Here is a 132,140-nt window from a genome sequence, read left to right on the forward strand (position 1 = left end):
TACACGCACACATGCACACACAAAGAGCAGTGAGCCAACAGACCATGTCTCTTAGTCTCTTGTACAGCTCCCCATAGTCCTCTCTCGTTTGTCACTTGCCAACCTTTGCCAGCCCTTCACAAATTCTCCTCTTCCATGGTCGCTTGGTTTAGAAATCTAAATCTGTCCAGTAAGAATATACTTGGAAATCCTGCTGAAATGGCCAGAGAGATTTCAGGAAGGAGTCAAGCCAAGCTCTTGGATATTTATAATAGGCAGGCCCTTAGAACAGCTAATGCTATATTGGACTGCCAGGACCATCCACTCCTGGATGAGTTTAAGCTGTTGCCTTCAGGACGTCCGTTCAGGGCACCCGTTTTCATGTCTCCTTCATCCCAAGTGCCACTGATATGCTTAATAGCAAATAGCACTCTGGCTGCACTCCTTGCACTTCTCTTCCACACTTGCACATTTGCATTTTGGTCCATGTATAGCCTATTTGATATGGATATGCTTTGCTCTGCTGTAGCTCTGTGCTTTGTTGTGTTAGCACTGTTGCAATAACTGCAATATTGCAATACTGCACTATTCGCAAGCCAAGCGCTGGGGATGACAAGCAACCACCACTACTGCTATGTTCATGTTTTTTCTTCTTTTTTTCTATAGGAACGATGTGTGTTTGTACTACGCTACAAATGCTAGTGGCATGACAAGGCTCTGAGCATCTATTCTGCGCTGAGTGCTGTTTTTTTTTCTTTGGGTAAAACGCTGCAGCCACTCGTCACTGTCGCTTTTTAACCAGCTATCCAATCACAGTGGAAGAGGAGGGGTACAAATACCACAAAGACCAACCATCACGTCAGTGAACAACAACAACAGTGGAGGATAAATAAATACTGAACCCTCACAGAATGCTGGGTCCTTCTTCCATCCCTACGTGCCAGAGCAAGTCCTCTACTTTGTGCTCAAATTTTCATATCCACGGACATTCTGTATCATAGCAACGAGGAAAAACGCTGCATGCCTCATCACACATCATTGCCCCTCTGTGTTCTGCATTTACCAATGAACAAGTATTTAATTTGTTTTAAAACTGTGCCATCACTGTCATTTAAAAAGCAACAATATGCCTAACACCAGCCTCATAATAAAGCTGATTTATAATACCAAAATCCGGACAAATGAAGACATTCGCAAAAAACACACAAAAAAATGGCAGTAATATGCATACCATGCTGTTAGGACACCATTAATCACCACAGGGGGAATTCCTTAACCACGACAGCCCTAGATGTGTTGTTGATGTTGTCTTTTGTACTCTGTTTTTATGCTTTTTCTGTGACTCCTGGCTGCAAAACCAATTTCCCCAAAGGGGCCAATAAAGATAACCCTGCACCTTGAATTCACCAACTGTTTGAAGTGCAGGAGGGTGGCTGCCATGGCAGGGAATTAACCCTTCTATATGGGGCCATCTGACCCCTCTGTTGGACATTATTGCCCATGTGTTATATGTTTCAGCCTAGCGACCACAGTTACTGTTGTGTATATCAGCATCGATACAGATCAAGCCTGACGAGAGGAAATGTCAGACTCCCTCGGCCGGGCCGAAGCCAAGACTGGTGGACTTATTAGTCCATTGCGGCTGCTGGTAGTTGTTGCTGGGGGGATAAACGTTGCTTCATATGAGCGTGGCTCTGAAAGGCAGAAGCAGCTGCTGCTGTGTCACTGCCCCTGGGCTGTGGGTGCGGTGGGGGGACTCCAGAGATACATGGCTCCTCTTTCCTCCTTCTCCTCCAGCCTCCTTTCTCCCCCCTCTTCCATTACTCCTTCCTCTATCTCTCCTTACCTCACCTCCCTGTCTACCCTCCCTCTCTGCCTCCTTTCTTTTTTTCTCAGCAGCACTTAAACACCAGCACCAACAGGCAGAAGATAATGCAAGGACACACACACACCCAGCAGTGATGTACTCTCACGTGTACTGCTTCATTTTCTGTGTGTGGGCTCGAATACAAAAGGCTAGTCCTTCTTATCTTTGCCTGTTGTCTCTATGCCTCTGTGTGTGTGTGTGTGTGTGTGTGGATACACACCATCATGTGTATGCCTGTGCACGCTGCGAAGAAAGTACAAGAGAATTCTACGTACAAATGTGTGTAAGTGCTTGTGGGTTTTTCTTGTTTTCAGTGATGAGCAGGGTGTTTTTTTTTTCTCGCTGGCCTGTCTCTCAACTCAGCACGGCACTAATAGGCATTCTGCAAGCCACTCTGCTCTGCAATTAGCCGAAAACCATGGGAAAAACATTGATAAACAAAGATGAAACAATTCACGCCTTGCCCATCGCAAAGCCCTCAATCGAAGTCAAATGCTATTATCATCCCGGCGATGCATTTCGGCAGGTGGAAGCCCGCTCTGCCAAACAGACACTACTATGCCCTTGAAACGCATCAAACAAAAGCAGATGCAAGTGCCTGTTTGTTCAAACACTTATTAAATGCCCATATAGGCCATTTATGTGGGTGTTGTTACTGGAACTGGAGCTAAAGCGGTGGCGGGTGCTTTATCCTCGTCCACACAGGGCTCTGGCAGTGTGGGCCCGGGGCTGCTGCCCATAGTTTCATGTCAGAGCCAGAGACAGAGACTACAGCCACCACCAGGGCTGAAAAGCTCCATCATCCAGCAAACACGCTCATTTATCCTGAGCTGGCTGCTAAGTAAAAGAGATGGCTCGAGGAATTCAAAAAAAAAAAAAAAAAGCAGCACATGAATTGTTCTCTCTATCTTTTCTCATTGGCTTTCTATCTCTCCCTCATCTCCCATTCCCCAGATTTCTCTCATTTCAGGCTATTTCTTTCTTGAAAATGTTTACACTTAATGAAACCCGACCAGCCTACTCCCTGAAGCCTGACGCCTTTGAACATTACTCTTAGCCTCAGCAGATCAATATCAACCACGTTCCCTGTCCGTATGCTCGCAACTGCGAAAACTTTGTAGTAATGAATGATATTTTTTTTAACCTCAAAAACTCTCTGGAGTTGTCTGATGAAACCAGCAGCATCTGGGTCCTCCAGTTGATTTTTCTTCTCAATGCTGTCAGGCCAAATAATATCTCGTGTATCTCAGATAGCTCTTAATCTCCCACCGATAAATCAAGTGTAACAAAAACGAAATGCTCTCATTCCCATCACGGCAGTCACTTACAGTGATGCAAGTTGACGGAAATCCAAAGCGCAGTCTGGAAATTGGATGAGGGGGCCGAGTTGCATCACAGCACCAGACAGGCAGCATATTGTATTGGTCAAACAAGTGCTCAGCTCTGGCACTCCGTTTACATCAGAGCCAGTCAACAGGAGTCAAGGAGGTGAATCGGGGGTTGGTGCCTTGCTTCACTGGACTCAGTGAGTTTTACAAGGTCTCTGTCAATAGCCGTGACAAGCTACAAGCGACATTTCTGCACTCTTGACTGCACTGGGGAACCTGTGGGTCTGTATACTGAAGCTCAATGGGTAGAACATAACACTAATAATTCCTAGAGGGCCTACAGGGCAGTTTACAGTATTTGCACCGTGAGAAAATACAAAGGAGAAAACTGGTAGAGGGGAAAATGCAACAATTAGGATGGACAATAGTAACAAATACCCTCACATGAGAAAATTAGAAACTTTAAGGCATGCCAAAATGAAAAAAAAACATGCATCAAATAGGACCTCACTGAAGCCCAGACAACATGATTTATTGCTGCAACATACTGGAAGAAAAAAAGCAGCAGTGTTTTCTGAAACTACTCCTGAAATTATTTGTGCTTTGTGCATCAAGATTGATTGAAGAAAATTTAATTAAGAAAAAAAAAAAAAAATCAATATGCACTTTAGAGACAAAATGGTTAGTCGATAAGTCAATTAGTCAGCCAACAAAAATTGGCAAATATTTTGATTACCAATAAATCGTTAAGCCATTTTAGAGACAAAAATGTCAAATATTCCCTGATTGCAGCTTCTCTGTTGTGAGGAGTTGCTGCTTTTCAGTGTCTTGTTTGACAGTAAACATAATATTTGTAGCTTTTGGACTGTTCGTTGGACAAATCCAGCGATGTGAAGATGTGAGCTGTGAAGGATTGGGTAGCATTCACATTCAACTTTAGCCCCTTCAGTGCTTTACTTCATCTGTAATAACAGAAATTTAACTTTTGAGCAGCTGCAGGGTGACGTAGTAGATTAAAAAGCAATTTTGCTCCTCTGCTCTTTTCTAATCACACATGGGGCTAATCTTCTGTCTCTGTCTGTTTGCTTGTGTATGTGTGTGTTTCTGTCTGCTTGTCTAACAGTGATACTAAGCCAGTGGTTTAGCTGATGAGGTGGGCGCACCACAAGGTAGACGGGTAGGTTACAGAGGAAGAAAAGGGTATACTCTCCTATATATTTCAATGGCTTTTTGGCTGATTGGTGAGTATACTGTAAACGGTCAGAAAACAAGGTGGGTTTACCCTGTATACCTGTGTATACCCTCCACTACACCACTCTACTAAGCTATTGCTATTTCTGCTCTGACTTCCATAAAGTGAATAACATTACTGTATAGATCAGGTTGGCTCGGCGAAGTTTGTCAGTAAATTTGATCTTTTAAAAGGATATCGGCAGGTTCCCTTGTCCCACCGAGCATGTGAGATAGCTGCTTTTGTCACACCAACTGGTCTTTATTCGTACGCTGTGATGCCTTTTGGGCTTCGGAATGAGCCGGCAAGGGTGTGCGTTTCATTTGGATGACGTAGTTGTTTACTCGGACACCTGGAAAACTCACCTGGAACGTATCGTGGAGCTGTTAATCCGTTTGGCGGAGGCGAGGCTCATGGTTAATCTCGCAAAGTTTGAGTTTGCGAGGGCGACGGTGACCGGTGGCACCGGTGCCACTGGCGAGATTGGAGCTGGACGAAAATGAACGTGATTTCCCCGAGGCTTTTCTAGCCTGCGCAGTAACTCGCTCGATGGCGGCTGCAAAGTCTGAGTCTAAGACAGATAAGGGAAGTATGTGAAAAATTTTGAGTAACACATTAAACATGTATCTCAATGTAGAGCAGTCCAGTTCAACAGCAACGCCAACTACAACCTCAATGAAAAACATATCGTTAAATTAATACCTCTCTGACATTGTTGATCAGAACTGAAAATTATCTTTGTAAAGGCAAAATTAATGGCTGAGCTGCTGTACTGGATTTCATTAGATTTTACACGTGTACCTGCGTGTATATTTTGTGTGCAAGTTTGTGTTTGGAGGTTTATACAGTACTTCAACAAGAATTAATTGAACCACTTCAAATTCTGTTATGTAGAAGCTGCGTTTCTCATCTTGTGGCCTTGGAGTCTTCTGCGTCTGTATTAAAAACTAGTTTGCACAGATAGCCACCCCATTCTTCATTCCACAGCAGAGTAACGTGATTCATGGTTATTGTCGGACAACAGCCCTGCATTATGCTCCCCTCCCTCCCTCTAACCCTGTCTCCACTGCTGTGGTTTCTGCCTGATCAATGTGTGTTCTTAGCAACTCCATCTCTTTCTAATTAAGATATTTCACTGTGTTCTCTTCGAGGATTTCACAGAAAAGGTCAAGCTGACAATTCTCCAATTTAGGTCTCAGAGCGTTCACAAAGGTCTTGTTTGTCACGACAACAACGATCCAGCCCGAGTATTTACGCATGGCAAAAAAATGTCAGCGACTGATGACATTAGGGGTTTTGGGGAGTGTGAGATGTTGGCGCACGCCTCGCTCAACCCGCTCCAACTCCATCTGACTCACTTAATGGCGTAATCACCTCATGTTTCATCAGAGCTTTCCGATGGGACAAATGATCGCTATAAAACACAAGGAAACAAATTAGCCACCGGTGTCAAGATTTTAATGGTTCCAATTAGTCAACACTTTGGGGAATGTGCATTATTAAGAACGATAGTGTGCCACTTCCAATCTGTAAATTCCACCTAGTTTGCAGCAGTCAAAACAAACGTGTCCGACACTTTTTACACTTGTCCTACAGACCTAACATTACTGTAGCTCGTGTTGATTAAGCACATTGTACATGATACGAGAGCAGGGCATTCAGTCAGACTGACATCGCCACCCTAAACCCACACACACACATCTCCGCATGCCAACAACTCTGAGGCTTATCCTGTTTTCATGCCAAAAAGGATGGCAGCTAAATATCCAGACAAATATATATTTTAGGCAAACATATTTTCTCTGCTCTGTCTGCAACTTCTCTCCTCTCAAGTGCTGCCCAACAGTAAACCAACGCACAGAAATCATGCCAACTGGATAGCAAATACTCTGCACTTTAACTTTTTATTACTTTTGGTTTCCCCCAACTTGCTATCTGAACTGAGAGTTGTGATTTGAATGCACATCTGCCAGCAGCCCCTGACTGATTTGTTCCCAGATTACATCCTTTGGAGCGTTTTTCTTTTGGCACTCGCTCCCTTCTCTGCAAAGTTCTGACTACAGACAGAGACAGTAACTAATCAGTTGCCCTTAGTAGGCTTTCCAGAGGTTGTGGAGCCGGCCAGAACTGCCTCTGTTTGTTTATCATTGTATAGATAAAAATTATGTCTTGTTTCCTTTAAAAAACCTTGAGTACTAATAACTGCAGGTGTAACAGCACTTTGCATTTTAAAGTCCACCCTCTCTAGATATGTTTTAAGTTTTACTCTGCTATGATTAATATTTTGTTGAACATGGTTTTCCATACAAAATGAAATCATGTCATCATTAAAAAATCATGTTAATAGATCTACTCTTTCTAGATCTGGCCTCATGCCCCGCCCACCACCGCTGCTTCTGTTAGGTTTTGCTTTCTGCTTTCTCCAGCACTGGCACAGAGCTAAATCAATGTGAGGAAATAGGTCTGGATATGGGGGACTAGCACTAGGGTGACCGCAGTGAGCATCAAAAGCATTAGAGGAAACATCAAAGAGATTCAGGCATACATGTTTGAGCCTCAGTCAGACTCAGACTCAGATGACGAGTCTGCTGTGCACCATAATCAGTGACAAACAGATGTTTCAGTATGGTAACTGTAGCTGGCACCTTTTATTTGTTGACGTTGTCTGTTAGCTGTTCGCTTGTAACTGGCAGTGGCTGGCATGGCTTTGTAGTTGTGATACATACAATAACATCTGCTATGATGTGTTCACGTTGGTCTAGTTTACATCCACGTGTGATGTCAAAACTTTCACTCTGCTAATGCTAACTGCATAGACTGTATATGAAGATGGACAAGACGTCTTCACTAACTCCCACTGCACAAAAATGAAGTCAAAATATCCCAGATAGAGCAGCTGCCATCTTGCACTGGTGACCTCATTGGTGCCAGAGTCTGCGCAGTGGCAATCTGCGCTATCGAGTTCCTACCCATACACCTGTCCAACCAATCGTAAGCACTGCCACTGGTAGTGAGCACACCGACTGGCACACACACAGCTGTCAATCATGACGTCAACCCTCCTTTTTGTAGCATCAAATTAAAACCAAACCTATCAGAATGAGGAACACTTGAACATACACCAGAGTGAAAAGAACTACCTAAAATGACAGAAACCATCTTTGGGAAAACGTTTTTTGACATGTATTTTGAGTTTTTAGTTTGGCCGATGTCCCATCCACTAATATGGAGGGGGCAGGGTTTCTGACCTATTCTGCAGCCAGCAACCAGGGGATGATCAAAATGTTATGGCTTCACTTTTGGGGAGATGTCATGTCGTCCATCTTATTGTCAGTCTATGTGTCTATGAATCTGTTCCCCCATCGATATGTGTTGCCCAAATTAGACACCGATTGGCTTTTGTATTAATGACCTACCTATTCTCGCTTGCTCTGTGTATGTTTGGATCTTTTAGGGGAAATGCAAAAACATCACCCCCTTCAGTAGAGGAATGTAAAAACACCTGTCCAGTGACAAACTTTGCAAAGAGGCAAGCCAGTATAGTCAAGTTCAGACATTTTAGTGGACATAAACAAAACAAAAACACATATTCGCATCAAGGGGGACCCTAACAACGGTACACAAGAATCTACAGCTCCGTAAGGCTGTGATGCCCATTGTAATGACTGTTAGGTACAAAAACATGAAGTATTGGACAAATTGACTTTTGTGGATGAAGATAAAAAATTTGGAGGCTCTCTAAACTTCACAGAAAACCTTAAATGTTTGAACCTAATTGCATGCTAATCAATCCAACAGTTGTCAACACATTTCTCTCTGGACCACAGCTGTTGACCTCATAATGGCATTGGAAAAGAAGTAAGGGGATCACCAAAGTCATTAGGATCTGTCCTCGGGGGACTATGAATGTGTACCAGAGTTAATTGAAGATTCAGGGGCTCACCAAAGTGTGATTTATAGGCATGTATCCTCCTCAACACTTAAACTCCTGCACCCAGTCTGTCACTCTGCCATGAGATTTATTACTAGTGATGTCTACGGTACTCATCCTCATATTCTATATGACAGGGGTGGGTGGTATTCTCCCCGAGAAAGATGTTATACTTGTTTTTATCTATAAAGCCCTTACTGGTAAATTACCATATTACCTTTCAGAATTGCTTTGTCACTCAGATGGGCTTCATCAGACACACTCTACTCTTAGTTAGGTCTGGAGTTGGAAATCGGCTTTTAATTTTAATCTCCCACCCTCTACTTACATCTTTTTACTTAGCAGAATCTTATTTACATCTTAATTATCCCAATTTCACCATCAAATTACTTTAACTAATCAGAAAGTTTTAAATGGCTTTTATTACTTTTATAATAGAAATGCTTTTTCTCTGTATATCTCTTGTTGTTTTCCTTTTCTTTGTTCCTGTAGCTGACTCAGTGTCATTGTAAAGAAAGATCACCCCTCAATGATCTCTTGAGTATAAATAAAGGTTGAATGAAAGTCAGTAGGATTCGTCTTCTGGAGACTATGAATGCTGATGCAAAATTTAAAATGCAATTCATCCGATACTTCCTGGAGATGTTTCGATGAAATCCACAAATTTCAACCTCCTAGTGGAGCTAAAGGAAACGTCCAGGGACCACCAAAGTCAGTGGCATTTGGGGAACATAAAGGTCTGTGAAAAAAAAATTCATGGCAATCCATCAAATAATTGTTCAGTCTGGACCACAGTCGTGACCAAACAACCATTATTGCCATCCCTAGAGCCACTAGCTGCCAGTGTGGCCAAGAATGTGAAAGTAGTCCACTATAAAAAGGAAGGGGACGAAAGTTTGTTACAGTAAGTTTTAAAAAACCTCAAATACCATGTCTTTACAAGAGCCAATTATAAGACAAGAAGGAAGAAAGACAGAAACAAATTAAAATGATAACCTAAAGACATTAAGAAAATGAGCAGCTGGAGTTAAATAACAACAAGCTTGCAACAAGCAGAAAAACAATAATATGCAGACAGTAAATGGGAGTAAGGCAAATCAAATAAATGTATTCACTTTGCAGAACTAAATCTATTAAAAACATCTCTCAGGCCCCAACTACGTGCTATTGCATGCGTCTGCCAATTTAGATGTACTGTATTCTTTGGCAAAACATTAGCACACATTGCTGAGACCTGCTGGAGCTGTGTTAGCAGAATAAAAGGAATAATAGCGGCTGTTTGCTGCAGAATATTACACACCACACTGCCATTAACCAAATGGCATTGGAACAAATGTGTTTGCTGCACAAAGAATCAGTTGGTCTCGCAGGTCCGGAAATGGCCAGACTGCAGAGGATCCGATTGAGCCCTCCTACTGATTGTGGAGAAATTTGTTCACCTACATCTGGTCTTAAGGCTAAGCCCCAGCTAAGACCCACACCCTGTGTACCTCTATCTAGTACCCACCTCCAGCAGCTCCCCCATCCCATCCCAGCATATTGAGCTCTCCACTGCAGGCAAGGGAGGTCAGATGAGGCCTCTGCCTCCCCCCGCCTCCCAGCATGTCTACCTCAACTTGTATTGATGGAATGGCTTGCCAAATTGCTGTGTCACACAGGGATTTTAGAGGTCGGGGTGCTGCTCTTACACCCTCACCCTACCCTCATCCCCATCCCAAAAACCTCTTGCCCCATCTACCGCTGCTTCCTCAGCTAAAATGCCTTTAGGGAATCGAGGAAGGGCAAAGGAGACAGGCGGTAAGCAAGTATGTGTGCAGATGATAAGGTGGCTGTGAGTGCATGTGTGAGACATATTCGCTGTGTGAGCCCGTGTGTGAAAACTTGTGTTTGTGTCTCGGAGCGCTGCCATGTTAGCGTGCTAGCAAGAGACATGGTATGTCAGATTTAAGTAAAAACCGTGGAGAGATAGTGGCACAGGAAGAGACTTAAAAGCACGCTGCTGCCGGCACCGCCGCCGCTGAAGGTGTGCGGCTGTGTGTGAATGATAGAACGCTTGTGTCGCTCATCGTCTTTCTGCTCACGGCCACGGTTAATTATTCACCGGGGTTGTGCTGCAGAGATGAACTGAGGGGCTCTGGGATAAAGGCACTGGAGGAGGAAGATGAAATTATAAAATCCTAATGACGGAACTCTGGCTGAATGGTAATTTCTTAAATTGATTTTGAAGAGGTGCCCAGACAGAACCGGCATGGAGAGACATTGAGATGGGGAGAGGGAGAGGATTCCTCTTTCTCTCTCCTCTCTCTTTCACTCTCTCTCTGGACATGTTCCAGCCCTTTTCACCTCTGGCCTAATCTTCCTTTTTATCCCACACTTAAGCTTCATCGCCACGCGTCTGTCCTTTTGTTTCAATCTCTTCTACTTAACCTCAACTTCTCACCTCCTTCTGCCCGCGTTTTCTGTTCACAAACCTCTGCGATGTGATTGTCTTATTAACTATTATCTCATTTCACTCTTCAGTCATAAGTATACTAGACCTGAAACTTTGAGCCTTGATCCTCGTTGAGGTGAACTGCAATGTATTTTGTTTGGACTGAGAGTGTAATCTGATCCAACTGCAGAAAATGAGCATGAATGCAGTTCAGTTATAAGGAAATGAAAGTTGACATCTGATGGCCACTAGTTTAAAACCAAGGACAAATCTGCACTGATACTTATATTCAGATATTTCTTTAAAAGTTGGCAGAGTGCAGAGAAGTCCATTCTGTATTGTATTTTAAGCATCATACAAGGGTTGTATTTTTTTTTATTAATGAATACATATTTGAACACCTTTCCTGTTAGGTGGGGAAGAATATGACATTAAACACTATTGATATATATAGCTGCTTTAATGTCATTTAAAAGGTTATTACACCAACAACCAATACACACAAATGACCACAACTGTCAATTAAATTAATTAAAGTAACAGTTCATCTTTTCAACAGTGAGGTGAGAAGATAAATATCACGTCTGGATAGACAGACTGTATGTCAGAAATAGCTCCAACTCACAACTCCCCCTGAAGTCTCACATCGTCATTATTATGTACATTTCTGTTTGTTCACAGACTAAACAAATGTAATACATGTTTATTAATGAGCTTTAAATGTATCAGTAGGCTTATTTTTCAAATCTGCACAGAGCTAGGCTAGCTGTGTCCCCCTGCCTCCAGTCGCTAAGCTAAATTAACCACATCTAAGCTCGAGCTCTATGTTTAATGTCCAGACATGAGTTTGGTATCAGTCTTCTCATCTCACTCTTGAACAGCAAGCTATTCCTATTTTTGTCATTCCTGTTATTTTTCTTATGTCTTTAAACAAAAAAACATGACAATGTAAAACCCTCTATAACATTTGTTTTCAAAGATAATTAGTTTTTATATGGAGGAATTCTTTATAATGTCCGTTATAAACCAAAGTCTGCAATAGGAATGTTAATTATTAATAAGTGTGGATGAGCAATAAAACAATAATGTTAATTATCTCAGTATAATTTTCCTTGATAGAGACAATAAATGTTCAATAAATCCTCTATATAATTAAACCAACCATTTGCCTGTGTGAGAGGGGTACTGCACCTTAAACGCTAGTTTCCACTTGCCATCAATCGGAAGCAGAAGTAGTTGTGTTAGTAGAAGAAGAAGAAGAAGAAGAAGACGAGACCAGCCACTGATGAGTACATTAATGTTAAACCTTATCTAATGCTAATAGTAAATTTGCAAGTTAATGTGACTGACTAACTGGCTGTTTCATTAGAATGATATAACACAGCGTGACAAAATGCAATGTGAATAAAACTTCTATACGTTTCCTCATCCTTAAACATGATTTCTTGCCTCAGTTACGTCAGATTGATTTTCATCAGCAATACATTACAACACATTACTTCATGACATCATCAAGGTCCATCTTTTGTTATTGTTTTGATTGAGAAAAAGCAGAAATTACACATTGTGGGTGTAAAACTTGTAAAACAAAGTACTGACCACAGTTGAGAGCTTTGTTTTGTCTCTTTATTACACTGAACAAAAATATAAACGCAACACTTTTGTTTTTGCTCCCATTTTTCATGAGCTGAACTCAAAGATCTAAAACATTTTCTACACACACAAAAGACCATTTCTCACAAATACTGTTCACAAATCCTTCTATTCTAAATCTGTGTTAGTGAGCACTTTTCCTTTGCCGAGATAATCCATCCCACCTCACAGGTGTGGCATATCAAGATGCTGATTAGACAGCATGATTATTGCACAGGTGTGCCTTAGGCTGACCGCAATAAAAGGCCACTCTGAAATGTACAGTTTTGCTTTATTGGGGGGTGGGGGGGGCAGAAAACCAGTCAGTATCTGGTGTGACCACCAATTGCCTCACGCAGTGCAACACATCTCCTTTGCATAGAGTTGATCAGGCTGTTGATTGTGGCCTGTGGAATGTTGGTCCACTCCTCTTCAATGGCTGTGCGAAGTTGCTGGATATTGGCAGGAACTGGAACACGCTGTCATATACGCTGATCCAGAGCATCCCAAACATGCTCAATGGGTAACATGTCCGGTGAGTATGCTGGCCATGCAAGAACTGGGATGTTTTCAGCTTCCAGGAATTGTGTACAGATCCTTGCAACATGGGGCCGTGCATTATCATGCTGCAACACAACAATGGGCCTCAGGATCTCATCACAGTATCTGTGCATTCAAAATGCCATCAATAAAATGCACCTGTGTTCGTTGTCAATAAAATACGCCTGCCCATACCATAACCCCACCGCTACCATGGGCCACTCGATCCACAACGTTGACATCAGCAAACCGCTCACCCACACAACGCCACACAACGCTGTCTGCCATCTACCCTGAACAGTGAAAACCGGGATTCATCCGTGAAGAGAACACCTCTCCAACATGCCAGACACCATCGAATGTGAGCATTTGCCCACTCAAGTCGGTTATGACGACGAACTGCAGTCAGGTCGAGACCTCAGTGAGGACGACGAGCATGGAGAAGAGCTTCCCTGAGACGGTTTCTGACAGTTTGTGCAGAAATTCTTTGGTTATGCAAACCGATTGTTGCAGCACCTGTCCGGGTGGCTGGTCTCAGACGATCTTGGAGGTGAATATGCTGGATGTGGAGGTCCTGGGCTGGTGTGGTTACACGTGGTCTGCGGTTGTGAGGCCAGTTGGATGTACTGCCAATTTGTGTGAAACGCCTTTGGAGACGGCTTATGGTAGAGAAATGAACATTCAGCTCACGGGCAACAGCTCTGGTGGACATTCCTGCAGTCAGCATGCCAATTGCACGCTCCCTCAAAACTTGCGACATCTGTGGCACTGTGCTGTGTGATAAAACTGACCATTTTAGAGTGGCCTTTTATTGTGGCCAGTCTAAGGCACACCTGTGCAATAATCATGCTGTCTAATCAGCATCTTGATATGCCACACCTGTGAGGTGGGATGGATTATCCCGGCAAAGGAGAAGTGCTCACTAACACAGATTTAGACAGATTTGTGAACAATATTTGAGGGAAATGGTCTTTTGTGTGTGTAGAAAATGTTTTAGATCTTTGAGTTCAGCTAATGAAAAATGGGAGCAAAAACAAAAGTGTTGCGTTTATATTTTTGTTCAGTGTAGGTTTACATTGTGAGCTTAAACACTTACAAAATGTTTTAATCTGTTTGCACAAAGAGTTTGACATGCTCCTGACCAGAATTAAGATTTCTTTGTCAATTTGTTTTAGTTATTGACACTGAACTCAGATTTGTGAAATGTTTGCCATGTTCTAACAAAAAAAAAATAAAAGTTTAAACTACAATTAATATACATTCTCCTTGACCTTTCACTCAGGAGCAAAAATCAGCCCTTAAACCTAAACAGACATAATGATTTGACCTTTTTAACATGATAATTATCGATACCGACTGATATGAACATTTTTATTGTGATAACATTTTTAGCCATATTGCTCAGCCCTACATTGACAGACAATAAGAATTTTGACTGATTAACACTATCAGTTAAACCTTTGAAAATATATATTCAATATAATATACTGGCACTACCAGGGAAGACAGCTGGAGTCCTACAGCTTGACCAGGGACATGACTACAGCACCCCTCACCAACCAAATAACCTTGAGACAGAGGGGGTACACCTATATCAGAGTGGTCAGTTCAACGTCTGCCCGGTTAAAGGCAGACAGGCTAACACAGCAGCAGCAGCTAACATCCAACATAGCCATTAAAGGTCCCGACAAATTCACACAGACCCCGACACCACTGTTAGGTAACGTTCACGGTGTCATGGTAACAGTCAGCCCAGTCACTGTATGTGTGCAGCGCGGGCAAACACTAAACACCCCCAGCATGGGGCTCACACTCCCACAGCAGTAGTGTCATGATAAACAGAGAGAGCAAGAGTGCGATAGTCTGCAATGTTTTTATTGTCTTATAAATAATATTTTTTCATCAGGTCTGTATGGTGGTCTATAATTGCACACCAAAACTGACAAATATACTGTGGTTGGTTGCACTCTCCATACTCCAATACACTGTGGACCTGTATGTTGGATTCAACGTGGCTTGGTTCAAAATTAAAATAAATCCATGCTCGAGTTATATGGACAGTTAATGATGACTGACTCTGCTCAACAGCTGGATGCAATAATGAAATAAACTGACTGAACGGGTGATGCACTTGATGCTCCACCACTTTTGCTACAGTTGCAGGGTCAACATGTGGACATTTTGATATAATGAAACAATCTTTTCCACAATTGTCACCAAGAGACACATATGAAGAATTGAAGTTTGCTCTTGAGACCCGAGTAGTCTTATACTGAGTTCATATTTTAACAATGTGGAGCAGCTTTCCTTTCACATTCAATATAGTTGGAATCTAACAGCTATTTACTGAACTTGGAATCACTTCAGATTGGGCTTCAACCGTCAGCTACATAAAAATAATAGACAGCGCCACCGCGTCCTCTCTAATTGGTTGGTGGCCTACTATTCTGACGCCCAAGTTCGACATTTTGTCCTTTGCCGTCTTGGATTTTTGGAGCAAGATGTGACCATATTTGGACAAAAGGGTAAAGCTGTGGAGGAGCAGGGGAGGGGATAACTCACAGACTGTGGTGATGCCTCACAGACAGCCAGTCACTCAAGTGGCCATGCCCTTCATTATGCATAACTTAATAAAATTTAAACAGGTGAATTATATAAATGGTAAACACCTGTAAAGTTGCGGAGAAATTAGCTTTAAGACCAAATTGTTTCTTTGTAGCAGGCTGTGAACATGTTTATTTCAGCTGTAAAGTTGGGCATTTTAACATGGTTGTGGGGATTGGACCCAGCCCCAAGTGGTCATTTGAGGAACTACAGTTTTGGCACTTCCTCGTTGGCTTCATTTTACAGCCCCGGAGGTTGCCGCTTCAACATTTACATGTGAGTTGAGAGAGATGTGATAACCGTGGAGAGTAACATTATAAGCATGTTAGCTGAACCAAGTGCATGTCTAAAATGCTTCTTATTTTCCCAATTTATAGCCATGTATGTGTATTTTATCATTTTATTTTTGAGCGTGGCAGTCGCCTCAAGGGTAAATAAATGTTCTTATGACTGAAACCATTGATAGAAGCAGCTAGAAAAACATGGGAGGACAGTAAATGCGTACTTTTTCTCTCTCATTCAATACCTACTGTTGAGTTGCCATTGAGCAGGAGCAGAAGCACTTAACCTCCAACTGTTCAAGTCGAGTAACTCAGTGAATCTATATGGATGGATCACAGGAAGACATTTTCACACCCTTCCTCTTCAACTCCACTTTTACACCACCTGTACGAGCATGGTGCATTCACACCTCAGCACACAAGCAGAGGCATATAAACACACGTCTTTGATCCTCCCTCTCTAAATCTGCCTCTGTCAGCTCCCTTTAGCGTTTCTCTCTCTCCTCCTTGTCTATCTTCGTTCTCGTCCTCTGTGACCACCACGCCATCCTGGCCAGGCCTGTTACCCTGTTATCCGTGCGGCGGGCCGCAGAGGAGAGCGAAAAGCACAGTGATTGACAGAGATAAGGCCTCTAATTAGAAGCAGTGATTGGGGGCTCTGGAGGGGGCTTAGCTTCCTGGCAGGCAGAGACAGAGGAGACAGAGACGTATCCAGGGCGCCCAACCCCTCCGCAATTAGACACACATCTGCTATCAGCGATCAGCTCAGTGTCCCTGGAACGGGGAGACGTTCGGCAGCACGTTTCCTGTCAATGTCATTCATTGTCCCTTTTCCTTCCCTTGTACAACCCACTGCCACCCCACCCAGTGGATTGGGGAGATACTGCCAGTGCCACGCAGACACAAACACACAGTACCAGAGAACATGATGAATATTCATACAAAGTTTTTAGCACGCATGTAGGACAGAGAGACAAATACGCAGTAATGCATGTACTGTCTATAGTGCACACATGTTCAGTTATGGCAGTCCTGCAGGGTTAAGAATGCATCTCGTGTTAGCTCTTGTAAATGATGCATGTATAAATTAATACACATAGATGCAGACATCACCAGGGGATGTGTTTAAGTAAATGGGATGAATGCTCATAAAAACGAGAACAGGCACATGCTCTCCTACAGTATATGCATACATTGAACACACCATTAGCATGCACATGCCTGACTCGGTACTCTTACTGCAGGCTCTGAATTTACAGTGTGAAAGTATAATCAGCCTGCTGAGACTTTACAGCGCGGGCAAAATGTCACATCATCTCAGCACCAAGTTTTATGACTCTAATCTGGGTGGCTGACACAGGCGCAGCACCCACTACCATGTTCAAAATGGAATAATAGTACATTATGACACACAAGAGCATACATCACAGGAGCTCTTTGCAGCTGGAGTGTGTTGTCGGATCGAGCCAATTTATGAGCCGATATGTCTACAGACTAATTCCAAATATGGGGGAGCCGTCATTTGAATAATCTACACCGAGGGAGCGGAGGGCTGAGGGATATTTAACATGATGAATAAGCCGGAGCGGTACAACTTGTGCTATCTGCAGAGGTCTTAAATCTAGAGTCCTAGCCAGGGGTAGAGGGTTGAGGCTGGATGGAACAAGCCCATGTTGGTCCAAGGCTTTTAAAAGGAGAGAAGAGCCAGACAGTTGAACTAAAGAAAGTTCAGGAGAGAGACACAGGAGGCTGGTTACGCATAGTGTCCAACTAAAGAGATTTCTCAACAGAGACATCCGCTGAAAAGGCAAATTAGTCTAGGACCAGGCGTAATCCATGTCTGTGAAACTGGCCACGAGTGTTTGCTCTCCAGGGAGCCAGGTCTTCATTATAGCCTTGTTCTTCAATATCACACTCCAGTCTCCGCCTGGAGACCGCCTCAGCAGCAAAGGAATCTGGCTTTAACATGCTCTGTCAAACAAACCATACTGGTTGGCTCCTCAGTGTTCTCTTTCCATTACGGTTGTATGTCATTATATTAAAAAAAAGAACATTGCATGTTGTGGAGGTTCAATTTTGATCCCAGGCACTTGTTCTTCCTCTCTTGCTTTGTAAACATGAACAGTGTGAGCTTAGCCTTGAATAAGTGACCTAGAGCGAGGTGTGCACCGTGAGTGCTCACCATAATGGGGAGCAGGAGAAGATTGTTAGCTCAGTGCAGGGTGAGGAGGGCAGAGTCGTATCCCCTTAGCACAGGTCAAACAGACCTCTTTGAATGGAGGAAGAAATCAGGACAGCAAAGACGCCAAGGCAGAGAGGGAGACAGGAGGAGAGTGGTAAGGGGGGAGAAATCTGTGAGCTCACTCAAGGAGAGAAATGGGAGAATTGGAGCATTTCCCCCTCGTGGATACTCAACATTTATGACCAGACAGAGAGACAGAAAGGAGTGAGGAGAAAAAAAAGAAGACAGGAGTACGTGAATTCTTTATGCCTGTGTTTGCACATTACAATAAAGATAGGCACCTCTGTTTAGCATCTTCAGCAAAATTCTTCCTCAACTGCAAGCTTTCCAACTCTGTCCTGACACGAGTCATCTTTGTCCAGGCGAGGGATAACTAAAAAATAACACCAACACAGATCCACACCAACCATCTGGGACCATACAACTAGTTTGCAGTTAATGCCACCAAACTTTTTTATGCCTGACTGAATTATCATAGAGAGCCAAAATCACATGCAATGCAAAGTTATTTATGTCTCTTTTTTGAAAAAGCAAACATGGTTCCGGGGTTTTTTTGTCCACAAGCTAAATGTTGTCCTTGCCAGACAAGGACGTCAATATTGAACGATTTTGCAAAACCTTGGATTTAATTCAATGCCAACATTTTTCCATGCCCAATGCCAACATTTTGAATTTCTTGCTCTACAACATCTGTGCATGACAACTACAGCAAGTTTAATACGAGGCTGTGGTTATGACAAATAAATGTGGTTCAGGTATTGTTTGGGTTTAGCAGTGATAACATTGGTTGAAGGTTGAAGGAAGGTTGTGGTGAATAAAAACAGCAAATGTTCAGTTTCCTGTGACAGGTCAACAACTCTGGTCACCTGAATAGTTTGACACAACAATTCAACACCTACATTCAGGACACTGCGTTCCTGCACTGACACTGAACACTGGCATTGGACATGGAGGTGCAGAAATGTCAAATATGGATGTCTTGGGACACAGGGCTTGTGTATCTGCTATTGTACTCAGCCCTAAACTCTGGACAGCTTGTCATTATTTTTACAAATATATGGCAATTTTTACTTTGTTAGCAACCAGCAAAGTTGTTGCTTCATGCCTCAGAAGTTATGTCAAATCCTAATATAACTAAGGTGGTCAAAACAGTTTTTTTTCCTATTCAACAAATCTTAAATTACAGCACATGCAGTTGAATCAGGAGTGTGTAAAGAATGTTTCAAGTTTTCATTTTCTAACAGCAGAGATAACATAACAGAGCATGATTAAGTGTACACATGGAGGTGAAAAGCCATTTATCTACAGGGGACCCATGGGTGATATCGGTGTTTGTGTTTAACAAGTAATAAATAAAGTAATAAGTAGTAATTTAACCAGAAAAGTGCATTCAGTAGACTGCAGATATCCACCAGGCAGCTGGCTGAGCTGATTGTGGCAACTCCAGACATTTTCAACAGACGCACCGTAGTGTATTTCAAGAGAGTTCCACAAAAAATACCTGCCGTGTGTATTTATGACGGAGCTTCAACATGTAACACAAAGCAGATCAAGTCCTACTGCTAATATGCACTGTGTGGAAAATAGATATGATGTAATTATGAGGATGAATGTATTTTAATAACTAAAACACAGCCACAAAACTTTGATCCATGTTTTCATAAAAAAACTTTCAGTATTAATTGCCTCATTGTCTGTAAGCTACAGAACAACAAAGTAGGAAATAACAACAATAAACACAATTAATATAGACCAAAAGGACATTTAATGCTTACCTATTCACTTAGGGTAGAAGCACAAATGGAAGAATGACCACATCCCTAAAATCAGGCTGCTTCCGGAACGTTCCCGGTGTGGTTTGACACCGTTTAGTGCATAGACCATAATCAAGTCACAGTCATGGCGGCCGGCAGGTGACACAGTTGTGCCTGTTGGAATTGTCCATCCCAGCTTCCTTACAGTCAAAATATACACTCATCAGCCACTTTATCAGGTATACCTTGTCAGAGATTCAACAAGGTGCTGGAAACATTCCCAGGGCTCAACAGTTCGAGCGTTTCACTCACATTTGCGACTAAAAATAGGTGTGTGCAAACTGTAAAAAATATTTAGGCGCACATGTGCGCATAAAAAAAAATCAGCCGAAGCAGCCTATATTTTTGTCAATAAAAAAATATGATAATCTAACCGCAAATGTTGGAGGAACTCCAGCCGCCTTCCCTTTTCCCCGTGTAACACGGTTATGGGCGGTTTTCCAAGCCACTGTCGGCACAATGAATATAAGTCCCACTGTCGGCAGCGTGGAAATAAGTCAAAGTGTGGAGGTGATGGACCGGGTTAAGCGGCGGATCTCCGGGGAAGCCTGCTCCGTTCTCCCCGTAGTTCAAATAATTTCAACTCTGAGCGCAGCGCTCGGGCGGAAAATCAGAGCGGTGTGCGACGCCAAGGGTAGCGGTGCCGCTTTGTCAGGCGTTGCTGCCCTCTCCATAGACAAGCAATGGGACAGCCAGCACAAAGCGGTTTTACAGTTGATCATGTGTAGAGGCCTTTAGGGACTGTTCGCCACGGTACCGCTGGTGGGCAGGGTGGAAATAAAGCCCTTTTCACACAAAGCGTGCAAAGCGCAGACCTCCACCGACGAACCCATTCATTGTGTATGTGCTACCGCGGCGCAAGAGCGCACCGCCGAGCCATCTGCGCGCCGCCTGCCTGCGCCCGAATTGAAATTTTTTAATTTCACCGCAACGTGCTGTGACAACACCTCGGCGCCGCGCATCCAATAGCAGAGAAGAGCCTGAAGTAGACCCGGAAGCGGTCACCATGGAGCTGTAGATCCTGAACGAGCCTGTACTGCCCCAAATCCTGTCCTCTGTGCCCTACCCCGCGGTGGGCGCCGCAAAAGCTCTGTGTGAAAGGGGCTTAAGTCCTGCAGAATTTCAGAGGACCTGGAGAATGTTTTAGCATAGTAATAACATTATATAAGATAATCATATTGCAAAGATAATATACATAAGATAATAACATTAAAGACAAAATTAAATTGCAAAAGGCCTACTTTTTCAAAACTTGATGATTTTACCTTTCTGTACATTTTGTATACAAATTCATTACATAATTTTGCTTGTAAATGTCTATTTGCATCACGTTTATTACGGAAAACACATTATTTGATCAATTTACATTGTGCCCCTAAAGTTCTTTGTGTGCTCCTTACTTCTTCAACTTAGGAGCACATGTGCTCCTTGGGAAAAAAGTTAGCGTCAAGCCCTGATTCCTCAGAGACTTTGGTCCATATTGACATGATAGCATCACACAGTTGCTGCAGATTTATCAGCTGCACATCCATGATGTGAATCTCCCATTCCACCACATCCCAAAGGTGCTCTATTGGATTGAAATCTGGTGACTGTGGACGCCATTGGAGTACAGTGAACTCATTGTCATGTTCAAGAAACCAGTTTGAGATGATCTGAGCTTTGTGACATGGTGCGTTATCCTGCTGGAAGTAGCCATCAGAAGATGGGTACACTGTGGTCATAAAGGGATGGACACGGTCAGCAACAATACTCAGGTAGGCTGTGGTGTTGAAACCATGCTCAGTTGGTACTAAGGGGCCCAAAGTGTGCCAAGAAAATACCCCCACACCATTACACCACCACCACCACCAGCCTGAACCGTTGATACAAGGCAGGATGGATCCATGCTTTCATGTTGTTTACACCAAACTCTGACCCTACCATCTGAATGTCGCAGCAGAAATCGAAACTCATCAGACCAGGCAACGTTTTTCCAATCTTCTATTGTCCAGTTTTGGTGAGTCTATGTGAATTGTAGCCTCAGTTTCCTGTTCTTAGCTGACAGGAGTGGCACCCAGTGTGGTCTTCTACTTCTGTAGCCCATCTTGTTCAAGGTTCAAAGTGTTGTTGGTTCAGAGATGGTCTTCTGCATACCTTGGTTGTAACGAGTGGTTATTTGAGTTCCTGTTTCCTTTCTATCATCTTGAAACGGTCTGGCCATTCTCCTCTGACCTCTGGCATCAACAAGGCATTTTCACCCAGAGAACTGCTGCTCATTGGATATTTTCTCTTTTTCGGACCATCCTCTGTAAACCCTAGAGATGGTTGTGCGTGGAAATCCCAGTAGATCAATAGTTTCTGAAATACTCAAACCAGTCCGTCTGGCACCAACAACCATGCCATGTTCAAAGTCACTTAAATCACGTTTCTTCCTCATTCTGATGCTCGGTTTGGTTGTCTTGACCATGCCTAAATGCATTGAGTTGTTGCCACATGATTGGCTGATTAGCTATTTGCAACTCATTCATCTCGTATTGTGCCTGACTTTAGTGGATCATAACATATTGGTACGGTATGGCATAAATTTGCAGATGTTCCAGTTCAAAATAATACCAAAGTCTTCTATGGATGTCAGATTTCTGGAAAAGTTACTGCCCCTACCAGCCGGTTGAGATAAGTAAGCAGTCAGCAATTAATGACGGTATACAACACTCAACAAAAAAGGTTTCTCGACGATTATCAATCACCACAGCCACAAGAGGTCCCCAAGCATACAATCTGCTCACACAAAATATTAGGGTGATTGGTCGAGTAGTATTTGAGATTAACTGAAGACAGACAGAAACACACTCACACACAACCAAATGCACAATTGCATCCAGGCTTATACCTAGCAGGGATAATAAGAACTTTTTATTTAATAGATTGACTACAAGGGGAATATGAAATCTGCAAGAAATTACACTTGTTGTTGATATAACCACTATCTTAGCGGTCTTATTTTTCTAATTCATTTAGCCTCTCTGTGTGTTTGCCCTTCTGTGTTGACGGTCTTTACTCCATGACATATTGACACATATATAGTGTCACAAATGTACAGCAGAAAGCCACTTTAAGAAGAAGTTTCAGCACTTGTATCACAATTAGAATTCCAAGTTAGCTTCTTGCTGCATGCAGGCTGAATATAGCAGCTCAGTGAATGTCTCATTATTATAATTGGGGGACCAGCATGTTTCAGCTGTTAGCAGGCTACTTTTGTGCTACACTTTTCTGACTTGTACTTTTCTCCTCTTGTCAAGACGCATTTTATGTTTCCATCTTTTGGTGTTGTGATAATTTAAAGCGTTGCTTGTGATATGTCGAGGCGCTGCAGTCGCATGGAATCTGTGACTGTGAGCCAGAGTGAAGGCTGAGTATTTATGAATGGCTTTTAACAGCAGGGGAGAGATGAACTGCTGGATTTTCCCTGCTCTCGTTTCTTCGCCTGCTTTCTCTTTCTCTTGGCTCTCCAGCCCCCACCCCGAGTCAGTGTGCGGCATCCCATTGTGCGTGACATTCAGCCTCAGTGTGAAAATCAGCAGATGGGTAATTTTGTTTGTATGGTTAGTGTGGATGTGTGGGAGTGTGTGTTTCTGTCTGTGTATGAAGAAAGAAAGTGGGTGAGGGAGAGCTAAGGAGCAGGGAATAATTTATGACCGCTGTACCCTATAATTAGCAAAAACTAAATTGCGTGTCAATGTAGGAGGCAGTTAAATAGGGCTCTGCTTCTGTCAAAGGACATTACAAACCTCAAAAAGAACTACAGTAGCAGGCACCAGTGTATTTCTACTGACTCCCTCTCTGAGCTGGAAAAATAGGATTGCTAAAATAGGACCCCATGGCCTGAATGATTTTAGACCCAGTTTGGCAAGACCAAAGCACCAATAACTTTTTGATGAATTGCTAATTCTCAATTACTTTTTGGCTTTTAATCTGTTAATAAAGGCAACAGCACAGCCCAAAGGCAGAAGCACATTTGGAAACACAGAGCACATTCTAAAGAAAAGACAGCAAATTGCCGTTTTTTAATTCTTCCTTTATACACTCTGTTGCCTATGAAGGTGCAGGCTAGCCTGAGGTACGTGTGTGTGCGTGTGTGTGCGTGTGGCATTCATCAGCATAGCACTTCCACAGATGGAGGCTGTTGTCATTTGAAAAAGTGGTTGGCTGACTGATCAAATTGACTTTTTAGCTCACAACAACCCCTCCAGCTTCATCCGAGACCTTGAGTAAGGACGAGACGATATTTTTTTCTCACTCGCTCAAATCAATTCATGACACATCGTTTGCGATATGACTCAAGCGCCATCAGATAAAACAGGAATAAAACTTTGACGAAGACAGAGAATGACAGACTGTTATTACCGATATTTGATTCTCTGCTTTTGTGGTTATATAAATTACACACTGAGGAACAATCTAATTATGTTGTTCTTTTTACAGTGTAATAAACACTTTCTATGAAAGGTTGGCTACGTTACACAGGATCAGGATGTAAAATAAATATGACAAAACTGAGTGAACGTATCACAGAAATGTATCATAGTTGATTCAAAAATATTCAAACTCTATAAATGTATTCTTAATATACATTTAGAAATCATAAAATATAACTCATTCATTAAAACCTCACAGAACGTACTTTGTGCAACCTTGGAGGCTGACTTTCAAAGTAAGAATCACCCAGTTTATGTCACATTACTGCTGTGTCTCAACATACAGTAGGTATCCGCCTAGAAGGGGTGTACCAAATCATACCATTCACAACAATTCCAGTATAATTTTTAATATGATAAAAGCATTTCATCATGTGATAATGACAACATACTGACACAAAACAAACATGGCTGAAAGCAATTTACAATTGGCCGACTCCATGCTAGTTAGCGACTTCAGTAGTGTGGAATCAGTAGCATCATTAGGCCTGGGCGTCCAATACTACAGCCCTGAATGTTTTTTGCCTTTAAGTTTTTATTAATTTTAAACAGACAAAAAAAAACAAACAATAGAAACAACAAAACTGACACATTGTTCAAGGTGATGCAAACAAGATACCATGAGTCAGTAAAAGAAAATTACCAAAAAAATAAATAAAAAAAGGGCAGCAATAACGTATCAGTTTTACATCTCATGAATATCACAGAGCTTATACATATATATGTAGGGATGCATCCATCTGGGAGCTTCGGCCAATCTCTAAAATCAACACCAATACCGCCACTATGGCCGACAGCAGATACCCACCAACAACGACATGATCTCTACAAAAACAAAGACGTGCCTATACTAAAATCAAATTTTGTGCTTAAAAAACAGTCTAAATTTGAAAAAATAATATCCTTTTTCACCTCCCAAAAAAAATTCAAAAAAATTCCACAAATCATTGGATTACCATATTGTTTTCTCTCGACAAGTCGCAGCCACCCCGAAGATCACAAGCAGCCAGCAATAATAGGCCACTTGTACATCCGAATGACAATGAGATGTCAATCTGACAGACATGTTGAGGAAAATAAATAAATAAAAATATTATTTTTTGACTATTATCAGCCGATACCGACCTAGTTACAGACACATCGTGCATCCCAACACATATAAATACACATACCTATCTTGTCAACTAGGACCCTACACCATCCCTAATGCAAGCCAGAAAAGCCTGCCACATTTGGCTAATTTTGCCTGGGACATACAGCCCTGAATGTTGCCCAAAATAGACTAAGTCAGCAGCTCCTCTGGCAGTACACAGCGTTTTTCAGTACTTTGTCATATCATTGAGAATACCATTATACCTTGAAATATCATGATATTATTTTAGGGCCATACTGCGCACCCCTTCCTTCGAGCTAGCAAGTCATGGTAGTTGAACCCTTACAGTAATGCTGATTAACAGTCTTGTAGGGGATTTAAATTGCAATCGGTAGCATTTCCGGTACCTTTTCTCTGTACTTTCCTTTCTCTATATTAACAAGGGGTGACATAGTGGACTAAAATGCAATTCTGCTGCATGTCCCTTTTCAAATCACAAATAAAGCTAATCTTCTGTCTCTGTCCATCTGTTTATCTGTCAATCTGTGTGTGTGTGTGTGTGTGTGTGTGTGTGTGTGTGTGTGTGTGTGTGTGCGTGCGTGTGCGTGTGTGCTCATCTAGCAATGATACTAGGCCATTACCAAAACAATACAGAAAAGAAAATATGCAGAAACTACTATGGCAGATCAGCGCTGGAGCAATAGTTTCGGCTCGCTGGAAAGCCGACAGCGTGGCTGACAGAGCGGTCAACAGTGCACCCGCGGCGCTCCTTCAGCTTCCTGGCTTTGGAGTGCTGTCTACTGTCTAAAGTTCAACCCACCAGCTCCACAGAACTTCTCTGCCAGCCTCAGAGCTCCATGGCTGGCTTCCAGGTTTCTGGGCGTTTTGCAGTACTTCCACCTCTTGTCTAACCCTGCCGTTCTCACCCAAATGTGCTATAAGGTACCAACATTTGTCACCAGTGGATTTAACATGAATCAGTACTCGGTATTCCTGACTAGTGTTGCAACGGTATTTTCATGGTATGGTAACAGTCTCCGAAAATATCACAGTATACATTATATGTTTACACAATTCAGATACAATGACCTTCAAAACAATTAAAACAGGAAGCTTTTTTTCTTTTTGGACAAGAAATGCTTTATTATAATTGTTAACTGAACTCTAAAACCCATTTTTTTAAGGAAGTATGTGTAAAAAGCCTCCCTTTTGAAAAGAAAAAAATGAAGGTGAGAAGACAGAAGAAGAAGAAGAAGAACCTTGAACATCCAGACCAGAACTTTTATTTTGTAGTGCCATTTCCTGCTGTAGAATGAGTGACAAATGGACAGGTACTTGACAGAGACAGCAAACTAGCATGATGACATGGACAAAGCAAGTATGACGCTTAATATATCAAACTGTGTGGACCTTTAACTAATGACTACCCCTTCCTCTCTGACCAGTTGGGAACCAGTGTACTATGGTATACCTTGAAACCAGTACACTGCTGCAGCCTTAGTAATGATCTAATTCGGTTGGTACCCTTAAAAGTACTGAGTTCATTACCCAACTCTAGATGCCAGGGTCCATAGGTGTCATATTTTATTTTGAAAATTAATACACTTTACAGTTTTCATACCAAAATAAATTAGATGCCTTTATGCAGGATAGATTTTTGGCTTTTTTATACTTAAGTAACCAGAATGTGTAATAATTCAAAGAAATGGGTGTACTGATCTTCAAAATGACGAGGCCGCATAGACTTTAACCTCTGAAGATGCCACACACACACACATACTCGCACAACTTCCTGCATATCAGTGAGCAACAGTGGCAGGCCAATTAAAAGTTTTTTATTTTGGTGCAGCTGAGGAGTTTGTCAGCTGGCTCACAGTAAAATAAAAGGCAACCTTGAAACAAGAGCTGTGTGCTTTATCCATCTGACAGTAATGTAAACTGGGAGGTGGATGCGTCATGATTTAGGCAGTTGGATAAAATTGGATAGCCTGTTGATTGCTCCCTTTGCTGCAGACTGTGTCAAGGGTGGAGGGAGTGTAGGTAAGCCACTGGTTGTTTATGATCATTTTATCTTACACTTCAAGGTGCAATAAGCTACACACACAGTACTGCAGTGTGATTGTAAGCCTCTGGATGCTCATAATCAAATCTTTAACATATTCCTATAAATTATTGACTGAACTGACATGTAACAAACATTTTAAAAACAGGCTTCCCTTAAAAGCTGTATTTCACTGCTTAATTGTACGCAGTCACATAATTAATACCTCAGATTTTAATTGCTTCTCTTAATGGCTCCTCTGCATTGTTGATTGTTTGTAAATTACTGCGTTGCATTGTTTGAAGAGCATGACATAACAGACGTTTATTAGTGTGGCCCATCTGCTTGGGGGCCTCTTTAGGGCTGTTTACATCAAACAACCTGATGTTCATGTCATTCTTTGATGCGTGGCTTCAGATCTTCCTAATTGATGAGATGGTGCCTGTATTAAGAACAGAATATGTCATTATTTCTAAGTGGATGCCAATGATGCTTGATGTACTTGACAAAACCCATTGTGTAGAAAGGCCTGTGTGGCTTCACACAGTACTACAGATTGTTAATTTAATTATTTGCACCATGGTCATAAATTTATAGTGCAAGTAAGCCATTTTATTAATTCTATAAAAGTGACACTTTCCATTATAATACATTTTAAATGTGCCATGATTATTTTCTTTTATGTGCACATAATGAGATACCTAAACCCTAACTGACACTGAACATCTATTATGGATTTGACACATTGGCCCAAAAGCCACACATACCTATCTTTTACTAGTGGCCTCTTAGCTCACACTGTGGACTACCATCAACGGGGGGAATTTTTCTTGAGTACTTCCATTTTGCGATGTTAGTTACTTGCAGATTCAGATTATTGATCCCAAATCCTATCGACTGCAAAAGTGTACTCAGTAGAGTGCAGATCTCCAGCAGGCGACCACCAGAGCTCATCACATCCACTCTAGACAGTACTTACAATTCCAAAAGACGCAGTGCAGCACGTTTTAGAAGTGTCCCAGAAGCTGATACAAATAGATGCCTTGTCTATTTTTAATGGAGCCACGGTGCGTTACACAGACCAGATCGATTTCTCCTGCTAATAGAGACTGTATGTGAAATATAGATACAATGTTACTATGAGGATCAATGTTTTTTTTAATAACTAAAACACAGCCACAAGTCATTGACCCATGTCGTTCATAATTGGACTTAAAACAGTATTAATTTTGTCCGTAGGCTACTGCACCCCAAAGTAAAACATGACAACGAAGAACACGACTAAAATAGGCCAAAAAAATAAACCATTTACCTACAATGCGGACTTACTTGCTTTGGTAAAAGCACACATATCAAGGAAAATAACCAAATCACCAAAATCTCCAGGTCTACAAATTCAGGCAGGCAAAAAGCTCTGCGCTCCCAGTGTGGCATGACAGTGTGGATGGATGGAACAAACATCAGCTGGACTGATGATACCTGCGGTCAGTGGAGTTGCCCTTCCTTACTCCCCTAAAGTCAAGACGGCAGCGAAGATAACAAAAGTGACAAAATGAAAATGGGGACTGATTCACCTTGTAACCTACCTAACTTAAGTGGATCAAAACTTATCAGGTATGGAATAAATCTGCAGATGATCTGGTTAAAAATGAGACTGAAATTTTGTATGAATATCAGTGTTTTAACCACAACGTAGGCCAATGTGACATGCAACAGACAGTGAGGCTTACTGTTTTTAGCTTGTGGCCCCAACTGCCCAACTGCAAGGAGAGAGGATTCAGTAGTCGATGACGGTATAAAAATAATAAAACAAGTTTTCCAAAAAATGTGAATCGTGAGAGATCCTTGAGCAAACATTCATTAATATGTAAAAAAAAAAAAAATATCAAGCTGATTCAGGGTTTTCCACACATTAATTTACTTGTAGCAGCCCACCACGATCAAATCTTCTGCCGCCACATATAGATTTTTGATTTTTTTTGAGCTGGACTGTTCATCAGCAGCGCTGTTGAAATACATATACCCTTTGGTTATTTATAGCATCACACTGTCGGAGTGCAGAGCACAATTTTGGCACAGATGGAGCACGCATTACTACAAGTGAGACTAACTGTTTATTCTACTTATTATCCACCCCACGACTCACAAAGCACTGGTGAGGGAAAAAAAGAACTCATGAGGAGCTTCACCTGCACTGTGTTCACAGACCTGCAAAAACATCCGCATTTAGAGAAGGAACACAGAATGATACAAAGGGACACACATACATTTAACAAAAAAGAAATAAATGTATCGTATATAAAATTACCATACATACTACTGTGGGAACACTGTGATTGGTCCAGTAGTCGGCAAGACTAGCTGCGAACAGACAGTTAAACACACTCACACACGCATAACCAAAGGCATGATCCCCTCCAGGCTTACACCTGCCGGAGATATCAAATAAATAATGTACTATTATAGATTAAAATAAGACTTTATTGATCCTCAGCAGGAAATTCACAAGCTCCCCAGCAGATAATGTATATAAAGCAATTGAAAAAAAAGCCCCACCTTTACTAGCTGCAACATTAAAGTTATGTACACATTAATGCACCAATAATCATAACTCAGTAATATACATCATTCTGAAATGGGCCATTCTGCATAAGTAGCACTTAACTTTATTGTATAGTATATTTTAATGCTAATTCTTTTGTGCTTTTAATTTCAAATCAAAATGCAGGATTTTTCCTATAACAGAGTAATTCTACTTTTGCTTAAGTGATCTGAGTGTTTCTTCCACCTCTGATCATTACCTTGCAGCACTGGTGCCAAGAAACCCAGTATAACAGACTACAGGTTTTCCAAATTCTGCAGTCACCTAATTGCTTTTTGGCTTTTGGATCAATATGTTGCAAAAAGTTCTGCTGGTGTTCAGAGAAGAAGGGTTACACTAAATTATTATGGATGGCATGAGCTGACTAATAGAAGAAGCTTAGAAGCTAGCTTACACTATTTTCCAATTTCCATCTGACAATTTCTTGGCTGGTTTGGCTCTTAATAGTAACTTCTGTAATGCTCTTAAAGGCCACACACGTCCACACAGGTGTTTTCAGTTACACTTGCTAATTACTAATTTACTCAGGAGGATATTACTTGATGTCACATGACTCATTCACCGCTCCTTCTATGACGGAAACACAGTGGTTGAAGCCAGTGAGCAGTGAACTGAGGTTTTAGAGAGAGTTAAGGAGTTATCCTCATTATAAGTGAAGACCTTGAACATTATTTTCTCATTGTGGAAGGTTCTGAATGCACTATATATTGCATAAAGATGCAGATGGAGATGTCAATCACACACAGTGTATATGTGCCCACACAGTCCTGAGAAGAGGTCTAATCAGGCAACATAAGTGAGAACACCTGTGTGGGTGTATAATAGCCATGTAGGTGCTTCAGGCCTCACTCAAACAATATGTGATATGTTTGCATGTGTTATACATCGGCAGTAACGCTGTAACAGGTTGCAGTACTGTGATTACTTTTTTCAGTATCAAGCTGTGTAAGGGATTCAAGTGTGAAATTCACCTACTATATTACAGGCATTAGGCATCCCAGTAGTGTTCCTTTGCTTTGACACTTTAGGGAGATTGGTTTGTTTGCCGTCTTATCAGGAATTTCATGGGAGGGCTGTTATCAGCTCCATCTCTGAGGCTTTAGTGGAGATACAGGTCTGGGGAATGTAAACTTGGTGTGGGAGCTGGAGATGGCATCTAGCGTCCACCAAGAGGAGGAAAATGCCTTCTAGTAATTCAGAGATGGTATTATTTACATGCTGTGTCTTCTGGGATTCAGTGAGTGTGTGGACCCTTCACCAGGGCTGTAGTTCTCGAGTCTGGTGTCGAGAAGGGTTAAAGTTGTCCCTGGCTGTTAACTGGAGATCAGTTACACTGAACGTTGCCTGGTCTACTAACATGAGTAAAAAAAAAAATTTAAAAAAACCTCCCTGTCTCTTCCTCTCTCGCATTGCACCAGTTTTACAATGCTAAAGAATCTGCTCCAAGACTGTGGGTCAAACACTTCTGCTCCAAGACTGTGGGTCAAACACTTGAGTCAAGTTTTCAAACTACATACACTAAAAGAATGTTGTCTCTGGTTGGTAATATTACATCCGGCCCCTTTCACATTTTATTTGACAAATACCAGCTTTTGCCATCACACAGAAGATTTAGAGTCCCACAGGCAAGATTGAACAGGTAAAGAACTTTTTTGGTCCTCAATCTGTCAAACTACTAAATCAGTGTTAGTGTCTCTAAGTGGCCTCAGTGCACCTGGGTTGAACATGGAATGTAAAAAAACAGCAATTTAATTATTTGCACTACTTCCCCTTTTTGTAATGTCTTAAATAATACAAGGTGTTTGTAATGTGGTTTTGTGCTTTGGTTAATGTTTTGTTTTTGTAATTATAGATAAATGTTATTGTTTGGCCCTGTTTATTTCAAAATGTGTGAGTCCTGGGGCCGCCTGGTGGCTTAGTGAGTAGAGCATTGCAAAGGCAATGTCCTTGCCACAGCAGCCGCATGTTCACTTCTAGCCTGCGGCCCTTTGCTGCATGTCATCCTCCTGTCACGCTTAAACTGTCCTAGCTAATAAAGGCAAAAGCCAAAAAAAATAAATAAATAATAATAATAAAAAAAAAAATAATAATAATAATCCTAAAAAAGTTTCAGTCCAGGGGACACAAGGCTAATTTCAGAAAGCATTCTGATAATAAAGTGAAATCAAATTAAAATCAATGCTGGCTCAGAGATCAGCACTTTTCCACAGTTCACTAATAGTAACATCACCTGCAGCAAGTCACTAGTGAGTGACCTCAGTTAACATTGGATGGCATAATGTTCACAAACTCTCCCATGATTAAATTTGGTTTCAGTTAACGCACCTGTAAAAACCTGTGATAATCCTCAAATTCTATGAATTGATTAGTCTGACAGGGCTCTAGACTGCGACCACAATGGTTGCATACGTGACCATTTTTTGTGAGTGTCCGAGTTAAAATTTCATGTGGTGGCATTCACGCAAAAGAATAATGTACACTGAAGTTTCTACAAAGACACACAGAGTGACAGCTGACACAAATAAGTGGGTACAGTGCCAGTTTAATGCACAACAGCAGGATTGCGTTAGGTAAATCTGGTGTATGAAATGTCTGTATCGTCACTGCACTGCATTTTATAACTATGATCATCTGGTCACATATCTTCCAGTGTCCAGGCTTCGTTTCACACCTGGTTCATTAGCGCATTTAACAGAAGTTACATGCATTGAACTACTACTACCGACGGCAGAACATTACCAGCTATAACACTGGGTGTTTTTGTAACTTCAGTGGAGAAGATGTGATTGTGATGTTTATAAAACATCAGTATTCTCAGCTGCCCCATGTTCAACACATCTTTGCTTCAGACTTCAGTGTTGATATCATTTTATTATTCATGATGTGTACCCAATCAGATAGTGCTGTGGGTGGAACCTTGAGGCGAGGCTAAAGAGTGGTGACCATGAACGGAGACAAGCGGCTGCATCACAGCTGCATTTTTCAATGTATTTATTTGTTTGGCTATTTATATTTTTTTAAAAAATCAATAACAACAATGAAAAAGGGTGCAACCAAATTGTGCTGGAGCCCTGTTTGATGTCAGAAGATAGGTCAATCCTATTTATACATAGATTATATCTGTCTATCCTAATTTCAATCCTAATCCTAATCACTCTATTAGCATTAGAAAAACACAATGCCTATTGTGGTCTTGAACCGACTCAATTTGCTCTGGACTTGTTCTTTGTCTCTGGCTTGTTTAAGTTGGTCTTGCCTACAGCCCTGCCCTTCACCTTCACTGTGTGATTAGTGCCGTCACTAGGGGATAATAGGTAATCAGTAGTTTTTCAAGAAACTTGCCCAACTCTGCTGTAATTGCATGTGTACGTGTGAGAGCAGAACAGCCACTGCCTAACAAAAGCATCATACAGCCAAATTATGCTATCAACATCAATTACCCATCAAAAACTGCACACTGCTGAGCAGATTCCCCACAACATGCCAAAAGCTACCAGTCTGTTCACAATGACACAGGCCATAATTGCTTGTAAAACCTTAGTAGACAACACCCGTAATAAGGCCTGAGAGAAAATGACTGGTCTTAAACAGCGTATGAGCCACATCCTGTTGACAACAGTAGTAGAATTATCACAGTTGTACAATTACTTTGGCTTTGGTTCCACTGAGTAAATATAAATTGCATGAGTCCTTCTTTCGGAGATCCACAGCACTACTCAACTTTAGAGTCATGCCCAAACGCACCTCAGCAGAAGCAGTTGCCAAGAAATTCGACACTCCTCAGCGAGTCGCACGGCAAACAATTGTCTAATCCTGAGTGAAATATTGTTTTCCATTTCATTATCATACAAAGCAGGTGTCGCCTTCAGCAAACACGCTGCCCGTGAGACACATTCAAAGTTTTGCAGCGTTTTGTCAAATACCCGGTTTCACTTCACAGATGCAATAGAAAGCACATGAACAGAATCTGACGAAAATCCCCGTTCACTGCCAAACATCTCCACTTAAGGTAAATGATCTCATATTCGGTTTTTAAAACCTATCATCCCTAAAATGGGTAATATTTCTCACACCATCAATAGCCGTGCTTCATGGAAAATAAGTTTTTAAGACTGGATGTGAGATTAAATGACTTGTTGAAAGGGACATTTTTTGCTTCTTTCTGTCTGGCTTTCACTCTCATCATGAATCCCTGACTGGTAATATTTAAATCTGTTTCCTCTGCAAAGCTATCCGTTTTAACTCCCAGCTCATTAGCAGCACTTCAAAGCCTCCCTGTATCGCATCTCTTTTGCCTTTTATTCAATCACGTGGAACAGCAACCCTTGCTCTCTTGCATCAATCCCTCTCTCCCTCCATCTCGTCTCCTTCCTCTTTTTCCTCTGGTTACTTTTCCCTCTGTGGATGGTGCATGAAGGTGAACGGTCTTGCCCTTTTACCTGCGGTGCACATCTGTTTTATGCAAACTAGTGGGAGCAGCAGCTTGAGTGGGTGTTTAATTGAGATGGAAAACAAAGTGAGCTTTAGTGGTTAAATACCACCTGATAGAGCTCTTCTCTGCAGCTCTGCATCTTCAGCCGCTATTTTGCTGCATTACCCCAATACAAAAATAATAAATATTGAATAGGACCTGTGTGGTTTTGATGTCTTTGGGAAGTCATTTTACCCTCAAGTGGGATGGAAAGCAAACAGAAAGGGAGCGTGACTGGAATGAGGTATGGATGCCTCCTCCCTTAGGGTGGCCAGATTAGAAATGGCGACAGTGAACAGAGGAGGAGGAATTGCAAGGCATGGCAAAAGAGCAAGCTTAGGGAGAGGAGAAGGGGGCGGGGTTATTGACATAAAGATTAAATGGATTTCCCTGTAAAACCGCTGGATAAAAATCACTTCTGTCCCTTGGTGATCACACACCCAAATTATCATTAGAGAAATGAATATGAGAGCTGGTATCGCCTGAGCAAATCAATATGCTTATTAAACTCTTGCATGGTTGCATGGGAAAATTAAAAGCTAGAAGAGTGCGTAATAGTGTGTTACCAAGCTACAGCTTCAATGCCATGCCTCAGATTTTAGTGGGTGTTTGTGTGTGTGTGTGTGTGTGTGTGTGTGTGTGTGTAGATGAGCGGTAATGGTAATCACTGCGACACTCGCTGCTCTTTTGTGGCTCTCAATTTAAAAAATTAAAGGGGTGTCCAACAATCACTTGAAGGGACAATCCAATTATCAGTGCGAGGGGTAGTTACAGTATGTGCTTGAAGGTGTGTTTTTTAAACACAGGGGATTAAAAGGAAGCTTAATTATTCAGCCAATCCCTAATTGTTAGTACTCGAGTTTAAGTCGCGAACAACAAAAACCAGAGACAAAACAGCTGGGATTTTTATGTGGACCTGCTTTACTGACTTCAGTTTGGAATTCTGATAAAAATGGGACAAAATGAGGAGTTATTTCCGTCGGATGAGGTTATGTTTCGTTGATCAGAGCTGACAGCAGCATTAGAGGCTGAAGCACATTTGGGTATTAAAGTGTGTTTTGTAGGTCAGCTGAAATGGTCGAGACCACAGGTGTAGCCTGCAATAATTTTTAAATTGAGTGGGGTTTCCCTTTATGGGATCAGCTTTACACAGATGGCAGTAGTGGTAGTGTTTCTCCATTTATCACTGGATTTATTTCATTTTGTCTTCTTAAACAATGGCAAACAGGGTCTTCACAGGCTTTTACTAAAGCATAACTCAACTCAAACGACACGTAGTATTGGCAGACTATCATGTTTTTTACCTTTAAAGCTGCACCAATCGATAGTTTTATATGAACAATGGCTCAAATGACTGCACACAATGTGAAAGGAGTGGCTTATATGAATCCACAGAGAATATTATAAAACTCTGCCTCCCCTCAGCTCTAGTGTTTTAGCATGTTCTGGCTCATTGTTTTATGGCACGCAACTTTACTGTTTTTATTTTTTCAGCACTCACCGTTCACCTCAACCTCATTATCAGCCTCAACAAGCAGCTGTTTTCAGACAAAAAAAACCTTCCAATAAACCCAATGTACATTATGTGTCCAGTGGCAGACTGGGGAGGGTAGCTCCCCAAATGTTTTCTCAATAGTCTCGAATCTATTGGGTTTTTAAAATACCTTCAACTTTGTGTTGTTTACTCTACAATGTGATGTCCTGAAAAAATCTAATATTATCAAATAAACTTTCAACTGTTGGCCTAATATTTAATTCAGAGTACTGAAGACCATATTTACTCAGCATTGTAAGGGATCCTTGATTTGTAATTAGAACAACTCACATTAATATTGCATGGATTCAAATATAGCAGATTTGTCAGCTTAATATTCATTCTGTGAAAAACAAGTTCCAAGATTAGTAATGCTGTTTACAACAAAGAGTTGGTGAAGACCGAAAAAATTGCTAAAGTGTGAAAAATATTTTTCAAGTGGCTAAAAGCAAAATTTTAAATTGGCAGAAAATAGCAAGTCTTTGCTAACACTTCTGTCATATCAACTCTACAATGTCAGAAGTGTGTTTACAGGTTGTTAAGTAATGGAATATTTTGGAAAAGCAGTATTATTATTGTTGTTCCAAGAAGACTTTAATAAACATTTCCCAAAAGCCCAAGAACATCACGGGTTAAATGTCACCAGTTAAACAGACTGAGGCCAGTGAGGCCTATGAGGGTATGATGCCAGCAAAGGGCCAAACATGGTTAACATATTTTAGACAGCTAAAGTTAAAGCTAAAAAGTTAGAAAGGAGAGAGTGTGGGTTGCACTCAAAATCATTATGGAGACTATAGTTAATAATAAATCATGAGTCAACTTTGATAAAATCATAAATGGTTCAAAATCTAATATAAAGTACTGCAGTAGATACTTAATGGGTCTCATGCAGCAACATTATCTTATATTACTCTGAAATTTTGTCATAATTTCCTGTCAAGAAAAAATAACACAAATCAACTCTAGATGCACCAAACATTTGTAACCACCCAAATATTTTCTGTGTCATGTTCAAATGCTTTGGCACGTGCCCAAGAATTAAGAGATGACACCACAAAAAGACAGAAAGAACAAGAATTTAAAGGTAACTTCGGTATTTTTTTAACCTGGGCCCTATTTCCCCATGTGTATGTGTGCGTATGATTCAGAGGTACAACTCGTTATAAATTGGTTCAGTACTGAGGGAGCCGGATGCAGCCGGGAGCCGCGAAACGAGCTAAAACGGTAACAGGGGCAAATGTGTCCCGTATAAGTTTGCACATTAAAAGTGCTTTTTTTTTCGCCACTGACCGGTTCAGATTGCCAGTGTTATCTCTGTAAATAGCATATTAAGCGTTTCCCTTACCCTTCACTTCCTGTGGGCTGTGTGTGATGTCATCTCACGAGAAAATGAAAAATACCGAAGTTATCCTTTAAGCAGTAGTGAAATCGATGTACTGTTAAATAAACCTAAACTGGTGTTACAGGAAAATAAAAAACTAAGCAATGACAAAACATACATGATGCTGTACATGCTGCATCAGCAGAGGGACGCACAGTAACTAATATTTTGAAGCACAGTACTCTTGTCAATCTGAAATAGCTCAACAGCCGTTCATGCACCTTGTCAAACAGATTCCTGCAGTTTCTAACAACACATTCCCTGCACAAGGTCTGAAAAGCCAAAGAGCAGTATGAAAGCAATGCAGAAGTTGAATGCGCCCCAGTTCATCCAAGGCTTTTAAAGGCTTAGTTGTGATCAATGGACCAATAGTAGGGATGTCAGCCTGACACCAATTAACTGCTAACTAATTAGTTAATTTAAAAAACAAAAAAAAGGCAACATGATGTGAAATACAAGAGGCCTTTCCTTTCAGTCAAGTGTGACATTGACTCAGTGAGCTTTAGCACTGTATTTAAAAGTGCAATCCCTTTAGAGAGGGTGAAATTTGAATGTTTTGTGATATAAATGTTTTACCTTGGATTTCATTTCCTGTTGGCTTCGCTAACAAACTGCTGGTTAGCTGCATTAACATGCAGAAACATAGCGCCCACTGCCCACCCTTCAGTTTCCACTGGTTAGCTAATGTTAGCCTTGGCCATTCTGCATTCTCCATGTGGGTTGGGTGGGAGCTAGTGAGCAGCGTTGCTTTTTGTGCTTTATGCTGGTAACAATATCCCCTTGGCAGGGCCCTAGGTAGCTTTCGTGAGTAAGCAACTTCATTTTGAGCTGCAAAACCCCTTTAGCATTTTTAACAATGATTGCACCAATAGCCGTGCTGACTGCTAACGGTGCTAACAGAGCCAGCAGTGATAATAAGACCAGAGGGTGGGCACAATGTTCCTACAGCAATACTGTTGGGTCAGGACGCCGTTACTACCACTAGTCACCGTATGAGCAGCGCCACTAGGCACCACCCGACCCTGGGCATGCAAACTGCAGTAAACTAAAGAGCATTAAAATCAGATGGATGGACACACATAACTGGTCAAAAATATTCTGGGCAATCAACCAATTAACAATTAACCATTGGCCCTGACCAACAGCGTTTCTTTCTCACATTAATTTCATTATACAATAATTAATATTACTCTAAAACATATAATAATCTATTTCAGTCAGACACAGACAGAGTTTGGTGTCTGAACTCCCACCTCATCGCTACCCACAGCTATGTTTACATGAGATATTGGGGATTGATGATTAAATATTCCCCCCCATAGCGGGAGCCTGCAGGTGGATGCTTAGGTGGAGACGGGCCTGAAAGAGTAAGTGGCAGCTCTGATGCAGTGCAGGAGCGGCATTGACAAGGCAAAGGGAGAGCTGGGATGATACTGAAATTTCTAAGGGTGTGTTTTGTAGATGCCATATGGAGAGTGACGTATGACGTGTGTGTATGAATCAGTGGAGCTCTTGTTGACTGACTGAACTAGCTTGCAGACATTGCTTCATATACAGTATGGTTATATACTGAGTTTTATTGAGTATCTTCCTCAAATTTAAAAGCTATGTTTTATTGCGACGGACAAACAATTTTTGGACTATGCAATTGAGATGATTTTCTTTTATCTTGTTAAGAGTGCTCTTGACCACTCCTACATACTCTCTTACATAAGAAAAGAGCAACAACATAAAAAAAAACATGGGTGAATCTCAGAAATCAATGGGTACTGAGAAAATAAGACCAAATCATCGACATGAGCAAATGTAAGAGGAAATTTGTCCGTATATCGCCTTCTGTATGCGGGCCTTTGTTTTTAGAATAGGGATGGTGAGCCCCAGGATTCACTTTTTCAGAGACGGATCAAAGAAGCTCATTGAGAGATTGCATTGAGTTACAGAAGCTAAAAGCTAGGGCAGAGTGACTCAGTGTATGACTTGATGCTTTTGATATCAGCCCTTTTCAAACCGTCATGAGGAAACAGAAATGAAACGCTTATTAAACAAAAACGTTAAACTTTTCACAGCCCTAGCCACTTAAACAGCATTATTTTTGGACAATACTATAAGAGTGTCTTGTCTCATGCGTATACGTTGGGCAACTTGTCATCTTTGCCCCCTGTGTCAGTGACTAACTGCCGGGTGGGATGTCAGAGGGCTGCTCTTCACTTTGATGATGACTCACTGTGGCATGGTGCCTTTGATCCTCTCCCCAGCTTTGTGAATAAAGAATACACTTTGATTGACGCTGCGCACATTATGGCCGTTTGAGAGTTGGCAGGGGAGAAAAAGACGAGTCTGTCATGTTGAAAAGCCCTCAGTCCCTGCTGCTGAGGGCCAAGTTGGAGGAGAGCACTTTTGTGCTGCTTTCTACATCTAACCCTATACAATGCCTATTATGGGAGCATACCCTGCGCAGCAGCTATCCATCCTTTGTCGTGTGCAGCGTGTTTGATTTCAGCAGCGTTTGATCAACACCCACGGCTATTTAAAAGCAGACAGCCTGAATACAGATTGAGTTAGTTACAGTTATGTGCTGAAATGAACCTTCACTGCTTATCACACACACAATGTGACATGGCAAAGTAGAGTGAGGATCAGCCTTAATCAACCATAATGGGTGATAAAATGAGCTAAGCCACTGATACAAAACGCGGGCCTCTCCTTAGTTTCAGATCCTCCTCAGTATTCTAACCCAGTGCAACCTCATAAGCAATTACAAGCATATTATGCAGGAATAACAAGAAAACAAGAGAATAGGAATCTAAGAGCAGCAAGTAACACACAAACCCTGTATTGTGTTTTGACTAATTGAGGTGTACGCTTTTGAATTGCACAAAATGGGTGGAAAGGACTAAACCTGCCAAGAATATTGACAACAAAATGCAAATCAGATGTGTTTAGAATTTCAACACAGCACCTCACTGATCCTTTAGATGCAGTGGATATACACTGTGAATAATGCATCACACACAGGGCTAAGGCCTACAAGGGCAGCTGAGTTTGGTGGTTTTAATACATTAAGGAAATGTGCTGAGCGCTGTCACACACATTCGTCAGTACGACTAGGGGAATCGAGCTGAGATCTTCAAACACGGTTATCGGAGACACGTCTTAACATGTATTCAGGGATTTGGGGATAGAATACCTTGCTCTGTTATAATCAGTGCAGGATGTATGTGATCAGTGTGTGGTTACAGAACGTTATCAGACTGTGAGAGATGGAATAAAGACATGACCTGCAGATGCCCACCTGTCAGCAACACTTCTCACATGGAAAGCGTGTGTAAGAGCTTTCATGCATGCACACGTTGAGTGCATGTGTGTGCCGAGTTTCTGTGTGTGCACAGGCATTTGTTGAGCTGATCTGTGCTGTGCTGAGCTGTACTCTGTGTACTGGGCAAATTCAAAGCAATCTGCCACCTCTCCCAAAACTAGCCGAGCACTGACTGTAACACAAAGGACGGCGCAGAACACCTGCTGAGATGATGGAGATGGCTGGCAGCCAAGACGACATATGGGTCTCATTCTGGCCCTAATGAAGACAACCTGACATAAATATCGAACAAAACGGACCGCTCTGGAGACCTGCGCCGTCCCACCGCAGTGTTGCTGACATTGACTCAAACATTTGATCATCCTTGGGGTGTTGAGGCATTAGAAAGGAGAGCAGAAGTGTGGAGTGAAAGCAGAGTTGGGGATGTAATACGATACATTTAATGCATAACAATGCGGCTTCCCAAAAGCATAAACATCTCAGTTTTCTTTGAAGCCTTCAAGTAATAGAGCATGCCATCCACAGCTGCAGGATGAAATTATTTTGCTGCTGTAAACAAGAGCTCGCTCACAACCCTCACAAGGTGTATGAAGTGTCAGAACACCTCAGCAGTAAAAGAAAAGCTTCTTGAAGCTTGAAGACTTTACTATCCTTAAGCTCTGAGCCCGTGTCAAAAAAGACAAACATCAAGAGCAAGCACACAGGTAATTAAGATAAGTCAGTGCTTGAAAGGAAGCTGTTTTCGTGCATATTCAAAAGCAGCAGCTGGAAACAGCAACGTTTAAACAACCTACAGTATGCGCTTTTGATTTTTTTTTTTTACCATAAGGTAGAGCAGATGAATACTGTGCCAAAATACTGTTCTTCCAGTTGTACTGACTGCCTTGTTCTTTGACCCACACAGACCTTCTCCGCGGGATTTTATAACAACTGGAAAACAAACAAAAAAGTAGCAGCAATGCCACTTGCTGCCCCAACCTTTGTCCTTGTTGTGATCCACGTGGAAGCCTGCAGCCAGCTACTGAGGCTACCTGTTAATACTACCGCCTGACAAGGAAACTGCGGCTGCTTAGAGAGATAATGGCTCCAGTGACTATAGACACAATAATAGCCTTCTCTCTGGGAAGAAATGTTGCATTGCCAGTTCGCAGCCCTTCGTGTTGCCTATTTATAGCACAACATAATTAATACGTTGTAATTGAAGCATATAAGCAAAGCTGAAATGTACAGCACACAGTACAGAGGCCCCATGCTCTCGCAGGGGAAAAAAGTCAAGCAAAGATGTGAAATAATAATCATCACAGCTGTCAAATCACATATCAATGGACATTCCTTTCTGCCTTTTTTCTATTTTTGCAGCAAAACCCTGGGCTAATCTTCAGCCTGGAGTTATATATTATAAATGCTGAACAGAATATGCAAAACAGAGCAGAGCACTTCTGTCATCATTGCACACAGACAAAGGAACTTTCCTACAGTTCGTGACAGCGAGGATTAATAATCATCTATTACTGCCAAAGTTCATCAGCTTCCTGTTTCGTAGGGTGCCCGTGTCGTGCCAAATCATACCCAATGCCATCTTAGGATCCATGTTTCACAGCTGGAGCCATAATTCCTTGGAGGTTCAGACCATCCAATTTAGCACTCTCATATTATCACGCCGGCTGTAATCCGTTCATTAGGGAAACAATCTCAAAGTCTTTTTTGATAATTAATGGCATTTAAATGATGATGTGATGTACTGTATATGTGGGAGCAGCCTTCCTTATAGCATGTTAATGATCCACAGCATTCTGCTAATCAGTCAATTAATCACCATCTTATGAATTTAATCTCTTACTTAGGCACTGTTCTACATAATGGGTTTTAAACATTCAAATTCATGCTCGGATTACAAATCAGTCTCGTTCTGATGTCAGGCTCTTCTTCAGACGGTCTCCTGTTGACAGCTTCTGATTTGAGATGTTATTAGATGTAACATGTTATTTTTCTTCTTCAGCACACCATGTTTTGTCACAGTGACACAGCACAATGCAACCATTGAAATTTCCGCGAGAAGCTATTAAAGCTCCATGGTTGTTGTTCTTTTTTTATGCTTATCCTGTATGGGTGTACATACAGTTCATGTTCTTCAAGGGTGGTATTTTCTGATGAAAAATAACCTCTCCACAATCTTTGGATCTCATTCAAAAACCTCAAAAGCCTATTTTGCTTTGGAGATTTCACACAACACAGCTGAAAACAAACTCATGTTTATTTATCACATACTTAAATCTCTCATATCAAGAGCTCAGTTAGTCGAAATGGGAGTGAAATAGAAGCCTTTGATTTGGAAAAGTAAACATAGTGGTGGAACAATTTGTAATGCATTTCTGAATTGGCTTTTTAAAATGAATCCAATCAATATCACTAAAAGGTTAGCAATTTGTTTTTCTAAACTGATCCGTAAATGGCACAAGCTTTGGCTTTCAGTTTCTGTTGGAAAAAAACTGTTGATGACAAATTTAGGGTTGTGACACCTTTTATTTTATTGATGGTCTTTTCAACCTTGGTACAACTTTCCAAAAAGACTAAAAAGGTGCTTTGGATGTTGTGACAAATGATGTTATTAATGATAAATAGTTAAAAGCTATTAAAAAGAAAAGCAGATTTGGGGTTACGAGGTTGTGAACACAATGTTTGAGTGGTTAGATGGTGTTTCTATAAGAGGGCTGCTGACAATTTGAACGAAAAATAATTTATTGAAGGAATGGTTTGACATTTTGGGAAATATGGTTATTCTAAAGCTAGCCTAGCTCTGTCTATAAGTAACATAATTATCAACCATCAGATCACTAATTATTTACTAGTTAACACGCTAATGTACATCTCGTTGGTTGAATTTGTACAAATCGGACAGAGCAGAAACAGTTCAGAATTTTAAAAGGGGATTATAGGCCAGAAAGTGTTGGTAACTATATGTTGATTGTATGCATGTGTATGCTGACCCCTAGCTCCAAGTCAAATTTCTCTAAGGAGACCAATAAATGAACTGAACCGAACTGAACTATTTCTTGGCTAGGGCCAGTAACTTCCTGGAGCCTCAGCTGTTTGCCTCACAACTGCCCACAGAAAATAGTCATCTTTACACTTTGACTGCAGGATAGTTTTGTTATCTTTGGACAGAGCTGAGCTAGCTGTTCCCCTTGTTTCCAGTGTTTATGCAAAACTACCAGCTGCTGGCACCAGCTACATAGAGGTCGACCAATGTTAGATTTTTAAAGGCTGATATAATAATGTTAATTTGGAACAGGAAGAAGACAACAGCCAATTGATCAGCTGATACCCAACACCACCCCCTACAAAAATATTTAACAGTGTTGGGAATGAACTGAACTTCTAAGCCAAGCTAATAAATAAATGAATAAATATGAAAGTTGACATCATACAGTACAGGCCAAAAGTTTGGACACACCTACTCATTCAATGCGTTTTCTTTATTTTCATGACTATTTACATTGTAGATTCTCACTGAAGGCATCAAAACTATGAATGAACACATGTGGAGTTATGTACTTAACAAAAAAAGGTGAAATAACTGAAAACATGTTTTATATTCTAGTTTCTTCAAAATAGCCACCCTTTGCTCTGATTACTGCTTTGCACACTCTTGGCATTCTCTCCATGAGCTTCAAGAGGTAGTCACCTGAAATGGTTTCCACTTCACAGGTGTGCCTTATCAGGGTTAATTAGTGGAATTTCTTGCTTTATCAATGGGGTTGGGACCATCAGTTGTGTTGTGCAGAAGTCAGGTTAATACACAGCCGACAGCCCTATTGGACAACTGTTAAAATTCATATTATGGCAAGAACCAATCAGCTAACTAAAGAAAAACGAGTGGCCATCATTACTTTAAGAAATAAAGGTCAGTCAGTCCGGAAAATTGCAAAAACTTTAAATGTGTCCCCAAGTGGAGTCGCAAAAACCATCAAGCGCTACAACGAAACTGGCACACATGAGGACCGACCCAGGAAAGGAAGACCAAGAGTCACCTCTGCTTCTGAGGATACGTTCATCCGAGTCACCAGCCTCAGAAATCGCAAGTTAACAGCAGCTCAGATCAGAGACCAGATGAATGCCACACAGAGTTCTAGCAGCAGACCCATCTCTAGAACAACTGTTAAGAGGAGACTGCGCCAATCAGGCCTTCATGGTCAAATAGCTGCTAGGAAACCACTGCTAAGGAGAGGCAACAAGCAGAAGAGATTTGTTTGGGCCAAGAAACACAAGGAATGGACATTAGACCAGTGGAAATCTGTGCTTTGGTCTGATGAGTCCAAATTTGAGATCTTTGGTTCCAACCGCCGTGTCTTTGTGAGACGCAGAAAAGGTGAACGGATGGATTCCACATGCCTGGTTCCCACTGTGAAGCATGGAGGAGGAGGTGTGATGGTGTGGGGGTGTTTTGCTGGTGACACTGTTGGGGATTTATTCAAAATTGAAGGCACACTGAACCAGCATGGCTACCACAGCATCCTGCAGCGACATGCCATCCCATCCGGTTTGCGTTTAGTTGGACGATCATTTATTTTTCAACAGGACAATGATCCCAAACACACCTCCAGGCTGTGTAAGGGCTATTTGACCAAGAAGGAGAGTGATGGAGTGCTGCGGCAGATGACCTGGCCTCCACAGTCACCGGACCTGAACCCAATCGAGATGGTTTGGGGTGAGCTGGACCGCAGGGTGAAGGCAAAGGGGCCAACAAGTGCTAAACACCTCTGGGAACTCCTTCAAGACTGTTGGAAAACCATTTCAGGTGACTACCTCTTGAAGCTCATGGAGAGAATGCCAAGAGTGTGCAAAGCAGTAATCAGAGCAAAGGGTGGCTATTTTGAAGAAACTAGAATATAAAACATGTTTTCAGTTATTTCACCTTTTTTGTTAAGTACATAACTCCACATGTGTTCATTCATAGTTTTGATGCCTTCAGTGAGAATCTACAATGTAAATAGTCATGAAAATAAAGAAAACGCATTGAATGAGAAGGTGTGTCCAAACTTTTGGCCTGTACTGTACGTATTAACTGTAAATAATCTAGGTGGGAGTCAAATTTATTTTATGAGCTATTATTTTCCCTTAAAGTCAACCTTGACTTTGTGTATGGAGCCTCCATGCAAAACAATGATCAGAGATGGGCAGTAATTCTTAGTGACATTTACAACTGCAGACTTGTTGGCTTATTTAAAAGTGTGAAGCCCATGAGCATCAATGAATTACTAACATGTTTAACTGCCTTCTTACCAAATATAAAGGATATATAAAATATAAAATATATAATATAATATAATATATAAAAATATGTTTTCCTGCTGTTGATGTCCCTTAAAATGTCTGATCTTGACTATACTGACTTGCATCTGTGCAAAGTTCGTCACTAGAGAGGTGTTTTCACATTCCTCTACTGAAGGGGGCGATGTCTGCACACTTCCCTAGAATCTGAGATTCGAACATACAACAGGCAATCACTGTCTAATGCAGAAAATGCATGTCAACGAGGGAACAGACTTCGACACAGGACCCACAAAGAAACCTGAATATCCGGCATAGAGTTTGCTTATTACAGGTTATATAAAAAACTAAGCTAGACAGAGTTTATTTTTGTGCAAACTCTGACTAGAGTCTTACTGAGGCTCAAACATGTGAGGCTGAATCTCGCCGATGTTTGTTTGAACGCCAACTCTAGCCATCTTGATGTGTGCTGCTCTTTCACTGGTCAACCCAGCACTACTGTCCAATCGCCAGACCTAACTCCACACTTCAGTTTAGTGCTGTGACACTGCTGGAGACAAATGAAACCTAGTGCAAGCAGAAGTTGTGGGCGAGATGTAAGGCCAGATCCAGAATTTCTCAATGAGGGAGAAAGAGTAGATTAGACACTGAGACAGACCTACAATAGTGAGTTTGTCAATGTAACATGTCCTCTCTGGTATGACGCTTTGCACGCTCTCTACACCACAGTCTGGGTTTATATTCAACTCTGTTTGGCTGCAGAGTGTCCATTAAAACCTGATATCGAAGACCTACCAAGTAGTTCAGGTGATACTGTCTGTTAACTGTTCTAAATTAACGTGCTGCCTACATAATAGTATGAGTAACCACAGCAACAAGCTGTCAAAGGCACCGTTAACAGCTTATTTACAACACTGAGTGTGGTCCTCAAGGCTTCATCCTTTGAATACCGCAGGATGGAAACTGTAACACACAAGCGGCACTGGCCATCTCAACTTACTGTGTCACATCAACGAATCTTGCTAGCATTATGTATTGCGGCTACTTTCTGGCTCATAGCTGAACCCAAGGGTTCTTTGAGCTGACAAGACTAGAAATATCTCCTGTTGTTACTGTAAGTTGTATATAAGGTTTGCTGTATTAACTGGAGTAGTGACTAACATCTTCACAGCATTAGAACCTGATTGGGTGGTAATGAGAGTTCCAAGTATGAGGTAAACCCTCAGGTCTTAATAGAGAAACCAAGTTATGGCTTGTGGAGGACTTTAGATTTTGACTGCATAAAGCATGGAAATATAAATGTCTGTTCTTTATTTTTTCTTTGGAAAGTGATCATGGTATCAGCAGCACAATACCCTTTATGGTGTCCATTATCAGGAATTAATGGCCTTCACAGAGGCAACAATTCCTGATGATTCAGTTTCAGAAAGCAGGTTTAACAAACTCTGGGTGTAACCCTGAACTCTGAGTTAATGAACGCTGAGATGGAAAGTTTTCAGTTTCAGAACAGCTGATCAGTGTCGAAAAACTATGTACTCTGAGTTAAGCTCGTGCATTGTGAATGAAAACAGCCATCAACAATGGGGCTCCAATACCATGATTCACCATAGCAACAGGTTAATAAAAAGCAGAGCCGCCATTTTAATCCTGCAGATGTAGACATATTAATGTATGTATGTGGACTGTGCACATTTACCTAAGTGTCAATAAAAGTGTCAGTGTGTGGAGTGGGGTAAAAGTGTCAATAAATTAACACAATAAAAAAGGCCATAGTCTACATTAGGCATACAATTTAAATATGTTTGTTCAGCTTTAATATGACGGGAATAAAACACAGGAGCTAGCAACTGAAGATGAAAAATATCTCTGGTTTAACAGCAATCAGCAGCTTTATGTCAGCTACCTCAACAAATGGTGTAAATTTAAACACAGTCACTGAAATTCTGTTTAAACATGTTCAGACTAGACACAGTCTATTTAAAAAACTCATTTTGATTCTGCTCATCATAATTAGTAACCTATAGGCTCATCTCCAATATTATCTGAATTATGTTCCATTAATGTGACTAATCATGTCATGAGTGAGAGGTAATTATTCATGCGTAAGCCTACCAATTTTACAATTTAAACCATAGAAATAAACTTTTATGTTTTAAATCATTTCATTTTGATGATTTAAACTGTGTGCAATAAACATTTTAGTGGCAGTGCTCCAACAAACTGACAGCTGTCTTGTGTAAAGGAGTACAGTGTTACATACATCTCAAAATAAGTACATGCAGAGGTTTTATTCTGAGCGGGGGGTAACTCAATTTCAGAACCCATCGGCTATTGTCTGACGACGGTAAAGCATAAATATGCAGATATCTGTGTGTAGAGATTAGGTGTGACTTGATGCTGTGTGATATTGTAATGTAAGGGCGAAAAACGCAGAAATGATGGACAGTACTATCTATAGTTACCGCTTTTATGCTGATAACTAATATCCAAACAGGATTTTGATTCTGACATACTGTAAACCTTTACTAATCAATGTGATTCGATGCACGCTTTGATATGAACTGAATCAATGAGGAAATAAAACTCTGTGTCTAGCTCTGTCAGAGGGAGGAGACAAAGAGAAACTCAGGGTTTGTTAAATAAAACTTGCCTAACCAGGCATTATCTCTTACCTACTGTAGTGTCCTCAGTTCTGAATCAAACAATGTAAACATATACCCCAAACATTCTCCTGAGTGTCATCTTTCCTAGTTCATGTCTATTGTGAAGATCAAGACTTTATACTCTATGACGTCATAAGTTTGGGATGGCTACATACTGCATAAGCTGTAAAGAAAGTTTCATGATGACTTGCTTTAGCTTAACAAGTTTGGTTACAGGAGTTCTCTGATACAGTCATACCTTGATTTTAAATGTACCTCAGCTGACAGAAACACTAATGTGATTTAGTTGTGTTCTGCCCGAAGGATCCAGTGACAGGAGGAGCAGGCAGGAATGAACAGAGCGGAACAGAGCAACAGATAAATTTCAGTTTCTGCTGAAGCTCACCAAACTCAAACCGAAGGGAGACGTTGCTCAATTAACACATTTCACTTTCTTTTACTCAGCCTTGTTTTGCTCTCTATGCTAATGTTTAGACACGCTGTGTTATTTATGGACGAGGCCAGTGCACACGGTGGGCTCCTGCTGGCGAGTTAAGCACTCGGCATCTGTGCACTTTCTTTTTGGAAAGTGCTGTAAACGTCCGGCTGTTGATGAGAGGCCCCGCCTGACCCGACCCGTCACACGCTTCGACACACACATCAGCCGGAATACTAAACAGGTCAAAACTGAAACACCTTGAAACATCATTCCCCAAAAAAAGACTGTAAATGGAGTTTTGACTTTAGGTAAAAAAAAAACATGAGGATGTTGTCAAGATTTAAATACTGAGTCTGCATGAAGCGGACGCATTATAGTTGAAATGTGGTTTTGTTCTCTGTGCAGTGAATTTCCTTTACTACTACGCTAAAACAGTGCCAAATAATCCTCCAGTAAAAATTTTTACTGCATACAAACTGCAATCATAATTTCCTTGTTTCACTTTAGAAACTACACCAGACTGACTCAAAAAATATGCAGGAAATGAGCTCTTTGCCATCGTCTCTCCCATTTAGCCGAAGAAGAAAATGCAGTGCCAAGTAAAGCAGAAAAAAAAGAAAAAATGGTGCAGAGCAGTTATCTACTATATGAGGCTTTAAAATTGGTTTCTACAAGTTCTTGTAATAAATCTTCCATTAATTCAACTCCCAAAATCAAACTACTGTGTATTATGGCCCCAAATATGCTGGGTATAATAACATTACCATCAGAGCATATTGAGCCATGCATCCAGATGTCTTGTGACACATCGCAGACAATAGAGAGGTAATGACATCCTGAAGCAGTCTGACTGTAACATGTGCAATATGTTCTGCCCTATCAATAGTGAAACAGGCTCTATCTGAGCCAAGCTGACACATTGCTTGGCTCCTCATATGTGGAGGGCCGTTGGCAATGAAAACTGTGTTATATGGCCCAATAGTGCTGACAGGTTTCTTTCTCCTTCTCATCTGCCCTACCCCTCTTCTCCTCTTTATTTCTCCTTCTTCTAGGCTGTGGAGAGGCTGGCACGTGGCAAGAGGAGGGGGGAAGGATGGATCTTCAGTCCGGTGTAAGAGCCTCCCCCCAGGGAAGCCGGCGTCGGACGCAAGGCCTCATGGGCCGTTGACCTGCTGTCTCTGTGATTTATGGCGGCTGGGGGCCTCTGGCCACTGCAGACTCCTCTCCTCTCTCTCCTCCGTTTCCCTTCGCACACGCTGCAGGATTGCAAGGAGCCACACACACTGCACCACCATCTACACGAGTATCCAAAGAGGAATTCCTCGCACATGCTGGGCTGCAGCACGGGCGCGCGTACAACTCCTTCTGCCTACACTGTCTCATACAAAAATAAACACCTCCATAAACATTTCTACACTGCAGCACTATATCCCACGATCCCATCACATGTCCATTAGAACGAGTGTGCTCTAAGAGTGTTCTCCATTTGACTGTGTGTGGATTACTATCAGTCATGGTGTGTCAGCTGTAGAGCCCTTGGTGTAGTTGCTGCTCAGGGGCAGAGGGGGATCAATGGAAGTGCGTTGAGTAACGAGGTGATGCTCCTGTTTTCACATGGTCTGAGAGCAATCAGCAGCCAGCATCTCTCCACTGACTCCACACACTGCTCTGCTTCTACACTGCAATAACCAACCTCCTCTACGGACTATTAGTGCAGTGACTTATAGTATTATTCTAATATTAGACACACTAGCTGGACATTTGCTCCTGTGCGCACCAGAGCTGTCAGAGCACCTTAAACACCTTTTTTTTCTCCAGCCATAAAAGGTTTGGAGTGGACACAGTGCCGTATTTATCTTCTGGACTATTTTTGCTTTTGAAAGCTGGGGACTGAGAGTGAGAGCCAGCAGGTGCCCTCGCCATGGTGTTGCCGCCCCCAGACAAACGCCACGTGTGCCTGACCACCATCGTCATCATGACCAGCATGGCCTTCATGGACGCCTACCTGGTGGAGCAGAACCAGGGTCCCAGAAAGATTGGTGTGTGTATAATAGTGCTGGTAGGGGATGTGTGTTTCCTCATAGTGCTGCGGTATGTGGCAGTGTGGGTCGGTGCCGAGGTGCGCACCGCCCGAAGAGGATACGCCATGATCCTCTGGTTTCTGTACATCTTTGTCCTGGAGATCAAGCTCTACTTTGTCTTTCAAAATTGTAAAGCTGACAGGAAGAGTTTGGAGACAGTGGCCCGGAAGGCTTTGACATTGTTACTATCTGTATGTGTACCAGGCCTATACTTGGTTCTAGTGGCTCTGGATAGTATGGAATATGTGAGAACTTTCCGGAAGAAGGAGGACATGAGGAGTCGTCTATTCTGGGTGGCTCTGGACCTGCTGGATCTGCTGGATATCCAAGCAAACCTGTGGGAGCCCCAGCGGACAGGCCTGCCCATCTGGGCGGAGGGCCTGATGTTCTTCTACTGCTACATCCTGCTGCTCATCCTGCCTTGCGTGTCGCTCAGTGAAATCAGCATGCAGGGGGAGCACATGTCGCCCCAGAAGATGATGCTGTACCCAGTTCTGAGCCTGGTCACCATAAACGTGGTCACCATCCTCATACGAGGTGTAAACATGGTGCTGTTTCAGGACAGCCGTGTTTCCACCATCTTTGTCGGAAAGAACGTGGTGGCCATAGCCACCAAGGCGTCCACCTTCCTGGAGTACCGCAGACAGGTGAAGGAGTTCCCCCACCCGCAGAACGCCATGGCGCTAGAGCTGCAGCAGAACAGCCACACACAGCCGCTACCCAATGCCACCAGTTTGCCACATGAACCTACGCCGGCGCAGGACGTCATCGACACATGACCACCAGCGCTGGACTGAGCACCATTACTGACTGCTTTTTATGAAAGCCCCAGGAGTGGAGGTAAATAGAGAAATCAGCTGCATGACAGGATGATATTCTGCTCTTGTCAAGCCCACACGAACTGCTGTGAAACCATAAAAGAGATTTTCAGCATCACCTGCCTGTCAGAACACACTGTAAACCTACACTTGACTCTGAGTGCAGCGTGCAGACTTTAAAAATCAAGTCAAAGGTTTTTATCGTGCTATTGTGTTTTTAATTGTTTCAAATGTTTTAAAAGTTCAAACTTTTATTAGAGACAATCTTCACAGCGTGCGGCCTAGTGACATTATGTTGTGTAAAATGGACAGTTGGTCCCCTCTTGGTGAGTATCTTGTATTTTTAAAGGTCACTTTTTCGACAGCGCATCTGTGGCATTTCCTTTGAATTACAGCACCAAAGGATGTACCACTCAGCGTGCAGCACTGATGGAGTAGAGGAGCAGAGAATGACAAGGGTCAGCCATGGGGAGCTATCTGTGCTGTGCTAGAGCAAGGCTGGTGGCAGACGAATGCTTTCCTGTCTGTGCTTGGTTCTGCTGAGAAATGAGCTCTGTGGAAGCTGCTGCCTCGGTCAGTGTGACGCTTTACGACCAAAGGTCTGATTAAAGCACCGGAGCTCAGCACTATACCATCCACTGCAGGCATCCAAGCGTGTGTTTTACTGTGTGTGTGCGTGTGTCTACATGCACGCACACTAGAGTATGTGTGCCTGCAAGCGTACATGTTCACCACAGGAGGTTAGGTTCATTTCAAATTGTTTTGGAGCAGGTGTGAGTGGTTGATGTATGTGATGGATTGCAAATGAGACAAAATATGTAGTGATGTCAGAAAAAAACTAATATGATTGGGGTAAGATACTTTTTGTTTCCTGTACTGTACATTCCTCTAAAACTAGCTGAAGCCTTGAAGTCAGAGAATGCAGAGTGTCCAGAGAACGCCTCACTCAAGAATCGACAAAAGATAAAACATAAATACTATAACTTACAAACAGAAAATACTTTTTTCTGATGTTTATTATTATTAATTATTATTATTATTATTATGTACATTCTTTACTTGTTGGAGGCCAATGATGTTTTAATAAAAGTATAAATAAAAGAATAATTATGAGAGCATGGTTTCTTTTTCAAAATTGCTCATTTTGATTAAACAAATATTACTTTTTAGCTAAATTAAGGAGTATCTGGTGCTCTTGATGTACTTAAAAGCAACAGCTACATAATAGCAACATAACAGCAGAGCCACTTCTGTTATATTTTGCATGAAAGCATCCATACAGCACATAAATATTTAGGCTGAGCAGCCTCCTCCTGGAATCCAGCATTAATTTTCTACCCCTCAGGCTACGATGTTTGGGGAAAAGAAGCAATAAATTTATCTTTAAAATGTGATAAAAATGTATGAACCTTTTCTCAAACTGTTTCTCTCTTTTCCTCCCAGTTCTCTTTATCGCGTCCCACATGCTGTTTGTTCTGTTAACACTAATCTTCTCTGCTCCGACTCAGTATCAGTTATAAAACAGAACTTTTTCAAAAACAGCAGATGAATGGCCTCCGTCTTTCCACAGAGAGTTTTATTGACCAATCCAAAAGTTGTGGTGGGAGATGAAGAGGTGAGCAATTAGGGCAGTGGTTTACTGTCGTCAGGTTAACTAAGGTTAACTGCTGATCTCAGCTCACAGAGTCGCACTCCATTAGCGATAACTATGTCAGCTGCAGAGAGACAAAGAGACTGGATGAATACCAAAAGAGTGAGGGTTCTTTTTACTTTACATAATGTAGGGCATTTTTTAAAAGATCAGTCTGATTTTATTCACAGTTCTCAAAATAGTTCAAAGCTGTTTATTTGAACCACTCAAGGTAAATCAGACTGACTGGACTGCAGAGACCTGAGCAAACTGCAGTTTACAAAGGTGCATTGGGACTGCATTTATTCTTAAGCATTAAATGGGATGCACCCATACAAATACCAGAATCACAATTGGTCCAATACTGGTCTTATGTACTTGTAATCATACTCATAAAATGACGCCAGTACAAAGGCACTTGATACTATTTTACAGCAGCATGCCGTTAACCCTTCGACAGTTAAGCAATTATGACAAAAGTAGAGTAGTCTGCAAACTATGCTCTGCTAGACTGTCAAGAGGAGGAGCAAAAAATACCTCATATAACACATGTAGTCCCATACAGCATCTAAAGACCCAACATGGTGCAGAGATCAAGGAGTTGGCTAATGCTAGCAGGAAACAGCAACCAACTCTGGCACAAACGCTACAGAAGCAAGCAAAAATGTCCAGAGAAAACCCACACGCAGTAAATAAAAGACGCTCCTGATGACCAGCTGGCTGTCTGCTGTGGATAATATGGGCTTTCACTGTCTTTCCAGTGTAATGTTGCCGAAGTATGAGATTCCCAGCCGTCACAACACAGAAAATAGTAACTTGCTACCTAGATATAACACCAGTTCTATGGGTATGTGCGTAGCCCTTGTCACGTAAAATTAAATTTTACCTCCATTATTAAAGAGGCAACAGCCAGAATTTTTTCCTAAATATATCATTATGAAAATAATGTGGGTTGCACAGGGTAGTGGCCACAGTAAAATCAGACCATCAGCGTTTACATAGGTTACTTAGTGGCTTTGCAATCTTTGTAATAAGCTTCTGTCATCGGGGGGCGAAATTTCGCGGAAAAAATCTGTTTTACGGCAGGAAATGCGTCATGTATTGCGAAACTGGTCGGTCAGCCAATCAGGGACTGGAGCTGGTCCTTATGAGGAGCTGGGCATGAGATAGTTGCGTCGCAAGCACAATGGCAGATGGACAAAGTTTGGAAACAAGTGAAAAACGGCGTAGTGAAAGAAAACGAGCTCCTCTGTCTGAGGAGGCAAAGGAGAGTGACAAAAGAAGAGGAAAAACAAGAGTAAACCTCAGCCAGGCGTTCAAGAGATGGAGGGAGCTCCGTGACCAAAGAGGCTTCAAAACCGATGTCCAGCTAGCTTTCTTTCTAATGGATCAGGGACCGGGTACCGAGTGTTGGTCGGCTGACATCCTCGTTGCCATTCTACGGCAAACCTCTGACAGCGATACCCCCCTCCCTTCCTTCTTTTCTCTTCTCACAGAGGCAGCTATCGACGGACGTCGCCCAGCTAAGTTACGCCCACCTGTGAACACTGGACTTTTCGCAGCAACGGCCTTAGACTGAGGAGCATCAAAATCAGTTAACGTTAGTCCACACAGCTCTCCCAAGCAGAGAGTAGGGAGATCATGTCGGTCACTGGCCATAAATGTGAGGGCAGCCTTCGCAGCTACTGGTCGCCCAGCATCTCCGATCGGCAGAAGTGGGGTAAAATCCTCTCCTCCGCTCCCATTTGTCTGGTGAACGCCTCTCCTCTGTCAATACACTCTGCCAGCAGTTTAATAATATTGATGCCAGTTGTAACATTTGAATGTTTTAGTACTAAGCCATGTTCTAAGCGGGATAATGTATAGTGAGCTGGTGACTGTTGAAAAATAACTCAGCTGCGCGTCGGGTTCCCATTCCCCTGTCGGGAGTTATTTTTCAACAGTCACCGGCTCACTATACATTATCCCTTACATGTCTACTGTTGTTTGTACTGATACTGTAAATACTGTTATAATTTACTGTGAGTTGTTTGTACTGGTACTGTGCATTCTGGTATAATTATTTGCATTACTATTTTCATTTTCATTTCATTATTTTCTTCAGATAAATCTGATAATTCTTGCTCAGTCTCTTTACTCATTTATTTAGTAGAGTGTCCACACACCTTCTCAATATACATATACATAGAGGTATACAGGCGGCTTTACAGCCTACATTTTATTGATTATCTCTGATCCCCACGGTCAATGTGGTCGTTGCGACAGCGCAAGCAACACTGCTGTGGCACCAAGCTAAAAAAAAAAAAAAAAAAAAAGAATCCTATCTGTTGTCTCTGTAAGTACCTCTAATCGGGATATCAGTAGTTAACCGTTAATTGGTTAAGTGTTGTTCATACTGGTCTATAGGTTAATTTTGCTACTTTTCAGTTAACTGCTGTCTGTTTTGCAAGCCTTGATCACTCTGCACCATACACCAGCCTGGTCTGGTCAGAGCTAGCCAGTAACACAGGCTCAATTTTGAGACAGCATTACCAGAGGTAATTGCAGAATGAGCGGCGTTGCTAGCTAGCAACCACATGACCAGGTTGGTCCTCAGTGCAGAGCAGCCAAGGCTGACGTTAGCTAACCATTGAAGACAAAAGTTGGGCAGTCAGCACTGTGTTTCTTTATGTTAATGCGGCTAGCCAGCTAACTCTCAGCAAGGCCAAAATAAAATGAAATATAATAAAATAAAAGCCATTTGCAGCACTTTGAGTGGTCAGATAACTAGAAGGGCACTATACAAATGCAGGTTCATTTACCATTGACATTCCTACATACATCCTTGACAGCCCTGTGAGAGGCTTTGTGAATGGTTTAACCCTCTGAGGGGTGAAAATAAAATATGTTTTCAAAGTTATTATTAAAACAGCAGTGGTATTATAAAGTCAGCAATCAGTCAGCACTCAGTATTGGTAAATACCCAAATGTAAGTACTTGTATTTAGACTGAAAAAAAGTGATATCTGTGCATCCCTAGCATTAAAGCTATTATTCATTTTAAAGTTGTCCTCATTTGCAGAAGGAAAACTACAGAAAGAGGAAAGACACAAGTTGGTTTGCTCACTCTACTGCCAAATCTCCTCAGCAAAGCAAAGACAGCTATTGCAACAGCTTAATTATATTTTTAGTTATATTCAGGTAAAATTGTGCTGAGCTGGCGAACTGTTATCGCACCCAACTTACAGTATTTTTGCTGGCTCACAAACTAGGCTTTTTTTTTTTTTTAAAAATGCAAAATGCACAGAGAGGAAGACTCATAAAACCTTGTTCATGAAAATACAGCACCACAGGAGACTAAGTACGCACAATGAGGTAGTGCTTTCACTCCCCGCAGCCACCATACTGTTGCTTCAAGCTCATCAAACAACCACTCGTTTAACTGGGTGAGAAGGATCAGTTTGGGGCTTACAGTATCTGAACAAACTGCCAATCTTCTTTCTTGGAATCTCTAGTGTAGAAACATATTGATTGTTCTTGCTGGTGGAGTATTAAGTATTTCTGAGGCATATCTCTAAGGGCACATCCAGTTCATTCTGGTTGTCTGTTTTCGGTTCAGCTTCTGCCTTACAGTAACTCTGCACCATGAGGCCTAATAACTGACATATGGAATAAAAAATATTAAGTAACTCTGACACAGTGAAGTTTTGCTTCTATGTGCAGGGGATTTCCTACTGTTGAATTTTTTATTGCTTGTGTATTATGATACATGTTTCCTATACTTTATTTTACTGCATTTATCTATTTGTTTTTCATGTACTGCCATTATTAAGTGTGGCTGCAATAATTCCAAGTACTTCCAGATAATTCCAGCAATTGGAGATCATTCACGTTCATAGTTTTAGCCTTGATTCGAAACAGTAACAACAACATTGTACTCACCAGGTGAGTTGCTGAGATCTTGGAACAGGGCGACATTGCTAAAAAGAGATCAGAGCAAAAAACTCATGGTCAGATGATCATCCAGGATTCAAATACACCCACAAGCAAGAGCCACAGTCAAATTTACTTGGAAGAGAAAACAAGAGCAGACTGTAAATTTATTATGTGCCTTTTTACACGTATACTATACAGGAATTGCCGGTTACTCTTTGTAAACAATAGCGCCAGTGAAAGTGAAAGCCAACCTCAGATTCACTCTTATTTGCTATATTTGTGTAGTAAGTATATTTTCTTGAAAGCAGCGCTGTGACCGTGATTTTCAAAGCTTCCTCTTAGATGTGTGCTGCTTAAGGCTTTTCCCCCTGGTTGCTACCTTTTTATAAAGTCCAGATCTCACCCAAGCGCTGTGACCAGGAACGTCCCAAACACAGCAAAATAAGAGGAAAACAAAGGCTGAGGGCAGAGTCTCTGTAGATAAATACACGTCCACACACTTCTAGTGGGACATAAGTGATGATTAAGAGGGATTGCCTCTGTAATTCTGAGTCTATACATTACTTTATAGGAAAGTCCTGCATAGTACAGTATCTCTTAAACAGCAGAAGGACGACACTGAGCAGAGCATTGCCATTATTCCCAGGCTTGTACTGCCCTGATTTTCTGCCAGGTTTTGTGGCAAAAGTTCAACTTAATTAAACTTTAACCCCAAACACCTACGTGGCCAGTGGAATTATAGCATGGAAGTTACGACGGCCATAATTTTACTGCAGAGAACATTAATTTTGTGCACTTCAGAGTTCCTGGAGTTATGTAATTCTGCTCTCAAATACTACCAGGACATACAAGGAAAAATCTATAGCAAGGAAAGAAAATATGGGAGAGGATGGGGATACCAGGATGGAATTTAATACTGTGATTGCTTACACTCTGATGTAGTGTGTGGCATTTTATATATCTACTCTGTGGGATTAAGTGCATCTCATGCAACCTATGCCATGTTTGGTGTGAAATTGGCATTACCCAAACTGTCCGTTGTCCATCATAGTTCACACACAAGCTTTCTGGTTCAAGTTTGACCGATCATACCAACTGTTGTACAGGCGTGTGAATTTCCTGTGCCAGGAGAGACTGTTACAGCACTCACTTCTTGTTTTACCTCCAAATGAAGTGATTCAGATAATCAACATTTTTGGCTTGATCATCTGAAGGCCTGTGTTTCTTTGTTGTAGAAATATTACTATGGGTAAGTATGGGTAGGCAGTTATCTGGAAGAGGTGAAAAGAAAGGCAGATTTTGAATTTTGATTTTGATCTTCCTCCTGCAGGACCCCCCTCAGTCTTCAGCCCCTCTGACCAGACGAGTCACCCAGTGTTTCCTCATACATTGATTAATTTAATCCTATTTCTAACCTGTTTGACGGCAGCAACAGCAGAGAGTTTGTTGATCTGGTGGCATGTTGCAGCTGTCAGGTCCTCTAGAGCTGAGGTCTGGGTTTGGAGATTCGGGTTGTGATGGCCACTGACTGGAAGTCTTTCTATGGAGGTGCTGCCTGCTCTCCTCCTGGTGAGGTGGTCTGTGGCGCTGGAGAGTGAGACGGAGGACACACTGTGACTTTCAGGCTCTAGCTAACGTAAGCTATATAAATGTGAACTTGAAGCCAAAGCCCTGACCCTTTGGCTCCAGTTAGTAGAAGGCTTAACTATTGGCAACATTTTCTGTCCACTTCCAAAATACTTTGCCGATACTGACATGTATGTCATTTTACTTACTGTCAGAATCTCTTTTATACTGTCCTTTTGATAAGTCCACCCTCCATTTTTGGGTTGCTTTGCAGTTGGCAGCAGTGCTGCAATAGCAACTTTCTCTGCAGAATCTTGGCCATTGAATCAGGCTTTCATCGAAAGGGCGTGCCCTCCCTCTGGAATGACTTGTGATTGGGCAAAGCCTCCCCTCACGGAATAGGTTTTCCAAGGCCTGAAAACAGAGCCAAGACGACGTGAAAACTCCCTCACTTTCAATATGCTCAAAGTTTTTTATGTGATTTCTGTCCAATGACACCAAAATTACACTGTCTACCTAGCTTTAAAGATAAACTATGCAGGATTTTCCTAAAAATGTATAGGCTCACAACAGTAATTTCTTTCCATCATCTCTTATGACCCACGTGAAGTGCGTGGCAGTGTAGTTTTCTGCAGAGACTCTGTCCTTTTCCTGTGTTTTCTTGGGGGGGGGGGGGGGGGGGGCATTTTTGGGCCCACAGCGCTCAGGTGAGGTTGGGGCTTTATGAAAAGATAGCAATCAGGGGCCAGACCATAAGTAGCAGTCATCCAAGAGACACCACACAGAAAAAACGCAATATAGCGAGGCAAAACATCACGAGAGTGAATCTGGGGTTGGCTTTTACTTTCGCTTCCACTAGCGAGCATGTTTATAAACAGTAACCAACAATCCTGCATAGTATACCTTTAAAAGAATACTTCTCATAACCCACAGAAACAATGGACAAAACTACAGAACAAAAAAGTTAAAGTTAAAACAAACTGGAGTTATCTGGGAGATGTGCCTGGGCAGACTCAAACCCAGGACACACTTTTGCATCATTACACAGTATGCTGTTGGGCAAAAGGGCGTAATCCGTTCCTCTTACTGTTTTTTCACTGTGCCTGGCTTCACTGTTTTCTCATTAATGAACTTTAATATTGCATTACACTGTTTACTGTCAATCACCAGTCACCCACAGGAAGAGATATTACTCTACCCCAATAAATAATCCCTCAAAACCTTGCCACCTTGCTCACTTTATTGTCACATCCAGGTCTCTATATTTAGAGCTTCCTTGTTAGCGGGGACAGCAGTTAATCTAGTTTTGACACCATGGAACATAAACAAGTAGATTAAAAAAAAAAATCTAATTACACACCTCATGCACCACAAAGTGATTTGTTAAATGTAAGCAGACCATAAGTCTAAATGTTGAAACGACACCGGTATTATCTTTTAACTCTAACAGAGCTAAATATGCAGCATTGCGAGGTGACAAAATGTCAGAGATTGTGGAGCGTACGTAGGCAGATGATAGGCTGGTTGGTGCTCTGCTGCAACTCACATTATTAAATCTCCCTCTTACGCTGTCTTAACAGTACACTCAGCAATTTTTTTTTTTCCAAAGAATGGAAATGGAGAGCCCGGTCCAGCATTTAATTAAAAATGTCCAGCCGTATGAATATGAGCCATCGAACCAGTCTTTGGTACCATTCCGAACCTCTCTGTCTGTGGCTGGGACCAAGTCTTCGCCATGCTCTCGATCACAGCTCATTGTTAGGCTTACAGCATAAATGCCGGTATTGTTTGAATAAATCTTGTCAGCGCAAGTGGTTGAAGGGGAGAAAGTAAATGGCAAACTTGGGAATAGAATAAATTACCTGTAGCTGCCTCTGCAACAGATCACCTTTTCCGAGACCCTGTGAGCGAGAGCTTCATCCATAAATCACCAGACACGCGCATCAGGAAGGTGTGCTCTCTCCATATGTAATAACTTGGTAAAAGTGCCTTTTCTCCCTCTGCTTTTGATTTACTGTGTGTCCGTGACTTCCTGTAGCACTTAGTCTCAGCTAAATTACATCAGGAACAATTGGGTGAAGGTGGCGTATTACAGATTCTCTATTGACCACCTTCAGATTTGCTGACTTGTAGGAGTTTGTCCACTCACTTGCTTCACTGGTTACTCTCTCTGCTTCACACTTGTTAGTAAATGTCTCTGTTCTCAAGCAGTAATCACTTTGTTGGCTACACATGCCTTTAACTATACTACCCATTGCGCAAAGTAATCTATATGTAAATCACTGTGTGAGTGCACTTCTATCATACAGCTGCAACACATTTATTGTCCACTGGAGGCTCGGTCAACAAAAAAATAACCTACTTGCCAAAAGTTAGTGAGACAAAGTGTGTTTTGCATAATGACATTTCTGCAGCCATGTATATTTGCATACAAACAGCTATCTGTGACAAACAGTGGATTTTTACTCTAGACCAAGGTTTTCAAAATCTGACACCGTGGGTGAAGAGGATCCCACATTTAACAGGAAGCACACTGAAAAAATGTAAGTGTGACACTTTGGTTTTTGCTCCCATTTTTCACAGGATTAAGTTAAAGATCTAAGACATTTTATGCACTCAATAGATAGATTTCTCTTAAAATCTGTGTCAGTGAGCACTTCTCCTTTTCTGAGATAATCCATCCACCTGACAGGTGTAGCATATCAACATTCTGATTATACAGCATCATTACTACACAGGTGTGCCTTGGGATGGTCACAATTAAAGGCCACTTTAAAATGTGCAGTTTGATCACACAACACAATGTCACAGATGGTTTGGGGGAGCGTGCTATTGGCATGCTGACTGCCTGAATGTGCCATCTCCAGTGTCGCTGCCATGAATTTGGCAGTACATCTACCCAGCCACGTGTAACCACACCAGCCCAGGACCTTCACATTCAGAGTCTCACCAGCAAGATCGTCTGAGACACTCCACCTAAACAGCTGTTACAAAACTGCTTTGCACAAACGAAGAATTTCTGCATAAACCGTCAGAAATCATCTCAGGAAAACTCATCTGCTTGCTCGTCATCCCTGACCAGGGTTCTGACCTCAGAGCAATTCGTCATCCTAACCAACTGGAGTGGGCAACTGCTTACCATCAATGGCATCTGGCACTTTGGAGAAGTTCTCTTCACAGATGAATCCTAGTCTGTTAATGCCAGCGAGTGCCCCATGGTGGCGGTGGGGTTACGGTATGGGCTGGCATAAGCTCTGGACAAAGCAAACACATGCATTTTATTAATAGCAGTTTGAATGCATTGAGATGCTGTGATAAGATCCTGAGGCCCATTACTATGCCATTCATCCACCGCCATGACCTTATCTTGAAGCAAGATAATAAACAGCCCCATGTTGTAAGGATTTATACACAACTCCTGGAAGCCAAGAACATTCCAGTTCTTGCACGGCCTGCATACTCACCAGACATGTCACCCATAGAGCATGCTTGAGATGCTCTGGATCGGCATGTCCGACAGTTCCAATGTTCCAATCCAGCAACTTCACACAGTCACTGAACAGGAGAGGGGCCAACATTAAACAAGTCACAATGAACAACCCAATAAACTCCACGTGCATGAGGCAAATGGTGGTCACACCAGATACTGACTGATTCTCTGGGGTATCTGTGACCAAAAATGCATTTCTGTCGTTGTGTGAAATCCTAATAAATGTCTTCATAAGATAAAACTGTATATTTTAGAGCTCATCAGTGTGACCAGCCCAGGGCACACCTGTGTAGTAATGATGCTGTTTAATCTGCATCTTGATATGCCACACCTGTCAGGCAGATGGATTATCTTGGAAAGGGAATGCTCACTAACATGAGCTTCAAGAAAGGTGCAACCATAATTTGAGAAATATATCTGAATGTATAAAAAGCCTTTGATTCTAACATAAACCTATACAAAATGGGAGCAAAAACAAATTCAAATTCAGGTTCAAATTTAAGTTCAGTGTATAATGATGCCATGGAGTCAGCGAGTGAGCAGGCTACTGCTTCCTCGTCATTTTTAGCCCACACTAGTTCACATTTTGTCAAATAGGCATCATTAAAAGTATGCCGAATTGGCCATTAACAGTTTCTGATTGCAGTGTGCCCATAGATGTACAGACAATTATCTCTGGAGTACTTTGATACTGGAGAAAACTTTAGAATGTGATGATTCTCATGCAAGTTCAAGGGTTACAAGAAGCGCTTTTTTCTCTGAAGTCTAAGCCTATTTATAAACTTTAACATTCACACTTTCTGTGTAACAAAATAAATCACACTTCTCTCATTATCTAAAGCTAAAATACATGCAAAGTAGCTCACACACACATTAAGTTTGTGATATTTTGTAACTGCCCATGCAGTGTAGCTTCATTTAACCCTGAGCAGATGTAACATTAATCAGCAAGACTAACTGAAAACACCTGTGTGCTTTGCTCTTTAAGAAATTGCTATAGTAGGTTATTTCCAGTTAAACCCAACTGTTGTTTGTACATTTCCATATTGATTAAGCCACCAATATACACCGTGTAAAGCTTTATAAATGCTGGCAGACTTAGTTTTAAACTTTGGCGCAAGCTAGGCTAACTGCTCCCCCTGCTGTCAGTTCGTATGCCAAGCTAGCATGCTAGCTAAGCTAACCGCCGGCTAGCTTCTTCTCACAGACATGTAAGTAGTATCGACATTTTCATTTAACTCTCGACAAGAAAAGACAGATATTTTCCTCATAAGTTAGAGGAAACGTGAACAGAGCTAAAAATAAGAGTGAAGTTGGACTTACATTTGTCAGTTGGCCGGAAACAAGACACCAAATTACTGCTAATGTTGCTATAAATGTAAGTTAACCGTTTACTTTACACGGTAACGTTGGGTTATTGATGCGTCATGCTACATTCAGGTACTCCTCGGATGATCCAGTTTCCCGAGTTCTGAAGTGGTTTTTCCGACTTCACTGTAATGTGACACAACATGGACGCTACAAATTGGAATCTTATTTTGCTCAGAGCATTTAAAAACATGTTGACAACATTTTAAGCTTTTCATTACAAAGAGATTTTGTTGCACACTAAAACCTTTTTTTTTTTTAAATATTCTTTATTTCACATTTTCTTGTAAACATAGAGACAAGAGAAAAAGTGCCAGGGGTTACAAACAAATTGTGACACAGATAAATAGAAGATATGCAATAAAATTATACTAAAAATAAATGAACACTATAATAGATTCCTAGACTTGGGGCACAAATTAAGGGTTTTCACAGCTTTTCTATTGCTTGGGGTATATAAAGTCCTGATGTAGGACTCTGCTTCCTTGTTAAAAGTACAGAGAGAGGGTTTGATTTTTATTACCTTTCATTTATGGATATAAAACTTGGCCAGCATTATGATGAGATTACACAGAAAAAAAACTCATTTTCTAGTTCTTTGTTATAACTTGTAAACCCAGACAGTACATCATTAAAGCAAAGTACAAAAGCATCATAGATATAATCCAATATAAAGCGACAGATACCTTGCCACAGACTATGAATGTGTTCACAAGTCCAGAACAAATGGGAGACAGTCTCTGAGTGTATGTTACAAAAAGTGCGTGTGCTTCTTGAACCAGACTAAAAATGGCTTGACAGGGTAACAGCGGTGAATGAGCTTAAAGGAAATCTCTTTAAGTGTGTTAACCAGTGGATATCTATTAAGAAGAGACCATATTTTTTCCCAGCATGGGCCCTGAACAAGCCTATTCCAGGTTGCTACAGGGTCAAGCAAAGGTGTCATAGCAGAAGGTGGACAGGCACAGTCTTTAAAGAGCATGATAACCCCAGATGAAACAGCATCAAAGACCACAGCAAATTGTTTAGGGCTCACTGAAATTTTTGGTAATCAAAGTTGCAGACTAAAACCTACTATATAGTGTGCCCTGGAAATGAGTAAGCATTTTTCCACTCCCAGTTCCCGAACCTCAAATTCAGGCCTCTTTGAGTGACAGGCTCCCTGTCGAATGTATCCTTGGCCTTTTGCCCATTTTCTGAGTCCAACTTGAGGGGGTGTTCACATTCATTTTCCCAATTGGAAATTCACTTTTCCAATTATTCTGACAACAATGCGTGAACACAGGGTAAAACAAGTAGCTAGAAGCAGGCAGAAATGGGGCACATGAGGCAGATATCAAAGACCATGGTGTGGCACTACATAATCTTAGAAATGTAGAAATACACCACATGACACTCCCCTCAGTTATGTCTTCTCAGGAACAAAAGATTTTTGCCACCAGGTGTCACTTGGGCTCAGTTTGGTTTATTATTTAATGTATTCCTTAAGGGGTTTTTTTAAGGCACCAAAACCCCAAGAATTCATTGAATGGATTAGACGTATGACAGAAACTGTCTCCTTTGAATATTTACTGCCTCCAATGAATAATACAGCAGGGGAATTTGCTGAAGTCTTTATTAAGGGCTCATGACAGTGAAGTACATGTGGGTGCATCTGTGAGTTATTTTTGTTGCTGTAATAGACTGTGTCTGTTTTTGGTTTTGACTGTTGTTTTGGCAGGGTCGCCTCACAGCAAGAGGGTTCCTGGTTCGAACCCTGGGGTGGTGGAGCCCCTCTGTGCAGAGTTTGCATGTTCTCCCTGTGTCAGCATGGGTTTTCTCCAGGTACTCCAGCTTCCTCCCACAGTTCAAAGACATGCAGGTTAACTGGTGACTCTAAATTGTCCGTAGGTGTGAATGGTTGTCTGTCTCTGTGTGTCAGTTCTGTGATAGTCTGGTGACCTGTCCAGGGTGTACACCACCTTTCGCCTAATGTCAGCTGGGATAGGCTCCAGCCTCACCCCTGTGACCCCTAACGAGATAAGCGGTTATGGAAAATGAATGAATGATTATATTACACTAATTATATTCACCACACAGAAATACTCCAGTGGTCGCCACAAACAATCCAAATGCTATCAAAATACACACACACACACACACACACACACAAATACTGCAAATAGTAATGATTTAATGTTAATTCATTAATCAACTTTAACTGAATGTAATCCACTAATAGAAGAGAAAGCATCTCATTTTCATTATGAACAACAATATACTGACATATGACCATGCTTTCTACTGACAGTCAGATTTGAGTGTAAATCTATATTTCAGGTTACAATAAATGTAAACCCTGGATTCTCTCCAACACTAATGTGTTCTTGTAATGATGGATGTCTGTGGAATAGCCTAACAAAAGTCCACAGTGCTCAGTGATCTACGGCATGCTACACATCCCAACCATAACCTTGATTAAAGGGCTTAGTGCATGACTCACCATTAGTTGGTTTTTGCAGATGGTCTTATCGAAACTATCCGTCTCCATTGACACTGTTACCTTCAGCGGGGCGGACTACTTAATATTCATACATACGTAGATAAGAAGGTATTGTGTTACCTTCATGAACTGTACAGTGTGTGCAGAATGGATTAATCACTGAGCCACAATGCACAAGGGAACAGGCTGTGGGGGCTGCCATAAACAGATAAGCATAAATGAAAGCTGAGCGTGCATCGCGGTAGAAAGTCCTGCTGTTACTTGTGAAAAGAGCTGACTGTCCTCTGAGTTTATGACTTCATTTCTATACTATTTTAAAGGCAACTTCATTAATAGCCGCTAAAAAAAAGAAGACCCAAAACAGCCAGTGACCAGGGGTTACAGCTCTGATAATGTCACTGTCCTCATCATTATTCAGTTTATTTTAATTTCATCTAGTTATAAAGTTTGCGGACGGTTTAAATACCAGGGAAAGGTCACATGGTGGTAATGGAGTACGATAGTAACATAGCACTTAAGGATTGTGGACGGGTTGCTAAAAGACTTTAAATAGACTCAGCCGGTGGAGTTTTTAATGCTGAACAAAATGAAAGGTGAGATAAAGATTTAAAAAGAGCATCTAGGTGCTAAGTAAAGCAACAAAAAAGGAGCAACACGGGAAGACCAGTGTCCAGAGTACGGTTCATGGAATTGCCTTTTAAAATGTTATTTATATGCTATGTTGAAATGTTTCGCTTTGAATGTTGTACAGTACTGAAAAGCACCATGAATGAAAGGGTGAGTTCACAGTAAGCGACCTCTCGTTGTAGGTTGTCTCCCAGTGGATCTATCTAATTCAAAACCTCACTGACATTTGGAATGATAAAATGATTGAAACTTGAACCTTACAACATGTCATAATGCTTAAAATTTGTCTTATGAATCACTCATTTTCTTCTTGTAATCACTGTTTTTGTTTATGAATTATTAATTCATCTTACATCTTTCAGGAAAACTTCATCCCCCAAATGACTACAACCATCAGGAGAGACACAAGAATGAAGTAAAGATAATATTTAATACGACATATGAGTGTACAGATGTTGTTTATGAAATAGCGATGATGTGAAGGTGATGGAGGAGACTCCGCTAACATTGTCTTGCTTGTATACAGAAAAGGTTTATTACAAGAAGTACAGCATCAAATCAAGCACCTAGGATGCCTGAGAGAGGGTTTGAAGCCAATATGAACTGCTCTGAATAACAGCTCCAACTACCCTGCTTATATAGGTTGGTTGTTTTTGTGAAATGTGAGACAAAGATAAACAGACGACAGAGACACCCTAGTTGGACTTCACCGATCCTTGACCTGGACCATAAATACCCTCTTGACCCTGGGCCCCTAATTGGTCATCTGACCCAAAGCGTCACAGTAGTGCTTTAGACACCACACAGAAGAACAGATTATTTGTGCTGGTTACGATTTATCAGAAGTCCTTAGCGCTTGAACACCAGAGGGAGATATATTGTGATCAAGGGACATCTGGTGCTGGTGGTGGCGGTGGTGGCCGATGACTCTGAGGCAGGTGGCTGCTGAGGCGTATGAGGCTGGTGAATCCATAAAGACTGGGTGGCAATTAGGAGGTGAAGCAAGGAAGAACTATGGCAGGGAAAGAACCATATTTAAAATGAGGAGCAGTAAGATGATAGGCTGACAGAGATGGTATGCTATTGGTTGATTGTGAATCAGCTGATGAATCAATTGACAGACCCAGACAATGACACCTAGAGATAGTGAATGAGCATACGTGCAAGGAGTGAATGGCAGGGTGAGAAAGAAACGTATAGCCTGAGCTTGAAAAGTATTGTCCTCCTGACAATTTTGCCAGAGCTTCATTTGTATATATCAATAATCATAACTGTTATGTTGAATCTGTGAAGAAAGCTTTGTTTTTCTCACATTCTTCCACAGTGAACGAAGAACCCAAAAAATTCTTGATGAGGTCTTGTGCTGTATAATCCAAGTCGCATTTATCCAGTCATACACTCAGTACTTCACACACAGAGAGCACTTTCTGACAGGGGACTGAACTAAAAACTTTTCGATGCTCTCTTCAAAGCCAGAGTACATTGAAAAAAATCGGTAATTTTACCTCACTGAACACGGGAGCTACTAGTCCCCTTCTGTTAGTTTATTTATGTGACTGTGTGACTTCAGTGTTTTAAAGTATAAGTTCCAACTCGGCAACGTCACAGGACAACAAAAACAAACCTCCAAACAAGGCAGCAGTAGACCAGCAGCTCCTGTGTTCAATGAGGTAAAATTACAGGTTTTTTCAGTGGAGTCTGGCTTTGAAGAGAGCATACATTTTCACCTGTAGTTCATATCCCCAAATGAAAGGGCTGTCTGTTTGTGAAATACTGAGCATATGACTGGATAAACGAGACTTGGATTATACAGCACAAGTTACGTGAGAGTTTGTGAACAGATATTTAGGTATAGTTTTGCTGTTGTTAAACGCAGCCTCCCTTTGACTTCAATTCATCAATCTGAGGGGGCAAGGTCACCCAGTAACACTTGCAATGTGAGATAAGAGGTGACAAGAAGACTGTGCTTAATTTTTAAGGAGGTGCAAGCCAAAAAGGATTACAATCGCTTCAACAAACATTATTTCCAACAAACCTAAGACCTTCGAGGGTTATATGTCACTAGCACGACAGACTGAAGCCAACAAGGGAGATTACAGCTACTCTACTACTTTTGTCAACATTACAATTTTTTTTAGTAAAAAGAAGTTCAGCAAAAACTATTCACAGCAAGATCTGTGAATCATCTCAAGTCACCAGGACATTGTTTGTGTGTATATTTTTAATGCTTTTTTCATTGCTGTGAGTTCCACAACAAAATTCAATTTACTTCCATCGAATTAGGTTGGAAGCAGAGATATATGAGACTATTTCTCAAAACCAACAACAGGTAAGTGAGAAAATCTTTGTTTTGTAATTTGGATGAATGAAAACACCCAGTCAGAGTTCACCAGCTTCTGTCAACACACCACAGTGAAAGCCAAACAAACCAGTAGTTAAGAAAGCAGGGGCGACCCACAGCACCTTGTGCTCAGCAGCACAGGACGCCCTTATGGGGGACTGCAGCAAGCAGCAGCAACAGCAACAGCAGCAGCAACCCAGTTTGTTCACCATCCATCACTGCAGCACAGCAATTTACCCAAACAGCAGAGTGGAGTCAAAAATACTAGCAAGGCACAAACAAGGAAAGAAAATGTCCCCAAACTGTAACTGCGGGGGCGGTGGGTGAACAGATAAACAACTTTCCAAAGCAGGATTATGGTGCTGTGTATGTGGAGGCCAGGATGCGTGGGCCTTGTCTCTAAATGTGGCACAACAAACGGTGGAGGGGAGCTAAGCCGGCGTTCACGGGAGACACGCAGTAGCTGCCCAAACGGGCTTGTTAGGGGGCAGAGAGGGAACTCATCAGTGCACAAGATCACGGCTGACAGAGAAGCTTGTTAACTGCAGCACGGTAGCCAAGAGGGTGGCTCATTAGGGAGAAGCACCAGTAGTCTGCACGGGCCGTGCTGGTGTCACCAGATGGCTGCCTGTCTGCTGGCTGATGAAGAATATGGACATCCATCATTAACAAATGATGTGCAGCGTGTCGCCTGCACAGGAAATCATATAGACAGCATTCATTCCAGTCATGGTTTGACTTTGTCACAGTTACGATATTTGAAACTTTATATCATAGGCTGCCAGAGTCTTATTCACTTGGGTAAAGAAGGAGCTCCATTTTCATTTTCATCCTGAGCCATAACAAAGTTTGACTGTGACACTGGGACATGAATCCTGCTGCAACATTGCCCCCTACTGGTGCTGAGAGCTAAAGGAAACCCAGATTGATGGAGGCGAGATGCAATCAAAACATGAATTTTCCCATCACTCGCCTCTCAATGGACTCTTCACATGTCGCCAGCCGTCACTATAAATAACAAATTGTTTGCAATCACCCTGTCTGGCTAAGTACAGCGCTCTTCAGCTTGATTATCGCACAAGACAAGATTCCAGTAAGGACCAATAAATCATTATTCATCATTCATTCAGGGAGAAATACAAGCTGCTGCAACATCTACACCAGAAGTGGGACTCATTTATTTAGACATTCTTTTCAGGGATGCTTCAACCAAATAGCAGATGATTTATTTGCTATCTAATCTCACACAGTATCCCAGAAATTAAAAGTATTGTTGCATGGTATTACTTTGACTGAGCCTTCATTTATCCACAGCCGATGCCATTGGAAGATGTGGGAACTTTAATTAAAAATCAGTGATTTTTTTTTTTTTTTTTGCACTGGAGAAAAGCATGGCCAGCAGAATAAAAAAGAAAAAAAAAACAGATGCAATCAAGCCAGGGTGATATGGCCGGAATATATTAGAGAGTTTGTGAGGGGACGTAAACTACTTTTCTTGAAAAATGCTTTAATCACTGCTGGTGCAACAGAGTAGCCGTGAGAAGTGCATAGAACTCATTAACTTTACCTTAAGGGTCATTTCACCAAGAAATATTATTACATATCTTAAACTGCTCATATCAAACTGTGAAAGCTGCACGGTGTCGTTTAGCTTCTGCTGTGAGGAAATAAACTTTGAGTCAGCAAGTCTGAAGTTGTCCTCCAGTGTTGTCACTTTGTGTTAATTAAATCCTACAGTAATGAATTCAAATTAAATACATGAAAGATTTTACGTACAAGGTATTGTTGGGAAATGATTGTTCTGTATACCTTTAGAAAATAGTGAGAGCAAGGATCATTACCCGTGCAATAATGTAAAACATCCTGCAATTAAAATCCAACTTAACGGAACACTACATCATCTTACACATTAAGTTCATTCATCATGTGCACCACTATACACCCAAACAGCTGTGTGATGTCATCTGTGGCTTTGGAAGGAGCGTTCTCAGTCTGAGGTTGCATTATGGGAAGTGTAGGACTCTGGACTATGGCTGCAGTCACACCAAATCAGGCGCTGTGGCGATTAGCTGCAGGGTTGGGTCACTTAAATGGTCAGTTTATGGCTGAGTTAAGGGTAGAGACCGACTACAGAAGCCTTTGTCCGTCATGAGTCTGAGTTAGCTTTAAAGTTCATTACTGTAGACATACATGCACGCACACACAAAGCAAGTGTTCTGTAGAATAAAACACAAGAGCTGTTAACACAGACTTCGTTCTTTTTACTCACTAGAATATTCAATGATAGGAAGAGACTGTATTACTTGTTCCAGTGGACTGTGGGCGTCTTCTGGTATGATTGCGTTCCTCCAAAAGTAGATTCTTGTTCAATTTTTGGCTGCAGGCCGCTACATTTTTCTTCTCCTGGCCCTCCCTGCGGCCCTACACTGCAGCCTATACGCACTTCCCATATTCAGATAAATGGAACTACTGGCGTTCTTGCCAAAACCCCTGATTTGGCATAAATGCAGCCTAACAGTTGTGGTATTATGGCATCTACTGCTTCAGTTTGACCCTTCAACTTTGTCTCAAGTCCCCCACTTTTATGTTAGTGCAATACTAAAGTGCTGGAGAACACCTTTAAAGGAGGTCTAAGCCAGGATTGTCTGCACATGGCTCTCAACATGGAGGAGGTGGCTAGTAGCTAATGGTGCTTACAGTGCAAGCAGTGCTAACAAGGGCGACAGTGCTGACAATGTTAAAGGAAAATTTCACCTGCAAATAACCATTTGTACTGTTTATGAATTACTACCTTAAATTTGAGGAAAACTTTTTCTCACGTGCTTCAACGGTGAACAGAGAATCCAAAAATGGCGAACAGTCTTCATGAAGTAAATGAGGGCCATGTTTAACATCAACAAAACTATATCAAAACATTGGTTTAATAACTCTCACGCAAGACATACAGCACGATCCAGGCCTCATTTATCCAGCTGTATGCTCATTGCTTGTCAAACACATACATTTTCGCTAAAACATTACGATTTAAAACACATCGGCTCAAAGAGTCTCATGCACAGCTAAGCAGCTTGCCTGAGCATGTGTGTGTATTTGAACTCAAGTGGTGCTCACAGGCTCACTCTGGGTAATGACTTCTATTCACAAAGAGTTTGCCGTTTTTGGATTCTTCGTTCACTTTAGAAGGACGGGAGAAAAACAAAGTCTTTTACATGAATTCAAGGTAGCACGTGGTGAGTAATTCATATGCAAACTGTCATTTTGTGGGTGAAATACTCCTTTAATGCTCTGAATATTGCAGACAGAAACTTCAAGCATAGAAGTCTTATAAGCAGAATGTGCTTTAAATGTCAAATTGAAAGTCATTCTGCAAAAATCTAACAAAAATCTTAATTTGAAAAGTATCTTAACTTCAGCTGTGAAATACTACAATAGTACTAAAACTACTCATATACTATTTAGAGGGGTAAAGAGTGCATTACATTCCTCCGAAATGTAGCGTACAGGTAAAAAGTAGCATCAAATGAAAATACTCAGGTAAACATCGTAACATGTTACTTTAGGTGCATTATTGATGGACTAAAAAGAGTCAAAGTTCCCTTTAATGGTTTTAAAACATCAGTACATGCTGTAAAAAAAACAAAACAGCACAAGCAGCAGATACATGTACAAATGGCTTCATTTAATTTGTGTTTCACAAACAATCCAAGAACTTATGAGACAAATGTACAGGAATTATTTTTGCCATTTTATTTTTTTTTTCTTCACATTATTGCTTTACAGTAAAATGCATTGGTTGGATATGTCCAGTATAGCAAGACAATACATTCATATAAGTTATACAGATGTCCTCAGTAATGTTTTATAGGAACTAGCTTTACATTAAATATATTTTTTAATCATTTATTATTCTTGACAAACAACTCCCACGTCACATTGAGCTCACAGTGCATCAGGTCGCATTCAATCCAGAAATACATACCGGTCCTCTCTTGTGTTTAACTGCCGTTTCTAACGTGTGTGTGTGTTCTAAAGTGTGTGCGCTTATTTTGTACACAGGATCGCCATACAGTCTGGATTTATGCAGAGCTACGACAAGTATGGCATCTGTCATTTTTTTGTCCCTCTTCCAAAAAAATTGACTTGGTAACAAAGATGCAAGTCAGACGACCGGTGAGAATGTACGCTGTTTGTAAAGATGAGGACAAAAACAGGAGCAGTGTCTTATTCCCCTGCTGTGGGTGTTACCATTCAAACCTGGCAACCCGGGACATGACCACACAGAGCAACAACAAAAATATACACACGCACACACACACACACACACAACAAAACCCTTAACACTGCACATTCTGAATCAACTCAAGTACGTTACAGACGTGCGCCCCCACAAAAAGCATCAAAAAATTAGGTCCTGTATGTACAGAAGACCCACTGAAGGACTGACGGGGAGAAAGGGTGGTGTACAAGGATGTCAGTGGGTGTGGAGTCGTCTGTGGGCCCTGTGTGGTCACCTCCGTCTAGTAAAAACAGCCGTTTGAACCCTGATTGAGTAGCAGCTTAAGGGGGGTCCGACTTTTTTAAAAATTCCTTAAAGTCTGCTCTCATCCATGTCCTTTTGAAAAGTGACGTCCCCCGGGTGCTGGAGGGAAGACATCCGTCCATGCGTTCCCTGCTGCCCCTCTGCTCCGTCAGCTAGGGTTGGTGGAGAGTTAATGCCCTTGTGCAAGAGGGGACAAGAGTGGAGGAAGAGGATAAAGGAGAGAGTGTGTAGGACTTCCCTCGAAGCCACTGTTCCAGAAAACGTCCTTTTGGCTCAGTTCCTCGGCTGTCTCGCACACACACGCACACACACACACCTGTGAGCTCACACATCAAGTACTACAAGACAAACCGACGTCACATCTCCACAGGATCCCCCGTCTTTATATGGCAACCTTGCAGGGGCCTTCTGTCACATCGAATTCTTTAAATTGAGATTGCATATACAAGTGCCTGCTGCCAACACTGTGGCAGAGGGATATTTTCAACACTTAAAACACTCCCCGCACGCTTTTCAGTGTTTAGTCTCTGCACCCCACTTGTGGACTCCTCCCGGGCATTTTTGCATGATGTCAAAATGTCTGGATTGCAGTGTGGCTCGTAGCTGCCGATTTCTGTAAAGTGGGTCGGGCGGTTTCCATGGAGACGCCCAGAAGCCCTCAGCCTTTTGCTGTGCTGTGGAGGAGCTGCGTTTTTAATGTCCCAGCATGCACTGCAGACAGAGGCGGGGTGTGCTCATGGTGTTAACGAGGTTCCAGTCAGTTCCGAGAGTTGAAAGCCCAGTGTGGGAAAAAAACGTAGCGTGGGCCCATACCGAGCACGCGCACACACACACGATTGTTCTCTCTCTCTCTCACACACACACACACACACACACACACAATCACAGATACACTGAAAATACACACGCACAGAAGGAAGCACTAGTTGATTCAGAATGAGAGGACGGCTGTTAAAGTGCAATATCTACATGTAACTCAAAATCAAGAGACCACCACCATCGCCATCTCCTGGAGTTGTCCATCTCTGAGTTTCCCTGATAACCGTCAGCTGTGGTTGGCACCCCCGCCCTGCGTAGAGGGGCTGCGGTACCCCCTACTGGCCAGAGGGTGTTATAGCAGACAGTCAGTGTTGAGAACCGTCTGGTTTCTTTGCATTTTTTTTTTAAACAACTACCTCCATTCTGCTGCTGTCTCAAGATGACAACAAGTCACCTGATGATGAGAGGAATCCGACGCATCCCACAGATCTGGAGCCAGTTTTTTTTTTATCTGAAGTTGTGCAGAGGGAAAAGTGGACTGACCCGTCGCTGAATGAAAAAAACGCTGGGGTGGAGTCGCCACCACCGCCAGCCAGGTGCCCCTCTGAGTGGTCAAATCTCCTTACAGCACAAAGCAAGAAAAGCATTTCCATGTGCAATTTGTTTCAGTGAAAAACAGGCAATGTCCTATATTTGCAACAAGCTCTCCTCTGCATTTCATACTAGACAAAACCTTGGTTTGAAAAAATAAATACAAAAAAAAGTGTTTACAAGTTTACATTGTGCAGTGCTGCATATGCATAACACCCTCACAGTCGTCTGATCTGGACTGTGATACATCTTGACACAAAGTGTCCTGACAAAACGTCTTTTTTGTTGTTGAAGAAAATAAAGCAGATTTGATCAAGCAGATGAGGGTCGAGGAGTTGCGGAGGGTGAGTGAAGCGCTAACAGTATCTGCTCCCTGATGCCAAAGGCCATGCCAGGGGAGTCGGGTCCAGGCTGGAGGAGGGGAGCTGCCAAGGACAAAGCCCTCCTCCATGGAGGTCAAGAGGGGGAAAAGGAGCGTATTTTTTCTTTGGGTGCTGGGGTAACTGTAATTTTTTTTTTGTAGGAATGACTTTAAGGGGAGTTCTCGCTATGTGGGAGTTTTGGTTGGAATCGTAGATTTTTTTTTTTTTCCTCTTACAGACTCTGGTTTGGTTTGTGGAAAGGCTCTGGGAATGGTGTGTGGAAATCTACAATGTGAAAACAGTGAAAACACACACCAACAATCAACAGGGGCACTTATGATTCTGGAGGTCCCCGACATCTAAAGGCATGCTAGATGGGTAGAAAGTTAACAGGCGCACAGAGGAACTAAAGACTTTACTGCAATAACAGGCAATGCCCCGAAATAATGGGCATTAAGGACCGGCACTGCGTGGAGGACAAGAGGACAAATTAGAGACATAGAATGGACTCCACTCTTACATCGTGTACTGCCTCTTGGGAGGAAATGAGATTCGTATTCAGGACTAAAAGGATTACAGGAAAGAGCGCAAGAGGGGAGAAAAAGAGTCTGCAGATAGGTCCGGTGTTATTGAAAAAAAATAAATAAATAAAAGATTTTTGGGGGTTGCTATGGGAGCGTTGAGGTTTTGGTATCCGAGGCATGCTGCTGTGCTCTAATCCTCCATGCACATGGGCAGGTTGACGAAGGTGAAGACGTTGTACTCGATCATGACGGAGAAGCAGAGGAAGATGGCGTACAACACCAGGACGTATATGCCCAGCTTCACGTCCAGCCGCCATTTGTTCAGGTGGATCCCCAGAATCTGCACATAACACAAATACAAATACAAATACAAAAATGCTCGTGCCGGCTCAGGTATGCTCCACATAAAACCTTACTGTGCACCTTTAATGAACGCACCCTGAACTGACTGAATATCTTACAACTTACCTGTGCAGCTAAATCATGATATGCAAATCTCATTCTAAAACTGTAATCCACAAGAGGCATTTTATGACCTTTGATGAGTAATTACACTACAGCAGTGCGTCCATCTTTCTTTCACTGCTGGAAAGATGGTCTTTGCATAAAACTGGGCTGTCTATGCAGTAGAAAGATGCAAAGACTTTTGAAAGTGGTGCAACATGACCAGAGAAAAGTGAGAAAAAGAGCTGTTGCATTTGCTGTCAGTCAAGAAGTAGAAAACCTACAACTACCAGAATGCACTGCCAATAAATACTCCCACTGGTGAGCATTGACGGCAAGTTAAAATATGTTTCTGACAACATTTTAGGCGAGAAATCAGTAATGCAGTCAAAGAATCTTGGTTTATATTTGATCACCGCTGCCTCATCTTACAGTCTGACCGGAGTTTGCTCTGAGTTTGTGTCCATGGCGGCCACAGGCATACAAAAATAAGTATGTACAATCTGTAGTTTGAGCAAATGCGCCTAGAGCCCGAGCCCATCTGGACGCCGGCAAGATGAAGGAAAGTTTACCACAGTTCATTCACACATACTACCCACATTATGATACAAAGCTGATTCAAAATTGGCAAAGTATCCCTTTAGGAGTTTCTGTAGCTGGCACATTACTGATCTGCGTGTGTTTAAGGTGCCAAGGTCGGAAAAACATTGACAAACTGAATCACTGCAGTTTGTTTTCCAGGGTTATATTTTTATTCAAGGACCCGCTGTGAAATAGAAACTTATGCAATTCAGAGTTCTGGTCAGAAGTTTCTAATTTATTATTGAACGCTGTGTAACTACTTGAATTTTGTTCTGCTCATTCCAGAGAAAAAATGCTTTACCTCCTTGGCACCAGAGTATTTTTCACAGGAAACACCCCGAGTGTTTGCAACGCTGAATTTTTACATTTTGATGAACCAATTACATAACTTGGCTCAGTCACTGTTGCATAACAGTGGATCAGTCCTTGATGAGAGAGGCTGCACAGGGGTGTTATTATCTATAATAAAGCACTGTGGATTTTTACTTTAAACACACACAGTAGCCTGGTTATGTTCCTGGATGGGGTCAACATGACCGGTGCAGCGTAAACATCATTTACTCACCGTGAGGGCGACGGAGCCCAGCAGAAGCACCACCGAGTACAACAGGCCCCGGCTGTTAATCATCACCTGCGACACACAGAGACATAAACAATCTATCTTTATCAGCTCCTCAACATTAGACATAAAGACCAACTGGATTTTGGTTATTGTTGTTTTTTTTACAGTCAGAGTAAACAAGCTCCTCACCTCTGATCCATAGCTGACACACATGGTCTGTAGCGCCCAGGGGATCCCCAGTCCCACAAGAATATCAAACACGTTACTGCCGATAGTGTTAGACACTGCCATGTCTCCCAAACCTGCAACAAAACCAAAAAAATCTTTAAAAAGCAGCTAAAACTTAGAGCACAGATATGCAAGATTTTCATCTGCACTTATAGGTCAAATAAACATTTTTATTTCCAACTGAAGATTAACGTTTTGCTGTTCTGTTCTTTGTGATATTCACAAGGGCCCTAACCTTCTTTCAGCTGCAGGTAGTGACATAGCCGGGCTACACTGCGATGTCTATAAACAGCTTTGCACTATTCCCCCTTGTTCCTGTGCTTACTTCCTACTTTTTCGACTTCTCTATATGTTACATTTGATTTGTAAATGCTAACAAAGCTTGTAAGCTTGGGAGCTCCAAACACTTTTCTATCCATCTGTCTATCCACTTAATAGGGACATCCCAGTGAGCACTTTCACCACAAAAGGCCCTGGTGCCTAGTGATACAATAATGTGCAACACGCAGCAGTCTAAAAATGTTTCAGACAGAAAGGTGTACCTTGCCGAGCCACAATAAGACTAGCTATGCAGTCTGGGACGCTGGTGCCTGCTGCCAGGAAAGTGATGCCCATGATGACATCAGGGATTCCCAGAGTGTAGCCGATTATAGTCACCTGAGAGAAAATTACAGAGTGTTAGAGCTCAAAAATAGCACCAGCTGAATGAAAAAATAGCATGTCAACCTTCACACCAGATGCCCATATTTACAGGGGACCCATTACTGCTTTCCTTATTTTCTATCCTATAAATAACGTCATAGTGTCGGATGCTCATATTAAACATGGCCAAAGTTTCATGGCCAAAAACCTCAGTCTTCAGGTGTCTGAATACTCCGTTTCCTATGTCTGTATTCTAGTTTTTCTAGTTTTCGCAATGACCTCCCGGCACCCTACTGCAAGTGCTTACTAATCTTGGTTGCCAGTGCTGTTGATTTCTTCCCAATTTTGAATCACATTCCTGCTGGAACATTTCAGGTTGTGAAGCTTTATTTGTGATTTTTTTAATGGTAGAAAGTGCTGCTGTGCTCTCATCACTCCCTGGCTACGACAATGGTGCAGAGGTGCCGAGATAAGTGAAAACACTGATCAGTCGAAGCAGACCGGGCTTTTCGGAGCGTCTCAGACAGAGGGTGAATACAGGTGTTCCAGCGCAGACAGTATGAGGAAAATAGAGTGTTTTGACCATTAACACACATAAACATGTTTTGTAGAAATCCACAATATAAACAGGAACCAGAAATAAGCACAATGGGTCTCTTTTAATGTTCCCTTACTTAGCTGCAAATGTTTAAACCTCACAGAGTCATAACGGTTCAGATAACATTGTTAAATCCACCATTTTGACGGCAATGATAAGATTAAAAAAAAAGGTACCATTTTCCTGATACTATGCCAATTCATTTTTGCAATATCCTTTTGTGATTTGTAATCACTTAGGATAGGTTTACAAACTGTTAAAGTTTCTATTAAGTGCTTATAATGCTCATATATGCTATAGTTAACACATATAGTCCTATTAATGGTAATAAACATCTTATTCTGTCTTATAAGTACTCATTAACTGTTAATAGATGCTTATTAAGCATTAATTAACACTTATTACAGTACCTTAACAAAGTGTTACCGAAAAGAGTACTGTAAATAATAATGTCCATTGATTTTATCTAGAGGCCTTGATGGAGTTTTTAAACTTCTTTTCTTCAACCAAAACTCTCAACACCAAAGATTTTCAATTCACAATGATGAAAAACAGAAGAACAGCTGGAAACAAAGTACGTCTGCTCAATAATTTAACTACTCCATCAAGCAAAAATGCCATTTGAGCACTGGTACACTACAGTGAGAGTAAATCCTAAAGCTGTCCTGGTGATGCCTCACAGTCTCACTCACCATCCAGACCATAAAGTAGGAGAAGATGGCAATCCAGACGGTGGACAGGAGGAAGGAGAGCATGAAGAATTTCTCCCAGCGAGGCTTGGCACAGTTCGGGACAGTGAAAAACAGCAACAGCAGCAGAGGCCACGAGATCAACCACTTCAACTTGCTGCCAATGCCTTCTGCAGCAGGGATACACACATTCGACAAGAGATTAGCCTCCTGCTCTTTAGCAATATGGTGGAAAAAATTATTGCCTAGATGAAGTACTAAATGCTACTTTCTTAAAAAGATGCCAAAAGACGTATATGTCCTCTGTCTGCTGTAAGCGCCAACAGAATATGCATTTTTCTCACATTTTTTATTTGAAGCCACTGACTCATTCAAGCAAGGACATCAATAACTACTTAAGTAGAAAGCTGCGTATCATGCTTATTTCAACTTCTTAAAATAAGCAAGACAGTAAGACATTGAATAGATTCATAAATATGTCAAAGATGTTGCAAAAATTACATTATTCCTACATTATTCATACACCCTGAAGAATCCATCCATGCCTGCCAAATTACACAGACATTCATCGGCTGAATGCACGAATCACGTACTTGGAATGTGAAATGGCGAGATTGTTATGTTCTCCTGTGTCTCGGTGGGTTTGTCCTCTGGCACGTTTCCATTCTCGATCTCGACCTTCCCGTCAATCACTTGTGTCTCCACACCATTGGCGGCTTGGACCAACTTCTGACGCTTTCAGAAAAATGAAACTAAGTCAAAGAGCACATGAGCAGGCACTCTGCTGCTCTGACTGCGGCGCTACTGCCATGTTTTTTATGCATTGTTGTTTCTGCATTTATAAATGAAAAACATAAATACATGAATTCTGTGTGAGGGAGATAAGGAGACTCTTTGAGGCGAATTATAAACTTCTTGAAAGTAAACTCAGAGCAGCAACAGATATATGATCGTACTGGGGCAACAACGCCTTGCTGTACCTCTGTTATGATGAGGCGGCTGGCCATGCGCAGACGGGTCTTGGGTCCAAAATGGCTGGTGACCATGACACGGAGGCCAGCTTCTGGGAACCTGAACTTTGTAGGGCTGGCGTTCATGATCTCGTCCACCATCACTACTGATCCCCGGCTGTAAGCCTTGGTGGGCTTGACTGAGGGGGTGCAGGGATGTGATGCAAATATAAAAAATAATAATTTAACTGACAAATGACTTGTGTTTCAATCATACTAGCAAGGAACTGTTTTCATCTGTTTCTATCTATTTGATGTGTTTTATTCAAATGCATGTAATTAAAACCTTCCTGACGGTGAACCGTGACACCCTGTTGGGGCATCCTCGACTGCAAATTAAAACTTGAGAGTAATTAAAACTTAAGAGGCATCAAGAGATACGCACTGCACTAAAAAAGTTTGCAGTGTCATTTTGTAGGCTGGAACACTCCAGCATCACGGGCCAAATTAATGAGGAGTATTAATGGGCGCTAAATCAGTGCTATTTAGTCACCATGTCAAAGCTGCACCAGGCAAGATTCTTATGTCAGCACACACCATACTATTACCCTAAATCACAGCGTGGGCTCAGGAATCCGTAAGACGTAGTATTTCACCTGGATGGGCGTGGCTTTGCATGACCCAGCAGTGCATGCTTCGTCTCTGCACTCCAGGCTTTGAGTGCATGCACATGCTTTATGATAACCTGCGTGCACCTTTGTAAGAATGCAGAACGGAAATGCTGAATCATTTCGGTTTGATGAATATGAAAAGTTGGACTGAGCAGCAACGTTTGGGCTAGTTTCATTACTAAAGCTTGGAAATTAGACAAGTATGAAGGTATTACAGAATATACTCGTCATACCCACAATCTGTATGTTTGGTTTCACACCTATGTACACAGAATTTGAAAGTCTGCCCTGTCAGCGTGTTTGGATTGGGCATCTATTGATGAAAGACTTAACATCAATATCAGAATACAGACCTCCCATCTGAGTCTTTGGATATAATTAAGTATAAATGTCAGTACTTGTTAGCACTATTAAGTTTTGCTGTCTTATCCACAAAGTGACAAGATGACCCAATCCAAGCTGACGAGAACGCACATCAGGCACACAACAATTTGTGTGACGCAGTGCATAAGGCACTGGCCCTGAGTGAAATACGTTTTTAGGGAATCCCATGCGGCCTCTGTGCGTACAGTTGAATGCCTATGCAACCTATAATCAGAACAGCCACTCTTACTGACTCTTACTCACTCTGGGTTCATTTTTACAGTGAACTAAAAAGTGAACAGTGGTGATGTGATTGAAGACTCACCTGTGAACACATGTTCAGACGACATAAAGCTGCATATATTATCAGGATGTAGCTAAGGCACGTATTTAAATATGAAGACTCACACAGATTTACAGGAGAAGCTTGCTTGGCTAAAAGTCTCCTTTTGGGCTTGAGCACATTAAGTCATAGTGGTTTTGATGGTGCAGCAGATTAACGGTCCCAAATGATTTCCTCCGTTTTTCCACTTCACTCGATCCTCGTATCATGGAGGAAAAGAGGAGTTTAAAATCTTTGGGATGTCCCCCCTGGACTCACCAACTTTAAAACCACCCCACTTTTATCCCTTTGGTATAAAACATCACACACCAGCTGAGTTAACACGACTGCGCTGTGTGCGCTTACCGACATCACATGATTTCTGGGCACCGAACTTCAAATAGCTTTCTCAAATTGCCTGGTGCAGCTTTGAAGTTTGCCTACCAGTTGTGAATATTTATGGATCGACCGAGATTGATTTGAAAATGACATGAAAGATGTAACCTCTGGCATCTTTGAGCTGATGATCTCAAACTGTTAGGCAGGTGTCTGACACATTACAACACATGCTCAGTCCACTTCAGTCAATTTGGGCTCTGACAGTAACACACTTAAATGTTTTATTGGCATCCTATAACTCCTCATTTGCAATGTGCTCACAGTTAGCTATAAGAGGCAGCGTATAGGGAATAAAAAAGTTCTACAGTACACTTATTAGTTTAACTCAGCCTTAATTGGACTTATTATGCATGCAAGAATGCACATAAATTAACTGTGTAAACAGAGCCGGCATAAACATTTCCTCTTGTGAAATTCATTACCACTTCAGGAGTGAGTGGGTCTACGCCCCAGAGACCGGCAGAGGAAAAGTAGTATGCAAGCAGAAAGAATTGGCACACAGCAGCACAACACTGTTGACAGTAAGCAAGAATAAGTTTAGTAAGGCTAAACAGACAGGCATGTTAACACTAATGCAGCCAAAGAGGGAAAGGTTAAATCTCTTCAAGGGGTTAAATGTCACTGATTAGATGCTTCTGAGAGGTAAAAAGCAGCAGAGGAAGATGTGGAGAACTGTGGCTATGAGAAAATATCACCCAAACATAACATTAAGAGATGTTATTTAGAAAAGGCAAATTTTTCCAGGAGTTTTTAATAAGTTTAAAACCCAAGACAACAAAGTCCCCTGACATTTCACCGCATTACCGCAGGAAGATTAAAGAACATCTTCATTATGGTGTTCTTGTTTTAAACAAGAGTATTTCGCTTTGTGCCCCCTTTATGCTCAGATAAGCTCCAGTTGCTTATCAGCCACAAGAAGACTTAGCGGGCGGAGAAAATTAATGGAGGAACATAAAGAACTTTCCGCAGGAAAAAGAAAAACGGGGGACAAACCATCTTTCTTTGGGAGGGCAAGTTCACTGAGGTCAAAGGACTTCCTTATCTTGGGAAAATTTAGCACACTGTGGTCCTGCAGAATCATATTTAAAGGAACAGTTCAACATTTTAAGAAACACAATTGCTTTCTTGCTGAGAGCTGAGAAGATGAATATGTATCCTGAATATAAAGCTACACCCAACAGCCAGTGATCTTAGCACACTGTAGCAAAAAAAAAAACGGGTGTGGACAGGGGAAGACCTTTAGACCACCTGGCTCGTTCTGAGGGTGCCAAACCTCTAAACCTCATTAATTAACATGTCAACTACTGATCGTGAACTTGTACTGATATCACTCTCATGTCTATACACTGAATATGAAGCTATGGCCAGCTGCTGGTTAGCTTAGAATAGCATATGATGCGACATTCACCATTCAAAGTGTACATTTGTGCCAAATTTGGAGGAATTTCTTCAAATTTGTTCAAAGTGACACAGTGATCTTGATCTTTGACCACCAGTATCTAATCAGTTCATCTTTATTCCAAGTGGATGTCTGTGGCAAATTTAAAGAAACTTCCTCAAGGTGTTTGAGACATCATGTTCACGAGAATTGGACAGACGAGGTCGCAGTGATGTTGACTTTGATTATCAAAATCGAATTAGTTAATTCTTGAGTCCAAGTGGATATTTGTGCCAATTTTGAAGAAAATCCCTCAAGGTGTTAATGAGGTATTGCATTCATGAGGATGAGACGGACACAAGGTCAAAGTGACCTTGACCTTAACCAACAATATCTTATCAGTTAGTCCAAGTGGAAATTTTGCCAAATTTGAAGAGATACCTTAACGGTATGCCTGAGATATTGTCTTCATGAGAATGAGATGGACACAAGGTCAAAGTGAACTTGACTATCAATGTCGAATCAGTTCATCCCTAAATCCAAATGGATGTTTGTGCCAAATTTGAAGAAATTTCCTTCAGGCATTTTTGAGATATTACGTCCATAAGAATTAGACAGACAAAGTCACAGTGACTTTGACCGTTTACTATTAAAATTTTATCAGTTCATCTGTAATTCCAAGTGGACGTTTGTGCCAAATTTGAAGAAAGTCCCTCGAGGTGTTGAATTAAATATTGCATTCACCAGAATGAGATGGACAAACAACCCTGCTTATACCACTCTCTTGTCTGTACACTAGATACACCGTCTTTAGGCCAAACTAAGCGAACTGGCTACTGACTGGAGCTTAATTAATTACTGTATTACTGGGCAGATGTGAGAGAGCTCTTGATCTTCTCATTTAACTTTCAGCAAGTTAACAATTTATCTTATTTCCCAAAATGCCGAACTATTGCTTAAATCAAATTTCAGCATAATACAGTAGCCTAAAGCTGAAGCAGTTCAAGTTAGTTCAGCAGACAGGAGCAAATGTTAAAGCCACAAACCCTCTAGCAGAAGGAAAAAAAACCACAGTTTTCCAAAGAATCAAAGTCAAATCTCCTAATACGTTTTCATTTTAACATCTAATTCACTTCCTGGCATAGAATTGTCTTGGGGACCCAGCCTGTCTGATTAACCTTACCTTCTGAGAGTAAAGGCGATGACGGGTCGTCATCCCAAACATAGTAATAACTAGTATTACCGTCCTCCATCTCACTGCTGGCCGCAGCGTTACCATTGGCCACGTTCTTGTCCGACTTTGACCCCATGAAAAACCTCTGCATGCTGGAGTTGAATCTAGTAAACAGATGGAACATAATCCCTAAATTAGAGATACTGAAATAAGTCAGCCCAGAGTACAAAATGGAAAGACATAAACAAGACTCACATTTGCAAATAGGGTTTATGAGCTCCAGATGAAAGGCTCAGACTTGTTTGAAATATAGATATAGCATGTATTCATTAGCCAAAATAAACTGTTTACTCTCCATACATACCATGGAGTGAATTTAGGGTGCCCTACTTCCTAAAAACCAGCATCAGCATTACACTATATAACAAATGGCTGAAATGTGCTGCTCTGTGTTAGAAGAGAAAAGGAAGGAAAGTGTTCCCAGAGGCCAATCACGAGGCTTTCATAAGCCACACGGGCACTTCAATGAGACCATTTGAGTGCCATTACAGAAAAAATGGATCACAAAATACTGAACACGCTGCTGCTGCCGCCTGCCTTTGAACAAAGTGTGCGCAGAGTAACACTGGCAACATCACAAGAGCTGCTCTGTCCCTTTCTGAGAATTTCAAAAGCTAAGAGTAAAACTAAAAATGTCTTGTATTTTATGATTTGCAATAAATAATTTAATGTCATCATCTTAATTCCACATTTTATTTATGTTCAAGTTTTCCCTTGCCTGAATTAATGATAGTGGTTGTGTTGGATGTTGTACAGATTGTAATTATGGAGCCCAAAACTGACAAGCTGCAAAAAACAAACACTACCGTTAGTTAAACTGAGTGTAAAAACAAATACAGAGCTTCTTTCAACCTCAAATCAAGTGATAAAGAGAAAAAGCTTGCTGGACTGAAACACTGTCAGCTACATGCACTGAACACCAGCCTTGTTAGCTAGCTACCTACAGTGTTGCCAGAACGGTTTGATGTTTTCCAGCCCAATAATTGCTCAAAATTCGCCCCAATTGATTTTTAAAAAAGCCCTAGCACTAGCAGCAGCATCACAATTTGTGAATATGACATAATAATAATAAAAAAACACTTAAAGTGTATGCATGTGTACTGGAACATGGATGGAAAGGTACACTTGCATCATACAATGCAATTAAACTATTTTCTATTTCCGTCCTCTTTCATGACGTAACAGCTAAAATAGCAAAAATAATAGGTTTTTCCTTTCCGATAACTACAATAGTAATTTACGACATTACCTACAGACCGACAAAATTACTAAGTAAGAGAATTCAGATACATTTACATTAAAAAAAACCCAAACATTTGAAACATTGGTAAACTTGAGAGCAAGGATTTTTTAACACTAATGCTTTCAACAATTCTTGAAGAACTCTTTCCTCAAAAGAGTTCTATGGATAAAGGTACCCAAACTTGCTGTTGGCTGATAGAGTTCTAATCCAATAGCACTGCGTTAAAAAATATTAATCTACAGCCATATACTAACCCTGTACAGATGTGAAAGATGTTAAACCCTTTGTAAAACATGAATAGCTACATAAAGACAAAGAAAGACATAGAAATTGTGAAACTGCTGACATTTTGCTCAACATAAATGTTACACTGTTTACTGGAAATCAATACTTCTTTGCATCTCTAAAACAGCAGGATAGTTACCAGCAGCTGCACAGGGCAACTTGCTGTGTAGCTGCTGTTTTAGAGCAGCGAAGAAGAATTGATTTCAAGGAAAACTGTTGTTTTATCCAAGTGTGAAAGTCATGTTTATGTAATAAATTACGTGGTATCGGATTAGTGCATGAAATTGCAAGCTGGCTGATACCTGATCCAGAATTTTAGGTAGTATGGGAGGGATTTCCTTAACTGCTTTTGGAGCAACTCTAAGAACAACATCAGCCAGTGCATGTTAATATTAATCTCGTGTACTGCTATTTTGCAGCATCACAATATAAACTGCGGTAACAGTGGCTACGGGATTTTATCGGGAACTGCCCATTGGTCCGACAGCCCATTGTTCCAACCATATTAAACCCATTGTTCTGAAATCTGTTCCGAAATCATCATGATGCCCTGTGGTTAAGGTCTGGTTAGGTTTAGGCACAAAAACCACTTGGTTAGGGTCAGGAAAAGATCATGGTGTGGGTTAAAATGAAAAAGAAAGTGACAAACAGCTGTGAGCCTGCTCCGCCTCAAGCCTTTCCCAGCTGACCCAGAGCCGGTCGCGGTGCACCATCAAGATAGAAATACGCCCGCCGGAAGCCATTCAGCACCGGACCGTCGGACTAATGGGATGTTGGACCAATGGGCTGTCGGACCAATGACATGGACCCATTTTATCTGCCCTGCAAATGCTAACAAAATTATCTAATGCTACTCAGACGTTTTGAGTTTATTTTGACATTATCCTGTTCAAATCCCCTGTCCATTCAAATGGACACAACTTTTCTGGGATGTCTAGCACTATGGTTACTGTCATCTGACTCCACCCAAGTGCACAGACTTAATTGATGGGATGTCCATAAGCCAAATCACAATGTTCAGCATCATCTAAAGTGGACTGCAGTAAAGCCACGCCCCCTTTTTTAACAAGCATGGCTGACCATGAGGCAAGGAGGAACCGCATGGCACATTTCAGTCCATAAATCATATTGTTATAATACATCATTTGTGTTTAAACTGTGTTTAAAGTAAACATGAGATGTTATGTTACTTATAAATGTCATATGAATTAATCTTATGAAAGATTTAGGCCTTTACTCAGAACTTCTTCAAAAACATCTGTCTACTGGAATGGAAGGTGGCTCTGTGTGTTGCCTAAAAATGAACAGAGAAATCCTGTTTAAACAGGGAAACACTGTTCTCATGTGATTTTCCGATGATACAATCAGCTTGTAATGCATTTTATTGATTGTGTACACAGAGTATTCATCTCAGGAGGTTTTCAACATACTGTTCACTGGAGACACCACAGGAATTAAGGATATTTTGAGTCATGAGGACAAACACAATGCAAAATATAGAGGCAATGTGTTTTAAAGCATCACTTTATTCATTGATATGAGTTTACCATTCATTCAAAATAAATAATCTTGTATTTTTTGTTGAAAAAAAAATTGTTAAGACCATTTATTGTAAGTAGCGTGTCAGTTTCTTATTACATTTTGTACAGTCAGCTACATTTTGTCAGTATTTGGCTCAGGTAAACTTGTCTAAAAAGTAAAAGCTCATGAGTTAAAGCATCAATAGGATTTTTTGTTGTTTGCACATTTGTGTCGTAACATTCTGCCCTGTGCTGTTATTTGTTTTCACAATTGGCAGCGTGTGTGCTATTTGAGGAGACAGAAAGGAAAGACGTAACAGGAAGGTCACCTCAGTGCTCTGATCAGGGCTATATAAAACCCACTCTACTCCATTTTGACTGGAACAGCCCAAAATGGTCAGCGGATATTTTTGGGAGAGGGGAGACATATGACAGCACATCCTACAGTAAGCACTTCTTTCCTCCAAATGAGAAAGGAGAGGAGTGATCCGGTTAAGCCTGTGCTCTTAGCCACTGCAGAGGGAGAAAGATTAAACTCTTATGGCAGGGAGAGAGCAGGCTGCTGCTGCTGAGTGTAACACAGATTACCAGCTGGACAGAGACAGCGGCACAGGACGACGTGGGTTGGCATTATGCAGTTTGGACTATAAAGACACAAATATGGCGTAATAGTGTCTGTATTTTAGGCAAACAATTTGCTCATACAAGCTGAAAGGCGACAGATTAAGAGAGACGGGAGATGAAAAGGCAGATTGTGACCTAAAAATATGATATGTAACCCCCCTCCCCTCATCCTTTTATAATAATCTTAAGTTCAAAAGATGATAGAGTCAAGTATGTTTCAAGGGACAACTGTTTTATGAAATAAAATGCATCTGAAATGCGGATTCACGTTTAATTATCTGCTGAAATCAAACCTTAAAACCCCTAAAATGCCAAATTGAAAACATCTGCAGCACTGAAAAACCAATTCATATCTAGAATTAAATGAATACATTTTTATATCTAGTAGAATTTTCAAAGACCCACAAATGAGAAACTGTAAAACTGTTTCCCAATTAGCATCATAATTGAACATTACTCATTAGAGGAGCAATCTTTCTACCAGAAGGCTCCTGAGTTAAATCTCCAGCACACACGGGGACCTGGATGAGACCCTCCCCTGCAGCTGCACACCCACTCTACCCACTCATCTCTACCCATGCACAAATTCAGGAATGTGTCATTAGTCAGCTCAACTAATTGATTAATTTAGTAAGGAACAACTGAGTGATTAAAAATGTGCAGAACTCACTTCATGACAAGGATGTATCCAGCGTACATGACCACCAGCACCAAACTCTCCCACCTGATGAGAGGAAAGATACAGGATGAGGGTTAAAATGACACACTGTGAAATATAAATAGAATATCCAGGATCTTATGGCAAAGGTTTAGGACGTGGGACTTGTAAGTCTTGATTCAGGACATGACTTCGGATCTGCCTGTCTTGATGTTGGACTTGACATGGGACGTGGGTGCAAAGACTTGAGACTCATTTGGGACTTGCAAAACATCGACTTGGTCCCACCACTGCTAACTTGTAATGTAACATAGTTATAACATTATCATCGAAGTCTAAATCAGTAACATCAGTTTTAACACTACCTGTCAAGGGTTTGCTAACATTAGCTACCATAAGCTAACGGTCATACCAGATCAGGTAAGGCTTTAGCAGCAAAATCACTAAGTGTGATTTTTATTGCTTATAAATTTAGCTTTTTCATAAGATTGGGAAAAATATATTTCTTCTTTCAAAAGTTACACTCACATTTAGACATGGACTGGATGAGTAACTTACCAAACTATCTTCTCATCGTAGATGAACTGAAAATTGAAGGAAAACATTTCTCTTAGACTAAAAAAAAAAAAACAAATTCAAAGATGAAAGTCATGGCTGGTGTTCATCAATAAATTCAATGTGTTCAAACTTACTGCAATTAAAGCCACAACAGACAGGATGTAGTAGAAGGAATCCCTGAAAACTGCCCACCAGGTCAACATCACCACCTGAGTTCACCAAGGGAAAAAAAATATTATTTAGATGTTTTCAGGATCACTTCATTTGTCCCAGTGGATATTTGTGTTGGACATTAAAGCTGCCACATAAAAAAGGTGCAGAAACAGATGTAACACAGACAACTGCATTTAAATAAGTGCAACACAGCCCAAAATTTCACACCCTCTTTAGGTCTTAAGTTTAGGAGAGTCACTGATAGAAGGATAAAAGATTTAATCAACTTAGGTATCTTGTCTTCTATTTAATTGGAACCCTATAGCATTTATCTGATAGGAACAGTTTGTATTTTCAACACAGGACATGGGAGGGCTCTAGTATAACTTTTTGTACGTTTTCCTGCCAAAGTGATCTACCAAAATTTGTACATATCGTTTGTAACTCTCGTTTTATGTAGCCTACATTAGCTCCCAGTATCTTTTAGAACTGATTTTAAACTCCTTCTTCTGGTTTTAAGGCTCTTAATGGCATAACCCTCTGCTATATCATAGCCTCTCTATCACCTTATGTCCCTCCATAGCTGCTCTTTTTACTGTTCCTAATGTCACTACAAAAATCTTTGGGGATGCTTCTTTTAGCTGCTACCCCCAAAAACATGGAACACCCTGCCTTTAAATATTAGACTTGCTGGCTCAGTGGACAGTTTTAAGTGACGGCTCAAAACATATCTTTAATACAGCCTATAACTAGCAGCTATCTGTTGTAATATTTTATAGTTTGTCTCTGCCGCTCAATTGTAAAACACTTTCATTCTGTGCATGAAAGATGCTATACAAATAAAGTTAATTCATTCATAGGTAATCATGAGCCAGTAATCTGTGTACAAGCCAGGTATTAGGGAAGGCTGCATTCATGTGACCAATGCACTGACAGGTCTAAAGAGCAAAGCACATGACGCTCCCCCGGACTTTCCCCAGGAGACTGGTTTTCAAACTCTGAGTGAATTTTAAGACATTTTAAGGTACGTCGTCACTATGTTTCTTTCCCTATACCTAGCCTACAAGTTTACGTAAAGTACATAACTATATGGTGAGTATGTAAAGTCATTTGTGGGGCACTAATTCCTAGGATACCATAACAACTGTCATCTGTACATTTTCCTATGCTAACATGCGAACTGTTGAATGAGGATACGTTGCCCGTTTCACAAAAGTCGTTTCAAAGAGCACTTATAGAGGGAGGATGCTCACTCATCCCCATCATTTTCACTGCTGTGTAGACCAGTCTTTTTTCATTTTAAATTATCGGATATATTAACAAACCAAGCTAAGATACAGTAACATCATTTACACTCTATCGCAGCATGATAAAATAAGATAAAAATATTTAATAAAAAAGATAAAAAGATATTTAATTGGGACATCTCCCATTGTCATCCCCGGGCTAATGAGTTTAATCATTACTTTATTTGAACAACTTGTCATTTATTTTCCAGATCAGGTTATTTTGTCATATTCAGGATATTAAAAGTAAAATGCTCTGCACTTTTAGAGAAAAATGATCCGCTGACATATGGTATAAGCCAAAAATACGAACTTATTGTCTCATAAAGAACAGTTACAGTGTGGAACCTTACATGAAGTATAATCTAAACAAAAGGACAAAGATCCATGTGTGCACAGCTGCCCTCAAGACTGGAAAGTTTAACGCCACCCCAGAGGAGGACAGAATTTGTTTGTTGTATTATTTAGGTGAAGTTGAGACTGAGGTTTACTTCTTGTTTTACTGTCTTGTATATTAAGAGATAAGGAATGCACTTTTCAGTAAGATGACCTCTATCTATGTTGATTTATTTTGGTTGGATGGTCGTGAAAAATTTGAGTTTTGTTTCAGAAAGGGAACCTTTTTTGTGGCTGACTTTCTTTGCCCCAGATAGAAGGCAGAGTATGCTGTTTCTGGACTAAACAGTGAAATAACATGTACTTTGGGTTGTTACTGGAACGTCATTGTAATGGTGTCTTGTAAAGCCATTGAGCACATGTAGGTGTGCATGACACAAAAAGAAAAATCAGTCACATAATTCCCCTCTGTCTAACCTCAAACCCTTTTCTTTAACTGCACCTATATGTGTTAGAGTTCTGTGAGGCAATTTGGTAAACACATGTGGTATCATAAAATGCACTTAATATGTAAATTTTACTTGACAGAGAACACTTTGAGAAGAAACACCGATTTATGATCCATTTACGCCTCCAGAGTTTAGTTCTTCATTTCCACTAAAACCAGTTCTGAGACAGCTAACTGAAGCAGATGGCTTTGTTTCCCCTCAGCAAAAAACTTCTGCCACACATGTGCTCTCCTGCAGTCTATAAATAAACAGAATGATGCAGCCAGAGCAGTAAGTCACTCCCTACACATACACACAAACACAAACACACCTGTCCAGCGAAGATCCCGCAGACACCGATGATGCACAGGATGTTGAAGACCGCTGAGCCCACGATGGTCCCCACCCCCACATCGCCATGGGTGATGAAGACACCTGTACAAGGGGGAGAGACAGCCAATCAGAATCAGCGGTGACACCAACCATCTGGGAATGTCTGAGTACATGCACATACTGTACGTCTGTATATGTGTGTGTGTGTCTCTACCAATGACAGATGCAAAGAGCTCTGGTGCAGAGCTGCCAGCTGCCATGAAGGTGGCACCGGCAACATCTTCACTCAGATCTAGTTTCTGCAGGAACAAAACAAAGACGTCTTTGTTTATACTGAGGACTAACCGGCACTGTGTGACTGTTAACACTGAAAGTTTGATCACTACAACCCCCCCCCAGTACCTCGCAGATCTTCTCCAGCGATGTCACAAAGTATTCGTCACATGTTATGGCGAGGGCCAGAAACATGTAGAGTGCCTGGAGACAGAAGCAGCAGAGTGAACTTTCAAGTGTGCGTATGTGTGAGGAGAATCAGTGAGTGTGTCCCTGTGTAGATACATCCTTAATCAGCAAAAATTAGCTGAGTTAATAGCAGAGCAAGATACTCCCTTGCTAAAGGACGGGTGAAGGGGATTCTCAAAGCAGAGCGCCCAATTAAAATAAAGCCTGCATTAAAAATCAAATGTCAGTACAGCTACAAGCTGCTTTCTCTTACATTTTAAAGAAATCTACAGGATCTGTCAGGATAGATGTGAGAGGAGAGCCTATTTCAGTAGCAGAGGCGTTCTCTATAAATTATAGATCAGCTGTGACATCATCACGGCCTGGCTGCCTCAGTAGCAGTGCTCTGCTCTATGCTATCCACAGGGGGCAGTGCAGGACTGCAGTATGATCAGAGGCCCCACACACTTTATTTTACTCCTCTCAGCAGTGATGCCAGGACAATAAGTCGTATTTCAGTGTGAGACGCAAAGATTTAACGAAGTGTAAGCGCAGTAAACTGGACTGGTACTCTGGGTGTCCCAGGTGAGGATCTCTGCGCTAATATAACTCTCTATGGGGAGAAGTGCTTAAAAAAAGATGCTTGACTCATTTATGTCACTGAACTTGTCCTGTGAATATAAAAAGGTCAAAAGACACAGGGAGCGTTCAGGGCCGGAGCTACTACTGATTAAAATGGGGTCATCTCCCTCCATGTACTTTTATTTCTTTATGGCTTTACAGGTTTCAGCAACCAGGTGCTCTACAATTAAAAACATACGCATGTTGAGGGTTTTTGACGCAACATGTTCAAAGGTTGGCTCCTTTTTTTGTTTGTTTGTTTGTTTTTTTGAGATTTTTATATCATTGTGAAATTTCCAGTAGCACTCCTGATGTATTCAAATCCGAAAATTCAAATTTGGTCTGTATGTTTTAGCCTCAAAGTGCTGTTTTCCCACGCCACCTCTAAAAACCTTTCCCGCATGACCTGACATAAGTTTCTGTACGATGTCGCTGCCATATATAAACGTACAGCTGTGGACGCCACATTAGTTTGGTTCCAAAAGTCACGCAATAACAACTAAACTAAATGATCAAGGCAGCTGTAGACCAGCGTTAATCTGTGCTGTAGCCCACGTCACTGCTTTCTAACAGTGCTTTGAGTGGGAGGTTCCATTTAAAAAGGAACACAGATGGACCTGCCCTTTTAATTTGAGCACTCTAAAGATAAGTTCACATTTTCTGAGGTGCCCATATGAACACTGAAAGAGGTTTGCTTGCGGTGGTCATTCCTCCTCTTTTAGGAGATCCCGTCCTCATGTGCGTCCTCTTGTGTGCTTCACTCCTCCGCAGAGGCTCTTTCTAAAGTCTGGAACCCTTGCTTAAAGTACATTGCATCTACATTGTCATCTTCCATATTACAGGGGTTTCCTAAATTGGCTTAGTCTCTGTATATTGCCTGTAAACCTGACTTCTTGTAACCTTGCCATTTGCCTATATAGCTTGTTTGTTTGTTTGTAGTTGCCTTTGTGTGGTTGTCGGAGGTAATGAAGGTTGGGGATGATGTAATGCCCACTATTTTCTTATTTTTAACTACTCATTTTATTTGTCATGTCCTGTCCGAGCTACTGTGCTCTGTGATGTATGTAAAAAATGTAGTAAATATATTCTTTAACAAAAAAAAATCCACAGCCCTCGTATTCAAAGTTGAATCTGAAGCTAATATGAGGAGTCAGCAGATTAAGTATAAGACAAATCAAGTGTGTATCTGCCAGTGTAAAAGTCTTTTTCGGTATTAAATCCCCTCTGTGTTCTCCTGCTGAGCTGCAGTGGAAAAGTTTACAACTTTCAAGACAGATGTGAAAAATTGTGAACCTATCCTAGAATCCAACAACATAATACATTATTAAGTTTCAGCAGTTCGAGAAGGCTTTGAAACAGCGTAAATAAAAAATCCTATAATGCCCATTTCATTTCTGGTTTCTGGTCAAATTTTTCTGAGCAGGATGTGGAGTGTGTCAGGAGGGGGGTCCTCATGACTTCAGCATTTCTCAAATCCTGACTAAAACCCTGGATTGCATTTGACAAAAGGAAACTTTTTAAAGCCAGTTAAATCCAGCATGAAGAGCAAAACCTCCCGCTGAACAATACCTCAGAACTCCACAGGTGGCTTTATGTCGAGCCAGTGGAGCTTAGCATGACTGAACGCAGATGATAATGGTTTTTCATGTGGGGAAGCAGCTCGTACAATATAAATAATGGACATGTGTCTGTCCTTATTTCCTGTCCTGGGCCTGCATTTATCAGCTGCCTTAGCATTGTTTTAATGAATCATTCTTAAATTTAAACTCTGACTAAAAACACTCAGAGCAGCACTGACATATTTATGAAGCTTTCCACACACACACGCTCCTGAGTTTAAAGCTCTCCTTTGAGAGACATCATCGCTTTACGACACTCAGAACTGTAAAATTAAATTAATGACGTCTTGTAGTTGCTCAGATGTTACAACGTGCATTCAGTACACTCAAACAACTGTGAGGCTGATGCTAGTAGGGCATATTTGGTCTACTATATTACAAGCCCTATTAAATGCGGTTGTGCCCTTGCTACAATAACTAAGGAGACATTTATGATATAATATACTAAACGCACAGAGCTGGCTATTCAGAGAGCTTTCAGTCGTATCCCACAGCCTTCCTCAGCACTGATGAGCTTCTCACTATCAAGGATGTGAACCTCCATGCTCAAAAGTGGGGAGACCGGGGTTGGTTGGCACACTTTTCACCCTCTGCAGTACTTCTCTGGCATATTTTGTTAGAATATTCTAACCAGCTAGAAATAAAGGTCTCAGCTATAAATTATTATGTTTTAATATACAAATGTTTTCTAAATGTAGAGGATTTATTGGAATATTTAATTCAAACAAGAACCAGAAAACATGAACATTTAATTGAATATCTGCTCATTTTTTTAAACAATTTAATTCACTTCATCATTAGGAATGTCTAATTACCTCTGTTATTGACCATTCAAAATAATACAAAATTAACAATATAAATGCTGTTTTTAATCGTTAAAAATACAGTTACAGTCACAACAGCTACATTTCCAACCCCAAAATCAGTCTTCCAAACAACCAATGCTAATATTTGACCCAACTTTGTGATAAAATTACGTTAGCCAGCTACCATTAGAGCTTGTGTCCACATAGCGTTTTGTTCTCATCACCGGTGTCTTGTCAACTGTTTCCAATGGTGAGAGAGCGTAGAGAAAAAGTGCTACACCCAGCACCTTTTATCAGAGTACTCAACCATTTTTGTGTGGCCACTCCGAGCGCTTCTAAATCTCGGAACTTCTTAGAAAGGCGCTGGTGATATCACGCTACTCCTTTAACCACGCTACAGTCACAACCGAGACAGAAAAGCCCATCTGTGGGATCAGATCAACCGGCGGACACTGGATGTTACCCCACTGTTTTAACCTTGTTGTTGACTGTTCAGTCAACCCTCTGTTAACATAGCGTTGCATTAGCTGTAAAGATATTGTTGTCGTAGAAACAAACTCACATGCAGCATGTCTTCAAAACAAACAAAAAGAAGCGCTGGGAGTGGTTTTTTTTACGAGGCATTAGGATGTAGCACTCCCCGAATCTGCCACTGCTTTTCTGCTGAAGAAAGACACTACGTGGACACCAATCTGGAAATCCATCGGTAAAAAAAAGAAAAAAAATTTTTCTCTTCCTTTACCTCTGGAGGCACAGCCCGGAGTTTTTCGACTAACAGAAGTGCAGGAGCCTCAGCGATCGCTCATGCCCTTAACTTCCGGCGGTGCCCCCAGGGAATCGCCAGGTTGTTTACAAATACTTCGGGTAGAAAACCAGCAGAGTTTAGCTATACATCACATTTTTCACATCACTATATCACCGTGTAGACTAATCTGATGTTTGTTAAGTCTATAAACACAATGATTGAACAAACGTTACTATTTCTGTGTGTTTTGTAATTAACATGGTTATCGTAGATTAGCTGGGCTAACCGTTAGCTGTTAACGTTAGCCGTTAGCGGTGTCTGTAATAACCATAGACTGTATAAAAATAAGGTAATAACTCAACAAACGGTCCGTGAATAAAATATTTTTTCCAGCGGATATCTTAGTTACAACATGATTGAGCTAGCAAAGCAGTTTTGTGTTGCTATGTGTGGTATTTATTCAGTTATGGGAAATCACGATGTCTAGAAAGCATCAGTGGCTGCAGCTGACAGGGGCAGTTAGGAAAGCTAACATCAGGACGTCATCTGTTAAAAGCCTCCCGTTGTTGGATACGATATGAAACTATTCCAGTTAGCTCAATCATGTTGTAACTAAGACATCCGCTGGAAAAAAATATTTTTTTCACGTTGATGAGACGGCGTTTTGGGTGGAGCGGTCAGTATGGACGCGGAGCTTGCTGTTTCTGTAGGTACACATTTCCTGGGGACACCTGCACGTCTCGGCCACGCCCCCTCCATTGTGATTGGCTAAAGCGCAGCATTGTTCAAACTCAAAGCCCCACCCTCCCCACCCTCTGTAGTCGTCTTTCACACAGGGCTGCCGACAGATTCTACAATGTAAATGCAGAATCTGTCTTGAGAGATTAGGTGGACACAAGCCATAACTTATCACAGATTTTCAAATCTTATTGCAAAATGTAGTTGATTCCTCTGTCTAGTGACCGTAAGGAACACCTTTCCAATATCTCTAGCTAACAGTTTATTATACTTTTAGTCCACAGAGCACCTTTTTTACTTTCCACACTATAAAACTGAAATGTCACCCGCACCGAAAAAGTTAGTGACATTCAGATGTGTTAACATAGATGAGTCCAGGTGAAGCAAGCAAACTTTTTATATTACGTTTTTGTTTCTGTGACCTTTAAAAGGATGAGAAAATAGCTCTGTGCCAGCTGACCCCTGTCTCCCCTCCTACTGGACTGTTTCACCCATTTATTTTTTTTATTCTTTATATCTTCCTCACATCTGAGTGTGAGTTTACATCTATATAATGTCCTTCTAGCACCAAAATGGGTGGCGGATAATTTTAATATGATGAGTATATAATCACTTGAGCATTAAAAAGCTCCTCTGGGGCATCTTTACAATCTGGCTGAGCAAAAACAGCTCCCATAACCCGAACCTTCCTGTCCAGGCTTTAAAAGATAAAAACAAGCAGTTAGGCTTCAACATCCACCTGCAAACAGCTGAGCTCTACTGGGAGTGTCGACTGGGGACTGATGTGATGGGTGATGCAGGTGCAGCAGCTTTGAAAAGAAAAAAAAAAAAAGTCCTCTTACCGCCGCGATGTGGAGCAGAACGGCCCCGCTCTTACGTTCACTGGAGGTGAAAAGGTCATCGGGGAACTCGTGTATTGCTGAGGAGAGAGGAAATGTCACCGTCAACACACATCAGCAGCATGACAGCGAGCTACATGTCCCCGACCCACCCCGAGAGCGCCGTGGGATTTCATGATGGGTGTCGGTCTCAGAGGAGCCGACCTGCCTGGGGTGCCCTGTTGGTTCAGCAGGCTTACGCTGAATCGGATTGGTCGTGGTACCTATGGGAGTGTCATTCCTTCTCTTCTTGTTCCATCTCTTCCCACTGGATTATCTAATACGGCAAAAAAAATGTCTCGTGTACCTAAAAACAGGGCGCCGCAGCCAGAGAGGGTCAAATGCAAATTAAACAGCAGCCTGTGATCGTTATCCAAAAAAAGCTGGAAACTCAGACGACATCAAGGGCTCTGAATTTTCAAAGGACCGAAATCGCTCTCAACATTTTAAAATCATCTTCAGCCTGCGGTATGTCACACCACTCGGCAACCGATGACTTCATACCTATTCATGCAGAAAATAAATAAATAAAAAGTCAAACATCACATCTCCTCCTCAAATACTGACGTAAAAGCTTGAGCTATATTAAGAGCCTGAAGTCATACAGAATTAAAGCAAGCAGGCAGAAACACCTCCCATGCTGAGGACTCATCATCCATCATCCAGAGCTCCAGCTGGAACACAGTGTGATCATGGTACCACCATACGGCTCACATCTCTGGGAGCAAGACCGCTCCACAGTGCACCTGGCTAGAGACAGAAGCTGGCCGTCTCCCTAACGGGACCCGGCATCTGTGGTGAGCGGCCTCTGTCCGACCTGTTCCTTTTGGGCCCGAGCGGCAGGCTCACATCTTGTCTCTCCTTGTAAGAGGCCTGCAGCATCACTAGCGTATTACTAACACAAGCCACAGCTATCTCTGAGATATGGTTATCCTTACTGCAGGCAGAATAAATTATCCAACTGGAGAAAAACAAACATATCTGAGAGTCTACAGTCATGCACAATGAATGAAGACTTTGTAAGGGTTACACACAGGGTTAGGGAGTCACAGTGGTCAAGGTGCAGCATCCTTTGGAGGCAGTCCATCTATGTCTAGTTCTCATTGAATAACTGATTAAAATTCAGCTTTTCTTGTAGAGTATATATGTTTTTTATTTCTTTGTTTTTAACATACCCTGATGCCTGATGAGGGCTCTGCACCAAACCTTGTCAGCTAGTGTTGCCTAGATGCTGCTTTTTTACACAATGACAGTGCTACAAGATGCTAACAGTGATAAATTTTAGCAAGTACAATGTTCACCATCATAGTTAAGTGTGTTAGCATGCTAACACTTGCCTATTAGCAACAAACGCTAAGTACAGCTGAAGCTAAGAGTCATTAGCTTGGTCATGAATCAAAGTATTTTCTGACAATGGTGCTTGATTAAATGTCAGGGAAAACCAAAGTTAACAATTCATCCTGAGGGGAACAGGACTGAAGCCGATCTAGCAAGGAATCTGTCTGTCTGCGCGTTCATCGCCGATCTCAAGAGCACTCCATCCCGTCTACTTGGGACCCAAGGACATGCAGTGTTGAATTTGGACTTGCGACATGCTAAATATAATACATTTTTAATAAACAAGCCAACAGCGCTCTGTGCAGCAGCAGGGGCGAGGCTTCAGGGCTCTGTAGACTGAGTTTGCTTTTGCTGCTGGATGGCAGATATACTGTTACAATAAAACTTCTCTTTACTTCCCTGAAGTCAACGGCACAAGCAGATAGCATACAGGAACAGCACCACTCATTGCCATTGCAACTTAAATTGTGTCAGTTTAGTTTAAGCTTATAACACTAACTATGTTACCACCTGCAAAAATACCTCCGCTAATTAAATCCATGCTCGACTTTATAACAACAGTGGTTATGTCAAATGTAAAGGCAAGCAACTGATACACCTATTTAGAAAATAAATACCATCACTAAGTGTATGTCAAACAGGCATGTTTTGAACAGGTGCTGCACCATTTCACCAAATTAATTGGCAATTATTAGCTATAGAGACATTTCACTGAGGGCTGCATATTGAAAATTTAGGTGAGGGTCCTAAGGACAGAGGGATGTCGTATGCTGTAAAGCCCTGTGAGGCAAACTGTGATTTGTGATATTGGGCTTTATAAATAAATTTAAATTGAAAATTTACCTTTAACACAATAACATGCACAATGTAGGTATTGCAGAAAATGGCTTGAACTGCAATTAATAGTAGGCTATATTTACATGTGCCGTGGATGTCGTGTTGAAACAGTGGCACTGGGTGACTTTTTTTTTTTTTTTAGAAATTTTTGGGGGGCATTTTTAAGCCTTTAATCGATAGGACAGATGAGCATGAAGGGGGAGAGAGAGGGAGAGAGGGAGTAACATGCAGCAAAGGGCCACAGGCTGGAGTCGAACCCGGGCCGCTGCGGCAACAGCCTTGTACATGGGACGCCTGCTCTACCACTAAGCCACTGACGCCCCGCCGGGTGACTCTTCTGTCACAGAAACCACTGAGTGGGACATGTGTTTTGAATGTTATTATCGTACTGTCAGTGATGTGTCGGTGTTTTTGTTCTGGTGCTCTGCACACATCTGACATCTGTCCACACGCCCACCTGATCTCACCCCCGGCTCTCTCAAGCTTGGAGCATCCCTACTTTGTGGTAAAGACAGAAGGGCGTCCACAAGGACCACCGGAAGACAATAACATTGTTTTTTAAAAGGTTCATAAAATACACTCAAATTCAAAAAGAAGTAGGATACTACTCCAGACATTCCTACTATCTTAGGTTGCAACATCTGTCGTGACAGCAGATGCTATATTCACTCATGTCAGTGACGATGGTGCTTTACACTAAACTAAAGATGTGACATTTGTATAATGTTTTGTACATAAGACTGTATATAGAGATACAGTCTGTGGTTTTGTAAATAAAGTTGTCAGATTTGGGATTTTATTTACCTTTCAAATACATTTTAAACATGAATATAACCACAATTATAACCATAAAACCTCAAACACAAGTTAAACACTACAGTTTGACAGAAAACACCTTTTGTTGGGGACCCATTCAGATGACCACCTGTGGGTCCAAGGGGCTTACTACATTGAAAACCTACCAACATCACTGCATGTCATCGTTTTAATTCATTGTGTATATGCTACTTATTGGCTGGGGTTTATGTTAGTAGCGCAATCCTGAAGCAGAAAGTCATTAAAAGTGTGTACTTCAGTATTCACTCACTCAATACCACAAATATCAAACATCAAAGCCCATATGATTCAACCTCTGGGCACCAAGAACATCTGAATGTCAAGGCAATCCATGCAAGACTTGTTGATATATTTTGGTGTGGATCAAAGTGGGGACCAACCTTACCATTCCTCGAGCCATGCCGCCAACATGACTAAAAAGCACACACATAGCCAAATATATGGGACTGCTTTGCTGTGTTTCTACTTCTGCATAGTACTGTTTGAAAAATACGCATACACAAGTGATGTGAGAACAAACTGCTGTAGTGTGAGCCAGCAGAACAATGCTGTTTACAACTGCAAGATTTGGGCCCCTGTCACATATGGACTCGTGAAGCGGAACGGTGCTCACCTGAGACTTCTCACTGCATCTGTCCCAGCCTCACCATTGCCTGTTTTTTATGATACTCGACGGTGTGCACACATGACTGAATCAGCGCAGCGCTTGGAACACTGCACAGGCAAATCAAACACTCCACAGTATGTAGGTCCAAGCTCACTTAATCAACTGCAAGCTCCTGGATTTCACTCAATTACATCACATATATGGAAATGTGGTACATTTTCTCCATATGTCATCTAACACGTTAGCTTTGCCAGAAGTAGCATTGTAGTTTCTTTGTGTTATGGCTCTCTGCTCTGTTGCTGTGGGACGCAAATTAATCCGGCCTTGATTCGCAGGAGTTTTGGTGTCTCGCTGCAGCACTAAGACTGCCTCCGTGACACAATAAATACAACTGATTAGAGGACAACATGATAATAAAAAGGATGTGTGAGTAATGTGTGAATGACCTTAAAATATAATGAAAAACTGAAAAACACCGGGATGACATTGAGATCTTACATAGCAACACCGACTGTGGCAGGCAGCTTTAGCTCATTTCATCTCTGACAGGTTTATGTGCTGAATGAAACGTGTCGGAAAGCTGACGGCCTCAAGCAAAGGGGCAATCAATTACAGGATTTGTCAGCTGTGCCCTCAGAGGTGGCTGAAAACAAACTGAGGCCAATACAGTAGGCTAAACTCCTACTGATACCTCATGGACAAACAGCCCCACAACCATATATTATTCTAGCCGCTGAAGGTTGCCCGTTCTGAAAAAAACAAACCATGGGGGAAAGTATCAGGTTTGAATTTCCTGCTGTCCGGGCCTTTTCACCTCCTGCTTCCACGTTCGGCCACCAAACTTGCAGGTCCGCTGTTAATCAATAATTAAATGCCATTGCCATCCATGTTCTTTGGTTACATGTTGAGCCCCTTGCCTCTATACACAATCAAGTCTGGCTGAGAGCTAATAAAAAAATAGGTGACCACAAAAGGTGTTTAAAGGGCGCCAGCACAGGGATGGCAGAGAGATGACAGGCAGGCGGGGGTCACCTCCCAGTGACTGCAAACATTTAACCAGACAGCGTCTACAGGGTTCGTCTGTGTCTCCCCGCTGCAGAGGTCAAACCGGACGCGAACATGCTTCTACAGCCAATTTCCCACGCAAGGACAGGACAGGACGTACCCACAAGAGCAGGACAACACAGATTGCTTCAGTGATGCATCTCAAATGCGGTCCATTAGTAGAAACATAAATAATATGTAGCTTTGTTGAATAAGGCGTCATTTTTTACAGAAATTATAACGCATCTGATGTTTCAAATCTGTTACAGTAATTCATCAAGCAAAAATGACCAAACGTTTACAGGTTACATCTTCAAGAATACAGAGGTTTTAGTGATTTCTTTATTAACTTAATCTGTTGATATTGTTGATTAATTGATTTATTTATTAATTAATTATTATTTTTGTTACTTGTCTGGTCTTTAGAATATGCAAAAATACAGTAAACTGCCTTTCATAATTCCCTAAAGCACAAAGTGCCATCCTTATATTGCTTGTTTTGCCTGAACCAACAGTCAAAAGCCATACACTGTAAAAACAGACGTAGCTATCAGGATGTCACTCATTGGTTTGTTGACTCCCGTTTTGAAGCCCCGAGTTTGGCATTTCAGCCGTCGCCATCTTGGTTTTTTGGAGCCAGAAGTGACCATATTTGGGTGAGAGGATGGCGCTGTGGAGGAACGAGTGGTGGATCTAACAGAGAAGCAAAGAAAACTATCTGCAGACAGCCTGTCACTCAAAGCAGTCACGCCCTGAATTATGCGTGACTTCAAGCCTTAATAAAATATAAATGGGTGAGTTGTATAAAAATGTAACCCCTGTACAATTGTCATGAAGTGAAAAATAATTATAAAGACCACAACAGTTTTTGTACCAGACTGCGAACATATCTGCTGTAAAATTGGGCATTTTAACATGGGGGTCTGTAGGGATTGACTCGCTTTTGGAGCCAGCCCCAAGTGGCAATTAGAGGAACTGCAGTTTTTGGCACTTCGTGTTGGCTTCATTTTTGTCCAAAACCAAACAATATTTAATTTACTGCCATAAAAGATGAAAAAGCAGCCAAACTTTACAAGTGAGAAGCTGGAACTAGGGAGTGTTTGCCGTTTGTGTTACCAAAAAAAAAAAAAAAAAAAAAAATTGTACCGGCTTCATTTGCTCTCTAGTCAACGAATCAATCAATCTATTGTTTCAGCTCTAAAAAGAGTTTGTTCGCATTTCAGTTTTTGTTTCTTGGTCTGACTTTGCTTTTGACTTTGGATATGTCCGCAATTTGCCTCTTAATAGTACATCACTTTTTATATTAAAAAAAGTCAAAAGTTCTTCTGAAATATGGTTCTAAGATACAGGCTTGTAGAAATATACAAATATTTGGCATCTTGAACCACATGCTAATTTGTTAATAAAGGCGCAGTATGTTTTCTGGAGATAGTTTATTGTCATCAAATACTAATGCTTTGGATTGGTGGCTAAGTCTGACTACCAACCCAAGGTCATTAGGATTTGACAACCTGGGAATGAGAATGAACTATCTTTCTCCAGAGTTATTTACAGCAAAATCTTCACATATATTGTTTAAGATGGTGCCAAACAAGCTGCTCCTGGAATAAAATCTGTTATGTTGAACATGGTTTTCAAATTGAACGAATCTTAAAAAAACAGCTGAAACTTGCATCTGTGCTGCTGTTCTTGTGTTTGCGTGGGACTGCTGTCTTCTTTGGAGGCAACGAGGGAGCGAGAACGTGAACGAGGGATGTCTGTACCGGCACAGCAGGCAGGAGGCAAAAAAAAACAAAAAACAAACAAACAAAAAAAACAAGTCCTCTTTAGAAGCTGAGCTAAAAATCTATAAATACACCCTGGATTCTCTGTTTGGACACCTGACTGTGGCGCTTATACAAGAAATTACTGGCAACACATTTGTTCATCTGTCTCCCCAGCCCCCTCCTCCTCATCTTATCAACCCCAGACGTAATTACAAGTCCACACAGAGTTCTCACAAGAAGTGTTGGGAGGATTTTATGAGATGCAGTGCTACCATCGCTGCCTAAATTGTGGGCAGTAAGGGACAGTATGAAAATTATTTGTTACAAAAGAGGGGTCTGACTTTTGGGGGAAACCAGGGGAGGTAATTTCCATGTTTTCTCACCCAAGACGTAAATTCTATTTCAGTCTTCTCTTGCAAGACTAAAAAAATAAATGTATGCCTATGTACAGGACAGCATTTTTTCGCAAAAGGGAGGAAAGTTAAACATGTCAACTTGGTGGAGTATGTAGACGAGGACCCGCTCCTTGTGTAGGTACAAACAGCTCATTTTGAGGGAAGGAAAACACAAAAAATCTTATTTTCAAGTGATATTATTTTTGCCAAAATATCCCCCCCTAAATCCTACACACTGAACCTTTAAAATAAAGTGACTGTAAAGAATTCCCTTTGTCTCCTCTGACCACAACTGTCTCACGGCACACTCCTGTTTATTGTGCTCTCTCTCATCTAATACTCCAAACTTGACAGACCTGATGAGTGATTGCCCATAAACCATATGTCAGACAAATCAATAATCATTACCTGTTACACCTGTTACCTGTGGACGTCGACATCACTCATTTGCCTGTGCTGTAAGTTGTAATGTACGATTAGCAGCTATGTGAAAATGATATCATCAGAACATTGCAGTTTATTGTTTGCGCTTTGCTTCTTTTAGTTATTATTGATAATGTGTTGCAAGTTGAACCAATCAAAACATGTTTTACTATATTTCAGATATTTGGGAAAGGTGTAGTAGTTATGTTTTCTATTTCAATAGGAGGGTTGAAAGAAGATAACTCCAGGGACAGCCTTCCTTTTTTCAGCCTCTCTCCCCACCCCAATAATTTTGGCACAATCCCTAAGACCCAATTTCATCAGATTCCTGCCTTTATTCCAGGCACTATAAACAAGCGTATACTTCTTTTGATTTGTTTTGGCACTGCTGGACAATAAATGAATTCAAATTAATTCTAAGTTCAGTTATTTAAGGCACTGAATAAATTAAAAAATGTCAAGTCTTACATATATTGTCTCTGCACAGGCCACTTTTAAGTCTCTTAATATACAAAAAAAATCTCGTTGGATAACCTTAATTTATTGACCTATTACAGCCAGAGCATGCCAGCCATTCTTTACATTTGTGCAATTATTTTTCCATAATCTGGTAATATTCCAGATATTCTGGTGCTGTTACATAATGGAGCTCAGTATCGTCGTGCCGTCTGTTGTCCCACAGATAGGAGGACAGAGAGGACGGAGCAGGTCAGTCTCCACCCATCACTCCTACTGTGGTGGTCTGGTCGTAAAAGAGACTGAGATGGAGCCACAAACAATGTTTTTACCATCCTGTATCCGTTACATCTTAAGAATAGATCATTCTGATAGAAAGAAAAAATAAAGTGCCATTACATATCAAACAGCTGAATAACAATCATATGATGAGAGCAGGATGTTCTGGCAGAGTGCCTGGTGCCACCTTCTGTCACCGACCCACAGACCAGCCAGGTCATTAACAGAATACAGTTGACACTCGGGTACAGTAGTCAAGAGACTCTTCATAAGGAGCATGATTCCTCTGGGTCATTATTACTTCATTAGATAATTAGCACACTCCAGCAGACATCAGTGAGCAGCAGCATGACTCGACTGCCACTGACATCAGCCAGTCTTGTAAACATGACAACATCACGAGTGGCCTAACTGGAAAGCCCATGTGTCACACACAAATGATAAGTTCTGTAAAGCGCAGACCCCCAAACACACATGATTATCCTCTTGTTAGGTCAATACTTTCACATGCTCAAACATCACATGTACAACTGCTCTCACATGTGAGCACTTAAACACATGCAATTACACCTGCATGAGCACACTCGCATACCTATTACACTTCTAGTTTTAGCCTTTATGTGTATGACAGTGAGCAGTCAGGCTGTTGAAAGAGGCCCAGCTGGTGGACCAGAGGACTCCTGGTTCAACAACCTAAAGGGGACACCGCTGTGAGACGTATGCATTCAGCTGTGGACAGGAGAAATAGGTAAACAGCTCCCTCAGGGCGAGGTATGGATCAACAACGACAAAGAGAGAGCAGAGCTACCTCGCTGTTGTGACTATACACCTTTACAGGTTCAGTGTGTAGGATTTAGTGGGATATATTGGCAGATATAGAAAAATAGAATATAATAAGTATGCTTTCTTTAGGGTATAACTACCTGAAAATAAAAATTGTCATGCTTTTGTTGCTTTAGAATGAGCCATTTATGCACACATAGGGAGTGGGTCCTTGTCGATGGGGAGGCCACCATGTTTCTACAGAAGCCCACAACAGACAAACCAAACACTGGCTCCATATAGGACCATCCATGTTTTTGCATTGGCCACAGTAATCAGCAGTGTCTCTAGGACCTGGTCTGTTTGTTTTACACAGAAGAGACCTCTGCGGTTAATTCGGCTTTCGCTAAAATGTCTGGATCTTAAGTTATCGGAGAAAGAAGGTGAGCACACGAGAAGGTGCTGGGCTAGCGGCCTCTTTGATGAGCCAAACAGTGTCAGAAATACCGATTTGTAACGTGTGACTGCTTTATTCAATGTCTTTATGGCTTTAAATGATGTGGGGGCTCATTTATAAAACAGTGGGTAGGATCCATACTAAAAATATACTTACTGAAAAAGGCAAAAATGGCGTGTGCTATAAAAACATTCAACAGTTTCTCCAATCAGGCTTCCATCTCACCAACTCCATCGCCAATTTCCCGTCTCCAGAATGTTCGTAAGTATGGGTAAAAGTTTCTCCCATCATGTCTGTTTTTATAGATCACAACTCTTGTGTAGGCCTCATTCAGGCCTTGTTTTGTGTGTATGCAATGTTTATAAATTAGACCCCTGATCTGACTTCTGAATGTCTTGATCAGAAAAATGGTGAGCACAGAACAGCAAGTGCTGGGCTAGCATCCTGACTGTGACAACCCAAACAGTGTCTGAGAAATACTGATTTGTTACGTGAGACTGTTTCATTCAGTGTCTTAACCTGATCGGTTTGATTTGGAGTGTAAGAGACCTCTGGATAATTCGACTCCCAATTAAAACCTTCTTAACAATGAACACTGAAGGAATTTAACAGATGTTTTAGCTGGTTGCAACTTGCTGTCCTCACCACTAGATGCCACTAAATCCCCCTAATCTTCCACAGTGTTCCTTTAAACCTGCTGAACTGTCCTTTCTAGCCTCTGTTTTAATAATAAAAAAAAAGTACTGGCCAAAAGCAGAACAGACTGAAAATGTATGAGTAATAAATCTGCTAATCTGAAGCAGAACAGAATGTGAATGAGCGAGTACATAAAGAGGTCAGGGGTGTTTCAGCGCGGAAAGTGCTCTGTGCAGGTGCTTGTGCCTGCGCTCCCCCTCTCCGCTGCATTGTTCCACTGTTGGCATGCGAGCGAGAAGGAAAGCGAGGTCAGTTTCCATTATGCACAGCAGCATAATCCCCGCTTGTGTAATTCCCTTTTAAAAAGCCTCCTTCTGGTGTTTCCCTGGAGTTGACAAACCTGCATTCCAACGTGGACTGGCTGCCACCCGCTGGCTGATTTCCCCCCCTCGTGTTGCCGCCAAATTTCCCACTCAGAACACTCCATCTCCTCGTTTGCCTCAAATCCTGCCTTTTGTTTTTGCCAACAGCAGATCTCACACTCTTCTCACCAACAGACCTTTACACTAAATCAGCGTCATCACAGGGTGACGATGCTTCCTCTTCGGGCCACGGTTCCTCCTCACTGACACCACTCTTCAAGCCTAACATGCAACATGTGCACCCTCTGCCCGTGAGCAGATTAGTGCCCTATCTAAAACCACTACAATCAAATCCCGCCGGATTAATTCATAGTACTAACCGAGCCATTCTAAAACCATTGCTTTGTTGTTCACTTCTGCTTTTTGCGCTGCCGATGTCGACTTCTACCGGGCCAATTATGCCACTCAAGTGGGAGTTTTCAATATATGGTATTAGCAGCATCTTTATTAAAAGCAAATTATTCCTCCCACAGAACATTAGCCACGGTGCTCTGCCCCCTCTCCAATTTTCTTTGCTCCACAGTTGGCATCAGTCGGTCCCACATGGGGGAAATATAATCTAATATTCTGTGTCCCCAAGTAAACCTCCAGTCAAACAGCAAACACACATTTCTGATCATACTCCTCACACAGCCTGGAAGAGCTCACAAAACATCTGAATTCAGACATAAAACCAGCCATAACTTTTGTTCCAGACAGTTTAAGCAACTTGTTAAATTTAGGTGAAGAACAAAGTGCCATTTGTCATGGGACCGCTACGGGGCGAATGCATCTCCAAGGGTGGTATGACTCAGATCTGCATGTGACTGTTAAATAAGAGTACCCAAGGGTTGTGTCAGCCCCTTGCACTGTGATTTAGCCCTATGTAGATTAAAGCATGGACACAAAAACACTTCGGACAGCACCTTGTGTTAAACAGGAGTTATTACTGCAAGGCCAATAAAAGGAGGCACTTATGATGAATGGCAGCACAAGTCTCAGGACAAGCAAAACAACATTAGCACCCCATGAACCCAGAAAAGGGCTCCCTTGCTGATCACTGAAGTAATGATGAAGAAAAGGCAGAGAGACCAGAGCTGGCTGAGTGTAATCTATGCAGCCCACAAACTGCGGTTTAATTAAACTGAGCTTCAGATGTTGCACACACTCAGCATAAAACCAAAAGCCTTCAATAATAATTCTGGGGTCCATCTACTGTTAGTGTTTTCCCCTGAAGGAGTGCGCACCAGTGCCATCGCTGGTCCACTGCTGGATCATCAGCTCTGGTCAAACAACTGCACAGGGAATCAGGACAAACACACGGGTCCGTGATACTGACATTTTCCTTGCTTCTTGTGAGAACCAAGATGTCCATTCAGTTCTTGGGAAATGGCGATGGTAAACAAGTTTGTCATCCGAGAAAGATTTTTCACAGACCATGAACATCCATTCTGATTCATACTTTCTTTGTGTCCCTGATGGGATTTTGTTTCATTAGCAATAATGCGCCCTGACAAGTGCAACATGAATGAGTTAATTGTAGTCAGTCAGACTCTCGGTCAGACTCAGAGACAAGCGTTTCAAATGATTTATGTAACACTGAATTTTTTTTTTTTTTTTTTTTTTTTTTTTTCCAGAAAACTGGTGCTGCTATTCTCCAATTTGCTGGAGTCGTGTTTCTCAAATCTCCAATAATAATAGCACTATAGCACATTTCAAAACACAGTTACAAAGTGCTTTACGAAAAAATTAAACATTTTAAAACACAAAAGAAATGAAACAAACTAAAATCACCAAGATAAGACAATAACATAGCGATAAAATAAACAGCTCCAATAAAATCAGAATATACTTTCCAAAGAAGTATTTTTTTAGGAGAGATTTAAAGACTCATGACTCAGACAGCCTTATTTACATATATATTGTGCAGTTGGTGAACGCAGAGCTGGCGTGACCCACAGTCAAAACAGCCAAAACTTATAACAATAAGACTCTGAAATTATGTCCATGAATCATGTCATGAAGAAAGCTTATTGTGTGATTTTATCTTACCAAAAACAGATCAACTTGTTTTGAGACTAAGTGCCATTTTCTTGATATATTTGCAGTGATTTGACTCATCCTGTTTCAAAAAATGGACCCTGATCCGTCAATATTTCAAACTCCACTGACAGATTTTGTTTCCCCATTTTCAGGGAACAGTGTGTAGGATTTAGTGGCATCTAGCAGCGAGGACTGCAGATTGCAACCAGCTGAAACTTCTTCCAAGTGCCAAGCATGAACTCACAGTTAGGATTCCTTCAGTGTTCACTGTTCCCGAGGTTTTTACCATGAGCAGAATTACTCACCAAGGTTTTCTCCTCTCCAAAACATACGACGCAGGTGATTTAAATCACTAAAAACACTTAAAAAAGCAGTTTCACGTCACAAATTCGTGTTATTTCAAAGCTCTGGTGGCTGACATGAAAATGCAAGTGGTTCTGTTTTGGGCTACTGTAGAAACACAGTGGTGCAACATGGCGGACCTACTCCCTGTGTAGATACACATGGCTCATTCTTAGGTAAAGAAAGCACAAATGTTATTACTTTTAGGCAATTATACACTAAAGAAAACACGCTTCTTATATTCCATTTCTGCCAATATAGCCCCTTAAATCCTACACACTTGACCTTTAAGCTAAAAAAAAAAGTCCAAATTATTTGTTAAAGTGCCATTTTTGCAGTGTAGTATATAGCAAAAGCAACAACAAACACGTTGCATCTACATCATAGTCATGCACAGCTACAATCACAGCCACTTATACTCCCAACAACTGAAAAGGTCAGCCGGTCAGCTGAGGTGCCTCAGATCTGCATCTATGACAGGATTATTCACGAGACCAAGGCCCAAGAACAAAGAAGTCATATGATCAGCTCACAGTGACGACGCAAAGCAGTGGTGTGATCAGAGGAAGGAGGACTGGAGCTGAGGAAAAATCCGTGGAATGTGAAGTGCAGTCTGGTGCCTCCGGTGCGGAAGACATTTGAATGGGGGGGAAAAAAAGGTAATCCTGGAGGATTAGGAGGAAAATTTAGCACATAATCTTGTCATTTGGCACTCATTTCAATGGGACCCCACTGTGACTCAGAACTATTCCTGTATTGTGACCATTTATGTGTGAACACTTTGAAAGTCAGTGGTGTGAAAATGTTTGTTTTGCTTGTTTATATGTAAAAAAGCAGGTTATAGCACCAATGATTCACTAATCCCTGAGGGGTGTCTGCCTGCTGTGACCAGTAATGAAGTAAAAGCCAGTTAGTACTTACTGGGTCACATGTGATGATGCAGAAAAGAAACCCACAGTAAATTCTGAAATTACTTCCTAAATTGTCTGCCCCCTGGTGTCATCCTCCATGAGCTAAACAAACATACAACCCCAATATTGAGTTGCATCTAATTTAGCAAAAAATAATTATTCTCATGGCTTACAGGGACAGTTCTCCTCAAAATCGAAAATACAGATTTTTCTTCTTACCTATTATATCTAGATTGTTTTGGTGTGAGTTGCAGAGTGTTGGATATATCTGCTGTAGAAATGCCTGCCTTCTCTTGAATATAATGGAACTTGGCTTGTGGTGCTAAACACCCCCAAAAAATGCGCTTGAAAAACTCAACAGCAATGTCTCTTTCCAGATATCAAGACTAGGTTACTTAAGATAATTCACGTAGGAAGTCATGAGTGAACTATTTTCCCTCCACCGAACCCATACCCATAGCATACATCCACTGCTAGCTCACCTAGCACCACTGAGCTAGCAAACATTAGAGCCAAGCAGCAGCCTCCAGGGCTTAAAAATGAAGCCACATTTACAGCCTGGAACAAAAAAAACAAAAAAAAGTTAGGCTTTAGTTAGGTAATGTAACCATGACTTAACTCCAGATTCAGAGTATAGGTGTAGCCTTAGCTGTTGCTATTTCAGTGTGTTGTCAGGCCTAATTGTAATGTTTTGGTTGCCAAAAATGTCTCATTCGGCTTTTGGTTGTAGTTCAAGACCCTGTAAAGAGTGGGATGTTCAGTTTTTTTGGGTAAGTAACATCACAAATACATAGTTTTAAGCCAGTCTTTTGCAAAAATTAGCATTATCACAGCTATAATGGTTGTAAATGCACCATGCTAACTAAGCTAGCAGCTAGCGTTAGGGTTATCGCCACCCACTCGTCCAAATATGGTCACTTGTGGCTCCAAAAACAGCAAGATGACGATGGTCAGAATGCTTCAATGCTTTAAAATGACAGCCTACAAACCAATGGATGACATAACGGTGGCTATATCCATTATATTATACAGGTTATGGTTACAGCTCAGGTAGAGAGGACACCATTAATATTTACATTTCACACAATCATGAGCACAAGCCTCTCATCCCTTCCTTTTACGCTGTGACATGGTCTCCTTTATACATTTACACTTCAACTTAGATTTAGAGGAGTTGTACGAGCAGGTAGCCCGTACATCCTGTATCGTCAATTAATCACAGTACAAGGAGAACATACTGTATCTGCAGCATGAAATTGCTTAATGATGCTAAACCTCTAACCTCTAACAGCTTTAATGTCATGTTTTCCACTCTGAGTCATGCAGGATCACATGAAGCTCAGATGAACCATGTTTGTTAAAGGCTGAGGCAATTCAAATGACGTGGAACTGACAAACTGAGACAAACAGATCTCTTGCCAAAGCTTCCGGTACATTTCAATCAATAATATCATGAAAAACATATCTTTTATTTTGTAGCCTGATGCAGATGTCAGCAGTGTCAAGGAACCGTCAGCATAGAGCCCAGTATAACTAATTATAGAGAATGCTGCTTCCTTTAAGAATACCAAAGACGCTGTAACACAATCAATATCTGACCCTTTTAATAGCCCTTTCAGTGCTTATTGCAGCACAAGTGATCTAAACTGAGTCAGAACAATAGAGGCCCGACAAGGTGAATTAAAGCAGCATGTCAGCTTAAAAACTTCATAACTATTGAGTGTCACTTGAGTTTTCCTACATTTTTAATGATGTATCATTCATCTTAGAACAACGTGTTCCCTTAAACAGAGTTCATCCATAGTTTTCTGCATATTCAGTGATATTCTGACTGAATTAGTCATGCTCTGTGCATTAATTTGTGGATCAAATCATACAAGAGTATAAATTATGATTGCACATAAGGGAATTTCCTAGCTCTAAGTGTCTTGATAAAGACTTCAATTGTTCTGGTGTTGTTTGTCTCAAATTTTGACATAATAAGGAGAACTTCATTATATAATTGGAGGAAAATTACTCATGTAAAACAGTATTAATTGATTTTTTTTTGCCTGCTTGGGGGCAACAGAACAAGCTGTTGATAGAGCTGACACCTAGGGATGTCACAACAACCGATACTTTGGTACAAAGTCGATGCCAAAATTCTGAAAACATGATGATACATTTTTCTCCAGCAGCTACCGAAGGTACCGTGCATGTAGTTCTTCCAGACCCGACGGAGCAGCAAGTGTTATGATCTGCCATTAAATGCCAAGGGAAGAAGTGGACAATGGCAACACGTGCAGTGACAGCTCCGTTTCTACCCGTCAAGAAAAGCATATTCTCCTGAGGCCAGTGTATTTTGTTAATTCTTTGCAATGGGAGCACCGCATATTTACACTATGCTACAAATGCTAGCAACATGACAAGACACTAAGTATCTGTTCTGTGCTAAGAGCTGCACTTTTCAATGCCATCCAGCCATCTAGTCATACTAGAGTAGGGGCGGGACAAATAACCTACCACAAAGACCAACCATCATATCTTACACGCACAACAACAGAGTAGAAATACACATGCTAATATACTAAAGACTATATATTAATGTTTCCTCGACCGCAAAATCTCAAGGACCCATATAGACCGGCAGATCTATAATTTAATTTAAATGTTTATAATAAAAGGACTGTATCTTGAAGTACATGTGATTCATTGTTATGTTTCTTTTTCACTGTGGTATCGAACTGGGTATCAAGACCCATCGTATCTCCCTGGCATTGGTATCTATAACTCAATCTCTGGTATTGTGGCACACCTATTGACAGCCTTATAATGTTATGGCAAACATGTTCATAAACAGTTGTACATCCAACTGACATGGAGCAACATTAACATGCATTTGCAGTCATGTTTTTATCCACCTGATGATTGTAATTCAAATATTCACTTTTCTTTTGGCTTTTTTATTTGTTTCCTGAGGGAACTATCTGGTTCTTCAGCTTCGACATGCTCCACCACATTGAGCAGATAGGCCCTTACTTTGTTTGTGTGCTGTTTGGTGCTTGGCAGGTAGTATATGGTGGTCTTTCAGGGGGTTTTTGCTGGGAGAAAACATTGCAAGGAGGAGACCAAAACAACAAACTCAAAGAGGATAAAATGGTCTGTGAAGCTGAGGAAAACTGCAGAGTTGATTGATATTTCTCTGTTGGTCCATCCTTATTAGCGCCTTCTTTCACATTACAAACAATCCATTGAAAAAACATAACTAGTGCAGCTTTAATCTCACAGCATACCTGGCTCTGAACAGTTCTTCGGCTCCGTTTCGTTGTCTGGTACTGACGCCATTAGCCGTCTTCCCCAGTGTTCATGGTCCGGATGTCCCTCCACGATCATGCCATGGCCTGCACCAGAAAACAAAACACCTCTGTTTATCATACATTCAACATACAGTAAATAAGCATGTCACTGAGTATGCCAGTTTGCAGCACATGTTGGAGCTTAACGCTAAAGGTCTTTTGGAAACCGTTCTAAAAGCCCTTTTCTTTTGCTACAGTGAAACCTTGAAACTCCATTTTGCACATTGTAAAAAAAAAAAAAAAAAAAAAAAAATCAAAACTAACATGGCCGCTCAAGCACAGAGTATGTCTCATGACCCAAAACATCCATGATCATGATCACGGTCATTAATCCAAACAAGGTTGCTTTCCTTTAATCCCTTAAAAGTTTTCGTTTCTGTAGATATGACATTTTCATCTGGCGGCGGCAATAACACATCAACATGCAGCTGCCGTGCCATTATGTTTTAGGGTGGGAGAGTGGGAGGAGGAGCGTACAAGTTTCATTTTTCATTAAACTGCTCTTAAGCCTCCGTAATGAGGATATAAAAAACTGCTGTCCCAAATCTATTATGTAAAATCATACCAACGAGCCGAGTGGCGTTTGAACTCAGTGTCTCAACACAAGTGCAACGTTGAATTGACAAAAGCGGCAACTTGCTGCAGGATGATTAAACAGTATTGCTCTATACGCAATTATGAGCACATCACTGGGGAAAACCCTGAAGACAGATGGTCTGTGTTTGATTCATGTACAAGTTGTTCAGATTACCTCTGTCTGGCTTTCCCTGCAGGTTGCACAATGGTTATTAAAGACTTTGTAGCAGTGGACTCACATGATCTTTTGAGCTTTTGTAAGTGTCTCACTGACCATGTGAATTTGCCCGTATGATCACTCAGGAGACTAGTTCCCCTTCAGGCAATGATTTTGCAGAAGTTATGGTTAAAACAAAGGAGACTTCTACTACTTAAAAGGGTGACAAATTGAGGAATTCTGAAATTAAGACAATACACTGACAATTTGAGGACATCTAGGAACATTTTCCTGCTTTTAACAGTCAAACATTAGATAGAATATAGTAGAGCTAGACCAATAAATCCAATGACATTAACTTATTGCAGATACATCAGTATTGGTGTATACCAGGGATGTACCCAAATACATTACTTGCAAAAGCACAGATACTGTGGTGGAATAATGGTTAATAATTCTACCTGAAACTGCTTGTTATTATTAATTAACAGTAAAATGAAATCTTAAAACCTGTAGTTTTTAGTTGTAGTCTGTGTTTAAGTAATGCACCAAAATTTGGATGTATCCTATGTGATCATGTACCTGTAATTTGGCTGCAGTCACATGACCAATGCATTGGTGTGAGCGAAGAAAATAGTGGATGGGTCACTAAAGACAGGACTTGCATCACGACTACAGTGTTTGGAGCCACGTAAAGTTTGAGTGAACTTTTGAGTAATTTTAAAAAGGTACATCTTCAACGTGTTTCTAAACCTAATGGAATTTTACATTAAGTACACCTCATCATTCATAAAAGGGGGGAAATTTGTTCAATATTATATAAGACCAAAAAAAAAAAAAACCAAAAATCCTCAGGCTACTTTCTTTCTACCGAACCACACCCACCACCCATATCAGTGCAAAGCAGGAAGCATGCATCTACTCATGAACAAGAAGCTTGTGCTCATGACAGCGTGAGATGTAAAACATTAATGACGTCTTCTTCAGCTAAGCTGTAGCTGTAGTTCATTGTAGCTCGGTAAATGAGAGCTTCCTTCTACACAGTGTTATGGTTGGCGGGTGTAGTTTGGTAGAAAGAAAAGAGACCCTATATGAAACTTCTCACAACAAGGTCTGTGGATTTTTTTGAGTATCTAGGTCATGACTTCTGTAAAGAGCTATTGCTGTTGAGTTTTTCAAATGTATTTTTGGTGCTTTGAGCGCCACAAGCAGAGTGCCATTTAGTTCCATTATACTGGAGAGAAGGCAATCCAGACTGTTAAATAGCATGGCAGGTAAAAGGAAAAATATGGGTATTTGTTTTGGGGGTGAACTGTCCCTTTAAAGTTACTTTATAGACAAGCACATCTTATGTTTGTTACACTGCTTGGTACACTGAACACAAGAAGAATGCAATGAGGCCAACCTGGGATTCTGACAGCTCAGTTACATTAAAGAGACGCGACATCTACTTGCTACTTCGGAACAGAAACAAAGAAATGAGCTCAAACTGGATAAAAAGGCTGTGAATTCACTTCTATCAGACTATACTGAGTAGCAGAGGGAGACAAGAGTGTGCAAGGAACAATAGCACAGCTGTAATGTCATCCTCCAGCTCTGTCCAATCAGCTCAGCAGGGAGATGGACCAAGGACAACCATCCATCAATCACTGTGTGGTCACCTTCCTGACTGCCCCTGACCCCCAGCCTCCGACCATCAGCGTCAGCCTGCTGCAGCTACCTGTCAGAGCTGAGCCTGGCCCTGCTTTTAAAAAACACCTGTTCTAGTCCCCCCATGCGCAGCTCCGTCACACACACACACACGCAGCCCCATCAGCATGCACGACAGCATGTCGTGCCCCACCCCTCTTTATGGAGATGTAACCCAGGAGTAGTACATCAAATCCCATCCATCTGGACTGCTCAGCACATCAACACTCCCCCACACTACTATCAATCAAATGGGTGGTGAGCACGAGGCGCAGGTTTTTACTGTGACGTGACAAATTTGTGTCCCTGTTGTGATGGATGAAAGATGAGAGGGCCACAGCTATTCAATTAGACAGATCTGATTATGGTGAGCTTTGGGTCTCGTGGGTTCAGAGGGGATTTCTAGTTCTCTATTAGACACTTCTCATGCATGTCACCTTGACATCCCACCACCATCACCACTGGTGCTGCTGCTGATGGTCAGACAGGCTCACGAGGAACGCCTTCTGTCAAATACCCCCACATGACGATCACCGTGTGGGTCAGGCTAACTTGATTAAATGAAAAAAGGCAAGCCATTAGCGACAGCGGGGGGCTTACTTTGGCTCCCAGTGCCTGCCTTTGGAGATAAGAGATTTGCACTCGTTGTATGATATCATTCCAGAATAATCTTTTAAGCCTCTTGTTGTTTTTAATGTAATTAATAAAACTCCTGATACATCAGTTAGAGATCTACAGTCAGGCAGTAGTTGTGGTGAATTTACAGCTGCTTTCAGCCCCAGGGCCTAAGTGGTTGCAGATGGAGAGATCCCACGACAGGGTCTGGGGCAAAGGCTTAGGGCTAGAAGCACTTTGAGGGGAGAAAAAAAAATACACCAAGCCCTCTTCTCTTTCATGTCCACATGCAATGATTCCTGATGTTGGCACTGCACAGGTTTATTGTTGCCTTGATATGAACAGCACTATCCTGTGGGCTGTTTTGTCTAGTTAACCTCTGATCCCAATAGTGTGTGTCAGATATCATTCTTCACCAGCAAAATGTCAAGGTTGCTCGTTAGATTACATAACTGTGTGTGAGGCTGTGTGGGATGCTCTGCGTGTCAGTGTTTGCACGAGCCTGAGGTAAGAGTTTTGACATGTGTGCATTTGGAGGGCATGTTGTTTGGTGTGTGTGTGTGTGTGTGCCTGCACGAGGGGATTCACACGCATCACGCATGATCAGCCATCTGAGTCGTTTGCACCGCGCACACCTCGGGCACATCAAGCTATGAATATTGTAACATTTAGCCCAGTGTTTATCCTGCCCTCTTTAAATGATCGTCACTGGCCTCTGCGTAAAAAAAAAAAAATCAGCATCCCTCGATGGCCATGCGGAACCTGGAAGCGTGATGATGCTCGAGTGTGGTTGAGGTGATCCAGTGTGTGCGGTGGTGTGTGAAGCCCCGGGCCAGACGCGATGATGCCAGCATTAACCACCATCCCTGAGCTCCAGTGTAGTGTGACCGACGACGCGCCTGGCGCCAAACAAAAACGCAAACGAAACCAGGACCAAAATTGTGCTCGTTCTGGGATCGGTTACTTGATCGCCGTGTGCATGTGGAGCATGAGGTGTGCGTGTGCAGTGATCATGAGCCTGCCTCTCAAATTAAAAAACGTGCCGCTGCCACGGCGCGCACACTGCGGCATACACGGACAAACAGACGCACGTATCCAACACTGGGATAAAAGAGAAATGCTGTAGCCTGGTAATTAACACGTGCGGCCGACTTTTTCTACTGAGTGTGGTGGGCTTAAAACACCGAGCACATCCTGGGTTATTTGCTGCATTTTAATACAAACTGCACACTTCATGTAAATGGGTAGAAGCACAATCAGAGCATACGCATTTTGGACCTGCTCCATTTGGAAATGCAAACATTATAACGCTTTGATCCCGTGCCCTTGACATTAAAGCGTGTTCAATTGTTCCTGTGATCGATGCTCTGTCATTACAATTAACTGATGCGCGTGTAGGTGCATGTTTTCACTGCAGATTTCCGAGCCGTTCCGCTCCGTCCTCAGCTCCCCGTGCCCCGGAGCATCTCTCCCCCACTCACCTGTCTTGGTCAGCAGCACCGACATGCTCCACGCCGCGAAGAGGACACTGCAGATGAAGCACACCTGCACGAAAAGCATCTCCCTCCTCTTGCGAACTTTAAATATCTTGGAAATTATTGTCTTTTTGGAGGCGCTCGCGGTGTCGGTGTCGTCCCGCTCCATGCTTCGCAGCTCGGCCGGCGGCCACTTTTTTTGCGTCCTTGAGAGACCGAAGAAAACTGCCGCCCCGCTTGCCTCTTCACACGGAACACAGCCGGGATGTGGTCCTCATTTCAAGCCGTCCAGGGCGCAGATGGAGAGTAGTGAAGCGGACAGTTTTTTCCACCCTCCGTTAGGAAGATGCCGTTCAGCTGCTGGGACTGGCAAATTGGGCAATGACACGGCGGTCAAATTCCGATACAGGTCTCCAAATCAAATCAGCTATGCTCCTGGGTTCGGGTTCTGCAAGAGGACGGGTAACGGACCGGCTCCCATTGCAACGTGTATCCTGTCCCGTGAAGGAAAAAAACACATCAGCTGCAATATCCTCTCTCAGTGTAGTTTCTCTGGCATAAAATGCGTCAGCGTACAGTCACAAACGTGGAATCGCTCAGCTGCGCCGTATCACAAACTCCACGCACCTGCGCCTGTTAAGTGAAACCAATCTGTGCTCATCAAGGTTAATTGTTAAATGCGGCCAGCAGTCATGCCGCTCGCCTCTCGCGGGCGCCTCCCCCTTCACACGAATTCCTCCTCAGTGCAGAAAAGCCTGTACTGATGCCAGAAGACCATCAGCTCCCAGCTGCCCTCCTACCATGCGCCCTTCAATGAGACCGGGCCCCTTTAACTTTCCCGAGCACTGCATATGCAAACAGCCAGTAGAAAAACATGCTTTCCTTCCTCTGTATCTCCACTGCCCACCCTGTAACCTCCGGACAACTGCTCATCGATCACACTGGAGTTTTTGCGCGTCCCTGTGAGATCAAACGCACAGGTTGGATATGTGCGATGAGGCGAGCCCTATCATGCTGCTCAAAACAACACGAAACATGCGCATCCCACCAATGCTGTGTTATGAAACCAGATCCAACGTAGGTTTCCTCTCAACACTGGGGGACACACACGTGAAAGAGGGGTGGTTTGGGGGTCCTCTGCCAGAAAATTTTGAATGCCAAACACTTAAAGGTCCAGTGTGTCAGATTTAGGGGGATATAGTGTTACCTAGATGCAGATTGCAACCAGTTGAAACTTCTCCAGGTTACAATTGCATCAGTGTTCATTGATTAGGAGGTTTTTACCAGGAGCCAAATTATCCGCAGAGGTCTCATCCTCTCATAACGAACAGACCAGGTGAATAAAACCAGTAAAAACACTGAATAAAGCATTTTCACATTAAAAATCAGTGTTTCTCCAGTGCTATTTAGCATGTCAGATGGGCCGCTATCCCAGTGCCTGCTAATGTGTGCTCCCTTTTTTTCCTCTGACAACTTCAGATTTAGACATTTAGGAGGGTTTTAATGGGAGAATAATTATCCACGCAGGCATCTTCCTGTCTAAACAAACAGACCTGGTGATTTAAACCGGTAAAAGCAAAGAGTAAAGCAGTTCCCCATCAAAAAAACTGGTGTTTTCCTGAACTGTCATTGTGGAGGGGCTGCGAACTATGGTGGCGGAAGCAAAAACGCAAATTGGCCTATCTAGAGCAGATGTCTGGTTTGTCCATTCTGGGATACTGTAGAAACATGGGGGTGCAACATGGGGATCTCTGTGGACAAGGACCCGCTACCTATGTGGATATAAATGACTCATTTAAAGGTAACAAAAACACAAGGGTTCTTATTTTCAAATGATTGTACACTTGAGAAAATACTTATATTCCATTTCAGCCAAAATATCCCCTTAAATCTTACATATTCATTCATCCATTAATTTTTTCTAACCGCTTATCCTATCCCAGCTGAGTCACCAATTAACCTAAACTGCATCTGGACTGTGGGAGGAAGCCGGAGTACCCATAGAAAACCAACGCTTACACAGGAAGAACATGCAAACTCTGCACAGAAGGGCTCCCCTACCACAGGGTTTGAACCCTCCATCCAGGAACACACATGCTACACACTGGACCTTTAATTTCCTTCAAGTGAATTTTTATGTACCAATAAGAGCCTTTTCTGCATGAATTTAATTTCGTCAAAACAAAAATCCTCTGCTACTGTTACGTTTTTATTGGGAGGGGACATACATTATGGTGTTCTATATGCTGAGGAGGTTGTGTGCCCTGGGTCCCACCCCCTCGAAATCTACGCCTATGGTCCATAGCACAGCCCCTTTAATAACTGGCCTGCAACTCACCTGCTATCCTCATTTTGATATCATGCTGAATAATTGAGGTTATAGATCTTCAGCCCCACTCCCTTCCAAATCTGCAACCATGAAATAATTCCTCATTGCCTAAAGGTTCCTTTTGCCAAGATTATAATGCTTCAGAAAATTGCCTCACACAAACAGAGCTTGGACCTGCACATACTAGGAATGAATAATGTAATGGGGACCTTACTGTCAGTGTGGCAACAGTAAATTAAATGTGGGTAAAATATGTCCTGCAGTCAGTGATCACTATAAAACAAACAATTACCATTATAAGGGGAAAAATCAATTCTCCTGTGCCTTCGGAAAAGCATTAATATGAAAGAGCCCCACTTCACTTTTATGTGTCATGAATTTTCCACAAATGTATATGTCAGTTTAAAATGCTGAGTGGAGCTGGATTTAGCCTGCACTACAGTCCTAATTAGTGTTTGATCGTTGGCAGCTCAGCAAATGTGTCACCCAACAGGCCAACTGAGGACTCGGTAGAGTCCTGGGGGCTACCGTGTGACCGCTGAAGCTCAGGTGTCGCTGCTCACCTATTATTTGGTGTTAGCTGTTGTCACCTGGAGCTGTCACTTTGTGTTACAGTAAATAAACTGTTTTATTTTCTGGACTTCAAAATGTACCTTCTATGGAAATATCAATATATGAGTAGATGTTATACTTTGGTATGATTTATTATGAGAGCGCAAGTGAGGAAAATTCACCAAAAACAGGCTAGATATTCCCAAGATGGTATCTCTTTTATCCATTTTTTATTGTTTCCTCCCTCAACACACAGAAGACAGAAATTCTAAGTTGTTTGTTTTAAAATTAAATTTTGCAGCAGTGTTGTTAAGAAAAGCCCTGTCGCCCTGCTGTTTACTATCTCCTCTGTTATTACCCAGCTGTATTTATAGTCTGCTCCCAGAAATAATTAAGTCACTAACCATTACTGAACTTTTAATAGTTTTGGCCCATTCAATTAAAAGCAGATGATGTTTCCACTTAAAAGAACTTTAGGAAAATTGTTGCACATTTTGGGAGGTATGCCTATTCACTTTACTGGGGAGTTACAGAGGGTTAGATGTGATTCTCATGTCTGTCACTTTGAATAAGCATATTATAAACACTGGAAAACAAGGGAAAGAGCTGGCTGGGCTCTGTGTGAAGATAACAAAATCAGCCTACCAGTACTTATAAAGCTTCTTTGTTTAATTCATACAAAGCTTAAGTGTTAATATAACAATATGTAATATTAAATTCTTGGCTGGGCTTTCATACAGTGTGTGAATGTATAAAATAATGGACATAGCCACCGTGACACCCACTTGTTTATGGACTCCTGTTTCGAAGCCTCAAGTTTACCATTCAAGCCGTCGCCATGTTGGATTTTTGGAGGCAGAGGTGACCATATTTGGAGGAGAAGATGGAGCTAACGCTAGCTGCCAGCTTAGTTAGCACGGTGCATTAACGGCTGTAGTTAACTGTGCTAATACTAATGCTAATGCTAATATTCGCTAGCAACAAATAGGCTTAAAAGCATTAAAACAAGATGTACTTACCAGGAAAACTGAACACACCAGAGAGTCTTTTAGTACAACCAAACGCTATACAAGACTTTTTTAGGCACCCAAAATGTTGCAAGTAACTTTCATGGGCTAAAAACATTTAAATAGCGACAGCTACGGCTATACTCTGTGAATCAGTGGTTACGCCATGTAAACGTCAAACCAACGTGGTCACCAACGTTGTAGCGACTCTATGGGTGCCAACCGTTAAATATATGTCTCATAATAAATAACCATATGTCTGTGGTTGGCACCCACCTGTCACTCAAAATGGCCACTGTCTTAAAGGGGAACACCACCTACTAAGAACTCCAATTTTTTTATTTCTATGGTCTAGGAAATATTTGTGAGGAATTAAAATGAATATTTGTGGGTGGGGGAGCCCTCCTGTGCAGAGTTTGCATGTTCTTCTGTGTCAGCGTGGGTTTTCTCTGGGTACTCCAGCTTCCTCCCACAGTCCAAACACATGCAGGTTAATTGATAACTCTAAATTGTCCGTAGGTGTCAGTGTGAGTGTGAATGGTTGCCTGTCTCTATGTGTCAGCCCTGTGATAGTCTGGTGACCTGTCCAGGGTGTACCCTGCCTCTCGCTCAATGTCAGCTGGGATAGGCTCCAGCCCCCCAAGACCCCTAACAGGATAAGTGGTTACAGAAAATGAATGAATGAATCAATGACAACTTAAAACATGTCTGAAAATACGAATTAAGATGAATCCAACATGTTATTAGCAAAGATAATTTTGATCATGAATGTCAATAATGGAGAAATTAGCAAAATACACAAGATGTGTTTTTTGTACCAGGCTGTAAACATGTTAATTCCTGCTGTAAATTTGGGCATTTTAACATAGGGGTCTATGAGGATTGACTCGTTCTTGGAGCCAGCCTCAAGTGGTCGTTTGAGGAACTGCAGTTTTGGCACTTCTACATTGGCTTCATTTTTCAGACAGAATAGTTGGGGTGTCAGTGCTTTACTTGATATTTTGGATACATGGCTTGTACTGCACTTTGTTCTATATATTTTATATTAAAGTATTTACTGTTCCTCTGTTTTATGTGGTTTTAAAATCAGTTTTTATGTTGTGCTGCTGCCGATTTTGGTCGCAGGAGAGATTTTAAACGAAAATGGGATCTATTCTGGTTAAATACACATTCAATAAATACATGAAATAATGTGGGGGTTTTTTAATATAAAGAACTTTAGAGGTGCTGGTAGGCAGATTTTAACAAACAGAGTAGTAACCATCTTTTCATTTCATTCTCATCATGAACTCGAATAAGCATATTTCCTAGAATGTCAAACCATCCTTTAACACTTGAGTGCAATGTTGTCTTGAAATTACAAACAACACGCATGCACACACACACACACACACACACACACACACACATGCTGGGAGACTCGTGAGGCTGCAGAGCAGAAGCTGCTCCTGCTGCCTCCGGGCCTCCTGTGGGTCACCTTAGCTGCCAAGATAACAGACAGGAAAGCTGTCGCACCCTCATGGCCATCTACACACAGGTTGACAAGGCTGAAACAACATGTCAACTTTCACAGCACCCACCGCTGCCCACTTAAGCAAAAACCGAGCAGCATGTAAGGGTCAAAGGCCTCGCACTCCGGCGCAATCTCCCACAGACCGAGGTTATGTAAGATCAGGGCTGTCCCTGTCGGTACAGTACGAGGCAGACCTCCAAAAACACTACCCGTCATCTCCGAGGAGTATCTGAGACTTTGTGTGAAGGCCGCTAGTTAAGCATGGAAGGCGTTGGAGGTTATTAGTCAGGGCTTTCTGAATCTGTCGCCAGGTCTTGTCTTCATCCTGCAGCTTGGGTCTTCTGCTTGCAAACACTGACATACACATCAACATGTGTGACCCGTGCCCATGCCAAGGGATTAGTCCCCTCCAGGCCCATGCCCACACAGCAGGCAGGCAGGCAATTGGGGAGCAGTGCCAGGGCCTGCTTACAGAGATTTAGCCATTGCTTTACACTCCCTGGCTCGGTCAAACATACATCCATGGCCTCCTTTGCCTCCTGCAGGACCCAGTGAATGGCCGCTGATCAGCTGCAGAGATAATAACGTGTGTGAACTGTGGTTTTCGCTGCTGGGAGACGGTGAGAGATCGGCTTTGTAGGACTGTTTTAATGTGGGCAGATGTCAAAAGGAGCAGTCGGTGTAATGTAAATGTGTTGTTTGATATAAATGCCAAGCATGTGTCATGTCCTCACGCTGCAGATCACTAATGACTTGATGTCAAGGGTGTTAACAATGAACTGTGTGAGTGTTGCACAACAATTGACTCAGCGCTGCTCATGTCAGCTTCCAACTCCATTATTGCTGCGATGATTCATGTGGTTTATTCACTGGTGTAATGCAGTGATTAAGATCCAGCAGAGCCATGGCACAGTTTACATAATGTTTTTGTTATTGTGGAGGTATTTTTTTTCTATGTAAAATTTACTATGTAGGCTTTTGATTCAACTACTGACAGCATGTCCCGGCTAAACAATGCACTGTAGATGGATTGTCTGAATGCTGTCAGAGGTTTGTATGCAATGGTTGGCATTTAAGAATGAAAGACTATGGAACCTTTTGATAGACAAAAATAACACAGACTTCCTTTATTCTTCTATCTTGTGATTCCCTGTTTATTAGTTGTGTGTTATTTTCTATTTTCTTGTGTGATTTTTTTGTATGATGATTGCAATACTGCTGGCTGTGCAACAACTTGGCCCTCAGGGATGTAAACATTACTTTGACCTTGACCTACTACAAATGAAAAGTCAATATTTTGCACAGTTCAATACATTGCAAGGTTTTGCTGCCACAGGCTTACTTGGTCCAGTATGATCGGTAGCCTTTGATCGCTAATGTTAGCTAATGGTAGCAAATTTTAGATAGATTGCTGCCATGCAACTCACATGATAGAGGCAAATTTGGTGTGTTTATGTATCTCCTCTATTTGTGTAACTGTTACACAACAGCTCAGTGTGTCACAGGTTAGCATTTCAATGGCTATATTACAACATAAAAACAGGAAGTTCTTATGTAGGTCGCCTGATGATGACATCTTAAAAGTAACTGACTCATGACTGTCTTTATGTGTCCAACTGACCGTTGGTATTTGGTCTTGTTTAACCGAGGCTGTTTCCTAACTTTAATCTCGTGGTTACAATCATGATGACAAAGGCTCCCTAATCATACTTACTCTAACCCCAACCATGATCTTCCCCTAAAACTAACTTAGTCGTTTTTTGTACCTCAACCTAGCCGAAGCTTAGAGGAGACCTGTTGTGCTCATTATCAGGTTCATACTTGTGTTTTGGGTTTCTACTAGAACATGTTTACATGCTTTAATGGTCAAAACCCACTTTATTTTATAGACTTTTTGGTGCCTGTCTCTTTAAAGGTGCTGTATGTAAGAATGTGGCCTAAACAGTAACTGCACTCAAATTCAAAATACTGCCGCGAGTCGTGTCCGCCCCCCCTCCCCTACAGATTCGAGGTTGCTGGACAGCGGCACACTGGAGACTGATTTGTTTGCCCACGGGCGGCTGCCGTGGCAGGGCCATGTCGCCGCGTCCGTGATCTTTGGTTTTCCAGCAGACCGTTTGAGCAAGTCCGGCTTCTCTGCTGCTAACACTGCTGCCGGGATACAGCTGAGGCGGAGCCGGCTGCTAATGTTATGTACCAGGACACTGCTAATGCTGCTTGCTGTGCTGCTGTAGCTTAGTCATAACTGTAACTGATGCTGAGACTCTACTGACTGTGTGACTGGTAGACAGCGGTGGGTGACGCAACAGGCCAAAACACAAATTCAAAACATAAACATGATTTGCGGACCGTAAAATTTTTTTTTAAAATGCAAATATTCTGGCTGTACTATTGTTGTCGGTGAGATCAGTATGTTATATGAACATTATTCCTTAGTCTCTGTGACATATTAGGGGGTTTCAATAATTTGCTTTAGATTTCTTACACATAGCTCCTTTAAGACCTCCTCCCGATCCATTTAGTCCGATATCATTTCTAAAGTCTAGAAAAACCGCACAGTTAAATCATTTTATCCCCTTTCAAGTTCGCAGAGTACTTGACCAGAATTTAGCCACTCAGCCAGCGGAGGTTAGACTCTTGGACATGCTTGGCCACTGTTTGTCTCTCATGTACTTGCTCTATGGGCCCCACAGTGTGGAGAGTCTGGGTAATTTCAAACCATGGAATTCAAGTATTTTTGGCTTCATGCACCACTGAGAAACTTTAATAGTAATAAAAAGGAGGCCCACCACAAACGCTGTATCCATAAAAGCTTCTCAACCCCAAATCTTCGCAACCAGACATGTTCCAGAAGGACTATGACCTGAAGTCTGGAAGAAATTTACAATAGCTGCAACCAAGGTTACGTTTCCCCGATGTTAGCATGTTGCTACATGTAGCAGTGTAGGCTATAATATAAAGCAGTAGCATGCCTTGAGCAGATGACCATATAAAGAAATCCGTCACACTTCAACGTCAGCTTGGAGCCAAATTACAAAAAGCTGTTAGAAACAAGGATCCAGAGCAGTCTGAAGCCTGACGATTTTGCTCAAATGAATTACTTTTACATACATTTTATTTTTTAATATTTAAACATTTAATATGCACATCTAAGATTGTGAAATTTTATATAACAGAAAATAAGGAATGGTGGTGCACTGGTTAGTATTGTTGCCTCACAGAAAGAGGGTTTCTGTTTCGAACCCAGGGTGGGGGAGCCCTCCTGTGCAGAGTTTGCATGCTTTCCCCATGTCAGCGTTGGTTTTCTCCAGGTACTCCGGCTTCCTCCCACAGTCCAAACACATGCAGGTTAACTGGTGACTCTAAATTGGCCATGGGTGTGAATGTGAGCGTGAATGGTTGTCTGTCTCTATGTGTCAGCCCTGTGATAGTCTGGTGACCTGTCCAGGGTGTACCCTGCCTCTCGCCCAATGTCAGCTGGGATAGGCTCCAGACCCCCCGCGACCCCCAACAGGATAAGCGGCTATGGAAAATGAATGAATGAATAATAGATCCCTATTAGCGATAGCATTTTCACATCATCGTGTCACAGATTTATTTATTTTATAGATGTATATTTAATAGTTTTGGAAGGCACAGACAAATTAGGTCATCCTCTGGCGTCAGATCAGAAAAAAAATCTCAATATGTTGTTCTGTAGGGCAGTTACAGAAGTCATATTTTGTTTAATTTGGAGGACTTGTTGTATGAAACGGACCCTCAAGTCCTGTTTTGTCTCTTCTAAGTTCAGATTAGATATTGTATTTTATCTCCAAGTCTTAAGCTCCATGAACTTTGTGTTAAAATCCTTTTGAAAACTCTAACTATGAGTATCACTTTAAATGATCTGTGTTTCTGTTCATATGATACAAAGGGAGAAAAGGGCAACTGGAATACAGTATGTCCTTCTGCAGCATTTGCACAGTGGCTACACAGTGCTGGGATATCCCATGTATAAGTGGGGCTGATAGTGCTGAGGGTGTGTTTGTGGTGGATAGAGGTGACACTGAGCCAAAGAAGGAAGCGTGACACCTTCCATTAGTACACTGCTGGCATTGTAACTAATATTTTACTAATTATCTAAAGCAAGTAAACAGATGGAGGGATAAATATCCCCAGCTCTGAACCCTTTTTTTTCTCAACCTGCCAACCATTGCACAGCCCACTTTAGCCACCGGCTGGTACTAATAGTACAGTACAAGCTCGGCGTACATGCACACATGCACACACAGGAAATGTCTCTGGAGACCTGCTGATTTTTACTCCTTGCATAAGCTCTTCAGTCAGCTGCAGGAAAAATAAAATATTAATCGTGACTGAGTGTTGAGCATTCTGTGGCAGCACTGCGGGTTTATTTGTATGCCTGCTCAGGTGTGAAGAGTAAACAGGGCAGAGAGGAGCAACAGAGAGTCTAATCTGTGTATTCTGGAGGCAGCAGCCATCTCCTGTACTGCTCTCTTCATCTTCCAGGACATGAAAACTCACCCGTACAGCTGTTGACAACATAAGGCAACTCAGTCAACCTGAGACAGCCAGCACCTGTACCAAACATTATGATTCATACAGTGCTTTATACAGCAACTACATGAAGTACAGGTTTATGCAACCCAGAAAACAGCAAATTGATCATTTATGTGTGTTTCATTCCTGTTGACTCTGATTCATTTATTTGTCTCTGGGAGAAAAAAAAAAACCCTCAGTTTCATAACAGATAACAAGTGCCAGAGGGGTGTGCAGTAGGTGGCTTCTGACTGCTTTTACTGGAGAAAAAAACATGCCCTGAAATGTTCAGTGTACTGATTCAGCTACAAGGGGCGGACAGAATGTAATGGACACTTGTACTATATATATATTATGCAACGGAATATGGTAGCCATGCAGTAGATGCTACTTTTGTCAAGCATAACCTGCTTGGTTTTGTTGAGATAGTGTCAGAAATTGGTCATACGCATCTGTGGCTGCTTTATCTGCGGAGGAAGACCATGGGATGATGTTTAAAGCTCCAAAGATAGTAACCTTGATTCAAAGGGACAGTTCTGATTTTTTGAAGTGGTGCTGTATGAGGTACTTATTCATAGGCAGTGTATTACATAGGTTACAGTAGATGGCGGTTGGCACGCCCCCAATTTGGAGAAGCAGGCAGGAGTACTGCCACAGAAGCTAAGCAATATACTGCTGTGGACAGGGACAGCAACAAAATGTATTTTACCCACCTAAAAAAATCTATAATGCTTTAAATGAAAACAATATTCAAGATATTTTCAGTGCTTTACCTTTTTGTCAGACAGCCCTTTCCAACGGGGAACTGAACTGAAAGCGAAACTTATCTGTGCTCTTTTCAAAGCCAGACTCCATTGACAAAAACAGTAACTTTATCTTGCAGAACATAGGAGCTGCTGGTCTACTGCTGCCTCGATCAGTTTGTTTGTTTTTGTTATTGTGTCTTTGGTGTCTGAAACAGTTCGTTCCGATTCTCCAGAGTCACGCAATAACATAAACTAACTAACTGATCGAGGCAGTGGTAGACCAGCAGCTCCTGTGTTCTGCAATGTAAAATTACTGTTTTTTTCAATGGAGTCTGTCTTTGAGGAGAGCAGTATAACAACTTCAGTGCCCTGTCAAAGACAGCTGATTTTTTTAAATGGGACTTTAAATACTGCTAAAATACGTTTTGCTAATGCCCCATCCACAGCAGTACATGGTTTAGCTTCTGTGTCAGTAGTCCTTTCTGCTTCTCCAAACTGGGGGCGTACCAACTGCCATCTACTGTAGGTAAAACAGGGAGTATAGACTGGTACTTCGTTCAACCCCACTTCAAAAAATCAAACTATCCTTTCACATTTTATCGTCAAACTATTGTTTCAAGGACAAGAATAGGCCCGTTTCCACTGAAGAAGTTCCTGGTACTATTTGGGGGGCAGGAATTACTACAGGAACGTCCTCTCGCTCGGCCCTCTCAACTGCCGTGTCTCCACTGAGAGAGCGGAGTAGGAGGAAGGTTCCTGTAAAGTTACGGGCTCTGGATGTGACGTAATCGTTGCGCGACCATTTTGACCGGGGTGACGTAGGGACGACGTAGGGACGCCGTTAGCCGATAGCAGCGTCTGTAATAACTCACTAAATGGCCCGTGAAAAAAATATTTTTTCCAGCGGATGTCGTAGTTACAACATGACTGAGCTAACTGGAGTAGTTTCATGTCGTATCCAACAACAGGAGGCTTTTAACAGATGACGTCCTGATGTTAGCTTTGCTGCCGCTGTTAGCTGTCCCTGTCAGCTGATGCTTTCTAGACATCATGATTTCCCAAAACGCAACACAAAACTGCTTTGCTAGCTCAATCATGTTGTAACTAAGATATCTGCTGGAAAAATATTTTTTTCACGGGCCATTTAGTGAGTTTTTTTTTACATGGCGGCGGAAGCTATATGAACGAGCTAACTCTCGTCTGCTGAGTTTTAAAAATGCCGGCTATTTTGTTGCTTTCTGTTGTCGTCACATCCCTCCTTGAGTATATCCAATCAGCACCAAGTAATCCCCAAGCCCCAGCCAGGAGTCTTTCAGGCCATTCTGAGTACCTACCCCGAGGCAGAGACTTGTTTAGCCCCCGTAAAACTCTGTCCTTCGGGGGTGGTTCCTGTGGTGGAGACACGCATCAACGGCCCCAACCCCATAAAATTACCCCGAAGTTCCTGCGGTGGAAACGG

The 132,140-nt window shown here is 41.6% G+C and overlaps 2 protein-coding genes and 1 long non-coding RNA gene across 6 annotated transcripts; 1 reads left to right on the forward strand and 2 right to left on the reverse strand.

Moving 5' to 3' along the window:
• Window positions 1–26,943: 26,943 nt before the first annotated feature.
• On the reverse strand, window positions 26,944–64,019 carry LOC125897521 (uncharacterized). Of its 2 annotated transcripts, none has more exons than XR_007450440.1 (6): window positions 63,950–64,019; window positions 62,276–62,390; window positions 59,346–59,550; window positions 58,986–59,157; window positions 57,577–57,614; window positions 26,944–27,913 (listed from the first exon to the last, which is right to left on the reverse strand). It is a non-coding gene; the product is annotated as an uncharacterized LOC125897521 (long non-coding RNA). The 2 variants fall into 2 exon arrangements; XR_007450441.1 differs by lacking the exon at window positions 63,950–64,019 and adding an exon at window positions 62,601–62,624.
• tmem121ab (transmembrane protein 121Ab) lies at window positions 50,564–53,092 on the forward strand. The gene has a single exon (XM_049590912.1). The coding sequence runs from the start codon at window positions 51,049–51,051 to the stop codon at window positions 51,985–51,987; it is 939 nt and encodes a 312-aa protein (XP_049446869.1). The 5' UTR covers window positions 50,564–51,048; the 3' UTR covers window positions 51,988–53,092.
• Window positions 64,020–74,579: 10,560 nt separating the features above from the next.
• Window positions 74,580–121,035, reverse strand: slc24a4b (solute carrier family 24 member 4b). Of its 3 annotated transcripts, none has more exons than XM_049590038.1 (17): window positions 120,002–121,035; window positions 115,421–115,528; window positions 98,579–98,655; window positions 93,169–93,243; window positions 92,981–93,065; window positions 92,765–92,868; window positions 90,305–90,379; window positions 90,171–90,196; window positions 89,625–89,678; window positions 85,232–85,386; window positions 80,946–81,115; window positions 80,559–80,694; window positions 79,969–80,135; window positions 78,579–78,693; window positions 77,998–78,110; window positions 77,812–77,877; window positions 74,580–76,560 (listed from the first exon to the last, which is right to left on the reverse strand). In XM_049590038.1, the coding sequence occupies exons 1-17, from the start codon at window positions 120,162–120,164 to the stop codon at window positions 76,411–76,413; spliced, it is 1,839 nt and encodes a 612-aa protein (XP_049445995.1). In that variant the 5' UTR covers window positions 120,165–121,035; the 3' UTR covers window positions 74,580–76,410. The 3 variants fall into 3 exon arrangements, with proteins under 3 accessions (XP_049445995.1, XP_049445994.1, XP_049445996.1); XM_049590037.1 differs by having other exon boundaries at window positions 80,559–80,700; XM_049590039.1 differs by having other exon boundaries at window positions 80,559–80,700; window positions 85,292–85,386; window positions 120,002–121,034.
• Between the last annotated feature and the right edge of the window lie 11,105 nt (window positions 121,036–132,140).

The sequence above is a fragment of the Epinephelus fuscoguttatus genome, linkage group LG11 (genome assembly GCF_011397635.1).
Source record: "Epinephelus fuscoguttatus linkage group LG11, E.fuscoguttatus.final_Chr_v1".
Classification (NCBI taxonomy): Eukaryota; Metazoa; Chordata; class Actinopteri; order Perciformes; family Serranidae; genus Epinephelus; species Epinephelus fuscoguttatus.

What these genes read in the sequence shown, in the direction of transcription:
- slc24a4b (XM_049590037.1), bottom strand. Translation starts at nt 120,164, where the DNA reads ATGGAGCGGGACGACACCGACACCGCGAGCGCCTCCAAAAAGACAATA. An exon ending in GAAGAACTGTTCAGAGCCAG is followed by an intron (nt 98,656 to 115,420) that starts GTATGCTGTGAG and finishes CTCTCTCCTCAG; the next exon opens with CAATACACGAGTTCCCCGAT. An exon ending in TCTTATTGTGGCTCGGCAAG is followed by an intron (nt 78,111 to 78,578) that starts GTACACCTTTCT and finishes GTTTTGTTGCAG; the next exon opens with GTTTGGGAGACATGGCAGTG.
- tmem121ab (XM_049590912.1), top strand. Translation starts at nt 51,049, where the DNA reads ATGGTGTTGCCGCCCCCAGACAAACGCCACGTGTGCCTGACCACCATC.